The 144,179-nt window shown below is 40.1% G+C and overlaps 2 protein-coding genes across 2 annotated transcripts; one reads left to right on the top strand and one right to left on the bottom strand.

Moving 5' to 3' along the window:
- The first annotated feature begins 1,105 nt into the window (after positions 1-1,105).
- Positions 1,106-103,114, top strand: LOC124795085 (NF-X1-type zinc finger protein NFXL1). The gene is made up of 13 exons (XM_047258910.1): positions 1,106-1,756; positions 7,082-7,221; positions 21,141-21,268; positions 32,933-33,111; positions 39,634-39,896; positions 54,063-54,293; positions 60,696-60,827; positions 61,025-61,236; positions 63,774-64,008; positions 70,837-71,004; positions 75,337-75,573; positions 84,219-84,416; positions 102,559-103,114. The coding sequence occupies exons 1-13, from the start codon at positions 1,510-1,512 to the stop codon at positions 102,781-102,783; spliced, it is 2,595 nt and encodes an 864-aa protein (XP_047114866.1). The 5' UTR covers positions 1,106-1,509; the 3' UTR covers positions 102,784-103,114.
- A 13,106-nt stretch (positions 103,115-116,220) lies between these two features.
- Positions 116,221-128,820, bottom strand: LOC124795261 (COA8 family protein CG14806, mitochondrial). The gene is made up of 3 exons (XM_047259206.1): positions 128,632-128,820; positions 125,427-125,639; positions 116,221-116,776 (listed from the first exon to the last, which is right to left on the bottom strand). The coding sequence occupies exons 1-3, from the start codon at positions 128,692-128,694 to the stop codon at positions 116,561-116,563; spliced, it is 492 nt and encodes a 163-aa protein (XP_047115162.1). The 5' UTR covers positions 128,695-128,820; the 3' UTR covers positions 116,221-116,560.
- Positions 128,821-144,179: the final 15,359 nt, after the last annotated feature.

A 144,179-nucleotide genomic window follows, 5' to 3' on the forward strand; every position in this document is an offset into this window, starting at 1 on the left:
AGAGAGCTTATATCCACTTACATTTACCTTATCCATATCAGTAACAATGTGATGCTCAGACAGGCATAGTATATCTATTTCATTCTCAGCTTCTAAATCTTCTAAACAAACCACAAGCTCATCTACTTTATTCTTCAAACTCCCAATATTTTGATGAAATATACTTACATTATTTTTAATTATAGTTTTATGAGAACCTTTCCTTATTCTAACATTTGCAGTACTCTCCTGTCTGAGTTTCTCATTGTGCTTAGGCCTAGTTCCTATACCAGTGGTCACATGGTGTTCAGAGAGGCAGATTATGTCAACTGGGTTGGGTGACTTTAATTCATCAATGCAATTACCTAGGACTGAGATACAACTTGGTGGAGATAAAATTTCTGGTGATTGGTGAAAATTTGTAATTGATAGCTGTGATTGGTGATCAAATGTGCTAGAATTGTGTTGTTTAATTTCTTTCCTAAACTGAAGATTTGTTTCAATCCTGACCTCTCGTAGAACTTGACATCTTTCTGTCTTACCTATCCTAAAAAAGGTGCTGCTCCAACACCTGTAACCACTGGTATTTTACCATTCATGTTTATTATTAAGTTGTTCATTGTGAACCATTCTGATACATGTGTAGTGCTCTTTTTTATTTCATTTTGGAGCTCTTCTGGGGTCTTTCCTTCGATTAGTATATTTGTATCACCGGCATATTTAACGTACTTATAGTTAGGGCTGGATGGTTCCAGGTTATTTACAAATAGCAAGAACAAGATTGGTCCCAGTACGGAACCCTGAGGCACAACGTATTTACGGTTTACGTCGTAGCGTTGTTAATCAACAATGAACTTCAGAATGGCACGTCATAGAAGCGTACGACAAAAAAATAATAAATTTTGCATTTGGTAAAGTGAACATAAGTTTCTTATCGTTTTGCTAAACAAGGTATACGTATAGTGGTTTGTTGGCACATTTTAGTCTATCAATTGAATCTGTCTTCTTACCATTTGAAATGGCGCCACTTTAGTTGCATGTGGAAACTCGGTTCAAAGTACCCACGAAGATATTACATTTTTAGAAGGGTGATATCTGAGTTTATAGAATCGCTGGCGGCGAAAGGTTTACGTTGTTGAGAAGCGGTGACGTTGAGTTTGATAGCTCGCATGATGATTAAAAATCGTGATTTTTTTTTTGCTTTCATTAATTGGAGTAACTAAGCAGTAGTTGCTCAGTCGGTATTTTTTCTGGTACATCCGTGTGTTTATGAGTGTACTATTATCTTTTGTAGTTGTATTTACAGGGTTTAACGATGAGGAGTATGCACAATATGCTGTTTGAGAACTTGACGTATATCGGGCGTTAATGTTGTCTCCTTTTTTTTCCTTAAAGAATGACATTAATGATCCACGCATTGCCTTTTGTTTTCCGACACAGTTCGCGAAGTGTCGGATATTACGAAACATTTACTGCGTTTGATAAGATCGTTTCGGTTTGTTTCACCTGGTGTGTCTATTGATAACAGACATGGAAAGCCGGCGAGGCGGAAGAGGCAACCCTTGGAACCGGGGTGGCGGAAGAGGTTCTAACGCTAGGGGTCGCAAGACGGAAAATAAAAATCAAAACACGAGGAGTGTACCATTGCAAATGCCGACAGCTGAAGAAAGATTTAAAGAAGCTCAATTGAAGCAACAGGCGTCTCTTCAGAAACACCTGAGTACAGGCTATGAATCGTCTTCAGAAGAAGATGATTTGGAAAATGACAATATTCTTGGTAATGAGAGAAATGTAATGTTGTGTACCGCTTTCCATACTTGTAAACTTTGTCATTGAGTCACATGCCCTATATCCAGTTGTAAATAATTTTATTAACTGTCTGCATTTTTGTCATTAAGTCAGTAATTGCATTGTTAACTTATACTGTGCAGATGCCAGGATACTGTTTTCACATCATTAACCACTTTACAACATGAAATTCCATAATACTAAGTCTGTACCACTATATATAGCCCTACAACAACAAGGCTACTGTTCATAGGGTACAGGTACGTGCAGTATGTGGAATTCAGTTGTTGCACTCAGTAATGTGGCTACTGTCATATTTCCTTGTACTTTGAAACAATTTTAGTGTGTTTAGTTTATGTTCCTTAGGTCATCTTGAATGATAGGTGGTATATCATAATCATATGGAACATGTCAGTTACAGAACACTAACTCAGTTGGTATTTAATTACATATGCAGTACTTAATAATATCACATAACAGAAAAAGAATAGTTTAATAACTCAAGTATGTATGTGACTCTTTTGCATTAAATAGACAAGTTTCTAAAAACTAATTCTTTAGTGGGATAGGAGGAGTTGCCAACAGGGAAAATTTTCAGTGTGCATTAAAATTTAGTCTTGCTATTTATCAAGCATTTAGTATCATGTTGGTACAGTATTGGACCCCTACCCTCTTGCATTTTCCATTACAGCACAGACATAAACATTAGGCCTTGCTACTGATCAATTTGTTACCAAAAATAGATTTTCTCCTAACATAACCTAGACATCGAGCTGCATTATAGATCAGTCTGTCACCACAACGATTTCGGGGGGGGGGGGGGGGGAGTGGAGGGGATTGGAGTGGAGGGGAGGGTCGGGTCCAGTACATAAGTTTAGCCTCTTTGTGAGCTAAATTAACTTTGAATGAAAATAGTAAAGGTCATTTCTTGTCTAGCATTGAAAACTAAGAGGGTAATTCTCTCTCTCTCTCTCTCTCTCTCTCTCTCTCTCTCTCTCTCTCTCTCTCTCTCTCTCTCTCTCACACACACACACACACACACACACACACACAGAGAGAGAGGGGGGGGGGATATCTGCTGTAACAAATGAAATGTCACAATTTCAGAGACATTACTGGGACTCGAACCTGGGTCTTCTGCTTTCTAGGCAAGTGTGTCAGCCAATAAGCCACCTTGACACCAAGGTGCGGCAATCTGGCTAACAAACCTGCTTAGTAAGCGGGAGACCTGGGTTCTATTCCCGGCTTTTTGGTACAAGTTTTCACTTGCCGCTTCAGTTTGTATACATAAAATCAGCTTCTTATGAACCCTGATCATCATGCAACATAATTCAATACCATAGAGCAAGTCACAAGTGGCAAATTATTGATTTACTATGAAATATTGTTTATTCTATTTGTATTGTGCTTATCTTAAGTTTCCACAAGCTGTGATTTAGTTCCTACATAAAAGGAAATAAATTCACTAAACTTGAATCAGAACTATCACCACAATTTACTATCTGCTGAAGATAAAATGGAAGCATTGAAGAACATTATGCAATACATCAGCTTTGGCCAGTGACACTATCAACAAGGCAACTATTCGTCAACTCTGTGTAGTCACTTTGGAGCATTAGGGAAGCATCCGATTCCACCCGTCTGCTTTGACACATGATGTCATCAGTATGGTGTAAATGCTTACTTCCAGTGTATACAAAATGGAAAAGATGCTGTAACTACATACACATGCAAGAAACGCGAACGAAAATAAAAATTACATGAGAACTTCGGAAATACGGAAGCGTCTGATCCCGCTCGTCTGCTTTGACCCATGACGTCACAGATATGGCAGAAACGACCATACACCACGATTCCAATATGGCGCATATAAAGTCGGTACGTACACATTATGAGGACGAAAATACATCGAAAAACAAACACACACACTTTCCACAAAAAGCCTAATGACACTAACAGGACAAGCGCGGGAAATGGGGTGTTTTGGGCGGGGGCAAACTAAATATAAACAAATTTAGACACCCACCCCCGTACAAAACCACACAAAACGATGAAAAAAACCGACATCACAAAACTCCCCAAATACCACTAAACACAATATCATCTGGAATCAGACACTTCCCTTGACCTATATAGCTCAACAGCAGCTCCCGATCCCATAAATTAGGATCAAACACTTCCCTTGGCCTATATAGGACAAAAACATCTCCCGATACCAATATCAACATACGCAGCCACACATTGGGATCAAACCCTTCCCTTGACCAGCGCACTGTTATTTTTATCCTGAACAAAAACAACAACCGATTAATTTTACTAAAATTACCACATGATCTACAGCGAACAACACTAAATTAACCTTCACACAAAACCGTTAACTCACTGAAATGAATTCCACTACAAACACACCTGACACTCGAACAATTCTTGATAATGAGCAAAAGCAAACTGAGCCCATTACACCACACAAACGAACACCCTGAACAAACCACCAGAGAGCACAACCAACCACAACACGACGACATCTACAAACACGCCACACTCAGCGTCACACACAACAACACCCATATGTCACGGGTCAAAGCCTCGGATGCTTCTATCGACCCAGAACTTATTACTCCAACAATAAAATGAAACTGAGAGGACAGCTGCGGGAAATTGGGGGCTTACGATGGGTGACAAGCTAAATATATAACAGTACAAAATTCCACACCATCCCAAAACGAATATTATATATTTTTAAAATCCCTACTTACGACATAGTACTACAGCCACAACACCAACAGGAATTGTGCACTTCACTCTACCGATATAGCTCAAATGAAGCCCTTGGTACAAAAAAACCAACAAATACCTACAACTCCAAAAAGTGGAATCAGACATTTCCCTTGATCTATATTTGCTCAAACGCAGCTCTTTATACCTACTGGCAAACCACAAATAGAAGGACAACACAACCACAGAAGTCACACATTTACATAACTCTCAAAATACCAGTGAAACCAAACCCCCGACAACTCAAAAAAAAAAAAAAAAAAAAAAAAAAAAAAACCATATTCACTACATCAATAAAATATAACGGAAATGCCATAATTATAAAACAGATGAAACACTACCAACGAAAGCACCAAGCTCACAAACAAAAGGAAAAAAAGCCATAACAGCTCACTGAAAGCAAATCAAAAACTTCCAAATCCACGTTACTGCACTGACTACTCAGACTCAAATAAACCCATGTTACCAAAGTGATAACCGAGAGTCAAATTAACGCAATACCACATGTTAAACTCAACACGTCAGCATCCACCACGAGAGGGCACCATCAAATATGACAACACGAAAAAAAGCCACACGTGCCATAGTGACGTCACACACCACGTCATATTGTTGCGCATATTCGAAATATCAAAACATTAGGACACCCCTCCCCTTTGGTTATATGGGGGAAGATATTGTTAATGCTATCAAACCTTTTAAAATCTTGAAAATATCTGACCACAGCATGAACATTGTTTTCCTTTGGGATGTAAATATAACTTGAGGAATGCATATTGCAAAACATGTTATTCTTATGATACATTTGTTGTCTTTGCCAATTCACTACCAAACTATGATGTTCGGGCCTGACCTAATTGTCTCTATGACATTAAGTAAAAATAGTTTATTTCCAAGAGGACAGTAGAAGTTTTTGAAATGCCGTTTTAAAAAAGAATGATGAGGATGAGATGGGTGTCCATGGTTCTAGGGTCACCAGCAGATATCCATAATGTGTGCAGTGTAAAACTATGGTTTTTTAAATATAAATTTTCTGTCACAAATTGTGCTTGGTCCCTAAATCAAAGACCATTGTACAGTAGCGACCAACCAAATGAAACAGTGCATTTATTAAGGCACTGACCTCATATTTGGGAGGATGGAGTTTGCTTTGCCTGGCCACCTTGATTTAGGTATTCCGTGGTTTTGCTAAATCATTTCAGACAAATGTTGGAATGGTTTCTTCATCAAGGCCATGCCTGACCTTGTCTTATGTTCATAAAAGCATACTTATGTATTCAAATCGGATCCAGTAACTGATGAAGAGATACTGAATCAAATTTTGGGGAAAAGAGCTTTATGACACAATTTTTCTGTAAGTAGGTGTAGGTTGATGGGACACATGAGGCATGAAAGAATAGTTATTTTGGTAATGGAAGAAAGAATGGGAGGTACATCTTGTTTTACAATCATGGAGTAGATGAGCAGAGGGCTGTAAGGATGGCCCGCCTAACAAAATACGGGTAGGTGGTATGGGGTCTTTTTGTCAGTGGTTCCTGAGCAGAGGCAGATACTGCAAGCATGTGAGTGATGGTAGCAACTGCTGTAATGTCATCTGCATCTGTGACTCAGCTGACTTCCAGTACAGTTCACATCCATGGCAAGTCTGACAGTGTCAAACTATAGACGCCAAGGTGTCCAAAATGTTGTGTACTTCAAACCTAAGCGCCAATAAGACATTTGGGCGTGTTGACGACTATATTTATGGGTTGCAGGAGGGCACAACGTGTAGAATCCATCACCTTGCACGATCGGCCACTAATAGCCTACACAGTGGCATGAACACATTCCGCATTGGCATTTGGCAAGATCAGAAGCTAGGTAGTAGTGACGACATTGTGCTGGGTCGTGTCTGCCAGTGCAGTCTTATGGCGGCTGTTACAACTGACCTAGCTTCCTGGATCACTGAACTGCTGAAGCGAGGGGGCAGACTGCTGCAATTGTAGAGGCAAACCTAAGACTGACAGCAATAAGCAGGTCAAGTGTATGTAGGCTAAAGTAGTTATGAAGAAGCACAGGTTAGACTTGTGTGGTGAGCTGCATCAAACCAGTTTGGACTAGAACCGCAATAGCAGCAACTTGTTTTCATGACACATTCTTTGGCTTTGCTCGCAGTGAAGCTATCGCCTTATAGTTTACCTAGATCTTAGGGCTACACCACAGATCAGGCTGTTTCCATGAGTTTTAAAAACATTGCGTTGACAGTGATATTACTGGTCGAGAAAAATGGCAGTATCATGAACTACAGTGCACTCGTTAAAACCAGCAGATATGGTAAACTATTATGTCGATCACTCCATTTTCTTTCATAATGAATACAATTATTGCAGTTTATGTCATTTGTTAAGCATCATCTGAGCTAGTCGGTATCGAATTTTCTGATAGGCTCTTTCTGATATTACATATGATACTGAGCAAATGTATGTATGAATGTGTAATTCAAGAATATCAATTAATTCATTTATTACGCATAACATTAATGTTTGTTAAATCTTTGCAGAGTCTGTGTTGAAGTCGTACTCTCAGTTAGGGGGTAGAAGTGATGAGCTTGGGCGTACACAGCGGTTTTTGGAGGAGGTTTTCCAGTCTGGTGCTGCAACGTGTCTGATCTGTATAGCATCTGTGAAAAGAAATGATGCTGTGAGTACTGTCAGTTGTATGGGGTACGAATAGAGAGGAATATTCGATAGTAATCATTGGCTTTGACCAGTGACAGAAACACACAGTTAACACTAACAATATGGCGACTATTGATATTAGTGGTAAATTTTTCAAATGAGCTAAACAACAAATTAGTCTGTCACCACAACCAAGTTTTTTTGCTTTAACATTTGTTGGTTTCACCAACTCACAACCAAGCTGTCACCTTCCAGCCTAAAATAGACATCGCGCTAAGTTACAGATCAGTATTGCTACAACCAAGTTTTCTGCTTTCAAATTCATTGGCTTTGCCAACTAACAACCAAACTGTGGAAATACATACCGAAAGGTGACATAGCAGTAGATAACTTTGTCACTGGTGGCTATTATCAAATATTCCTCTTGACCCTGGAATACTATATTGTGTGTTGAACTACGTTTATAAAACCAAGCAAGCAACATCTGAGATTAAGTAGTTACCATTGATGCCATCATAAATTGGCATACAAAAGCTTAATTACAGTTATGTAATTTTCTATTCTTTTATTGGCTATTTTGGACGAAGGCTGGTAAGTATTCTATGAGAGCTAAATATGAGGCACATCCGTGGAGTAAATTTCCTGTAGCTGACAAACTGATGTTGCATGAAGCAATGGTATGTACATGATAGAGTAATAAAATGGTATGACACATGTGCTAACAAAATTTCCCGATGTCTCACAGTAGCTTTGTAGTGGCAGTTGATATTGGAGACTCATGTTCCAGTTTCCGCAGTGTGTGAAGTGCAGTTGTTGATGAAGTGTGTGAACTGAAATTCATCATCTGTGTGAGGTCTGTGGACCTAATGTAATGAGCAAGGAGATGGTGTGTCACTGGTGCAGAGACATTGCACGAAATTGCCAAAATGTTGATGATTAGGAGCTTAACGGGAGGTCACCCATCATTAAGGGTGACCTTGTGGAGCTTGTATGAGAATCGTCGTTTCACCATAACAGAACTCGGCAGTCAGTTCCCACAGGTGCACTGCTCCTTGTCATGTGAAATTGTCACAAAGCTCATGTTGTTCTGGAAACTGTGTGCGAGGTGAGTTTCAAAGCAACTGATTCCAGAACACAAAGCAAAGTGCTTGGGGGCAGCTTTCACTTTTCTGCTGTGGTACCATGATGATGGCAATGAGTTTGTGGACCGAAACACCACAGTTGACGAGAAGTGGTTTGCACACAATACCCCAGAAACCAAGCAGCATTCGATGCTATGACATCACAGTGCCTCTCATGAAAGTTGATATTAAAGTAGATCGTGTAGGTATGGGAAGTGCTGTGTTCATTGTTCTGGGATAAGTACAGAGCTGTCCTCATATTCTTGGCAAGAGGTGAGACAAAGAATGCTGTGAACATTACTGTGAAACAATGTGGCGATTGTGACATGACATTTACAACAAGCCACACAAGATGCTTAATGCCAGTGTTCTCTTGCTGCACAATAATACTCTGCCACACACAACTCGGTGGTCAACAGTGCTCCTGCAAATGTTCGGTTGGGAGGTGTTTGATCATTCATGCTACAGCCCAGGCCTTGCTCACAGTGATTTCCATCCTTTCTGGAACCTCGAGAAATTCCTGTCGGGTTGGAGTCAGCATTTTCATATTTACAGAGTGGCAGACATGATTGTCATTCAGTGCTTCCAGTCCCATGTGGCAGACATCTATGATGCATGGATATAAAAGTTGGTCCCACAGTGTGACAAATATCTGAGTTCCAGTGGTGAAATGAAAAATAGCTCATACTTCCGCTATGTGGTACAATAAATCTTTCAACTAAATTGTGTTTTGTTTCTGTTCATGACCTCCTCCCACCCCCCTTTCCCGCCCTACACCGGGAAACTTACTTTATAGATGTGCATCATAGATATGAAAGAATAACTTAATAAATGTATTATCATTGGTTGTACTGAAAGAAAACAAAATGTGAGAAAGAACTGCTGTCTGCAGTAAGGAGAAACCATGTTACTAGTTTCTAAAAACTTAGCCTTGCAGCTAGAATGTAACTATTTAAAACCCTGCCCCTTTCCTTAAAATGCTGTACAAATATACCCTTTGAGGTCATAATGACCCAGTTGGTATTAAAGGGCATAATACTGATAAATCATGAAGTTATTTTAATTTTAGGTTCTGTTTGTAACAAAATAATGAAGTTAGATCAGATGGTCATATACAAAAACACAGATATTTTTATCTAGCTGCACTTTATCAGAAAGAGACATAGATCAGTTGAGTTTTTACTTAGTTTGAAGAGCAGCAAGATTTAAAATTGTCAGTTAACTCAAAAATTACAATGACAGTAACTCATGAAGTTCTCAGCTTGCTGTACTAAAAATTATTAGGGCATTATTTGCCATAAAATAAATATTACAGTTTTAGAAGTTAACAATCATGTAAGTGATGTAAAAAAAATACTTTTGTCCTCTTATTCTGAAACAGAACAGAATAAAACTGAAATAGCTAATAAAAGGGAAAGCTCAGTTGCTCCATTTTCTAAATTCTTAGCTGCCTCAGCTACATTCAAACTTATTATGGTCAACAATTTGGGCAGTGTGTGTAATTTGAGCTTCACATACATATTTGCTACATCTCAAACTCTATAAGGGTTTTGTTGCCACGGACAGAATTTGCATCTGTCATATTTGGAGTTTTGATTTCTGCTGATGGAACTTGGTGTTGAAGAATATCCTGCTCGTATTCTTCTAACAGTGGCCACTATTTATATTTCATGGTGGCTTTTTTCTGTCTTCAAAACAGAGAGTGACTAAGAGTACTCTCGGTTCAGCAAGAAGACATTGACTCAATGCATAGGATGTGAAAAAATTGCCATATGTGGCGTTTTGTCCATTCAGGTCATCCCACACACCCATGACAAAACACACGCCTTGATTTTTCCAGGTTCTACCCACTTTTTAATTAGAACTGTTATAGGTGGTAACTCATTTATACGTGTTGTGAATTTTTAAACACAGGGGTCATATAGTCACAAGTGTAACAAATTAAGCTGTAATAAGAAGGTGAATTTATTTTTTCCTCTGAGCCATTGGCTATGTGCAATGTATAGAAAACAAAATAAAGTTTTACACATGGTCATCTTTGAGTGTGTCGCTGGCTTTGGTGGTAATGAATGTGACATGCATCGAAAAGGACTTACATGTCTGGCATTTATGACCATTGCACACAATTTTTAAGCTGCCTGGAACATTAACTGGTGAGGTTATCTTAATTACCTGGTATGGACCACGATACCTGGTGATGAATTTCTTCATTTTCCCCTGTGGGATCTATGGACATATCAGCATTACCCACTGACCTCTATGATACTCCGGCTCGTTATCATTGGATTGCCCAATCTCTTCTTGACGTTCAAAGGCCTTGGTATTAGCTTTTTACGTTCACTTCATACCTTTCTCAACATCTTCATGAAATTCCTCATGGGCTCCCAATATTTCCCCACCATAGGTTTGATTACTTCAAATGGTGATGGCATTTATTGATCACACACTGCTTAATATGGCTGTAGACCTGTACTTACATGGATTTTAGAATTATAAGCTGTGACCATGTACTGAAATAAAGTAGCCTATTCCAGTCATTATCTTGGCTATTCGCATAAAGTCCCAGCCTTTTCCGTATTTTTTGATGCACACATTCCATTTTTCGAATGGCCTGCTGATTTAATGGGCTTTTCCTTAGTTTGCAAATATGCCGAAAAGGTCACTACTGCTAAATGGCGCAACTGCATCATCAGTTCTGACATAAAGTTGGTGTCCTGATCTGTGATTAACATTTCCAGAACATCAGACTTTAACAACCAATTATTCATCATTGCATGTGCTACTCTGTCAGCTTGCTGATTTGAGACAATGACCATTCTCACACAATGTTAACAATGATTGTTTTCTTCTGTAGTGGTCAATCTAAGGATTGGTTTGCAACAGCTTCAATGGCAGCTTGTCTCCATTCTGTGCGTCTTTCAGCTTTTCTCTTCATTTCTTTATAGGTGTTACATCCCACATCTTGCACGATTTGATCCATGTACCTCAGTTGTGGTCTTCCTCTTGGTCTTTTTCCCTCGACATATCCCTCTATGATTGTGTTAAGGAGTCCTTTATGTCTTAATAGATGGCCTGTAAATTGCACTCTTCTTTTTAACAATGAAACTCCAGAAGCTTCTCTTCTCACCTGCTCTTTCCAGAACCACTTCGTTTGTGACCTTGTCGATCCATTTTATTTTGAGCATGCGTCTGTAGCACCACATTTCAAAAGAATTTAGCTTCTGCTGTTCCTCTGTCCCGAGAGTCCATGTTTCACACCCATAGCATGCCACACTCCACACATATGATTTCAAAAATCTTTTCCTGGTTTCAAGGCTGATGCTCTTAGATGTTAATATGTTTTTCTTCTTGTTAAAAGCAGCCTTTGCTTGAGCTATTCTACTTCTCACTTCTGCCTTGCTCCTTCCATCCCTGGTAATATTACTGCCCAGATAAGTAAATTTATCGACTTGTTCAAGCAGTTCATTGCCTACATGAACTTGGACTTTCACTTGATCTTCTTTGTCGCATGCCATTACTTTTGTTTTTGCTTTATTAATTCTCATATTATATTCTTCACCCATAACTTTATCCATTCTATTCAGTAGGACTACAAGATCTTCTTCACTTCCAGCCAGGACAGCTATATCATCGGCATATCTTATCATATCTATTCGTTGGCCATGAATTACTACACCTGTCTGTGAATTTTCCCTTACTTTTTTCAGCACCTCTTCAATGTATACGTTAAAGATAACAGAGGATAGTGCGCAACCTTGCCCGACACCTTTCCGTATCTGCACCTCTTCTTGTTATGATCATACAATAGTGGTTCTCTACTGGTGTCTAGTTAAAAGGTCCCAAAATATCCATCCCAATCACTTCGGAAGATCTTACAGTAACCTGTAACAGAATGCATTGATGGCTTAACTCCACTCACTGTGTGCATGGCACACAGTTTTTTATATGCTGCTCTATATCTTGTCTACGCAGAAGCCACAAGTAATACTTGGCTACACTTTGCTTTGTGGTTCTATGTCCTCCAAGACCAAATATTGCATGATCATGTGCTTTCTTCCATACTTATTCTGCTTTCTTCCATGCTACTTCTCACAGAAACCACAACACAAGCCCCAGGGCTTGTCATTCTGCATAATACAGTGTTGTGTACGACAAACTGTGGTTGTGTTGCAAATATTTTGCTGTCCTCGGCAGCAGCTTGTGCTCTGTGCCACTCTGCAATAGTATGACCTACTGTCTGTAATACACCATTTGTTCTGCTGAGACTATCTACATTGCCATGTCTTTTACTAGGCTAACAGACTACTTTGAAATCAAATTTACTTAACTTCACTGCCCATTGTGTAAGTCAACTAGTCAAATTCTTTTACTCTTAAGCAGGCGCGCTGTTTTTTATAACACAAGTAGGTGTGCACTGCAGTTTGTACACATGTTAAGAATAGTTGTCATTATGTTACCAAGGTAAACCTGTATGAGCAGAATCACAGTTTAATCTTAGCTTAATTAAACAATAATAAAATAAACTTATAGTTTATTAGCTAAAGCATTGTTTAATTAAACAGTAATAAAATAAACCTTTCATTATAACACCCGGTTGCCTCATACAGTTGTTACCTACAGTAATGACCCATTCCAAGGGTTAAACAGTGTGATTGCATCAGATCCCTGCCAACTAAGTATCTGATTACTAGTTATTGTATAAATAATGGCCTAATTGTGGGATTGTGCTGCTAGCTCCGAATGTGGGGCAAATTGCAATTTTTTTCTCACCTAGATTGTTGTTTATTTTATATTACTGCTGCTCATTTGGATGTATGACAACACAACTTAGTACTACATTAACTAAAGCAGTAATGAAGGAATATGTAGAAGCTAACAATCAACAATGGAACAAAACAATACTATTTGTGATTGGTGTACTTTGTACACAGACACACTCACATGTGGGGTTAATGCCAAAAGCCACATAAAGTACCACATGTCACTTTAAATATTTTCCCACACAATAGCAGCAGAAGTATAGCATGCCCCATATGAGGTTTAGCATCTTCTTTTCTGTCTTAGAATAGTTTCTCTCTGCTTTGTGTAATTGTCGGGACTCATAAGTGACTGGATGCCCCTTACTTCCTGATTTAGAACACAGCCCACTGCACGGTTACTGGCATCATACAATAACACAAACTCCTTTTCATGATCTAGATAGACCAATACTGGGCTATTTGTCAACAGTTTCTTCAATTTTTCAAATTCCAAATGCACTCTAGAATTTTGATGTCCAGTGAAACTTTCAGCCCTTCTTTAATAAGTGCATGAGAACTAATAAACCCCAGGGCAAATTTCCTATAATAATTTGCTGAACCGAAAAATGACTACAATTCTTTGCCTGTCTGAGGTGTTACACAACTCTACATTGTACATCAATCTCATATCTGTTCATACCCCATCTTGGCTCATTACATGCCCCAAATAATTTACTTCTTACTGTACAAAATGACACTTCTCTACACTAAAAGGAAGATGTGCTGTGGGTAATCCCTTAACTCCCTCAACTGTTGCACATGCTCTTCCATACCTTTGACAAACACAGTGATATCATATAGATACACCACAGATTATTTTGGTTTTAATCCCCTCACTACTCCTTCCACCAAATGTTGAAATGTGGCTGGTGCATTCTTCAACTAGAACAACATACACTGGTATAGGTAGTGACCCCAAGAAACATTCAACACAGCTTTTGGCCTGTCCTCTGGTGCTACTTCTAGCTAGTAATAGCCACTCCATAGATCTATAGTGGAAAATGCTTGGGCAGATTCATGTATTTTATCCCAAAATTATCAAGATTGATGGGCATTACTCACTCAGTGTCTATTTCCTGTATGTGTACAGTACTCCTGTGCACAAAATGCCACATTTTATTTAAATCTCCATTTTCTCCCAGTGTCTCAACCACACAATGTATTTACTTCTTCCACAATCACTGACAGCAGTTTCCCTGCACTTTGTGATACTTGGTCATATGAATTGATCCTTGGTGCATTTGCAAGCAGCTTATTCGGGTTGTCTTCCACAAGAGACAAACCTTGTGGCAGTGTGTTACTGACAAAAGTGTTCTCCTGATGTAATGGTGTGCCCCAAGTTTGTCCAAGGTCAATTTTAGCATGATACTTATACATGAAATCCAACCCTAGGAGCCCACAGTAACCATCAGCTATACAATGCAAAACTTAGAATTTTCCAAGAATTTTTTGCTCCACCCGAAAACTTATGTTCACTGAAGACAGTGAATGCACATCATTACCATGAACTCTACATAATCTGTACTGTGGAAGGTTTAACCACCTCATTCCCATGAGGCCCAGACTTACCACACACATGTGCACCTGTGTCTAATAAAAACTTGTGTTCTGAACTGTCCACTATACCAATAAAACATCATTCCACCTTTGCATAGGTTTCTGTAGCATTAAAATTTACTGGAAATGCCACTCAGTGAACCTAGGGCTCCCATTGTTGTTTAATGGTTGTTTATTTGTATTTCATCCGTTCCTGTTATGTCCCTTACTTCGCATATAGTCCTGTTCTTAATGTCCGACTTTCCCACATCTCTTAAACTGTGGTATGTTAGTAGTATCTACAGCTGTTCTGTCTTCTATACTGCTGTACTCGACCTCTTCCCAGCACATCAAGTGACTGAGCGTTTCTCAGTCCTTCCTCTGTTAAACATAATTTGGCCATTTGCAACAACTGCTAGTCTGTTCTATAGCCCAGCTTTGCAGCAGGTTATCAACAAATGCCAATACATCCTCCCCTGCATTGTTTGAAAAATGATTAACTAGGCTAGTGGTAGCTGCATCTAGAACAGGTACAGACAAAATAGAAGAGGCCCTGCTTTTTTTCCCCTCTGCATCCACCTGCTTACGCAAGTCTTTCAATTCGGCTACCTGATCGAGTAAAGAAAAGACTGAACTGCTTCCTGAGCGGTAATCGTCAATACCTTTGATTCACTCATTATAAACCCTTTACCTAATACACAAAGATACCTAATTTCAGCACTAACTTAATTCTTCCACCTAGCTGCTAACCATGCGCATTTATCACATTGTGTGGCTTATTATCCATATCTTCTACATGTAAAAAATGTTAAGGCTATGAGTGCATACAGGAGGCACTAAGACCTTGTAAATTACATTGCTTGCACCTGACCAGATGCCTGCTGGCTTAATCTTCCCAATGATTCCCCCTCATATATATCTATGCCCTCATTAATCTTCATAAATTTCACCATATACCCAGTCCTCCAACCTAACTTACTCGCCATTGCACATTATTCAAAGGTTGACAGTCAGAGCAAAACAGTGTGTTTGTACCCACCCCAAAGTGCTGATGATGTCATACATTGGTTCACAATGTCCCCCAAATCCACTGATCCCTTCTGATACCAGTTACTATGAGGCAGGATGATCCAAGCATTATTCACCCGAGAATAGGTCACAGTAATGTGTAGGATGGTTGGCTGGGCGGCACATATGAAGAACCAGTTCCTTGGCTGCTGTGGAATTATAAATGCAGTGATAACAACAACATGATTTATTCAGAAGCCTTCATACAGCTGATGTAAACAGCATCCCAATGGCATTTTATGACTCGGCTTGGCAATGTTAGTCACAGCACTGAAAAAATGGTTTGTGTGGTGATAGCTATAGTAGCTTTGCTCAGCGAGACCCTGCAGCACAGTGGCCTTGTGTGATAACCATGTCCCAGTGACATTATGTTAGATGCAGATGCAGCACAGATGGCCCAGCAGTGGTTGTGTTACCAACAGTGTCAAGTGCTGATGTGCACAGCCAATGGCACCAAGTGGCAATGTAGAAATAAGGCGCATGTGCCCTGATCCCAGGATCTTGGTGAAAAATGCATTGTCAGTAGCCCATGTTTGCAAGTCTACACCAGCAGAGTGTGTGCATGCAGGTCAAGTGGCACCTCTGCAACAAATCAGATGCAGTTAGCCTCTGCATCACTGCGGACTGTGAACCAAGGATCACTTGGAGGCACCCTGGAGTTGGTTGATGCCAGCCAGCAGTAGACTCCATTTGGAAGGCACCTGTTCAGCTCCCAGCAGCATCAAGACTCTAGGCATGGTACATAGACCAGCAACTACACGAGGTAGCAACTAGGTGTAATGAAGACTGGATGACCCACATCAGGTCACCAGCCAGCATGGAGTACTTCTCAGTGTAGGCAGTGATCAATGGCAGATACTGCTAGGTCTGAATGCCCAACATTTAATCTTGCATACAAAACGGCACTACTTCCCGTCGTGTATGAGTCAAGACAACATGTGTTGAGATAACCATGCTTGCTTCAGTGCCGGATCGGAGGGTTTCGTCATACCAGCTAAGCACCTTTTCTACTATAGAAGAAGAATGTGTTAAGCGTCCTGCCAAATCACCTGGCCTCAGGTTGTGAAACCAATCTGGGAAGGTGTTGGCATTACACTATTGTGCCGACGGAGTTCCCTGAATCGGTACCTGAGGTAATATTAGATACATCCTCATGCCATGGCACTAGAGGTTGGATGCAAATTTAGGAACGTGCTTCTGGAGGAGATATTTAAATCCTAACAGAGACCCAGAACTAATAATAATAATAAAAAAATATTTTACTATAATGATAGTACAATGTGTGATAAAAAAAAAGTGAAGCACCCAGAAACATGGTCGGATTTGATCTCCTTTTGTAAACATACACACCATCAGTGGGTATGTAAATGAGAGTTGCAATTCTCTATGAAGCACAGAATGGCCACCAGATTACAATAGTATTGCCCATGTTTAGTGTTGTTGCCAGGCCCGGTAGGGTGTAGACAAGGCTTAAACAGTGTCAGATGTTGAGTGATCACTGTGAAAGACATAAGAGATACTGAGTGGTCATGTCAGACAGCGTTATCAGCAATCAGTAGAGTTTGAAAGGGGCCTTATTTTGAGTTTCCATTTGGCCTGCAAGTTGAATAGTGCAGTACCCAAATTTGTGGGGAATTCAGACGTGACAGTGACCCTATTTTGGACTGCATGGTAATATGAGGGCAGGCATACTCGTCATTATGTTTCTATTTGAGCAAGTCTTACCACCAAATGGGAGACATCACCATATTGTACACCAAGCACATTGTATCGTGTTCACATCTGTGCCTGTCATCCAAAATAATGGACTCTTGCAAATTCTATGTCATCCTATACCATTTACTGGAGAGTAGCAACAGCCAGACTAGGGATCACCCTCTGCATAAGCTGCTGTTAACACTACAACACAAATAGCTGCATTTGGAGTGGTGCTGTTATCGGGGAGCAAGGACTGCTGCTGATGAATGGTGTCAACGATGAATTGTGGTTCTGCGCTACCCCAGACAGCCAGTATGGCAGTAACCTAGGGAGTCGTCCCATTCTTCCTTCGGAGAGGGCACAGTGGTGTCACACTTAGCGTCATAGTTGGGGAGCCCCCGGATATGACTTCAGGTCAAGGTTGGTAGTGATTGAGGGACTAACAGCACAACAGCATGTCATGGACATCCTGTGTCCTCATGTATTACCTCTCATTCCACGGTATTGTCATGCCATTTCTCAAAGAACACTGCTCCTCCACATGTGGCATGTTTGTCTATGAACTGCATGTATGATGTTTAGGTACTCCCATGGCCAGCTAGATCCCCATATCTGTCCCTGATAGGGACCAGCTCGGGTGCCACTTTTGTCCCAGTGTCAGTATCTAGGATATCAAGGTCAAGGTACAACAGTTGTGGGCCATCTTGTCTCGGGAGAGGATGTGATGAATCTGACACCATTTCCAACCAAATCAGTGCATGCATCCACACCAGAGGGCGTAGAATGTTGTACTGGTAAGTGGGATAATACTGCCAAGTTGATTGTAAACTTGAGTCCATTTTGTAATCACAAAAATAACATCACATATCCTGTTACCTGTGACATTTCATTTCATTTTCTCCTATAATTGTGGGTGCTTCACTTTGTCAGACAGTGTACTTTCTTTACATTAATGTTTAGCACATCACTGAAGCATGACTTGTAAGCAATTGCAGTTCAGAAAAATACACAATTTTAAAAGTATTTGTCTGAAAATTTGAAACAGTTCGTGTGTTGTGCAGTTGATTTAAGAACTGTAGTAGCATGAATGTCTAACAACTTTTATATAATAATTTACACAATATAAATGGTATTCCAGAAGGAATGGTCAATCTTCAGGGATATGATAGAAACAATCGTTTGAAGCAAAAAAAGTCTAGTAAACAAGGGCTCCAAAATGCACACCTTAGGAGCTATGAGCACTTGTTCAGTGGAAGAGATGTGTTCCATAATAGTGAAGATCAACAAGTGCTCATAGCTCTTAATGTATGCACTTTGGAGTCCATGTTTGTTTTACCTTTTTTCCTTGTTTTAGTCCATACTACCCTTCTGGAAATATGGAAAGCAAAGCACTTGCAGTAGAAGAGCTTTGTTTCACAGTATTGCAGATTAACTGCTCATACCTCTTAAGGTATGCATTTTCAGTGATTGATTCTGTCATCCTAGAGTACTGACCATTCCTCCTGAGATATCCTGTGTAATCGATGTGTGCAATCACTGTTATTAGTGTCTCACTTACTAATACAATTGTGAACAGAGGTCTGCAGACGACGACTGTGTGAACGTGTTAAGTGGGTGGAACCCCCCATCCCACTTCTGCCTCTATTCCTGCCAAGTGGTGGGTCTTCCACATCTGTCTGCTTTACTCAGCTTCCTGTGGTTTGCTGGTTCTACCTGGAGTCTATGAGTCTCAAAATATTTTGAATTTGTTGTTTTCTGCAGCAGATACAATCAGCTGGTGAATGGGTACCATTTTCTATCTGCAGTATGTTCTGCAACCACACAGCCAAGCCATAGACAAGCAACTGAAAAGTATCTTGTATCAAATGTGTATCAAATGTAGCCTCCAGTTCTGTAGAATTTTTTTGCCATCTTTGACTTAGTTTTTGTGGAATTTTATTCTCCGAAAGCTATTTGACACATGTGGAAATAAACCTGTGTAAAAATGTAAAGACTTGGTAGTGAAAAGACTTTGGGGGAGAGAGGATTTGTATATTACCCCCATGACCACGTCCCTTGAATCTGCACCTGCTAGAGATAACACTGGCGTGTATCTCCAAAACTTTGGTGGAATACATCCTCTTCCTTTGACGCAGCTTTAATTAAAGATGATAGTTATCCGAGATAGTGGGGAACTGAAATTAAACATTCTAAATGAAGCATTGCCACCCTCAGCAGTTCATGCTTCCCATACATTGCATCACTGCAAATATAGCCACAAGTGAAGCGAAGTTAAAAGTGCCTACTCATTGTATGATAGTTCTGTAGACTGACTTCTGGTAGTCTTCAACCAATGATTTGAGATGAAACGAGACGTTGTCTGTTGCTTGTGTTCAATGGGCAGGTAGAGACATGAACAGGTTATGTTGCTGTGTGATGAAGTGTGTGTCCATTATATATCCTATCAGGCCTGACATGATCTTGTGGTGACAACACTCATGTGATGAGGTGATCATTCTACACTCACAACAAAACCTTTCAACTCTAATAATTTACATGACCACTGATGCTGTTGTATATATATGAGACCATTCCTTTCGGGGCTGTAACATGTTTGTTGCATGAGTGTAGTTTGTCCTTCAAGGAACTATCATTTTAAGTGGTATGTGGAACAATGCTGACTCCACTGTTGAGACATTGTAATCCTGTACTCAAGTGTGTGATATAACAAACAATTCTCTTCATCACAACATTTGAGCACTTTGGTCTGAATTTGATGGTATTATTTAATGTTGTAGGCAATAGAGTTTGCATGCTGGCTTCTTATAGCCACAATTTTGCCATGATTTTACAGTGCTTCATTTCTGTAAGGACTGATTACTAAAAATAAGACTTTTTTAGGATAAAAAACTTTGGTATAGAACAGTGGAAGTTTTCAGTTCGCTGAAGACATCTGGAAAAATTATTTGATAATTGGTATTCATGAATAGAGATACCTTGAGTTTAGAGGCAGTACATTTGAAAATGTGACATGAATGTGTGTGTATTACTCAATTTTCTTAGTAAACTTCTTATACAATACTAAACCATAGACAAACAATGGGAAATCCTGGATGGAATGTAACAATATTATAAAAGGACAGTTGATACTCTACATATAGTGGAGATACTGAGTCGCAGATAGGTGACTCAGGATCTCCACTATATGATGAGTGGCAACTATCCTTTTCATAATATTGCTAAACCATAGAGTAGAACATAAAAGTCAGATGTGTGCTTTGCAGTTAAACTGTAGTTCTTGTCTAAGCAAAGAGATAAATAGAAACAAACAAAATGTGTACTTGTGTGGATAGAAGGTACTCATATGGATAAACATGTACACACACACACACACACACACACACACACACACACACACACACACACACACGTGTACTTGAAATTTTGCTTCCTAGAGAGAAGTTCTGGCCAGAAATCCTGTTTGCCTGGAAAAAAGAAAATATACATATATTCATTTTTTCTCCCAATAATAGTGTTGTCCCATTTACAGAAAGAGAAGATATTTCCAATAAACAAAGAAATAATTTTTTCTTACTTTTTTAAGTAAAATGGTTCTTTGAGTATCATACTCCATAATCGTTTCAGAACTACTGCTTGGTTCTTATAGTCACTATGCACTTTGTGTGAAGAACATATAATGAGAGGAGGCATGTGGCAATATTTTTTAATTTCTTTTACAGATATGGAGCTGCATAAAATGTTATTGTTTCTTCCACTTAATTTGCATCCAGCGGTGGGCAAAAGACAGTATCATGCATCAGAAACAAGCAGAAGAAGACACTCGCCACTTGAAATACGAATTCACCTGGTATGCAATTCATTGTTAGTTGTCTTAAATTGTTACTAATTACCCACTGAATTTACTTTAAGCATAGTTAATTAGGAGTAATCTCCCTATCTGCATCACCATTTACAAATTTGCACCAGTGTCATTCAGTTATATGTAACATAAAATTAAAAAATTGAAATGCAATTTGCAGAACCAGCTCTTCCCTTTCCTGGAATACAGATGAGAACACACAGTTTTTTTGTCCTCCTCTTAAGTCTCCTGTATTACCTCTCTTCCTGTACACAGACTGTGTGGTTGTAAAAGTGAGATGTCTCTGCCTTTTTAACGAGTGTGAGGGGAGGGGGGAGGACTTACGCTTCTTACCGTAAATGGGGTTGGCTACAAATGACAGATGAATCGCAATATGGCTTCTATGGTTTGAGTTGCACAATACACCATGCATACTGTTCAGTGTGCCTGACTGCACACGTTGTTCAGCAGTAGACAGTTGTGGCACTGTTAGTTAGATAATCCCATCCACCAAGGCAAAGTTGTACCAAATCAGACAGGAAAAATCAATTTTTTATTATCATGACACCAAAAACTGCATAAAAAGCCAAAGTATGTCAGTTTCTAATTGTCATGAGACGGGCACAAGACACATTCAATATGCTGTCCACCGTTTTCTGCCACAAGTTGAAATGGAGAAACAGCATGTTCCACAACAGATCAATGTGTCCTGTGGTCACATTCAGAATGCATTGTGCGTATGGGCCTTCAATTCAGTTACATTCATAATTAGAGTGCTAAATACATCAGTTGATCTGGATAGCCAGGACATAGGGAAATGGTGACTGATAATTCTAGCATTTCTGAAATGCATCTGCAGCAGCTCCTTCACTGGCTGTGCAATGTGTGGAGGAGCACCATCTTGCATAAAAGTGATTCTATCCTCACATCCAAATTGCTTAAGGGTTGGAATGACGTTGGTGCACAAAAGACTCCCATGCCGTTTACCAGTGATGGTACAGGTAACATGACCCGCAGGACTAATCTCCTCAAAAAAAATGCAGCCTTATGATAAATGGTGTTGTCAACAAGCACCACACAGTCACCTTCACAGAATGGAGGGATACCGGTTGATGTGTGTGCCAGTTTTTCATTGTCATTATTCTGAAATTCTGTGTATTCACATGTCCTTGGAGATGGAAATCAGCCTCGTCTGTCCACAAGATGTTTCATGGCCATTCATTTTCCACTTCAATGTGGGCAGTTCCACTTGCACTGTATGTTTGTTCGCCACCAGCTCGACCCCCCCCCCCCCCCCCCCTGCAGTGCTGTGGCCTCATATTGGACAGACGTCAGATCAACTGCTTTCCTCCCTGTGCCACATTGCACTTCAAAAGAACCTGTCTTTTCAAATTTTGCAGTCTTTTCTCCAGACCCTTAGCAGACATCAGACCAGTGCCATTTTTCATACCCTTGAGTGTCTGGAACTTCTACATGGGTACTGGCACACAGTCACCGTGCTTTTAAAAGAACATTACCGGCAGTGCATGATCCTTCAAAAGCCAGTGATGTTGGGCATATCAGATGCAAACTGGGGAACAGCCTGTTGGTACACATATTCTTAAGCTTACAGCATGTAATCTTACCCTCATACACTTCACTATTAAAATTCTTGTAGTCTCTTCATTATTTTTAAAAGCTTCAAGAGGCATAAGACATACAAAAGAAGAACTTTTTACTTATCTTGATTTTCTCTTCTTCTTGTTGGCTCTAATTCTTGTTGTGTTTACGGGTACATTCTTGAGGCTGTGGTTTTTATAACATTGTGGGTTCTTGTTGAACTGAAATCAATAATGAAGATTTGCCTGTTGCTATGAATATATTTTATTTTATCCCATTCTTCTAAATCCCGCTGACTTTAGAATTTTCACTTCTATCACACCAAAAATTACATCATTAGTGAGACACACTGATTCCATCAGAGGCATTCCCATCACTACTTACATTCTGTGGTACTAACAATATTCCAAAGAGTTTACAAACTTTCTTGACACCCAAGTCTGTATTTATGAGGATTTGGAAATTGTCCAATGTAAACATTGAAAAATTTCTTTACCTCAGATGTCAACACTTTAGACTTCTCTTTGGCTTTCACCAACATAGATCTCCCACTTCAGACTAGAAAATCTATCTTTACCATCATGTCTCTGCTTTCTCCTATCCCCCTATATTTTCATAATCTCCCTAACACACTTTTCCCTCTCTTGTGGTGACAGAATTTTACATGGTGGAAACTCAATATTTTCAGAAATAAAATTAGCTGGTGTGTGATTAAACATGATTTCAGATGTGATGTTTAAAGCTTTCCCAGCATACTGATTGTTCCATAAAAACACTGGAGAACTGCCGGATATCAGTAATGTCCTGCCACGATATTTAGGTGCAGAGTCTTCTGGCCATCAGTGGTACTCACCTCAAGATGGCCAGAAGACTGCGCCGAAATATGATGGCAGGACGTTACTGATATCTGGCAGTTCTCCCGTGTTTTTATGGAACAATGATTTCAGATGATGAAAAACCTGGTGAAGAATGTTGTAAGCTGTTCATAATACCCTCAAAATCACTGACATATTCTATCCAACTGATACAATTCTTACTACAATATGTTCTAAACAGTCTTCCAATCTCTCTCATATGTCTTTCTGCAGGGTCACTCAAAGGATGGTACACTGAGGTTAGAATATGCCTTATTTTTGCATGGTAAACAAAATCTTTCCAAGCTTGTGATGTAAACTGAGAAACATTACCAGATAGAATTGTTTTAGGTTACCCACCTGATGAAAATGTGTGTTTTCAAACTTACAGAGATAATTTTTTACTGGTACCTTTCTTAAGAGGAAACAGCTTTATGAACTTCGAAAATATGTCAACCACCACAAAAACATAACAGAATCCATTCTTAGACTTACGTAAGGCTCCATAAACATCAACAGACACGAGATCTAGGTTACTATTAGGTAAAATATATCTAAAAACAAAGATCATGTGACTTACCAAATGAAAGTGCTGGCAGGTCGACAGACACACAAACAAACACAAACATACACACAAAATTCAAGCTTTCGCAGCAAACTGTTGCCTCATCAGGAAAGAGGGAAGGAGAGGGAAAGACGAAAGGATGTGGGTTTTAAGGGAGAGGGTAAGGAGTCATTCCAATCCCGGGAGCGGAAAGGGGGAAAAAAGGACGGGTATACACTCGCACACACACACACATATCCATCCACACATATACAGACACAAGCAGACATATTTAAAGACAAAGAGTTTGGGCAGAGATGTCAGTCGAGGCAGAAGTGCAGAGGCAAAGATGTTGTTGAATGGCATGTGAGGTATGAGTGGCAGCAACTTGAAATTAGCGGAGATTGAGGCCTGGTGGATAACGGGAAGAGAGAATATATTGAAGAGCAAGTTCCCACCTCTGGAGTTCGGATAGGTTGGTGTTAGTGGGAAGTATCCAGATAACCCGGACGGTGTAACACTGTGCCAAGATGTGCTGGCCGTGCACCAAGGCATGTTTAGCCACAGGGTGATCCTCATTACCAACAAACACTGTCTGCCTGTGTCCATTCATGCGAATGGACAGTTTGTTGCTGGTCATTCCCACATAGAATGCGTCACAGTGTAGGCAGGTCAGTTGGTAGATCACGTGGGTGCTTTCACATGTGGCTCTGCCTTTGATCGTGTACACCTTCCGGGTTACAGGACTGGAGTAGGTGGTGGTGGGAGGGTGCATGGGACAGGTTTTACACTGGGGGCGGTTACAAGGGTAGGAGCCAGAGGATAGGGAAGGTGGTTTGGGGATTTCATAGGGACGAACTAAGAGGTTACGAAGGTTAGGTGGACGGCGGAAAGACGCTCTTGGTGGAGTGGGGAGGATTTCATGAAGGATGGATCTCATTTCAGGGCAGGATTTGAGGAAGTCGTATCCCTGCTGTAGAGCCACATTCAGAATCTGATCCAGTCCCGGAAAGTATCCTGTCACAAGTGGGGTACTTTTGTGGTTCTTCTGTGGGAGGTTCTGGGTTTGAGAGGATGAGGAAGTGGCTCTGGTTATTTATATATTTTGTATTTGGCTCCTACTTGTTTGGTTACTTACCTTCACTCTTTGACATCTGTCACAGCTGGCAATCTTCTTATTGACTCCTCTTCCTATGTTATAAAAACAGATGTTTTCTTGAATCTTTTGTGTGCATTTGGTTGATCCACAATGACAAAAACTCTCATATGGATAAGTAATTAAAGTATCAATACATTGTTCCGGCCAGCATAGTTTCCAATCCTCTGAGTAAGTCTTATGTCTCCTGAATAAAATACCCTTGTGGACCTTATAATACTGTTCTGTCTTTTCTCCTACTTTCTTACCCAGCATGCTCTTAACCAACTTCCAGTTTTGATCATGATTTTGATACCTACAGATGTCTTTGCAAATTTTCAAAATCTCTTTTTCCTCTTTTACACCTTTCAAGTACATAATTTTAAATTCTTTTTCTCATTCTCCAGAGTTTTTAGATAATTCACCTCCCAAAGGTAGCCGAGACAAAGCATCAGCGACTACATTGTCTGTGCCCTTAATGTATTTGATTTCATAATTAAACTGTTGTAAAAATACGGCCCAATGAGTAATTTTGTTATGGTACAGATTACACACCTGAAGATAACATAATGCTTTATGATCAGTATAGATGATGACTTTGTGCCGTAGTAAGTAATTTTCAGATTTGTTGAACACCCAATGTATAGCCAAAAGTTTTTTCTCAGTTAAAGTGTACGTCTTTTCATGTTTCTGCAATATTCTGCTAGCAAATGCAAGAGATCTATGTTCAAAAACACCATCAACTTCAACCTCCTGAAATAAATGAGCACGCAATCCAACATCACTACTGTCTATCATAATACAAAAAGGAAGAGACAAATCTGGTCTGAACAATATCTGACTCTGACACAACTGTTGTTTGATCTCATTGAAAGCATCTTGACACTCCTGATTCCAATCCCAAACTGTATCCTCCTTCAAACGTTCGCACGAGCATGGAGCATTCAAAGCATAGCTGCTACAAAATTTTCTATAAAATCCAGTCAATTCAAAAAATGATTTAAGCTGTTTTTTGTTATGCAGAGTAGGAAAATTAGCAATATCATCAAGTTTTTCTTTATCAGGTGCAATTCCTTTTTCAGATAAAACATGTCCTGAAAATTTAACTGCTTCCACACCGATGTACCGTCCCTATTCGTATAATTTTGTCCATTCAGAAATTCACTTTTAATTCTCCCTTGTTCAGCTTCTGACCAAAATTTATTTAAAAAACTTTTTTCGAAACTTTGATATGTTTCCACTGACTTAAATTTAGATTTACCCAAGACAGAGCGTCGCCTTCAAGATATCTTTTAGTCATCACCCATGTATATGTATGTATTTATGTATATATATACAGGATGATTCCATGGTGATGATGATAAAACTTTCAAGGCTGATGGAGAAGGATGGATGTATCAATACGAGTTAAGGGTCCCTGTACCGGAAACAGTTATAAGGGAAAACCATTCTGATACCTCTGACAGTGAAATACATGTACTGGTACTGTTGTTGCTAAGGTTTTAGGGTAGACAACTTTCAGATGTGATAGCATGGCCCAAAACAAGAAAAAATGTCTGGTAAACATGGGCTCTAAAATGCGTACCTTAAGAGCTGTGAGCACTTGTTCAATACATGTGATGTGGTTCACAGTAGCAAAGATGGGCAAGTGATCGTAGCTCCTCAGGTACACACTTTAGAGCCCATGTTTACTTGACATTTTTTCTTGTTTTGGTCCATGTATTTGAGATGTAGACGAAAAGTGGCCAGGAGGAGAAGGGGGAGGATTGTGAAAGGGTGGCCGATGCACCAGAGGATGGGAGCAGGGACGCATGATAGGACTGCAGGAGGGAAAGCCTGTAGATGTAAGGATAGGAATGTGGCAAACAGGCATGGGAACTGGTGAGTTTGTATGAGGCACGATGGCAATGACATGGGGGAATGGAATGGGAAGGGTTGACAGAACAGTGGAAGAGGAGACTTTGGGGAAGAAGGTAAGGGTGCGGAGGTTACCTGTGATGGAGGCCAGATGTTTACAGTGTTCAATGATGTGTTGCAAATTTTACAAAAACAACTGTCATGTACGGGGTGGTTACAATTAAACTTTCACTACTTGAACCAGTGTAGACAAAAAACATGGTATGCAGTTAACAAATGTTACCCTCTTGTTTAGAAATTAAAATGTGTTGCTTTATTCATTATTTCTCTTCCACTTGTCATTACAAATGTTTTCACATTATAGAAATGATGTTCAGCTGTATGCTGTAGGATTCGTGTTGTTAGTAGTGTTAGTGTCATGACTTGCTTTAGGCATGGTATGGGTGTGGCGATGTAGGGTTGAAACACAAACATCAGCTTGTGTTACAGTTGCAGACACTCAATATGAGTCTGTACAACATGAGCAGGGATTTACTTGCAAAGCTGTCTCACCAAGCAGTAGTGCTGCTGTTCTTCTTAGATATCAATTGGTTAAAGGCATATGGAGAGTTCCTCTTTCCACATCAGTAGTTGAAGAATGGGGTTCAGATGTTCAAATTAACTGCCAACGAACATTTGAGAAGTTCCCCTGCGTAATAAACGCATCACTGTGTGGTATGGCTTCATGACACAGTTCATAATTGCCCCATTTTTCTTTGAAGAACTCAAACCCCAATGACCAAGGACATGCAGACATGCACCCTGCCAACATATGATCCCCACTCTACAGGAGAGAGGAGCTTTAGACTTAACAGCTTTGCTACATGATGGAGCTCCACCTCACATTATTTATCAGGTCACTTGGATATTCCATAACACATTTGGAGAAGACCAGTTGATTGATCATTCGTTCCAAACTGTGTGGCCCACTAGATCACCATGTTTGAACCCTTGTAATTTCTGGCAGTGGCGGTACCTGAAGGACAGTGTTTATCAATGGGAGACTAACACACGTTGGAGGTTGAAGATGAGCATAGTGAGAGAGGTAGCCAACATCCCACCTGAGATGTTTTGGGCAGCAGTAGAGCAATCTCTGGTGCTATCATTGATGCAGATGGTCATCACAGTGAGCAACATTTGTGACCTGGAATGTAAATATGGAACACAATTATCAAATGTTACCCTCTCATGTGGGAATTAAAATATGTTTCTTTCAGTGGGTTTTTTCTCTTCCGCGTGACCTTACAAATGTTTCCACAGTCTTTCATTGTTCTACAATCACTTGTTTTTCATGGGGCCTCTCTCAAGTAGCAAAAGTTTAATTGTAACCACCCTGTGTGTAGTTTATAAAGGCTGGTGCTGGGGCAAGAATCCAGATTGCATAGGCTGTGAAGCAGCCATTCAAAGCAATCATTTTGAGCTGAGCATCTTGCTCTGCCACTGGATGGTCAACTTTGCTTTTGACCACAGTCAGGTGGTGGCCATTCATTTGATTGCACAGTTGGCGTTTGTGCCCACATAAAATGCTGTGCAGATATGGCAATACAGCTGGTATATGATCTGGCTGCTTTCACAGGTGGACGTGCCTTGAGTGTGATAGGATAAGCCCTTGATGGAGGCTGGAGGAGGATGTGCTGGGTTGGTGAACCAGACAGATCTTGCACTTTGGGTCTTCGATGGGGGAAATGACCATCAATATCCTGGACTATCCCTAAGACAATACCACTCCCTAGCCCTTGCATAGGGATCACATCACTGTGGAAGGTACAGCTGCAATACCTGTCCAATTCACCCACCCAGCACATCCAGGTTTTGTCCTGTCCTAGGCTTATCCTTTTCCATCAAAGGCAGGGCCACCTGTGAAAGCAGCTCTGCTGCAATTTATGCACATTTTCTGTGGGTGAGACCACGATCCACCAGACCACCAGAATGAATGGCCACCATCAAACTATGGCCAAAAGCAACCATCCACTGGTGGAACTCGTTGCTGAGCACATAATGCTTCATTTTTGGGGGTGCTTCATAACCTGTGCCATCTTGACCCTTCCCTCCAATACCAGCTTTTCCGAACTACGTATACGGGAGTTGTTCTAGCAGGGCATTCAGTACCAAATTCACCCTGGCCTCAATCACCACTAACCCACTGCACCCACACCTTCTTCCCCACAGTCTGTTTTGTCACCCCTTTTCAGTCCACTCCCCCACATCACTGTCATCATTTGTTGCATAAACTCATTGCTTCTGGTGCCTGTGAGTCACATTCTTGTCCTTTGCACCTACTGGCTCTACCTCCCACATTCTTATTTTGTACACCTGGTGCCTTCCTCCTAGCCATCAGCCAACCTTACTCTAGCTACAAAAAAGATTCGTTTGAAAGCTAGTGAAGGTTTCAGTCTTGTTTCTGTATAGGTAGATGACTGAACACCTCTACTATTCAGTGAGTTGTTACCTTTACTTCTAAATTACTTTTCCCTGAAATAATCAAACTATCTGTGTCCAACATTGCTACAAAATTGACATTATTGAAGAAAACCCTGATGCATCATCTTGAATAATTTCGGGCGCCTCATAAAATTACTGTATCCAAATTTTCATGAATACTGCCTTTGACATGTTCCACATTGATTGGCTGCCACTTAAGGTAAAAATTATGAATATGATTTTCTAAGCTGAGATTCATCACCCCCAGTGATTTAACATCCATTGCCAGATATAGGCCTCCACCAGATGTCTACATGGGTTATGGTTTTGGCTATCCATGTCACTCTTGAATGTTCCCTTGTATCATCCAACCACCTCACATTAGGTCATCGTTTTGATCTTTCTGTATGTCTTGAAGTCCAGCAAAGGTCTTCCTTGGTCCACCTCCATTATACTGCCGTAATTACGAAGGGTGTTCGATAAGTAATGCAACGCATGTATTTTCTGAAAACAGATTGGTTTTATCCAGAATTCCAATACACCACATTATGCCCCACTCGTCTGGCTACAAAATCCTAGTTTTCAACATAATCTCTGTTCAGTGCAACAGCCTTACACCACCTTACTGGGAGGGCCTGTATGACTGTGTGGTTGATGTTGGAGCCAACATTTTGCTGCATCAATAACTTCCCTATAATCCATGTACTGCTTCCTGTGGAATGCATCCTTCTTTGGGCCAAACAGATCGAATTTGGAACACGTGAGATCTGGACAGTAGGGTGGATGGTGAAGAACAGTCCAGTGCAGTTTTATGAGCTGCTTTCAGGTGCACAGACTTGTATGAGGCATTACGCTGTCATGGAGAAAGAGAAGTTTGCATTTTTATGACGATAAACACGTTGAAGTCATTTTTTCAATTTCCTAAGGGTAGCACAATACACTTCCAAGTTGATAGTTGCACCATGAGAGAGGAAGTCAAACAGAAAAATTCCTTCAGAGTCCCAGAAGACCATCACCATGAGTTTATCGGTTGAGGGTGCAGCTGTGGACTTTTTCTTCAGAGGAGAGGCGGTGTGGTGCCACTCTATGGATTGCCATTTTGTATCTGGTTTGAAGTGGTGAAACATTGTGATGATGTTCGAGAAAAAATTGTGATGATCAGCCTCAGAACATGCAAACAATTTCTCACAGATAGTCCATATTTGCTCTTTATGGTCTTCTATTAGATAACGAGGAACCCAGTGGGCACACTCTTTTGAGTACCCTAACTGGTGGATGAGAGTGTCAGCACTACTAACAGAGACGTACAATTGTGCAGTAAGGCGATTGTAATCCGTCGATCACCTCAAATAAGAGTGTCTGCATGTTCCAACATTGCAATGATTACAGCTGTGTGTGGCTGGTTGGTGTGCGGGAAATTGGGCAGGTTTGCGTGACCATTCTGCGATGATGACAGACTTCCTCTACCAATGTCTCAGCATGCGTTTGTTCATTGCCAGATCTCTGTAGACTTTCTGCAAGCACCTACGAATGTCTGCAGTGCTCTGGTTTTCTGCTAAAAGAAACTCAATGATAGCTCTCTGCTTGGAACTCACATCCATTATAGATGCCATTTTAAAGGCTTCATATACCACCACCACCATCTATCAGAAATTCATGAAACTGAAGGGGGTGAAGTGGCAATATTCTGCGATGTCCTACAACAAATTCCACATTTTTTTCAATTGAAATTGGCTGTGAAAGAAAAATGTGTTGCATTAATTGTGGTATTCCCCTCGTATATTTTCCACACCAGTCTGTCCCCTGATCCTTTTACTAGTTCTCTTTTTTCTCGAATCACTCCTAAGATGCTCTTCTTCATTGCAACCCTCAGTGTTTGAGTGATTCTCAAATTACAAGTCCATATGTCACTCCTGTTAATTCAAAATAGGCAGTACACACTGATTGCAGAATTTTCCTTTTCAGAAACATTGTAATCTTCCATTTGGAAACTGTTTAGTTTACGAAGAGAACTCCAGGCCATTTATTTCTTTTGTTGTCCATATAGTTGTTGTATTAAACTGCTATAACAACTAATTCTAAGACTTTGTTGTTAATTTGTACTATTTTATTTTCACTGTGCTCATTATACATTATTTTAGTTTAATCTAACGTATTTTTCAGACCTACAGTGAAACGTAGGCTACTTAGTTCTGCCATCAGTCACTGTAGTTTTATGTGCATTGGATGCAAAACAGTACATTGTCATCAGGAAAACAAGGTGATTCATCAAAGATTACCTGTTCAAATTTGTTGGACTCTGTGATCTCATTCCTGAAGTTTTTGTGTTGCAACCTGGATTTTTATGGAAAGATTAACAACTTTTGTTATAGTAATGGAAATTGTCAGATCTGTTAATAAACCAAAATGAGGAAAGGCAACTACATACTTGCAACAGATCTATGTATCATTAGTTTTTTGTTGATGCACCACTTGCCTTTCCGGTTAAATATTCTCTCTCTCTCTCTCTCTCTCTCTCTCTCTCTCACACACACACACACACACACACACACACACACACACACACACACCTAGATAGTGTGGCTCATAGCGTGATCAACTGAACTGTGCATCTGTAAGGTCAATAGTACACTTTGGAGCTATTTGAAGATCTGTTTGTGTTGGACATGTGTGTTCCTAATTTTTCACATCTCTCATACAGTGATGAGCTTAATTGGGCTGTAAAATATTGTACTTGAGATTTCAATTTTCATTTGCCCTGAGCCCACAAATAGTTAAATTTCTTTCTATCTGATGTACTTCTGAACATGTATACGCATTGCTTAATCAACTGCTGTTGAGCTGCGCGGAATTAGCCGAGTGGTTTAAGGCGCTGCAGTCATGGACTGTGCGGCTAGTCCCGACGGAGTTTCGAGTCCTCCCTCGGGCATGGGTGTGTGTGTGTTTGTCCTTAGGATAATTTAGGTTAAGTAGTGTGTAAGCTTAGGGACTGATGACCTTAGCAGTTAAGTCCCATAAGATTTCACACATCAACTGCTGCTGAAATATGAAACATGTCACATGACTACTTTAAGACACTCGTAGATCCCTTTAAGGGAACGCCAGCTTCATGATGGTAGGTACGATGAGCCCAAATCAGAATACGTTACAGTCTTTCAGACTAATCAATTTTCTAGCTTCCTTTAGAAACAACTCTAGATGAATATTTGTCTCTTTCCTTTCAGTCCAAAATGCCGACATGAGTATGAAGAAAAAGCAATACCGCAAAAGTATTACTGTTTTTGTGGGCGCACTCTGGATCCTCCGTTTCATCCATGGCTCCTTCCGCATTCTTGTGGGGAAACTTGTGGACGACCCCTTGAGCCTCTTTGTGGGCATGACTGCTTGTTGCTTTGTCATCCTGGTGAGTAAGATTGAAGTATATAAACATGTTTCTGTTTTTGTACACTGTTATCTGACTATGTCACTCATAACAGTGACAGTCATTTACTTTTGGTACTCATAAAATATTTTTTAATTTAAATAGTTAAACATTTTCTGTAAAATGTTGAAGTTTTATTTAATGTATCAATTTCACATGAGTCCTTCAGAGTTTAGGCCTGTATAAAAGAAAGAAACTTGACAAGAGGATTGTGGAAAGAGAAGAGATAGTGGATGTTTTCATGAGCAGTACAGTACTGTGGGAAGGATATGACAAAACATTGACAGACTTATGTCAAAATTAGGTATGTGAAGTAGATGATATTCCTTCACAGTTAATTACAACTGCAAAATTAAAATGGTAATGTTGAATATAAATTTGATTGTTAGTAAGTCTCTTCTGAAAGTATTTGTCTGAAGTAGAGCCATATATGAAAGTGAAACATTCAAGATATACACTACAAACAAGAACAGAATAGAAGCTTTTGAAATCTGGTGCTACAGAAAAATGCTGGAGATGAGATGAGTAGATTGAGGTGCTGACGAAGAGGTACTGGATCAAAATAAACAGAAGAGAGTTTATGTACAACTCAACTAAAAGAAGGGTTTTGCTATAGAACACACCCTGTGGCATCAAAAGAATCATTAATGTGGTATTGGAGGGAAGTGCAGATGGCAAAAATTGTGGAGTGAGGCAAAAGGTTCAATACAGTAAGCATGTTGCAGTGGATGTAAGTTGCAGGTCCTGAAAAAGCATAACTTACTTAGTTTTAAATTGACTTGTAGAGAAAACTGTAGTGCTTCTGTAGTTGTGCAAACAGTAACTAGAAATGCTTGGTAGGTAGGCTGTATGTAATTTCAGAAAGTACAGAAATAATTAGGTGTCTCTCCTCGTATAAGAAACTGATGAGTGATGATTGTGAGCATTTACAAATGGAATGACACTCTGGAAGAAGAGGAAGAAAAAGAGGAAAGACAGATAGCAACTGAAGCAGGGAAATGCGTTTAATCGGTACCCTTTACCCTCTCCTCTTTTTAAGGGAGTAAAAAATAAAATAATTGATTTTTTTACTCCAAAGTAGATGCTGGCACGTCAGGTAAAGAATATACAGATATATGTATTCTTGGTGTCACCTTTAATGAACAAATGTGTATAGTCTTAGATTCATTTCACAACAATGTATCACACATGTGGGAACAATATGTTTACACTTTAGAAATTTAATAAATGGCTAGAGTCTGGCTCAGAAGCCTCCTAAAACATCATCTGTGACAAGTAGTATGTTATTGTTTCACAGTTATCTGAATTCACTAAATTATTTTGTTAACAAAAAATGAAGTTTTGTGCAACGATAAAATACTTTTTTCACTAAAAGAGCTTATGGCACTCATACCCACAAACATTCCAGTGTAGAATACCACTTATTTGTGTTTAATTAATCCTAAACATAGATAGTTCAATGAGTAAAGGTAACAACTCAATAAATTTTCACACACACACACACACACACACCTCTGTACATCAACATTATGGCAGCACAGCAACTCAACTGGGCCGAGATGGTTTGTCACATCAACTGGACATCGGGGGGGGGGGGGGGGGGGGGGGTTGGGAAAATGGTGGCTGACAGCTGGGAGGGAGAGGCAGAAGGTGCAAAGAATAGGAATGTGTAACCGGTGTGCTCATTATGGCTGCAGGCATGGGAAGACATGGGCAGTGTAAAAGAGTAAACTGGAAGGGAGAGATGGAACAGAGTATTTGAGTTTAGGGTTTTTGGGCAGGGATAGAAGTGGGTGTGGGGCAAGGGCTAGTGGAGAATGAAGCTAGGTGGGACTACTGGAATGAGTGTAGTGTTGCAAGGTATGTAATTCAGAGCAGCTGATGTTGTTAGGAAGGGACCAGATAGCACAGGTTGTGAAGTAGCCATTGAAATTGGGATCTGCCACTGGGTTGTCACCACACCAATGATCTTGGCAACAGTTTGGCAGTGATCTATTATCTGAGTCAACTTCTGTTTGGTGGTCATGCCCACATAAATGCTGTGCAGAAATTACAGCAGGTCTGGTATAGGATATGACTGCATCATAGAGGGCCTTGTCTCTGATACAAGGGGATAAGCTTGTGACAGGACTAGAATAGGATGTACTGGATTGGTGAATTGAAAAGGTTTGGTGAATTGAAAAGGTTATGCATCTAGTTCTTCCACATCTGGACTTAGGCAGCTGCTTTATAACCAGTGCTGTCTGGATCCTTCCTCACGCCAGCTTCTCTGAACTATTAGATGGGAGTTGTCCATGTAACACATCCTTTGATCTCTTAATCCTCCTCTACCTCTCACCCCACACCCACATCCACCCCCGCCCTAAGATGCTAACTTTGCCCATGATGCCTTCACACCCCCTTCTCCACAGAGTCCCTATTCTTCTGTTATATTTACCCCTCCTAATATGCTCATTCACATCATTGTGCCTTCTGCATAACTACCCTTGCCTGCGGCGACAACTAGCTCCCTGGTGCCACGTTCCTATCTCTCGCAGCTGCTGCCTCTCCCTCCCGGCCGACAGCCATGCTTCCCTACTTCTCTCTCCAGCTCCCTACCCACTTTCTATCCTCACCTGCTCCACCCAACATAGCTATGGACCAACCTTAGTCAAGTTGCAGTGCTGCTCAATGTAGTTGGCAAGGACAATGTATTCATATAGGTAGGTGTGTGTGTGTGTGTGTGTGTGTGTGTGTGTGTGTGTGTGTGTGTGTGTAACTAACTCTGAAGAAGGATTCGTCCAAAGCTTGGAATGTCCTCAGTCATGTTTATGTGGCTTTTGTATTCCTTTTATTTGTTACAATTACAACCACTGGAACTGTTACTGAAACTGAATTTGATTTTCATAACTAGTTGCTTTCTTGGTTAATAATGAGGTGGTATAAGTGCTTGACTGAATTACGAAGAATCAGTTATGAATTATACTACACGGGATAAGCCACCATGTAGTCTCAGTTTTGATGTCAATAAGCCATGCCCACGTAGGACCAAGTACACAGCCAGACTGTTTCCTGTAAACAGTAAGGTAGGTAATGTGGGATAGTATGGCAGGAAGAGGAATGTGTCATTATCACAACAAGCAGAACTGTTCTGTAACTTAAGATGGTGATCCAAGGTTGCAACTAATCATGGAAATAAAAACAGTTCCAGCTGCTGCAGTGATGGTTGCAGTTGTTGCTCAGATAATGCCTAACAAATGTGCAGCACGAAATACAAAAAATTCTTTATCTTTTACATACATGAAGGAGTTGGTGGAAGAAAGTGCTAACCCACAAGAATGTATTTTGAGTTATTGCATGTTATATATTTGGTTAAATTCAGAGACAAGAAAATAAATGTTATAAGATAAAGCAGTTTAAATAGTTGGTAGTGATTTTTAGCTGCACATTGGGGATTACCATATTTACCCAATTATAAGACATGGTTTTTTTCCCAGATTCGTCATTCCAGAAAGGCGTGGTCATATTATATTTGTGGATTAATCTATTGCTGCTGAGGTCAATGTTTTTACATTATTTAGTAAGTTAGTATAGAGGTTGTCTTACATTTACAAATGATGCTTTGGCTACTGAGGTTTCTTACAAATTTATTTTGAAGAATCCCGATGGATAGTCTGTAGCAAATTAGCAGTGCATTCATTTGAATATGCTCGAGATTTCCCAATACGATGAAGTTCTCATTGTAGTAGCAACCGTACTCAAATGATCACGGGACAATTAACTTGTGCGCTAGTGCAAGGGATATTCGAGAAGGTATTAGGTAACAACTATAACACTCTAATGCTCTGTTTAAAAATTGACAATTTGTGAAACAAAGCAGCAAATAGCATTAAATCCTGTCAACGTACAAACATTTATTGTAGTTAAATGTGCAGTAAAAATTCTCGTAAGAGTATTTATGCTGCTTTTTAAGTAAAGGTTAACATTCATAGGCAAAAATCTTGTGCTAAAATCATTACTGCATTCTGAACCATTTTGTTTGGTTACAAAACACTGTAATGATTTCCCAGGTGAGTTGCAAATGGTAATTTGGCCACTGTCACGAACTATATTGGAATACTGGGGGAAAATGTCACCAGCTTTTAACCAGCTTAAGATCAAGATGGTGATATTCAGATGAAACAAGAAAGAAAATTAATCAGGAGTAAAACTTGTGACAAACGTAATAAATCACATTAAGCCAACTGCAGTTGTCATCGCAAGAATAAACTTCAGTGGACAGGCCCTTTGTGGAGATTGTACCAGCGGACGTTCCTAAATTGTGGTATGAGTGAAAGTTTCAGAATTGGACCGAATTGTGATTGCAATCTTTTATTTAGGTATTAGTTGCTGTTGTTGTGCATGACGTGCACCCTAGAAGGTATTGTCGTGTGTGTTTCACTATTGCTCAGGCCCAGCATTGTGGAAGGTTTGGAGTTGGAACAGTGGCACCATCGTGGTTGAGTATTATGATGAGTGCTGTGAGGGGACTGGTGAGCAGCAAATTTTATTGTGCTGTTAACCATGAGAATGTAAACAGTGTACCTTGGCTTTTTATGATCACCTAAAATGTTTAAACTGCAGTTTGCCTGAATCCATTTGTACTCTGAATTGAATTTAAAATTGGACAAATATTCAACAGCAGCATACATTTCTGCAGGAGATGTTAAAAAGTTTCAATTGGGGCCAATGGTGTACTTAAGCATTTCGTGCAGCAATGCTATCAACACTCACTGTGAGGTATGACGGGAACGATAGCCAGTGATATAGTGGCTGGCAGATGATATTTTTGGAATCAAAAGAAATTGTAACATTGTTATGTCAATATGGAAGCGAAATCCACTGTGTGTTCAGAAAAAACCACTACCTCAGAAACCACAACATATAGCCAAATATTTGTGACAATGAAAATATAAGTTTCACAGTTCTCCTGTTGTTACGATGACGACGATGATTAAAAATTGTGATACGACAGACAACAGTAAACAAAGATGAAGTGAAGATAAAAATTACTATAAACCATTTCTTTTTGTTTATTTTATTTCTCCTTATATTATCAGAATGTAGACAATGGATAAATGGGACAAATAATGCATTGTTAACTTTTAGGTAAATACCTTACATCTATAAAAGTTAGTAATTTTGATTAGTCAGATTTGTTAAAAAATAAATTTTTCTTAAAGAGCCTCCTAGAAAATGAGATATCATCATATATTCAGGATTGTCTTATACTTGGATAAATATTGTACTTGTTACTGGCATGTGGTGCAACAAAAACACAACAGATTAGATTATCAGACTAATCATTACAAACTGAAGGTTAGTACTTTCCTGTATCGACACCTTCATGTGGACCAAATCGCTAGATACTTAAGTGAAATTGCTCTAAAAAACAAGTTAACCATGTTGTCCTTGATGAGGCAGTGAAGAAGAAGAAGAAGAAGAAGAAATCTGTCTATGTCAGTGTAGTGAGCTAGTGGTAAGGCCTTTAATGTGACAAATAATTTCACCAGAAATATGTAGCACACTTTCCTGGAGTCCATTAATTAAATAATTTTAAATTATAATACATGCTAAGAATTTTGCATATTGAAGCTGCATGTTGGTATGACAGATTTCATTACATGGAACTTGGGTAGGAGTAATTGGCACATTAACGAATTGGGACACTTGCTATCCTGAGCTGACCATTTATGAGGGGTTAAACAGTTTTAGGAACATATCAAATTACGCTACCTACCTTCAGAATGAAAGCACTTATAGTATTACTTTGAGTGAAATTAGACTGAAAAATAGTATAAAAACTTTTTATTCGTGTTTATACTTGGAATTACATCTCCTGAAGGTAAGCTCTGTCGAGCCATTATATCCTTGTAATAAATTTTGGTTTTCTCAATTAAATTATCTTTTTTGATTTAGGAAACTAAGTGGTTGATTTGAGGATTAACTGAAGAAAAAGCACAATAGAATGACTTCCAAAAGCAGTGTGCAATCAAACAAATCATACAAGACAATGGCAAAATTATATAGTTGGCATTTTTGAGATGATTTTTCATTTGTACTAACATATGGGCTTCACACTTTGCATCATATTCCTTTTAAGGCAGGAAAAATTCTTTGAATAAAACTTCTGTTAAATATATAATGAAAGATTTAATATTCTTTGACTCAACATTTCCCTAGCAAGAAGGTCAGGATAGTTGTTTACAAACTGCAGTACACTTGTAAAAGAACACTTTTCCACTTGCTTAAAATCTGTTTGTTTTAAAATACTCAATATCTACTTCTTTACCCATTTGTTACCTTGACTGCTTCTTTTGGGAGTTTTATATATTTTTTATCAAGATTACCAGCGTTACTCTTATCCAGTAACTCACTTTTTATATTGTATATTACATATTGTAATAATTCTAGCAATTGCCATTTCCATTATTGGTATATAATTTGTGTCTGAGAAACTTCAAATATTTGTTAAATTATTTGCAGGACCGTGTCCACCTTGTCCCAAAATGGTACGCAGCACCTGTTATTGCGGGAAACAACCACCCCGGCCACAGCGTTGCTGCAAAAAGGAATGGTCATGCGGCAGTGTGTGTGGACGCAAGTTAAGCTGCGGGCGGCATGAGTGCCCAGAGCAGTGTCACCCTGGGGACTGCTCTCCCTGTCCTCGCACGAGCAAGCAGCATTGCGTGTGTGGGGCAGCCTCACAGATACGGCAGTGTGCTGATCCAGTGTGGCACTGTGACAAGGTTTGTGGTAACATAGTTATACTTAGTCTAGTTGGTGTCAGGGAACTAGGCACAGGTTCTCAGTGGTGAGACACTGTACTCACATTCAGGTTTAGATTTTTTGTGGTTTCTCTAAATCACATGAGGCAAATTGTGAGATGGTTCCACTGAAAAACACAGGCCTGGTTCCCTTCCCCATTCTTCACCAGTGTCAGCTTGTGATCTGTCTCAAATCACCGCATTGTCAACAAGATGTTAAAATCTTAATCTCCTTCCCTCTGTTTCCTTGTGATACTAAGCAGCTTGAGGTCATGTATATCTGTTTCCACTGCCTCAAACCAATTCATCCTTCATCATGCAGTGTTGCACAACTAATAACAGCTGTTGCATGTTGATTTTCTGTTTATTCCATGAAATCATTCTACTTTTTAGTTCAGTGTGAATGATACTGAAGGTCAGCTGTCTATGCATAGCATAGATCTGTTTGTTAAGTTAAACTTAATACACTGAAACTACATTTGTCCTTCACATTTATATTTTATCCTTGTGTTGTTTCTAGGATAATGCAGTTGCCTGCACATTGACTCACAGAATTTCGCTATGTTGAGTTCTAGATTTTTCTTTCTGCTCTAAAAGCAAACTGTCGTAAATGTTTCATAACTGGCACAATGTGAGTGCACGTGCCCTACTGTGCACGAAATATATTGCACATAAATCATGTTTCCAGGTGGAGTGACAAAATAATGATTATGTGCCATATGTTTCCAAAATTAATTTGATTGTAAAATAATTCTCCCTGCCCATTAGAGTATTTAATTTTTTGCTTTGAAAGACTTATATGTTTTCTTGAGAAAATATTCATCGTATGCATCTGTCAAATTTGAGAATGTTCTAAGACTTCTGTTCAGATCTAATTTGTCAGCACATCGAGCTCTTTACCATACAGGTTGAAACAAGAAAAAGCTTTTTGTGAATTACTTGTAACAATATTTTCTTTGTTTTGGCATCAGACTTCCAGTTGCAGTTGCAAGTGGGATTTTGCACCATGCAACAGAATCTGCGAAATACAAACGAAAGGAATATTTCAGTATATAATGTGTCATACTAAGACTGAGGCTATACTCATGAAGACATGCTGACCCCCACCCTTGAGTCGTTTTCCCAGTTTGAAAACACATCACGACCGCTGCCTATCTCCTTACAGTGTGCTCCCTGTCTAGTCCTGTGTACTCCTCCTTGGTTGGTACATAAATCATGAATTAGGACCAATCTACTTCAAGGACTAATGTTTGTCGCCACCAAGACCCTTCATCATCTGCTACTTTTGGTGGTTCTGGTGTATCCGTGTGCTCCTGTCATTTACAGTGATTGCTCTGCTGTACTACCTGCTGAATTTTCTTATTTTGGGTCCCACTTGACATGGGAATCCAAGGGACCATTACACCCAACTTTCACTTTGACAATCCTACATCTACATCTACATCTATACTCCGCAAGCCACCCAATGGTGTGTGGCAGAGGGCACTTTTATGTGCCACTGTTATTACCTCCCTTTCTTGTTCCAGTCGTGTATGGTTCATGGGAAGAACAACTGCCGGAAAGCCTCTGTGCGCGCTCGAATCTCTCTAATTTTACATTCGTGATCTCCTCGGGAGGTATAAGTAGGGGGAAGCAATATATTCAATACTCATCCAGAAACGCACCCTCTCGAACCTGGACAACAAGCTACACGCGATGCAGAGTGCCTCTCTTGCAGAGTCTGCCACTTGAGTTTGCTAAACATCTCCGTAATGCTATCACGCTTACCAAATAACCCTGTGACGAAACGCGCCGCCCTTCTTTGGATCTTCTCTATCACCTCTGTCAACCTGAGCTGGTACGGATCCCACACTGATGAGCAATACTCAAGTATAGGCCGAACGAGTGTTTTGTAAGCCACCTCCTTTGTTGATGGACTACATTTTCTAAGGACTCTCCCAATGAATCTCAACATGGCAACCCGCCTTACCAACAATTAATTTTATATGATCGTTCCACTTCAAATCATTCCGTACGCATACTCCCAGATATTTTACAGAAGTAACTGCTACCAGTGTTTGTTCCGCTATCATATAGTCATACAATAAAGAATCCTTCTTTCTATGTATTCACAATACATTACATTTGTCTATGTTAAGGGTCAGTTGCCACTCCCTGCACCAAGTGCCTATCCGCTGCAGATCTTCCTGCATTTCGCTGCAATTTTCTAATGCTGCAACTTCTCTGTATACTACAGCATCACCCGCGAAAAAGCCGCATGGAACTTCCGACACTATCTACTAGGTCATTTATATATATTGTGAAAAGCAATGGTCCCCATAACCCTCCCCTGTGGCACGCCAGAGGTTACTTCAACCTCTTAGACGTCTCTCCATTGAGAACAACATGCTGTGGGTTGGGTCTCACACGATCGCTGTTTCCGGAATCCATGTTGATTCCTACAGAGTAGATTCTGGGTTTCCGGAAATGACATGATACACGAGCAAAAAACCTGTTCTAAAATTCTACAACAGATCAATGTTAGAGATATAGTCCTATAGTTTTGCGCATCTGCTTGACGACCCTTCTTGAAAACTGGAACTACCTGTGCTCTTTTCCAATCATTTGGAACCTTCCGTAAATTGAAATCTCCACCTAAGACTATAACATGCCGAGGAAATTTATGTGAAATGTATTCCAGATTTTCTCTCAGTTGTTCTGCCACTGATGCTGCTGAGTCAGGAGGTCGGTAAAAGGAGCCAATTATTAACGTAGCTCGGTTGTTGAGTATAACCTCTACCCATAATAATTCACAGGAACTATCCGCTTCTATTTCGCTACAGGATAAACTACTACTAATGGCGACAAACATGCCACCACCGGTTGCATGCAATCTATTCTTTCTAAACACTGTCTGTGCCTTTGTAAAAATTTTGGCAGAATTTATCTCTGGCTTCAGCCAGCTTTCCGTACCTATAACGATTTCAGCTTCGGTGCTATCTATCAGCACTTGAAGTTCCGGTACTTTACCAACGCAGCTTCAACAGTGTACAATTACAATACCGATTGCTGCTTGGTCCCCGCATGTCCTGACTTTGCCCCGCACCCTTTGAGGCTGTTGCCCTTTCTGTACTTGCCTGAGGCCATCTAACCTAAAAAAACTGCTCAGTCCACGCCACACAAGCCCTGCTACCCGTGTAGCAGCCTGCTGTGTGTAGTGGACTCGTGACCTATCCAGAGGAACCCGAAACCCCACCACCCTATGGCACAAGTCAAGGAATCCTTAGTGCAGATTTTCAGAAATAGATAGGCCTGTACTCACTTCAAGACGGAATGTCATCTGATGGGCTACTGCCTCCTCTAATCAACTATAGCTGTATGGAATTCCTTCTTCCATTCCTACTGGATGGAATCAACTGTCCTATGTCACCTCCACATCGATCGTACCACATTAACACATAATTTTATCTAACATAGTGAGCCACCTGCACAGTGTGGTTACAGACCCGTATAGACAGTAGCTCACATCATGGTGGAATATCACCTCCTTCTCTCTCTCCAAGCCAAGTATGGTTGTTTGGATTATTTACCTCTAGTATTGGTGGTTGATGTGCAGACAGTCTTTGTTTCTTCCAAGAAAGTATTTATTCTCAAATGTAACGTTTTAAACTGCTTTCGGAGTGGGGTTGAGCATGGAGCATCTCCTGTTGCATGGTGAGCCAAGGGCGTTCTGAGCCCTGCATCCTCCACCAGCAGCTCTGGTCGTACCTCTATAACTCTATTTTCAATTATTTTCATGATATGGTTAGTTCTTTTTCTGCGGTACGCTGCTTTACTTTCTTAGGAGTACCCCTTCGTACAGCACACCAATGACTGCAAGGCTTCCTCGTCAGTACAAGCCGATGATGAAAGAATAATTGAATATGCTTATATGCTTGCTCCATGAGAGTGGATTCTATTACCGTCTTCAACACTGACTATTTGGGACGGGAGATGGGGCAATTGTGGGAGGAATGCCCCTCACCACATGCTGAGTGCCAGGGGACTCTCAGCTGCACCCACATGCGAAGCTGTTAATTTCTCTCACCTTGTTATACTATTGTTGGGTCTACTGGTGTTCATTACATCTTAGTGTTTCCACTCATAGTATTATAGGTCTCCTCTCCACTCAGCTAGAAGGTATTATTTATTTTGTTACTGCATCAGGTTGGTGGGGGTCAGGTGTGGCTCACCACAGGTGAGCCGTTGCATCTCCTGTCTGCTTGCTGACCTGCAGACTGGCCCATGCCTTAAGCTTGCACCTCCCAGGCAATTTTTTCTCATATCTGACATCAGCATTCCTTTCAGTTCCTTAATTTTACTCTCTTATAATATAACATGGAAGCAAATTTTTGTCTTAATTGCGTACAAGAACAGTTCTCCATCTTAAACATACTGCAGTTTAAGTGTTTTACACCAGACACATCTGCTTTTCTTTACAAAGCAACTTCAGTGGTCATTCTGTAAATATTGTATGCATATTATTTTTCTACATTTGTAGATTAAAAATAATTTACCTAATGTTTTTATGTTCTTTGTTTCTGCAAGCAATCCATTGAATACATTAGTGCAGTGTCTGTACTTGAGAGGGTCTGTAAAGTTCGGTGCAATGTTTCTTTAGACTTGCATGCATGTCCTCCAAAGGAATAGGCACTGCTGATGATTTATAGCCCTATTAAATCATGAAATGTATTCACAGATTGCAAATATGGTACCACAACAGCTACACAATGTACTGGAAACATGAAAATTTGTACAGGACGAGGACTCAAACTGGGATTTCCTGCTTTATAGAAGCAGTTGCTGTGACTGCTTTGGCTAGCCTAGTCCGCTTCACAGGCAGACCTAAACTTAAATATTTCCCAGTTCACAATTTACAAATACATTTCATGATTTAATATGGCAATGGATCATCGGCAGTGTCTGTTCCTTTGGATGTGCACACATATCTGAAGGAACATTGCATCAAACTTTACAGACACTATCAAATACGGACACTGCACTGATGTACTTCATGCCAAACTCAAGGCAATCTGATGAAAAAACTAAATAAGTCTCTCCCTGTGCGAGAAGCACATAATTGTGTAAGCACTAGGTGAAGCAGAGCATGCTTGCATAGCCGAAGCAGTTAAGGTGATAGCTCACATAAATTGGGAAATCAAGGTTTAAGTCCTGTTCAGGCCCAAAGTTTCATTTGTTTCTAGTAAATTGTCTAGCTGTAGTGGGACGGCATTCGTAATCTGCATGTACATTTCACACTGATTGAAGTTTGTTGTGAGTTTATAGGATAGTTAGCTAATGTAGGACCTTGCTATGTTCTACTCTATGAAAATGATTCTTACATCTAACTTCACAGTTTTGATCTTGAGACTGTTTAATGCTAAAAGTTCTAAATATGATTGAAGATAACATACACTCATATATATATATATATATATATATATATATATATATATATATATATATATATATATATATATATATAAAAACAAAGATGAGGTGACTTACCGAACAAAAGCGCTGGCAGGTCGATAGACACACAAACAAACACAAACACACACACAAAATTCAAGCTTTCGCAACAAATTGTTGCCTCATCAGGAAAGAGGGAAGGAGAGGGGAAGACGAAAGGAAGTGGGTTTTAAAGGAGAGGGTAAGGAGTCATTCCAATCCCGGGAGCGGAAAGACTTACCTTAGGGGGAAAAAAGGACAGGTATACACTCGCACACACGCACATATCCATCCACACATACAGACACAAGCAGGCATATTTGGTCTTTAAATACATGATTAAATATAATTAACATGCATAAATATAATTTAATGTGCATAAATAGGGAAAGAGATCTATTGCTTTCCAGTCCTCTTTTACTATGAATCACTGGAAATAGTGAAACCATAAAATACATAAGAATAACTGTCCAGAGAGACCTGAAGTTGAATGAGCACATAAATGAAATTGTAGTAGGAAAAGCAGATGCCAGGTTGAGATTCATTGGAAGAATCTTAGGGAAATATATTTTAAAAAAAACTCTTGTGCAGAAAGGTGTGCAGTATTCCGCTGCATCAATTTTCACTAGGCTACCACAGGAAGTAAAGAATTTTAGCAGTAATCCTTGCACAATCAAGTCTAAACTGGATTACTCTGTAGCGGCATATGTCGACACACATCATCAACAAGCTGTCAGCTGAAATGTTTGTTGTAGCTATCAAACGAGTTCATGTGCTGGCTGCCAGGAACACTGTAATCTCTCTGACGCAGTGTGATGCTCCATGACTGTTGATTCCTAATATAGAACTTTAGTTAGTTATTGTTTGAACTTGGACTTCTGTTGCAATTGTACCTGCCCTTGATTCAATTCATGCACAGGTTACAGCTCAACATGACTATTTAACGAGTCTGTACAAGTTTCTGTGGTCTGTTCTAAATAAATTGATATTTTGTGTCTTTTCATGGCTGAGTTTATGAGTGCTTATAACATTCGGTTCGGAAGTCTGTCATCTAGTCTTGAGACAGTGGTGACCCCAACATGATCCACCCAATGTGAATAAACCTGTGATACCAGAGGAATTAGGGTCGACTTCTTGAGTTGAAAATTTCCACGATAATAGACGTACCCAATTGTATTGAGATTGTTACAATAAAAACTGGACAACAACTGTATTCCTGGCCTTGCTCAGTCCGCAAAGCACTTACAAACCTGACCTGGAATCCTTGTTGGCTGAGCTCTTTTATGACAAGTTTCTTGATCCAAGTGCAGTCAGGATAGTGACACAATCAAGCAGAACCCATTTCTCACTTGAGAGAGAACAGATGACTCGCATCTGTCCTCAGTGAGTGTTAAGGCATTGAATTTCACACACCTATGTGCACCATGAGTTGCAATCAAGCACACACATTATGCTATGAACAGATGGAGTGAAACCGTCACTGATACCTCTGCACACAGGCTCTCATCATGTTATTCACAGATATGAAAGAACCATAGAGATTTTGGTTAACAGCAAACTAGCACTGTCCCAATCAATAGGAGTAAGCCAGCCTTCATGTTACCTGAATTACTACAAACGCATGCACAACGTAACCAGCTGCAGCCTGCGTAATAATTGATAATATTCTTCTCAGGTGTGCAGCCAGATCATAACGTAATCTTGACACAATATTTCAGCGGTCCAACTGGCTGCCACCTTCAGGTGAGAGTGCTGGTTCATGGTCTCTCCAGACCATTCAGGACCGATGTGTTGAGCACCAGCGGTACACACAGTTGCTTCAGCCTGAGAAATCTGCAGTGGCAGAGCACTGTCTAGCCGAGGGACATAGAATGCTGTATGACAAGACACAAATGGTTGCTTAGAATGCTGTATGACAAGACACAAATGGTTGCCCCTGCATCTCACTATTGGGACTGTGTTTTAAAAGAATCCATAGAGATTTGTTTATCTGATAATCTTATTAATAGAGACAAGGGTTACTTGGAACCTGGTGTTATCAGACATTAAAAAGCAACGGTCTGTGTTTCGATCATTGGAATAACTTTTAATTTTTGGCAGCGATATCTCAACTTCGCCTGTTTACACCACTGGCGGCGCAGTATGTTTACTTGCGCTAGAGGGCAGTTACAGCACCTTCTCATGCACACGTTGTGGGCCTTCTGCGGCCTATATAGGGGCCTCCGCTTGCGCTGAGAAGCTAGTTCCGGCAAGATCGTGTACCAGCACTCTCACCTGAAGATGGTGGCCAGTTGGACCGCTGAAATATTGTGTCAAGATGACGTTATGATCCAGCTACACACCCGAGAAGAATATTATCATCTTTAGCCCACATTACTGACATGGCTTTGCAGTCCTGTTCGTCCTCCATCTCTCGACCGAGGACACCTTCGTGGGTGCATTATGCTCCACCCACTATGCACTGTCGTTTTCTGTGCTGATGAGGACCATGGAATTCTTTGCACCTCATATCCAGCACGGTAGCCAGTTTGTTGTGGTGGGGCCACCTTGTACCCTGTTGGTTGTAGCCCCCTGACAATGCAGGGATCACTCTGCTGATGCCTGCACTGTTAGCTCCCCACTTACGCCATGGAATAGATGCCCATCTCCCTGGGGCATTTGGACTCCCGGCAATGGTGTTCGTGCCAGGTGGCCCTTGCTGAGGCTCGGTGGTGCCTGTGGGGAGGCCCCCAGGTGAGAGTGGGTGGCATCAGGGCAGATGACATGCCATGAAGCATAGTATGTCATCTCTAGCTGGTGGTCTGCCGCCAGCAGTCTCTAAGTGGGTAAAGTATATCTGCAATGCTAAGAAATAGGACCTCAAATCATTCCCCTCTCTGGTCACACCATGGGAGGAACGCCAGGCTAAGGATGGCAGTGAAGCTTACTTGCCCTGGTACATCGTATGTATGAGAGTTGATGGGGAATCTTTCATGTCCCTGGAGCCTCAGTTTTTTGTGGAGCATTTGGAGGAGAAGTTTGGGGAGGTGGAGGGCTTGTCCAAAATGCGCTCTGGGTTAGTCTTGATAAAAACAGCTTCCTCTACCCAGTCATGGGCATTACTAGCTTGTGACAAGTTGGGGTATGTTTCTGTTACCATCACGCACCATAAGAGCTTAAATATGGTGCAGGGTATTGTATTCCACAGAGACCTTCTTTTGCAGTCTGACAATGAGCTGCACGTCAATTTAGAGTGGCGAGGTGTTCATTTCATCCTGCATCTCCATCGGGGTCTGAGGGATAATCAGGTTGCCACCGGTACCTTCATCTTGGCCTTCGAGGGTGACACATTGCCCAAGAAGATCAAGGTGATGGTCTGCTGATGCGTGCTTTAAGTGCCGGAAATTCGGCCATATGTCTTCCTGCTGTACTTCCAGCATCACATGCCGAGATTTTGGACGTCCATCACATCCCAATACTCCATGTGCCCCGCCTGCTATGTGAGTCAACTGCGGAAAGCATCATTCACCTTGCTCGCCAGACTGCAGGATTTTACAGAAAGAGAGGAAAATCATGGAATATAAGACACTGGACTGACTGACCTACACTGAGGCTAAGAGGAAATTTGACCACCTACATCCTGTGACTATGGCCTCCCGTTACGCCGCTGCAACGAGAACAGTTGTTGCCCCATCAGTTCCTCGCATTCATGTCGCCTCTCATAACCAGAAGACTACACCTGTCCCCGTGATGGTGAGGGCTCTTCCCCCCTGTTGCTCCCGCACCACCTATTTCGGTAGCAACCCCCCCCCCCAAACCATCGGGGATGTCAGTCCCCACTTCTGAACCGGAGAAGCGTAAGTCTTCTTTGGCTCCTCTCACTAGGAAGGGGTCCCTTGGGTCACTCCCTTCCCAGGGTTCTGCTAGTGGGAAAGATGACACTCGCCAGTGGCTGAAGAGCCCAAAAGCAGTTGGTTCACGCTCATCCTCAGTCCCAGAGACTGAATCAGTGAAGTCCTCCCAGCCAGGGAAACCCAAGGAGCAGCAAGAGAAATCCAAAAAGAAGGTCCTCAAGACCAAGGGGATTACGGAGGCACCCACACCACTGCTACCTACAAGCTCTGCGTCTGCAGATAAGGTGGAGATTTTGGCGTCCGCTGAGGACCTAGATCTTGCCGCGTAAACTGCCTCATTGAATCTCCATGCCTTCCCAGTCTCCCGATGACGTCACCCTCCAGTGGAATTGCGGCAGTTTTTTCCACTGCCTGGCTGAGCTATGGCAGCTGTTAAGCTTTACACCTGCTTTCTGCATTGCCCTCCATTTAACCTAGTTCCCGCCGATGCGGACCCCTGCCCTTTGTGGCTATAAGGGATACTACAGGAATTGTAGTGACTATAATTGAGTGCCCGGTGGAGTTTGCGTTTATGTCCTAATCTCAGTCTGTAGTAAAACTGTGCCCCTTCAAACCCATCTTGAAGCTGTGTCTGTCAGAATAAGGTGTGTCGGCAGTTGGGTTGGGTCCTGGAGTCACGTGGCCTACTGGCTCCATGTCAGGGCGGCTTCCGCCAGGGTCGCTCTACCATTGATAATCTTGTGTCCCTCGAGTCTGCCACTGAACAGCCTTTTCCAGACGCCAACACGTGGTTGCCGTCTTTTTTTGTGCAAAGCGTGACACCGCCTGGTGACATCATATCCTTGCCACATTATACGAGTGGGGTCTCCGAGGCCCACTCCCGATTTTTATCCAAAATTTCCTGTTGCTTCATACTTTCCATGTCCAAGTTGTTGCCTCCCGTAGTTCCCCCCCCCCCCCCCTCCCTTATCCAGGAGAATGGGGCCCTGCAGGGCTCTTTATTGAGTGTCTTTCTATTTTTAGTCACCATTGGTCTAGCAGCAGCTGTAGGGCCATCCGTCTCACCCTCTTAGTATGCAGATGATTTCTGCATTTTGTAATGCTCCACCAGTACTGTTGTTGCTGAGTGGTGCCTACAGGGAGCCATCAACAAAGTGCAGTAATGGGCTCTAGCCCACGGTTTCCAGTTTTCAGCTGCAAAGTCGTGTGTTATGCACTTCTGTTGGCGTCATACCGTTCATCCAGAACCAGAATTTTACCTTAATGCCCATCCACACACTGTAGTGGAGACATATCGATTCTTAGGACTGGTTTTCGACACCCAATTGACTTGGCTTCCTCACTTTCATCAGCTTAAGTGGAAGTGCTGGCAGCACCTCAATGCGCTCTGCTGCCTGAGCAACACCAACTAGGGTGCAGATCGCTCTATACTACTGCAGTTCTACAGAGCCCTTGCTCAGTCCTGCCTTGACTATGGGAGTCTGGTTTATGGTTTGGCGGCACCCTCAGCATTGCATTTACTCAACCCAGTGCACCACTGTGGCGTTCGCCTAGCAACGGGAGCTTTTAGGACGAGTCCGGTGACCAACATCCTTGTGGAGGCTGGAGTCCCTTCATTGCAGGTTAGGCATGCACAACTGCTGGCCTGCTACGTTGCACAATTTCATAGTTCTCCTGCGCATCCGAATTACCATCTCCTTTTCCTACCCACGGCGATTCATCTCCCGTGGCCCAGGTCAGGGCTTCCAATTACAGTTCGCGATTGATCTTTCCGAACTGGCGTTGTTGCCTTTACCACCTGTACTTGAGGTCCATTCACGTACACCTTCATGGTGTACACCTAGACCATGACTTTGCATGGACCTTTCACATGGCCCTAAGGACTCGTTAACCCCGCGGCTCTCTGCTGCCTCTTCCTCTCGATTCTTGACATGTACCGAGGCCACAAAGTGGTTTACATCGACGGCGTGATGGCTGATGCTCACATCGGCTTTGCATATGTCCATGGAGGACATATTGAACAGCATTCCTTACCCGATGGCTGCAGTGTTTTCACGGACTCGTTGCCATTAATTTTAGCTGACAACACCTCATCGGCTTATTTAGTTTTACATTTTATACATGACGGTGGGTTTTATCATGCTGTATAAGTTTCAGTGCAGTGCATATCCTTTGTCCCTTTGTGTTCTGCACTCTAATGCTTTTAGGGTGGATGTTTTAATGTGTCGCAGAGTGGCTGGCTTTTCCTTTTTATTCTCGTGGTCGGCCAGCCACGGTTATCTGCTCTCGTGTTTTTACCCCTTCTACCTGTTTCCTGCTTCTCTCTGTGGTTTTCTTTTACTGTTTTGTCCATATTAGTGTTGCTTGTCCTTCTGTCGTTCTTCTGGTTCTTCCTTTCTCCTTTCTCCTGTTATTGTGCTGTATGTCTCCTTTCTTTTCTTCTTTCCGTTGTCTAATTATTTTACCCCGGGAACAAGGGACCGATGGCCTCGTAATTTGGTCCCTTCCCTCCCCCCCCCCCCCCCTATCCCCCCACCCCACCCCCACTCCTCTTTTAGCCAACCAACCAACTGTTCGAGCTTGGACTTCGGTAACAATTGTATCTGTGCTTGTTTCAATTCATGTTCAGATTACGATGACTATTTAGCAAGTCTTTATAAGTTTCTGTGGTTTGTTCCAAAAAAATGTTTTGATCAGACCAGAATTGACATTTCACATGTGTGCCTGGCTGAGTTTATGAACGCTTATAACATTTGGTTCTGAATAGTATCAGCTAGTCTTGCAAAAAATTTCTGTAAAAATTAAGCTATTTCCTGTGTTATATCATTGATTATGGTAATATATACGTCCACATTGTCATTTGCATAGTATTTGTCTACATTTTATCTTAAATTATGTTAATTTCATGTACTGACTTGTTCTATGACCATGGAGATTTGCTCCTAATTTGATCCTATGGAATTAGACATGTAAAATAAAAATAAAAATATAACTCATCCATGAAATAAGTTGTTTATAAAACTCTTGAAAGGCCATATCTTGAGTATTACTCATCAGTCTGGGACCCTTACCAGACTGGACTCATAGGAGAGAAAAGATCCAATGAAGAGCAGTTCATATCACCCAGGATTTTGTACAGCAAGTGCAAGAGCATTGTGGAGGTGCTCAACAAACTCTAGCAGCGTATGCTACAAGAGAGGTTTGCTATTGATATTCTGAGACCATATTTTCCAAGAAGAGTTGAGCAGCATGTTACTCCCTCTCACATATCCCTCGCAGAATGACCACAATGAGAAAATCAGAGAAATTAGAGGTTATATGGAGGTATATTGACAGTTATTATTCCCAAACACAATTTATAAATGGAACTGGAAGAGGGAGAAGCAAAGTGATAGTCACGTGGTGGCCTAGAGAATATGGATGTAAATGCAGATGTAAAAAAGAAACAATTTTTTAAAAAGTAATGTAGTGCCTTAATAATCATCCACATCCACATGATAAAAGCGTATTAAAAATGAGAAAGAAAAGTACGTAACCTGAAAACCTATTTGTTAAAAAAAACATAAGTTCAAGGTACAAACTACACAGTCAGTTGACATCAAAGCACACTACATTTTTAATACTTCAGAAATAGAGAATTGTCAGGGCAATGCCGCATGCTTAAGACTGTAGTAGTCTGCTATTATGTGTGAATCCCATTGGCCCTTGTACCTGAACTCCATCTTTTATATGTTCCAAAGCAATCTTTAACATTTCTTTTCACACAAACCAGAAAAGTTATTTAAATGATTGGGAAGATACTTTTAAATTACAAGGAGACAGTATGTCTGATTAGGAGGTGAAAATTTCCAAGCTTGTTTTGTTCTGTTGTTAGGGAGGAAAGAGGTTTGGTCAAAGAAGGCAGGAAAGTGGGGGGGGGGGGGCGGGGGGGGGGGGGGGGGTTAATTTAGGTCTCAGGTTGGAAGGGACCATCCTGTTGAGTGTCTGCCCAACATGTTTAGGTGACCTTATCACCAGGAGGTGATCTAAATCACATTCCTGTCAGTGTGAGAGGTATGGCAGTCAGCAAGTAATTTCATTCAAGAGACCCAGCAGACTGAAACACAAGTTTCCCATTAATACCATCACTATTCTTGTATCAGAAATACCAAAACTTACAAATTTTTAAGAGCTTGTAACTTACACCAGCCGTGCTCCATTGCTACCTTTCCATGTGGCTCAATTTTCAGAAAGTGAAAACCAAATTTTGGGAAACATTTTTTGCTATTGTGTATACTTGTTAAAGGCCTATATCAGTTTTGCTAGCCTGATGAAAAATCAGTTTTTCATTCGTCAGTTTATTTACATGAACTGCCTTTGGAATTCAGTAGTCCCCATTCCCAGTTTAGTCAGCATGGTGGATATTTCGCTTCAGTTACATAAAGGAGAGGGATAACTTCATGCTCACTCTAATATTTCTTCTTCTCTGTTCAAAAGTCATACTAACCAACACTGTCAAAAGCAAGGTGGAACCTGCCAGCCCAAGCATATTTAGAAAACATTTGAGTGTTTATACTGGAGCAAAAATTGATTGTGCAAAATGAAATCCAACAGCTAGAATCATATTTCCAAAGTCTACATTAGATTAATTACATGAGTAATCACAAGCAGAATTGGGAAATTACTTTATGAAAAATACTTTTGGAACCCACATGTAAATGAAGGATGTATGTGTTACTACCATAAATTTGTTGTACTTTCCAAATGCAGTACTATATGTTATGTGCTGTAAATGGAAATAAGACTAAGTAAAAAATATTTTCATTTATTTATACTACATTTATAGCATTCTTCAAATATTTTGCAGGTATGTGGTAAAAATCTTTCATGTGGGTACCACTCTTGTGAACAAGTGTGTCATGCTGGACCATGTGGTGACTGTCCCCTGTCCGGGCCTCGCACCTGCCCCTGTGGTAAGGCTTCATTTGTTCTCCCGTGCACAGAAGAAACACCCGTTTGTGGCGACACATGTGGCCGTCCACTCGAGTGCGGGGTCCACCGCTGCCCTCGCCGGTGCCATAGGGACAAATGTGGTTCAGTACGTATTGACTGTGGTGAGCAATTGTTAATGATGTAGTTCTGTTTATGTGGTACCGTGGATATAGTTATGCTATGTAAGAGTTGTCAAGTGTGGTAAGAAGTGCAAAACAGAGTTTTTGTTTTACATTAATGTTTGGGTCACTCAGGAAGTAATGACCTATTGCATAATCCCAGATGTGCAGATTCTTATCAGGCTTCTGTCTGAGGTCTTAATGTTTCCTCATCCTCTCATCTCAGTGTTGTGCGAGTGTCAGTAGAAACAAGTTGTTATTGTGTATTCCATGATTGTTTAGAATTAACTGTGTCCTACAAATTGGGACTAACTGTAAGGTCTGAGTTGCTATTCAGTTTGTGAATGCTCAGAAGTTGAAACCTGCAGAAATCTACTATAAAATTAATGGATGGGGTGATCCAGCAGTGAATGAAGCAAACGTGATAAAATGGTGTGAAATGTTCAAAAGTGAATGAGCAGATGTGCATGTGCACTCATCACAGATGAATCAAAGAATCCACTGAAGAATGAAATTTTGCAAGACAGACGTGAAACCCTAGATGAGTTATGTATTTCTGACACGTACATTTTTCATTCCCTGCATAGTGGAACTTTGGACAGACATTTTGTCAACAGAGAAATTTATGCTCAATATGTCTCCTGGCAACTGAATGACCTACACAGAACACACAGACTGGCTGCAGGCCTGACATTTTTGCTGCAGTATCTTGCAGGTGGAAATCAGTTTCTCTTGATCAAATTGTTGCTTTTGGTGAGACATGGGTGTCTAACTTTATATCAGAGACCATGTGCCACTCATTCGAATGGCATCATCTCACATCACCCAAAACACATGAAAATACAGTGTAAAAATGAAAACTCGTGACAACGGATTCTTGGTTTCGTAAGGCTATTCTCTTGGTGATTTCCATGCCAAAAGGCATTACAATCAGTGCAGATTGGTATTGTGATACCATAAGAAAACCACAGCAAGAAATCCAAAATCATAGGTGCAGAATGCTTTCTCATGATATTGTGCTCTTCACATCTAAGTGCTGTTGCAACTAGAGACTTGTTGGATCAGTTTGGATTAGAAACTTTTGATCATGCACTGTACACTCCAGGACTGCTCCTAGTGATTTTCACTTTTTCATGAAGCACAGAAACATTTTGAAAGTGGTGCAGTAAACGGATAACTGTATGGACTGTGGCAGCCGACAGCAACATGAGAATTATAAAACTTGTGTAAAGGTATGGCAAATGATTAAATAAGGGAGATGACTGCATAGAAAAATAAAGTAGTTTCAGTTCTGTAAAAGACATGTTTTTTGTCAATGAAATACTGTGTTGAATTTACTAAACCCAAACGGTCATTATTTCCTGTTGCTTGACACAATTTGTCACATCCAATATTAATTTAAATTCATCAGTATTATCTGTTGTGATGTAGACAATAATAATATTTTATTACAGACGGTGATTCCTTGTTTAGTTATTAGTTTTATAACTTCTAGAATTGAATGGAGTTTGTAAAGTGATTATGTGTGGCTGGAAAGTTAACAGCACCTGCCACATGTCTGACTTGCCACTGAAATTTGCTGTGTCAAGAACTTATTAATTTTGCTCTGGACATTAAAGTGTATTTCAAGATAATGGTATATTCCATCACATTTTTGAATATGGGGAATTTACTTTACTCTTACCAGCTATATCATGTAATCTATTTACTAGAATTTTCAAATAATGATAGAGGGATAGGTAACCACTTATTGTGTAGGTGAGTTGTTGAATGGTTGACTGGCACATAAGCAATACTGAAATCATTGCTGAGATTTCAGACAACGTTCTTCTTCAGAACTAAGTAGCAAAAACACACAGGCAAGTATGGCTACCTTGGCCTGGTCAATACCATTGTACCTGCCAGTTGGACTGCATAGTTTGAACAATGTAGTCAGCTAGAAGCCCTCTCTCTCTCTCTCTCTTTCTCTCTTTCTCTCTCGCTCGCTCGCAATATTTTCATTCTGTAATTTTGTGCTGTTTAGGTGTTCAGCTTTCTTTTTTTTTAAAAAAAAAAAAAAATCTGCTATTAACCAGTGCCCTACCCAGCTGTCTTTTTTGGGTGCAGTGAACTGTGCTGTTACCTGTACTCGTGCCTGGGCATGAGACGAAGAACTGTCGTTAGTCTCACACTCTATGACAGACTTTGACTCCCAACACCCACTATGCCCATTAATGACCTTTTGTTTTCGATTGCCCGTACTGATATTCTGTGAAATGCACGTTCCTTGAGTATTTCCCAGATCTGGTGAATGTGATGGCTGGTGACATCTTAATAACTTGTGTGCCAAGCCCCAAGCCTTGTTTAAATTAAAGCCTCTGTCCCCATTAGGTTTTCCGATGTCTTTACTTTGATAGACTCCATAATTACATGTCCTAAAAACCTGACATTTGCCCCATGATACTGGTCTCGTTGTATTTCATTTCTTGATTATATTCGAGACAGTGCTCGAAACAACTGATTTGCTTGGTGGTTTTTCTTTGGTTTAGCTGAAGTTACTTGCATCTCTCCCTTCCTGTTCTAAAAGTCTGCCCCAACATAATACATCCTAGGTTTCCTATATTATATTTAACTAAATTCAGAACATTTTTAAAATGATGCACAAAAATTCTGGACAAATGAGTACAAATTGGCACATGATGGAATTATTGTCAGTAAAGGCTTAATAACATTTTTTGATGTTACAGACTCACTGGTACTGGGTGTCCAAAGAATCAGAATAGGTGTTGATATAGAATTGGATCTCCTCCTCCCGCAGGGTCAAAAAATGATGTATTTAGGTTTCGGTCTGTTAATACTATAGTAATAGCTCCTGCTAAAACTGAAAGTGAAAGAAGAAGAAGAAGAAGAAGAAGAAGTACTTTTGAGTGGTGTGTATTTGGTCTAGAAACTTATTTTCATTAAGTATCAAATTGTAGAACCCCATACAAGAAAGGCTAAAAAATGTAGTTTTTATCATTGTCAGAGCTTTTATAGTTTCTGACTTAAGTCTTTTTTCTTCTGCCCACAAAGATTTAATAGTTATAAACACTCTTTGGATAGATGCAGTAGAACATGGAATAGCTAGCGAAAATTCAACCAAGCTTCTGATATTTTATAGACACATTTGCTCATTATGACAATGAATAAAAATTCGATGTGCCATTTTATACTGACATTAACATTGGAATTCATATTACACTCTAGCAGTTCACCTTCAGAGTGTTTTCTTACACAACAGTACTCGTAAAACAGCTCTCTCTCATCTACAGTGAAGTTCATGACACTAGATGTCTCAAAATGATACATTTCTTGAACACTAATCCAGCTGATTGTTTTATTTAGATTGATTCACTCCATTGGCTGAAGGGGTTTCAGAATTGCTTTACACCATTCACTAATATGTCAAATGCAAGTATCATAGGAAGCTGTCATGATATGGTTAAACTGATCAAGTGTCACTATGCCTCAGTTTCTCATTCTTGTAACTGCTGTTTTATTTTATTTTATTTACATTTTATGGCCTTCATTGGACGACTCTAGCCAACTTTGTACAAGAAATTTTTCAGTTTCCTTCCAGCCCAGTACTACTTCATTCTCTCGGATCTCGTCCTTCTTTCTTCATCGGAAACCACCCTTCTTATTGTCTGTTGATCCTTGTTTGCAATCTGGTTTATTTGTCTGTGAGTTTCTTGATTTTGTCAGTTTTGTTTCTTAGGTCTTCCAATGTAATCTGTAGCTCATCCATATCTTCCTTGATTTCTGTAATCCACTTAATGCTGCACTTACTATTCCACAATTTTTCTATTATTCTCCTGATGATCCTGTTCTCGGGTGTTCTGATTAGATGTATGAAAAATGAAATGCGTGTCATCCTGATTGTACTCATACTGCTGTTTTACTGCAGCTGTCAAAAATCTTTCAGGTTTCCTGGCTTTTAACCCTTTAGCTGCTCTGGACATGTTAGTGCTCACCCCTTTGTACCTGTCTACCAGGTCCTTCTACCAGGTAGGACAACTGGTGGTGGGCGTAAACACGTTCAGAGCACACAGGGACAGGTACAAAGACGTGCACGTTAACACTTCCAGAGCAGTTAAAGGGTTAATTTATTGTGCAACATATTTATTTTGTCAGCAACTTCAATTATAGTAGTGTTGTCATTTTCAGTGCACAGAATACTTTTAGCAAAAATACTGAACTAGGTTGAAAGGAACTGAAAGGTGATGAAGAGAAGTGGATTTTTGAAAAAATTCTTCAGGGGAATAGGACACTTGTCAAGGGACAGGTGTAGGAATTTAATGGTTGAAAGACATGAGCAATTATTTCAGCAGCTGGAGGAAGAAATAACCATCTAGTTTTACTGTGACCTAAAAGTTTTTTTGTATTGTACCTCAGCAAACTCACAGAATGATTTTAGTTTTCCAGCTCACGCAGCAAAATATAGAAATGTTGGTACATTTTACCAATTGTGAGAGTTGTATATCAATGGGTGAGCTGTCTGTAACAGTTCGGACAGCATATTAGCAGGACATATCCTACACCTGGTGCTACAGAAGAATGCTGAAGATTAGATGGGTAGATCACATAACTAATGAGGAGGTATTGAATAGAATTGGGGAGAAGAGGAGTTTGTGGCACAACTTGACAAGAAGAAGGGACCGGTTGGTAGGACATGTTCTGAGGCATCAAGGGATCACAAATTTTACATTGGAGGGCAGTGTGGAGGGTATAAATCATAGAGGGAGACCAAGAGATGAATACACTAAACAGATTCAGAAGGACGTAGGTTGCAGTAAGTACTGGGAGATGAAGAAGCTTGCACAGGATAGAGTAGCATGGAGAGCTGCATCAAACCAGTCTCAGGACTGAAGACCACAACAACAACATCCTACACCTGCACCTACACTTACAGCACTTTTTTGCAACATCACAATATGACTTGGCCGTATATTACGAATATCTAGAGGGTTAATAAATGTTTCCAAGCAACACTGAACCACATTTCAGCACTCAATTATGCGTGAGGATAATCTTAACAGCAATATCAAGGGTTGCAGTTGCAGACTCAACTCTCCATTTTAGAAGAGATGAAGAAAATTAAACTAACTGCATTCTGCAGATCATTAGCAATTCATGGCAAACAATTTAATTTGGTTTTGGATTTCATTGATTTCTATTTAATTGAAAAGGAATTGTTAATGGTACATGGTCATATTTTGTGCCTTTATTTTTCTTTTATTGCTTTAAAGAAGTTGGTGAAAACTTGTCTGCATTCATAATGACTGTTTCTTTCTTTCTTTGTGTGTGTGTGTGTGTGTGTGTGTGTGTGTGTGTGTGTGTGTGTGTGTGTCAAAGGAAACAAAGTACTACGTCACACTGCATTCTATCATTTGTAATTTAATATGGATAGAATACAGAAATTAAATAAGCATATATTCTCTTGCAGTCTCTGAAATCAATATTTTTGTGGTCCAGTGTATGGGAAGGCTATGCCAGTTTTGGAAAGCACCAGGTCAAGTTTGTGGTGTGGTTTCAATGTTAAGAAATATTTTTCAAAAATTTTGGGTAGAGATTGCTAAAGCAATAAAATCTTGGAATCTGAGATTTTTTTTAAAAAAAGTGACTAAACTAAACATGCAGACAGCTGCTACAGTCATGTTGATTATTTAAGCAAGCTTTGCCATTATGCAAAGCATTTTGGGAAATTTTCTCTAGTTCTTTCCTGTCACCAGTAAACAAACATTGTCCTACAAGAAACATAATTGTCTATCATGAGTGAATAGATCCTTTTCTGTAAATAATTGTATTTTATACTGGGAGGTTACATTACATAGAAACATCATTTCCTCATTTTCACTAAAATAGTCTGTCTCCCCCTCTCCATGTTGAACAATAACTTGCAGTTCAAAGACATCCACAGGCGAACTTTGTACAGTGAATCCATAATTTCCTGTTTGACTCAAAGGCATCTCAAAAATTAATCGGAAGGAGTCCTTTCCCCCTCACTTATTAATGAAGATGACAGTGCTGTCATCAGTGACATGTATGTTTCTCCATTTACACGAGTTGAATAGTGGGATTTGTGAAGTAGCTGATTTCTAAAATTGGAAAAATTAGTTACCTCATCCTTACATACACTTTTTTACATGTTTGTGTTTTAGGTTTAGGTTGTACCTACATTGCTACATTATTAAAAACATAATTTTTGACCTAGAAGGTATTCAATCTGAGATTTGGGAAATGGTGATCTGATTGAGTGCTTGGCACAAATTTGCTCTCACCTATGTTGTTTGCTGTGTAGGAAGATGATGATTTACATTTCTTTATAAGAGCTGTTTCAGGATTTTTCTGATGTAATAATATTTTTATAGTGCCTTGAAGTGATTACTAAATCCTGCCGGTGTGGACTGCATACTAAAGAACAGCCATGTAAAAAGGAATTTCTGTGTGACACAAAATGCAAGAGAGTGAAGGACTGCTTTCGCCATCCTTGTAACCGCAAGGTATGGTGTATGATCTACTGGAGCTTTAGCTGTCAGTAATTGTAATATTTGTACTTACCAGTCTCAAATTTTATCAAATATGAAAAATTATATTTATCCTTACTGTAAAGCTTCCAATATGAAAGTGCATATGAACTCAGTCTTTTAGGTCAAATGCGTTGAACATGTGTTTAATGTAATTGTTTCTCATTCTGCAGTGCTGTGATGGTAACTGTCCGCCCTGCGAAAAGCCTTGTGGACGTACACTGACGTGTGGGAACCATAAATGTGCATCCATTTGTCATAGGGGGCAGTGCTACCCCTGTCCCTTAACTGCTGAAGTAAAATGTCGTTGTGGAAGCACTACAATAACGGTCCCTTGTGGTAGGAAGAAACACACAAAACCACCACGGTGCTTCAAACTATGCAGGTGCCTGAAAAAAAAATTAATATGTTACTTTATGTTCTTTACTTGTTACTGTTATCTTGGAAATAATGGCAGTAATTGCATTTTAACTAATGTTTATCATTTTATATAAGAAAAACAGAACTGTGAAATAGATTTCATTTTCAAATAAGTATTAACTTACAGTATCTCAGGATTTTGTTTTCAGTATGCCTCCATACCTCATCTCACAATTTCTTTGTAAAATGTGATTAATACCGACTGGTGACAAAAATGTGGGTTGCTATAGGTTCATTTGAAGTTCATGCTACATGTGTGGAATATTTGTGTTCTATGGTTGGGTTGATAAATGTCAGACTACAAATCCAAAGTTGGGGGGTTTAGTTCCCAGCTGCTATGCTGTTACTGGAGTGCCTTTCTTTCTTCTTCTTCGCTCTCGTAACACTTTGTTTTTGGCAAAAAATGAGAAATTGTACTGTTGTTTGGGGTTCACATTAAACTGAAGGCCCCCCCTACAACTGTCTGATTAAGTCAGTTAACAATTTGGAGGAAGGCAAAAGCATACCACATCCAGTAACATCATGTGTAACAAAATCTGTGGAGTTCAAACAATTCGGCAGGTTGAGGACAACTTCACTTTTAAGCTATAACAAACTGAAGACAAAGTGTATAGAATAAAGATAATTAATGGATGGGGAAACAGACTTGGAATGGAATGTGTAATAGTAACAGTAATGAAAATAACACTGAGATGATTTGGTCATTATAACCAAACCATCAATGGTAGATGGATCAAGGAAAATGATTAAATGGAAAGTAGATGATTACAGTAGAAAACATGCAGGAGGAACATAGGTGTGTATGGCTGAAGACTGTAATGCATGGAAAAATATGGACAAGTCGTGGATGCCAAAGGGCTGATAGTGGTGCTGTGGATGAGGATATGGACTAGATGATTTTTGATCTAACTAGTTGCATTTAGTATGTGTACTGTTTAATGCTGTTTGTAGGATATTCTTTTATTTAAGTAACATCAAATCGTGTGATTTGCCAGCCTGTAGTAAAAATTATTTCACATCCTGTAATCAGTCAGTTGTGAAGCTGCTAACCAAGAGATCTGAGGAATAATGTATGACGAATAAAATTAGCCATGGCTGCTGACTGTGAAGGATTGACAATGAAGGCCACAATGTTTTCCTGAAATTTGATATTGCAGGTACCTAAATAGTGATGTAATTGTAGAAATGCAAGAGTATGGCTAAATTGATTGTAGGTGAGGTATGGTGAACCAATCTTCAACAGAGCAGTTGATTTTTTTCATATGTAGTAGTGGACGCAATGACTTAACACAAATGCATGGAACCACAATAGTAATGTCCCAAAATTGGTTTAATAATTCAGAAGTCTCAAGTTAATGTCCTGCCTGATCAAATTTTCGGTGCCAGTAAACCCGCACATGGGTCACTGAAATATTTATCAAAGTTTAATGTACCTACACCCAGTCCATGTTGTAAGTTCAAAACATCACAAAAGAAGTGTCTCAGAGCAAGTATTAAAAAATTAGTCTATAAATTATAGTCCACACTGCTGTAAACTGCAACTTGGAACAAATTCTATCATTGCTGTGTCTTTCATCCAGAAATTATCGTATACCAGGCACACTTCACAGAAAAAGTTTGTCTTTACAACCTACTCCTAGGATTCATGTTAATGTGTGGCTTTATTGTTTCCAGATGGACACATTCGTGTGTCTTACATTTGTGGCACTGCCCCGTACTGTCTGCTTTCATCTACTCCTTATTCAGATGCTACACACATCATATATTTTTCACCTTAACCCTCTCACTGCACTAGTAATCAGCACTTAAACAAACTTTCAACGATACAGGCTACATTAAATCTAAATATACAAAACTAACCACACTAATGTGTTGGTCAAAACAAGCCAAAGAATATAAGTCTTGACTTATCAGATATTTTAGTAAGGGTTTACTTGCAGGTTCTCACTTAGTGTGATTTTAGTACAATAAAATACATATGTTTATAATTAACAGTAGACAGGCATATAGTAAGGTAACCTGCAAGAGTGTATTACGTTACATTGTTTGCTAATAGTTAAAATAATTAGTGACATTATGTTTCCAGAGTCAGTAAGTTCATCAAACAGGGATGGCTCTATAAATGTGTAACTGAGTCATTAACAAAAGTAAAGCTGTCCTCAAGCTGAATGTTAGTTCAAACACTGCAGAATGCAGGCATGTGCTCGTACAGGATGTGGAATGCCCTTTCCTTCTGTTTGATCGACTTATCAAATGATAATTGCCATTATACAACATTAACAATCGTAAAGAGGCCACAAAGTTAAGAAATTTAAGCAAAAATTTAGATATGTTTGTTGAAGCTAAACTACAAGCTTACATAATCCACTATTCATATTATAACTTGTGAGACTTGGCTTTCTGATGTACCAGTACAAATGAGTGGTGGTTGTGTCTGTAAGAATATAATCGAAGAATGTAAGTATACTTATTGTGTGAGATTACAGATTTATCTCTGTGTAGGTTGGAATCTCTGTGTCATCATCCAGTACAGTCACCACACAAGTGCCACTTCGGTGACTGTCCTCCGTGCAAGCAGAAATGCGAACGTCAGCACAAGGCCTGTGGTCACCTCTGCCCTGCTCCCTGCCACTCGGCCGTCCTAGTTAAGATTGAAACTGACAAGAAGCCTGCGGGGCCATGGGAAAAAGTAGAGCCGCGTTTTGAACTAAGGGACCTATCTTGTCCAGACTGTGTGGTATGTAAACATGTTGAAAATCTAGGAAACTAAAAAGCTCATTTAGCAAAACAGCAAAAGAAATTTACTTTTGTAATATGACTTACCAAAACAGAAGTAAAAAAATACTTCTTTCAGATTAATAGCCAAATAATTTTTGCGCACAATATTTGGAATACTGACCTATTTCTTTTCCTCAGCAAGCTGTTGTCTGATGTGTACTTTTTTATGTTTGGTTCCACAGTCACATAAAATTTCTTGAATGAAGGAATTTTCTTGAGTGAGGCTATTTTTTAATTGATGCATACACTTTATTGTATGAGTAATATTTGAAGTCTCTTATTATCAAGTGACATCACACAAAAAGTTACTTTATATGCTTTCATCACATCATGGTCCACAAAGCAGTGTGAAAAGAACTGCATGTAATAGAGGCCTTAATAATAATGGAACAGTTGATAACAAGGTTCTGTTCCTGAGTTTGTAGACATTCTTGCCATTTGATTTTAAGATGTTGACCACACCAGTATGATTTTATTTAAGACATTCTGCCCTATTTTAATGCATTGTGCATGGTGTTACAGTGAGTAAACACTTGTACAGGTTGTTCTCTTTTCATTTCCAGGTGCAGAACTTCACATCTGTAATTTTGGTGCCCATGCTTACGCAGGGTGGTGTTGCATTCTTATTAGTGACTCTGTACATATTATTCTTGCCACATTGCTTGTGTCTCATGACAGTCTGAAAGCATACTGCATAATTTTTGTGTGATGTTGCTTGATAATGCCCAAAGAGGAAAAATTAGTTAATCAAAAATGAAATAAAGGGTTTATTTTGAATAAATACAGTGTCATGCAGGAAAATTACTTCTTTAAAAAAATTGTATGTATTCCTGCTTGGACTTCAACCTAGCTGTGTAATATTCTTGGTTTGACAGTTATTTGCTACATGCACACTGTGACTTGACACTTATTTATTCATTAGTTTCTTTGTCTTTTCACTATTCAAACAATAGTATACAAAATGTCAGATACATTACAAACAATAAATAAAACCATACACATCTTGAACTTACAATTAGCTGGCATTATGCACAAGAAGTATAAACACCTACTTTACGAGAACATGAAACATTGTTATATTACATTTCTGGAAAATGTAAACATGCAAACACTTGTCACCCCTACTTCATGCACATCTATACATGAAATGACAACCTTCACAGAAGTGGTGAACTGTGACTGAAAAAGAACCCCCCCCCCCCCCACCTTCTCTCTCTCTCTCTCTCTCTCTCTCTCTCTCTCTGTGCACGCAACATTTGTTTTTCTACAAAAGCAGATGTGATACCTGGAGGTAGCAACCACCTGAATGATTTTGTATGCTCAACACTGAAGTATTTTTGCTATAAATAGTATTGTTTGCTGTCTGAGGTTGATACTGACTGGAAACAGGCCAATGCTGGCCAGCTGAATTTTTTTTTTTTTTTTGTTGTAAATAATATTGTTTACCATCTAAGGTCGATACTGACTGAAAACATTCCACGTGGGAAAAATATATCTAAAAACAAAGATGATGTGACTTACCAAACGAAAGCACTGGCAGGTCGATAGACACACAAACATACACACAAAATTCAAGCTTTCGCAACAAACTGTTGCCTCATCAGGAAAGAGGGAAGGAGAGGGAAAGACGAAAGGATGTGGGTTTTAAGGGAGAGGGTAAGGAGTCATTCCAATCCCGGGAGCGGAAAGACTTACCTTAGGGGGAAAAAAGGACGGGTATACACTCGCGCGTGCACACACACACACACACACACACACACACACACACACACACACACACACACACACACACACATATCCATCCACACATATACAGACACAAGCAGACATATTTGGTCTTTAAATCTGAACATTTGTAATAGGTACGATGTAACACCCAATATTGTGGCTTATTAGGTACAATGGTACATCTATATCATGTATATGTAATCACATGTGTATATATGACTGTACTAAACTTGTAAAAAAAAATGCTATGACATTTGCAAAAGACACCAGTTGGTGTCTCCATGCAAAAAAAAAATACAACAAATAAATAAATAAACAGTCGAGGAGAGGTCCAAGCACCAATGCACCTAACTGAAACAACCAAGCAAATCACCAATGGAAGTTCTCTCCTTGGAATATAATCACAAAATGAAGTACAATAAGACATAGTCATGCATGCTCTCCAGTCTCTGGGAAGGTAGAATTAAGGTGGTCATCAAAATAAGCATGTTTGAAAATTTTATGGGCAGACAAAGAGAGATCAATTTAAACAAGCATTGGGATCTGGCACTGAAATTATCAAGATCTTTCCAATCATCTCATCAGTCAGAGCCAAAATACTACAAGGGATGTGTGTGTGTGTGTGTGTGTGTGTGTGTGTGTGTGTGTGTGTGTGTGTGTGTGTGTTTCTCTTAAAGAAAACCCAAGGTGTAAGAGGCACTGCCAAGCAGTGGAATCCTTTTAGGGTCATGTTCAGTATGACCTGAATGTGTTTTAAGTCCACAGCCTTCCAGTTTTATCTTCCATTTTGATTATGCTGCCTGATTTGTGCTTATAATTTCTTGTCTATTATCTGTAATTGTAATTCCTTTAATTACACATTCTTTAGGTGTTGGTTATCTGTTCAAAAGACCTGCCATTGCTACCATGGCAGATTTTTGTCCATGTGCCTGGATATGAAGCTCTGAGCTGACATGCTCTCTTGTAAAAGGACTATGCTGTCTCCCAAAAATCTCTCTAGGAGAGGAACACTTGTGATGTGCTGTAGTTACACCCTGGGAATTACCACTGGCAGGTGCACGATTCTGGTTGTGGAAGCCCTCTGAATTCCTCTGCTTTACCATGCTGTTCTCCAGGACCAGACAGAGCAGTAACCTGTACAAGATGGTGTCAAAGTTTTCCAGTAATATTGATGTGAGTTCTGTGGCAGGTAGCAGCATTTGGAAGGAACATATGCCTTCCCTTGCAGTTCTAGTACATACTGGCTTCACATTAACTGAGTATTCAGTGTGATGCCAAGGGAATGCACAATTGTGCTCCATTGCCCTGTATTACCGTGAATGTGTATGGTTTGTAGGTTGGCTGTATTATCCGAAAGGCTGATGATAATGGCATTGCTTTTGTTGGTGTTGAATGCTAGGTGCACTTCAGAGTTTGGTTGGTTATGTGATTTGTCATATCTTGGAATTGACTAATTTAACAGATGTTTGTGCACCATCCAATTACTTCTGCTCCATCCAAATGGTATGTCTCATCTAAGCACACAAGCTTAATGAGGCCTGCCACAGTACCAGCAGAATGCAGCCCGTGACTGATATGTCAGCTGTGAAAAGAATGTAGGAAACTGACTCCAGCTCTGACCTTGGAGTACACCAGCATTGATGTTGCTGTATGATGAGATCCCTTATTGGATACATAGTTGAAATGTTCAAACGTAGAATAATATCAGTCTAATTGACCTTGATTATAAATTTGGGTGTGACACAAACATTGTCTCACAGCAGTTTGCTTTGAGTCCAGGTATTGAGCACTGCTCAGAGGACCTGAGAAAGATGATGAGGCCAGTCATCAAAACAGAATCCTCAACTCAGCTAGAAACCATAAAAACATACCCTCAATCTTGTCACACCAAGATAACCTTAGAAATCACATCATTTCTGTTGTTTGTTCTCTATGTTGTATGCCAACAGTTTGTGTGGAAAATATCCTGTGGACATCAGTGAATGTAATGAATGTCTGCTGGACAGGACTAGTTTTAGTTCATAAAATTTTATTTTATAGTAATAATAGGAGTAGTGGAGGTAACTAACTACATACCATATCATTAAGGCACTGCATGTTTGACAGGCACATAAATAAGAGTGAAATTATTACTAAGCTTTCAGGCATAGTACTTCCGCAGAGCTAACTGAACAAAACGGAAATATCTTACTAAGCACATTGCTCCGGCGTTTAAGCCAGTCGGGCTGTAATACTGTAACAATGTAGTCAACTGGTAGAGTGTAATATGAATGTGTGTGGAAAGACATGTCGAAAAGTTTAGTGACAATTTTAGTCTTTTATGTTCCTGTCCACCACTCAAACCCTGAATTATGTGGTGAATAGTTGTCTACCTTTACTCCTTTCATTATTTGTATACTGTCCAGAACTATATAGTGTCATGTTTCTATAGCACATATTTACCTCAATTTTGATCATTCCATAGTTCTAAGTTTCCTCTCTTTCAGTTTATATAAGCCCCCACAGAACGTATCTCTGCCTACGTAGATCAACACCTTCAACCCATTACATGCAGTCTCCCATCCTTCATCAAAGACACCAAACACTTTCTTGAACGCCTGGAATCCTTACCCAATCTGTTACCCCCGATAACCATCTTTGTAACCATTGATGCCACTTCCTTATACACAAATATTCCACATGTCCAGGGCCTCGCTGCGATGGAGCACTTCCTTTCACGCCGATCACCTGCCACCCTATCTAAAACCTCTTTCCTCATTACCTTAGCCAGCTTCATCCTGACTCACAACTCATTCACTTTCGATGGCCAGACATACCAACAATTAAAGGGAACAGCCATGGGCACCAGGATGGCCGCCTCGTACGCCAACCTATTTATGGGTCGCTTAGAGGAAGCCTTCTTGGTTACCGAGACCTGCCAACCCACAGTTTGGTACAGATTTATTGATGACATCTTCATGATCTGGACTCACAGTGAAGAACAACTCCAAAATTTCCTCTCCAACTTCAACTCCTTTGGTTCCATCAGATTCACCTGGTCCTACTCCAAATCCCATGCCACTTTCCTTGACGTTGACCTCCATCTGTCCAATGGCCAGCTTCACACGTCCGTCCACATCAAACCCACCAACAAGCAACAGTACCTCCATTATGACAGCTGCCACCCATTCCACATCAAACGGTCCCTTCCCTACAGCCTAGGTCTTCGTGGCAAACGAATCTGCTCCAGTCCGGAATCCCTGAACCATTACACGAACAACCTGAAAACAGCTTTCTCATCCCACAACTATCCTCCCGACCTGGTACAGAAGCAAATTACCAGAGCCACTACCTCATCCCCTCAAACCCAGAACCTCCCACAGAAGAACCCCAAAAGTGCCCCACTTGTGACAGGATACTTTCCGGGACTGGATCAGACTCTGAATGTGGCTCTCTAGCAGGGATACGACTTCCTCAAATCCTGTCCTGAAATGAGATCCATCCTTCATTAAATCCTCCCCACTCCACCAAGAGTGTCTTTCCGCCATCCACCTAACCTTCGTAACCTCTTGGTTCATCCCTATGAAATCCCCAAACTACCTTCCCTACCCTGTGGCTCCTACCCTTGTAACCGCCCCCGGTGTAAAACCTGTCCCATGCACCCTCCCATCACCACCTACTCCAGTCCTGTAACCCGGAAGGTGTACACGATCAAAGGCAGAGCCACGTGTGAATGCACCCACGTGATTTACCAACTGACCTGCCTACACTGTGAAGCTTTGTATGTGGGAATGACCAGCAACAAACTGTCCATTCGCATGAATGGACACAGGCAGACAGTGTTTGTTGGTAATAAGGATCACCCTGTGGCTAAACATGCCTTGGTGCATGGCCAGCACATCTTGGCACAGTGTTACACCGTCCGGGTTATCTGGATACTTCCCACTAACACCAACCTGTCAGAACTCCGGAGATGGGAACTTGCCCTTCAGTATATCCTCTCTTCTCGTTACCCAGCAGGCCTCAACCTCCGCTAATTTCGAGTTGCCGCCGCTCATACCTCACCTGTCATTCAACAACATCTTTGCCTCTGTACTTCTGCCTCGACTGACATCTCTCCCCAAACTCTTTGCTTTTACAAATGTCTGCTTGTGTCTGTGTATGTGCGGATGGATATGTGTGTGTGCGCGCGAGTGTATACCTGTCCTTTTTTCCCCCTAAGGTAAGTCTTTCCGCTCCCGGGACTGGAATGACTCCTTACCCTCTCCCTTAAAACCCACATCCTTTCATCTTTCCCTCTCCTTCCCTCTTTCCTGATGAAGCAACCGTTGGTTGCGAAAGCTTAAATTTTGTGTGAAGCTTTCGCAACCAATGGTTGCTTCGTCAGGAAAGAGGGAAGGAGAGGGAAAGATGAAAGGATGTGGGTTTTAAGGGAGAGGGTAAGGAGTCATTCCAATCCCGGGAGCGGAAAGAAGTCTTTCGCAACCTTGGGTTGTGAAAGCTTGAAATTTGTGTGTGTGTTTGTGTGTTTTTTGTTGTGTCTATCAATATACCAACGCTTTCTCGTTTGGTAAGTTACAGCATCTTTGTCTTTAAATATGTCTGCTTGTGTCTGTATGTGTGGATGGATATGTGCGTGTGTGCGAGTGTATACCTGTCCTTTTTTCCCCCTAAGGTAAGTCTTTCCGCTCCCGGGATTGGAATGACTCCTTACCCTCTCCTTTAAAACCCACTTCCTTTCGTCTTCCCCTCTCCTTCCCTCTTTCCTGATGAGGCAACAATTTGTTGCGAAAGCTTGAATTTTGTGTGTATGTTTGTGTTTGTTTGTGGTCTATCGACCTGCCAGCGTTTTTGTTCGGTAAGTCACCTCATCTTTGTATTTATATATAATTTTTCCCACGTGGAATGTTTCCTTCCATTATATTGTTTATATATATATATATATATATATGAAGAAGCCATTTCCATCCATTTGCTAAACAATGGAAAATCCCAATGGAACTCATATTGTTGTTATTTAAGTCTTATTAAAAAAATTAGGGCATGCATCATATACGTCAAAAATGCTTTTTTCCTACAGGTGCCGATGCCTGTAACTTGTCTTGGTGGTCATGAAACAAGTGACTGGCCATGTCATCTAGCCAAGCCATCTTCATGTCAACGTCCATGTGGCCGTCGCTTGGCTTGTGGCAATCATACATGTACGCTACCATGTCATGAAGTTGTAGGCGCAAAATCTGAGACAGAGGTAATCAATCCCCATGTTAATACTGTGATAAATAAAGATTTAGACACACATCTAAATCTATTTATTAATTGTTGTAATCTAGTACTCCCTTTAAAATGATTCATGTTCTCATTTCATTTTATTGTGAATCTTTGTGTCTATGCTATTTTTATATGCCTGTTGTTGATCAATTATTATTTTGCAATTACATTGATAATGGGCAATTATGGGACTTATATACATTACAATGAAATTACTGTTAAAAAGTTTACAAGGATATTCTTATCATAACTTTAACACAACTGCCCCCTATAAATGTTCCAATACTATTCCTCCATGTGAAACTGTGGAATAGATCACCTGAGCTCTGCAAAATGACTAAATACAGCCAGAATAGCTAATGCAGAATATTGTTTAGTGGAGTGCAAGAATGTCAACAATATAAGGAAAAACATGGGTTACTACTCACTGTATAGAAGACATGTTGAGTTGCAGACAGGCACAACGAAGAGACGGTTACACATTTAGCTTCTGGCCAAATCCTCCTCTGAAGAAGCACACGCGCACACACACACACACACACACACACACACAATCACACACTTGCACAAGTAAGCATACCTCTCACACATGACCACCATCTCCGGTCCAAGCTGCCAGAGATGGCGGTCAGGTGTGCTCAGTGTGCTTGCTTGTGTGAATGAATGTATATGTATTTCCTTTTCTGAAGAAAGCTTTGGCCAAAACTACTTGTGTATTGTACCTGTCTGCAACAAAACATGTCATCTTTACAGTGGGTAGCAATCTTATCTTTTTCCTTATGTTGTTGGTATTACAACCTGGAGTTTTCATTGTTTCAAGTACAAGAATGTGTAATTGAAAGAACAGAAACAGGGCAAACACAGGCTGACCGTACAAATGTCTTTGTGCTCACCCTTTACTCCTCTGTAACTTGCAAGGGTAAAATTCTGTTTAAAGCAGTATACCTTGTAGAGTGATGGTGATCCCTGATTATCTTTAGGAGTTGCCATTGGCCGTTGTTGTGCATATTGATAAGGTGGATCAAATATAAATGAGCATCATTAAATTGCACACCCACTAGACGTGTGACGTGTGAGCTTCTGTGCTCCCTTGAGGAGGGGTTGCACAACACATCATTTCGTGAACAAAATTCATAGCTATTTACATGCACAGTTCTGAAAAAGTAACAGTTCCTGGCCCCACATGGAGCTTAGCTGTAAAGAGTTCAAGATATAATGAGGAGATATTTGGGGGGGTGGGGGGAGGGGGGTCCACTTGCATCAACCCTGCATCAGCACCACTGCGTGTCCTAAGCGTTACATCCTGGGGAGCAGATCAAACCACGTCCTCTGTTTCTATGATCACTTGTTCGTTTGAAACTGGTCTATGAGTGTTTCATGTATTCTTCTGCATGTCCATCCAGCTTATGCCATCTTAACACTATCCACCATCATGGAGTACGTTTGACCACTGGTGCCTTATACACTAGCCTGGTTGAGGGTCTCTATGCAGAAGTTGCCAAACTACCACTGCCATACTGGCACAACGTCCTCCTCAGCAGGTATGCATGCCCTTTATCTTCCATGCCTGGCCTCCCATCATATGCCCTCTTTTTAGATGACTCCCTTGACCACCAGTATGGGTGACGCCCTTCTTCTCTGTTACCTCTTGGAATTCACTTTTGGCTTCTGCTCCGGCAGATTAACTTCACGCTGCCTGCCACATTCCCAATGGGTGTAAATCCTTCAGCACTTTGGCTTCATGCGGCAGCTGGTGTTCATCTTGGACTTCTTTCATTTCCCAAGAACACTAGTTAGGATTCGATCTGTCACTATAAGTTTCTTGACCTTCACATGCAACTTAGCAAAGACCAACTGTGGTGTTGGGTGTGCCTTTGTCTTTGGCGTCAGCCATTTTTGGTATGGACTTCCAAAACACTTCACAATTTTTCTCAGCAGAGCTCCTCATCTTCTATAAGGTCACCCAGTGCATTCAGTGACACAGGCTTTGTAATTTTGTCAAATGCTCTGATTCTCTCATTGTCCTTCAGAGCCTCTCTGTGCTCTACACAGTCTCTCCCTTAGTGCAATGGGCCCAAGAAAGCTTCCACTTACTCGCTGTAAATGGAGCCACTGTGATGTTCATGTGGGTTACTGGTCATGTCAGTCTGATGGGAAATGAGGCTGCTGATGCTGCTGCCAAGGCTGCAGTTCTCCTACCTCAACCTGCTAGCTCTTCCACTCCTTCAGATGATCGTGTTGCTGTATGTCTGCAGATGGTGTCATTTTGGCATCAACCCTGGTCTTCTCTTCATGGGAACAAGCTCCAGGGAATTAAACCTCTCCCAATGGCTTGGCTGACCCCCTCTCATCCTCTTTTGTCACGAGGAGATCATTTTAGCTAGGTTGCATATTGGGCGCTGTCGTTATAGCCATCACCATTCGTTAACATAGCAATCCCCCACTATTTTATGCTCATTGTCCTCAACCTTTGACACTCTGCCAGTTCCTGACCCAATGGCCTATTTTTAATCGTTACGTTCCAGTGTATGTTATCGTCCAATTTAGAGAATGACGTGCGGGCTGTCAATTGCATTTTACTTTTTATCCATTGTAGCAATATGGAGGAGTCATTGTTTTTACCTCTTTTTCCTTCCATTGATTGGGCTTAACATACAGTCACTTTAAACTTGTCTTACTTATTGGTGTTCAAAGGTTATGACGTGGAGACTTAAGACCTCAATTGTTTTGCGCCTTAAAAAAAAAATCAACAACACTGTTCAAAATGTCAAAATTCTATGTGAAAGTATCAGAAATGATTGGCACTTGGTTGTGTTTGAAATCTCTTGGAAACCTCAAGTCAATTATGGAAGCATTCAGCTGTAGGAATGAGTTGGTATTCTGAAAAGTGTCAGCTTGTTGGGCTTCGAAGTTGCTGTAGGAAGAGCACAAATCTGCATGAGTTGCTGTTCCAACATGCTTCTCACAAGGTATAAGAAGGGAGGTTACATATTTTCTTTTTTTGGCGAAATTCGAGAAGCAGTTATCCGTTGGTAGAGGAACATCAGTCCTATAATTCAATTGCCTCACTATGTGACTGATGCACTATTGGGCTGTTCGGGGAAGTTATTGATGGAAAGCTCTTCGTGGCCAAAACAGAGGGGCAACAGTTCATGTGCAATTGACTTCAGCCATGCCCTCACACTTTATTTGAAAATGTCATCGTAAATTGGTTGATGAGTAAGAGTATCAGTAAGATGGCTTATCATGTACAAAGATAACAAAACAGAAATTAGAATTGTTTTTAACTAAAACAGTTGTTAGGCCAATGACCTTGCTGCAATGGTAATACTGGTTCCCGTTAGATCACCAAAGTTAAGTGCTGTCGGGCCTGGCTAGCAGTTGGTTGGGTGACTGTCAGGGTCTGCTGAGCAATGTTGCTAAGCAAGGTGCAGTCAGCTCTTGTGAGACCAATTGAGGAGCTACTTGATTGAGAAATAGCTGCTCTCGTCATAAAAACAGACAATAGCCAGGAGGGCAGTGTGCTGCCCACATGTTCTGTCATATTGCATCAGTGACGCCTATCAGCTGAGGATGACATGGCAATTCATCCGAACCGTTTGGCCTTTTGAGGTTCGTTCAGATGGAGAAAACAGTTGTTATAAAGGGCTTTTTTATGTGATCCACCTTTGTACTTCACGCAATTGCTCAAAGTAATGAAACCAATGCTGCATGAAACCAACTGTGTAAAAAAAAGGGGGGGGGGGGGGGGGCTGTTCCTGATTGGCCTGAATTTGAAGCACAATTTAGTTCTCAGTCTTCCTTAAAAAAGTTGTGATGTATACTATTAGATAAAACCACTTACGCATCATTATCAAAAGTTGTTTCCTGTGGGGTCAAACAAAGTAAATTGTATAATGTGCATAGTTCTTCAAGCAGGTGAATATTGGTCATCCTTAATGTTTATGAGTGTAAAAGTTGACAATCTGTTAGATTAAGTACAATTGATTTTTAGATTTTATAGTGTTTTCCTCCTGACCTGGGATAAAAAATGAAACTGACAAGTGATGCTTCTTGTTATAGCCCAACCTGCTGTTCTTTCACCTAGTGCAACTTTCAGCATATAACAGTATGCTGAACCCTGCTGTAATTCATATTACAATTTGTTCTGTATCTCTTTTAGTGGACCTATAGGTTAGGGTGAGGCAAGAAGACAACTGTTTTGTTCCATACTGTTATGTTTGTTATTATGTATCACTAAACATAAGTAATTGTAAGAAACAACTTCTGACAACTATACTATGTTATTCATTTGTTTAATGATATTCAATAGGCTGGGGAGACATGTGAAGTGTGTGAAGCTGGATGCTCAAAACCCCGTCCTGAAGGCTGCTCACACATCTGTCCAAAGCCATGCCATCCTGGCTCCTGTGCACCTTGCCCACAAATGATACGCCTCCGATGCCACTGTGCTCTCAACCAACTTTTTGTACGCTGCAGTGAATGGATCAACGCCAGTGAGGATTCCAGAAGTATGCTTCAATCCTGCAAAAGTCGTTGTCCAAAAAATGTAAGTATTTATTCCTGAGAGACTTGGTGTATGTTATCTAGTTTCTATGAAATACTGCCTCTTTTTTTCCTTAATGTAAAACCCTCATTTTTATTTTTTATATATTCACACATGCACTCAGTGGCAATAAAAAACTGTGATATAAATGCAGTTTTGTGATGAACAGATTTCCTTTTGTCTTTAACGAACCCATGGACAATCAAGAGCTAACACTTACTGATTTAGTTTGTTTGACTGTGAGTCAGCTAAGTATTTCTGAAAACCGTACCCTGTCACATTGTAACCACAATCAATTACCAATCTAAAAACAAGATTGTTCATGAAGTGCACTACCTAGCAGAGAAAGCATATTTATTATGAACACCAACATATAGCCAGAAGATAACTGAACTCCTGGGTAGATTTGCTGCTATTTATACAAACATGTTATTCCAGAATATGCAAATGTTATAAACAGAAGAAATTTTGAGGACTTCTTAGAAATGATAAATATTAAATAACAAATATTTGCTGGTGGTGTAGTTTGAATTGGTGACATGCAGCACTCCAGCCAGTGACCCTAACCACTACTCCACAAGGTATGCAGCCTAGCTCCGGCATTGCTCCCCCTTCAGGAGAAATAGTGGCCCACTGTTTCACACTGTCTCCTTGGAGCCAACTCCAGCACCCTGGATATAGATCTTTTTAAGGGTCTGTATGAGTGCACTAGAGGATATTCACATTATGATCACAATGTTAATTGGAATTCACTTTTGGCCATTTCCTGTTCCTTCAAGTACTATATGGTTTTCAGCAATACTGGATCTTCCCTCTTTTCAGCAGCAGTGTCATTTAATGCACTGATGACAGACTTTGTTTATGCTGCTGTGTTCCACCAAAGGATTCCTTGAAAGCTGACTAGCATCCTGTTTGCGTCTCTTTCTGTATACTACTGTAATGTATTTCTGAAGCCTCAGTGCTCATCTCGCCAGTCAACTCAACAGATCCTTCAGGCTAGTTAGCCAGCATAGAAAGTGGTGGTTTGCCAAATAAATATGGTTGGAACTTGTTGGCCCAAACAGCGGCAAGGCATTCATTCTTGTTTGTATAGTAGTTCATCTCACATTTGACTAGTATTGTGGAATCAAAAACTATTACCTTTTCAGCATCTTCCCGAATTTTTACTAGAAATGTACCAATCCCGTACCTACTAGTGTCGGTGTGAAACTCTGTCTCAACATTCTTGTTAAGCTAGGACTGGAGAAGATGTTAGTGCCTCATTAAGAACATGGAAAGATCTTTCTTGCACCTCTTCCAGAAAAATTTGGTGTCTTCCTGCAGTAGTTCTTGCAGGGGATATGCCTTGGTACAGAAATAATTTGTGAACAGCCTGTAATATGAGCACATTCTGCAAAAACTTCTCACATCAGGAATGTGTTGAAGAGCTGGAAAATCTTTGGCTGCACTTAGTTTCTCTTGTTTAGGACTGACTCCATCACTAGCCCCAAAGTTTTTATTGCTTGAGCAACAAAGAGGCACTGTTCAGATTGAGGTTGAGGCCTGTAGTCTCAACACATTTCAACACGGTTGTCGGGCAGGTTATGTGTTCTTCAGAAGTCTTTAAAATAATGACAGTGCCATCCAGATAGCAAAGATCCATCATCTATGTAAGGTGTCAAAGCATCATGTGCTTGAAGGTGATGGAACATTGCATAGTCCACACAGAATAAGTTTGAACTGTTATCGGCCATCGGGAGTTATGAAGGCATTCTTTTCTCTATTAACTTCAATTTGTCAGTAGCCTGTTTGTGTGTCTGTAGTTCAGAAGTACTTTGCCCCTTTCAATTAGTTACACAAATTTTTTGTGTCTTATGCACTCCAGTGCTTCACATTGGAAGATTAGAGTGTGGTTTCATCCCTCTCGCCATGTAGTCTATATTTAGGAGCTGCCTTCTGCATTGTCATTATTTATAGATATTTCTTGAAGTTCCCATGACCAGTCATTAAAATTATCATGAATTTAATCTATCTCCTGTTCAAGTGTAGGATCACAGAACTTCTCTTTAAATATGGTTTTGCCATGTCTCTGTAGATGATCGAAAATTTTACATCCTGCAACAACATGTTTAGATTTCATCATCAACTTGGTGATAGGACAGGTTGCAGTTGAACAAATGGGGTCGTTGCCACTGTTCCGGCTAGGCTATCAGCTTGTTCACTACCAATAATACCTGTGTGACGAGGGACCCACAGCAAGTTTACCATGTTGCTTTCCAGTAGCATCATAACTGATTTCTGCCATTCTGCATCCATGATCTTGTTTCAGGTCCTGATAGAGGTTTCAAAGCTGTTTGGCCAACTGAATGAATGTAGATGCTATAATCTTCGTAACACCTATGTAGATTCTTCTCTGTGCGCACACTGACAGTGAAGCACAATTCTTTGTCAGTAGATTTGAGCTGCCCATCCAGGACTGGCTTGGCTGTTCCTATGCGCACATAATTAGGGATGAGTTGTGGCTGCTTGTATCAGCTAGTGATCCAAAGATCTTGACCACCTACAATGCATGTGATTTTCACTGGCATGTGGATATCCTTTGTGAGCATGAGTAGCATTTTGCAATTGACAAAAGCTTCACAGTTTAACTGAACATCTTGATTGGTGACTGGAACTAGTCTTGTTGATGACGGCAAGTTAACGATGTCTTAAGTGGCAGACATTCGCCCAGAATAATCTTTGTTATGCGTGTTTATTGGAATAATGTCATCAATTTGGATCTCTGACCTTGCACATGCTATGCCTGCTTGTGATGCTGACGAGAAGTCTAATCTGAGAATAATCATAATGGCTAAATTGTGTTAAAAAAACAAATTTGAAGGGCTATGCTCTGTCTTTTACAATTATTCTAGCAATAAGTGTTCCTGTCAGCTGGATGTATTTCGCATTTGAACTGTTAAGCACACTTGCTTTCATATCCTGAAACACAGTCTTCATTAGCTGGCAATGATAAGTATTCAATATAACAGAAAAAGAAGCCCCCTGATTCGACATGGACCTTGACTGGGTGAGTGTCGATGCGATTTGCTGCCATCTTGATGATTGTTACCCATGGAGGATTTTCATCTGTGGCAGCCTCACATCCATAAGTTTTCCTGAATTTGGTGGCTAGGCGAGAGCAGCCTGTACCTCTGTATGTCTTTGGTAAATGGCTATGGCGTGATGGGAGGGTGCCACCTCGTCCAGAATATGGCAAAGTCCTTCATCCCACATGTAGACTATAATCGCCTATAGTTGTCTGGTGTGAATAGAACTGCTGTGATGGTTGACTTCTTGCAGCATAATAATTGTCGAACACTCGTTTTCTTTCTTTGCAGTAGTGTATGATATGTCCAGGGTATCCACGGCGAAAACAGACTGGCATGTTGTCCTCCAAATGTCTGCTCTTCTGCAGGGCATTACAGTGGTCAGATGCTGGATTGTCATTTGACAGCTACGGCATAAGTCTCGAGTTGGCCAAATACATTCTTCACGTTGCATTTGCTAAAGATTGATACACCTTTTCAACATTCTCTTATTACCTCCTGACATATGGGATTGACATTCATGGCCACTATGCCTTGTATACTTGATCCGACTTCACTGGTTGCCGTAAGGATAAGGAAGCATGAGGGGGCAATCCAGAGTAATAATGTCATTTGTTGTTTGATTACATTTACTCAAATAACAACAAACAATATTAAATAAAGTAGTGATCAGACTCCCTTTCAACAAACAACCACCAAAGGACAAATATGTCAAAATGTATAACAGAGATATAAACACAATAAAGAACAGTAGCATTTCACATTAAGAAAATGGTAAAAATGAGGCCCTGGGGGCCTGTTTCCTCATTCAGTTCGCACTCGACCAAACTGTGTTAATCACAGAAACTGCTACAATTTATAATCAGTCAGTTATTTCTAAAAGACAACAAGTTATTTCATAATAACATTAACAGTTCCTTATACCAAAAAAGAAGCGAATATACTGCTAAAACATTTTTTCCATATTTCACCACTTTTTCTATAAAAAAAATTTAAATAAATAACACTAAATTGCCTGTACAGGATACAAGGTAAAAGCAGTACATTGGCAGCTCAGGCTATAGCCAATTAAAAGAAACACCTTCAATTAAACCCTGAGTTCCCAATCATTGAGAGAAAGCTGGCACAGTACAATTACTTAATTCTAAAACTCTAACAAACAAGATGTTGTGAGGGAAAGGGTACAATTTTGAATAAGAATATAGGGCATAAAATACACAAGAGAACTTAAGTTGCTCGTTCCAACAGATGGCCTGAGTTATCGTGCTTAGGCCAATCCCCTGCGCCACGACACAAGTTAACAGACAACAAGGCTGTGCATAACATTAACAGGTCCCCACACCTGTGAGGCGTAGAGAAGTCAGCTGCAAGCTGAGGCAAGTTAGTGCTATTAACAAAAGGCACTAAATATGTGAGTGCCAAAGATGCAGTTTTAATAATTACAAATGAAGCCCTTACATGAACATAGCAAAGAGCAGCAACTTACCTTTAACTGTCGTAACAAGGATCTCTATTCAAGAAAAGAGAACATATGAGTTTAAGACAGGCTCAAGCTTTAACGAACTGATTAGTCACAATTATAATTAGAGGCTCAGTGACAAATACAGCCAATAACTGTCAGGCCACCAAGCCTTTTGACAGCATATATTAAAATAAGGCAAGAAGGAATGAGCTTACCTCCACAGAACTGAAACTGAACAGTTTTTCATGCCCATTAGCTGCTCACGCAGCACCTTAAGCAAGGAAGTCTATAACACAATTTGCATACACATTAGACATACAGGTTTTAAATCCACTTGCCCACAAATAAAAAAAGTAAAAAAGGCAACTGCTAAAATAACCAGCAGCAGAAAATACAAGTAAATTTGATAGACTTCAGCCTCAGGTGTTCACATGCCTAATTAAACGTTTCAGTTCAATCAAAATTTCATGTAGCCATCCATAAGAAATCTCAGAGCCACTTACACAACAAAATTGTTTATAGAATACTAAAGGACTAAACTTCAATTAAGAGCACACTTATTAAAAAAGGGTGGCCACCAATATTTAAATAAAACAGGGCAACCTTCAAAGTAATCACCAATACAATAAAAGGATAAATAACTGCCTTCAGCCACTATAACGACAAATTGCACATTCAAAAAATAACACAGAAAATCACCTTTAGAGAGGCACTCAGAGGCACAAATACCCGATTAATAAAAAATACCCATAAACAAAGAAAGAGGCTCAATCAGTAATCACATTGAGTTCAGCCCTCCAGGAAGCCTCGAAGACCAGACTAAGCCAAACGCTCTTTTAGTAAGACCACTGTACATGAAAGGTGCAGAAGGGAAAGGCAAGTTGAATATTGTCAGGGCAGCACTAAATATCCAGTCACACACAGCATTGAATCACCTAAATCGTAAGGCAACAGACATCAAGACGAATGGAAATCATACAACCGGATGCTGTCTCCCTCAAAAATTGCAGCAGACGAGAAAGGATAAGGCTATGACCAAAACGAGCACCTGAGAAATATAGCTGCCACTGGTAGTCATATGGTCCACCATACCCAGCTGTTCACATGCCTTCATCATACTGGCTCCCTCCGTGTTCCATTCCATCCTTGATGAACCCCCAGAGATGTTGCTTCACAAGGAGAATTGACACACAGAGGGAAATGTGATGCCATAAACACACGACTATGAAAGGCAGGGAAGAATCAATAAGGAGCTATCACCATGACTCAGTACTCACTCCAACTTCACTGGCTGTCATAAACAGCTGTATTTCTTCCCTTACTACCCAACAAACGAGAGAGGTGAGGGTATGGTGGTCTTCTGCAACTGCCATAGGGATCACATTCAAGACTTTGTTGTTGTGTCTTTTGAACCAACTCTTTTCCTTTTGTATTTTTCAAAGCAGGGGCACCACTTCATGATAAATTCTTCCTTTGTTGTGGCATTCTTTACCAGAAGAATTTTAAACATATCTTCTGTGACTCTTTTCATCAAATGAGAGATTTTGTCAGATTCTGTCATTTTCAGATTCAAAATGTTCCATAGAGCAAAACATTCTGTATGTAAGGCTGTGTCATTTAACCATGATGTTGGGCCCTGTTCTTCAGCTAAGCAGACTTGCTGTTGTTTGCCACTGGAATTTTTCCCAGCTATTGAGCTTCTCTTCAGTGTTCTTGAACCACTTATAGGCTGTGCCATCCAAGTAAAAAATATACATTTGCCAAACACATCAAGCCATCCCACCTGTTTTATTTGTCGACTTGGATGAATCGTTTCAGCAATTTCTTGGAGTCAGGGCCAGCATCTGTGGAAAACACTGATGGGTGCCTCATTTGCAGTTGACCTGCTTCTGGCTTGAAATCCATTGGTCTCCTGACTTTACAGACTTTTCGAATGATATACTGCATGTATTCTGGCACCTGTCCATATAGATGACAGCTTTTGTGTTACCTAATTGGAGCCGTGGCATCTCTGCCAATATCATGTCATAGTACTATCAAGTCCAGACCATGTAATAGGGTCATCAGTGAAGTACAACACTTACCATTGAAAGCACATTTATTACAGACACAACCGAACTGTCTCATGGATCGAGAGTGCTGCGATTTATACAAACATTGAATACATATAAGCAAACCTTGCAAATATAAAAATTTTCAAGAACCTTCTAGAAATGATAAATACTTAATAACATATCTGCTGATGAAACTTCCTGGCAGATTAAAAATGTGTGCCCGACCGAGACTCGAACTCGGGACCCTTGCCTCGGTCGGGCACACAGTTTTAATCTGCCAGGAAGTTTCATATCAGCGCACACTCCGCTGCAGAGTGAAAATCTCATTCTGGATATCTGCTGATGATTGTATTTGAACTGGTGACCACCAGCACACCAGACTGTGTGCATGTAGAACAACTCACCACAATATCGAAGATTAATTTTGTTGAGGGTACTTTCTCTTTACGGCTATCAAAAAGAGAATTCATTTGAGAAAATATAAAATTACAAGCATGTGTGCATGTGCACGGAGGAGGGAGGGGGGTGGGGGGAAGTTTCAGTATTTGGAATTAAGTTTCTCTGTCAGGAAGGAAAGATGGTTAGGGTTGGAAATGAGGAGTTGTTCAAACCAACAACATGTTAAGTAAGTACTGGCCACCAGTTCTGTCTCCTTGCAGTTTGACAGTTTTCTCAAGTCAATTCTCATTTTGATATATAAGTAAAGATAACAACTCATCGGATAGTAACGGCAAGGTGCCATTGACAGATGTACAAAAGAGAATAGCAACTACACTAGCTTTTGGATGGATCTTTTTTTGAGCTACAAAAACACACACATACAGACACACACAGATAGACACACAGAGAGAGAGAGAGAGATGTGTGCACATTGATATATTGATGCCACGTGAATACTCAATGCCAGGACAGTAGTTCAGCAGATACACTGCAGTGAGGATTGTGTCGGATGAGGGACTGTGGAGGGTGGCTGAGAGTTCTGAGGGATGCAGCAAGCATGCAAGATAAGAGTGCGGGAGGCAGAGGCAGCAAGTGGAAGGGATGGGTACACAAAATTTTTAATGCCAGAGCTGGTGAGTTCATGCAGCACACGATGACCCTGACGTGGGGGAGTGGATTGGGAGGAGGTGTCAGAAGAGAAAGGGGAAGATGAGGTTATCAGAGACAGGCTGGGAGGACTATGAGAACAAAGGATGTGTTGCAAGGATAGCTCCCATCTACTAGTTCACAAAAACTGTGCTGGGCAGAAGGGTCCAGGTGGCAAGAGTTGTGAAGCAGAAATTGAACGTGTTGTGCTCAGCAGCGTGTTCCACCACTGGGTGATTACCTCTACTTTTGGTTGCAGTTTGGCAATGTTTATTGATGATAGAGGACAGTTGGTTGGTGCTCATGCCCACATAAAATGATGTGAAAAAATTCACGCGCGCGCGCACACACACACACACACACACACACACACACACACACACACAGAGTAGTTTTCCATTCCTCTGTGTTGGCATTTAATTACAGTTGATTTCAAAGCCTATTATAGCTTCATCTTGAGGCACTTGGGCACAGTTATAAATTATATCCAGTTGCTGTACCACAGAATCATCTAATGTGGCAAATAAAGGCTTACTAACATAGGGATAGGACAAAGCTAGCGCTCCTGCTTGTGGGGATGGGGATGTGATGACACACAGTACTGGGCCACTTGGAGCAACTCGCCAGCCATTGTCTTCCAGAAAGAATGAAATCCTCTGTCAATTGTCTTTAATATTACTGAACAAGTTATCAAGTCTTTGAAATTTTTGAGCTCATATTTTGTAGAAGTATGATTCAAACTCCTGTTCACCCATCCTGATCTATGCTTTCTACAGTTTTTGCTAATCATTTTGAATTACTGCCAGGATGGTTGCTTGGAGAAGTCCATAGCTGATTTCCTCCCTCCCTAGTTCCAAATCAGCTTGTGCTCTATCACTAATAGTTTCATTGCCACTGAGATACCATAGGAAACTTTTTTCCAAGCTTTTAACTTACTTACAAACATTGTTGTTGAGTAACCCTTAGATGTTTTTGTTCCAGTTTGCCTGTGGACACCGTTGCCAAGCTGATTGCCACCCAGGTGATTGTCCAGATTCTTCACTGTGCCGCAAGAAAGTGAAAATTTCATGTCCATGCCGGCGTATAAAGCGAGACTTTGCATGTGACCTTGTTCGAAATGGACAGGCGAAAGTGGAATGTGATGAAGTATGTTTGAAAAAGAAAGAGGAAGAAGCGAAGGTATCTGAATATACAGCATCTACAGTAGTATATTTCTTGAGTTTTGTTGTCTCTTATTTTACTGTGTAGCATAACGAGGCATGCTTGGATAGCCCATTGGTTAAGATGAATACTCACGAAAAGCAGGAAATTCAGTTTCAAGCCCCCAATCTGGCACAAACTCCCATTAGTAAAGACATATTCACTGCCTCAATACCATTTCAAGTCATTGCATTTCCTACAGTTTATTTTCTTTGATTCCATCCATCTCATTTCATGAAACTAATTCATTTGGTATTCAGGATGAGCCGTGTAAGGTGGAACACCCCTTTTATTTTGTGGAAGGCTCCAGATATCGAAATGAGGTTTTAGGCAAATGATAGCATGCTAAGGGGCATGTACTTTGGTATGTGATAAAGAGCCTTCACTCTTGTATCGACTGAGATATTGAAGCAAGTATAGGTTTTTTTGGAACCATATACTTTCCATAACTGCATTCAGTAGCTCTTGGAAAGACAGTTGCAGAGGTATAGCACTAGTTAATATTGATGTTGAAACCTTTCACAAAACAATCCACGAACATACTCAAATTGGGAAGCAACGTGGCAAGAGACAGCGATTGCAGTGTAAACACAACCAGCAGAGCTCTCATGCCAGACTCTGTCGTTATATGCAGCAAGACAGGCTTACATTACATAGATCAAGCTTCATTTGCTATACGACATAGCAACAGTGAAAATTCGATTTTACATTTTTCACAATTCTACACCATAAATTCGTAGCCCCTGTGAAAAACCCAGATCAGTGCTAAAAATTCCCTGTTTTTATGTTTCTTCCTAATAATGTTTACTCAGTTCTACATTCTTACTCAATGTCTTGCTTGACTCATCTCCTTTTCTTCCTATTGACATTTGATGTGACTGAATGAGTTATAAATGGCACAAAAGACAGACGTTTTGCACCATGGGTCATGGTGGAGTTACAGGAATATTTTAGGCTGTTGCAGATGAAGGAGATGCGAGAGAGGAAATTCTGACGTAATCCACGATCAGTGTTGTTGACACAACTCGCAAGATTTAGCTTCACTGTGCAGTGACGATGGGTTGAGCACGTTTCTCTTTACTTTTTGCAGGAACTGACGTAATCATTATGTGATGGTGCTGTGAAGACAACCAGGAACGAGGCTATCGATTTGTCGATCGCTGTAGCATCAAGTTGATGTTTATGGATGTGTTATTTATAGGAGAATCTCAGTTGTAGTAAGAACTCTTTAGGGGAATATATTTGTGGTTGTGCAAAATGTGAAATATTTGTGACAAGGAAGAATATTAATGTTATTGCTGATCATTTCACTTGCAGCAATTTAAACTGTCCTCTTAGGTTCTTGCCTAACCACACACTCGGAAATCTCCACATATTCAGAAATAAACAGCGAAGTATTTCTGACGAGGAACAATATGAATTCTATTGCTGCTCGTTTCTCTCGCATGAATGTAAGCTGTCTTCTTAGGTTTCTGCCTAACTACACACTTGGAAATCACCACACATTCGGAAATAAACAGGCAAATATTTATTTCATTCATCATTCTCTAACCAGACAGAAATGTTTAACATCATTTAATATTGCAGAACATACTGTATTACGATCATTATGAATGTGATTGGGGGGGGGGGGGGGGGGGGGGAATTGGCACACAGTGAGTTGCAGACCAATAACCTCTAACTACTCAGCTAACCATGACATTATCAATCACACTACAGCTTAGTCATTTAAATTTTGTGTAGTGCCTTAATTATTATAAAATCTCTTGAAGCCTTACACGTTGATGGTTTAATTGATATTTAATGATAAGGCGGACATATTTGTGATATGGTGCCTTAAATGAATGGAAATGATAATTGAAATGCACACAGTTCACATAGGGGATATTCACAAGCGCTTGCAAAAGTCGATAGTCAAAAGCACACTAGTGACATAACCACTGCCAAAAGGAGTGTGAGTTCGTGTCCACACTGCTACTGGGAACATGTTTCTGTTGGAAACATTATTTTGTACAGTATGTTCCATCTGTTTCCAACTTTGTTTCTTGTCTCTGATTCTATCCACACTATCAGCAAACATTTCTCAGTGTATTCGCTTCATCTGCAAAGCTGTTTGTTGTATTGTTTTCATCTTATCTGCCAAGTCATGTCTAGAGAGGAGGAAACTGTAATACTTAAAGCTTCATGCAAACAAAATGAAAGATGTCATCATCATACATTCTTTTTTTATTTATTTATTGTGACTTGTGACCTGAAGGCCTTAAGCATCACTATGTTTCACAAAATAAGGTTGTGTTTATCAAAAAATTTTGTAATTGGTTTTAAAACTACAACATTATTTTGATGGAGAGTTTATATAGTAGTTGGTAATGGTTGATGGAATGGGATTAGTTGTTGCATGAAATGGATTTATTGGTTTGCTTAATGTCCTCATCTTTAGTGAGCGAAAATATACTATAGAACAACTGGTGGGAAAAACTTGCTGTGTATGAGAACTGAATATGGAAGACAGTTCTAGTTTTCAGAATTTCACTTGGATATCATCTAACAGTTAACAAATTTCAGGAAAGCAATGCTGTTAGTCATAGCTGTTTGTCAACAGAAGATTCATTCCAGAGCCTTGAGGATTTATTTCACATTTCGAAGCAAGCTATGACAAAAGACCTTACTTTCTTTTCTATGCAGTCTTTCTCAGTATTCTATCAAATATGGCAGCAGTTTTCTGCAGAGCATCTTGTGGTATTGCTGTTCTTGTGCTGCTTGCTTCATATATTCCACAAGCAGCTGTCAAATTGGTGCAACGGTAACAACTCTACTGTCTTGTCCACTGCAGATCCCCCTCCCCCCAATCCTCCCCCCTCCCCTCCCCGGAAAAACTTAATACAGCAAGAGAAAACAAATCGCCTAACAACCCGATACAACAGAGGACACACTGAGACATATAAAGATACACTTACACCATGCAATGGTGATATGCGGTTGCTGGCCTAAAACATTATTTCTTTTGATCTGTATTGACACACACACACACACACACACACACACACACACACACACACACATACACAAAATTCCGACGTCTGTCGCTGTACTTCACAGTTTTCGATTTAAGTCACCATGTTCATCAGTTTTTGCTTTTTTTCTGGGTGAACACAAAGGCATGATGTCTCAAAAATGCATATTTTGACATACAATTTGTGGTTGTAGCATGTTGGAAAATAGTTCGATTAACTTGTACACAGCTAACTATTTCAATTTTTTGAGTAGTTTTTACTTGCTGTTACACATCTGTGATTTTTTAAGAACTGATTAAATTCATTATCACATATTATCGTATACACATTTAATATCCTTCACTTACACAGGTTTTATATAGCATATTGGTGAGAATTGCTATTTTTAATTATATATGCCAATTACATATGCCTCTGCTCATATTTTGGGGATTTAAACATTTTCCTCGATTCTGCACTTTCCTCAGTTTTGTGGTTTTTAAGTCTGGGCCCATGAAAACATAAAATAGGAGTTTCACTGTATGATTTTTGTATATGGAGCTACAGCATATGCTATTTCTGGCACAACAGATGGGGTGTAGGAAAACTATTTCAGATGTGTTTGTTCCCAGGTTTTTGCAGAAACAACTACAGTTATGTCAGGCAATTGTCCATTTAAACCCTCCCCATTGCTGCTTACATTTAAAAGCCGAAACAGAAATATTAGTTGTTCTCACTTTGTAAACAGCCCTATTCATGGAAGAAAGAAACCTACTGTATTAACTTTCTTTGATTCGGGGGGGGGGGGGGGGGGGGGGGGGGGGCAAAAAACAAAGATAATACCTGACCTGTCTTTGCCTGGGGATGTCTGAATGCTTCTTAAAGGTTAAATACTGCTGTCAGACAGATGTGCCTATAAATACTACTTGAAATTGTAATTAGGTGGAATAGATTTAAATAAACTAAACAGTTTATATCAGAATGACTGATGACATGTCACCCACTAAACAAACACTTTTCTTAACAAAATATGGTCTTACATTTTACTTAAGCATGTGCACATATCCTTTGGCCTAGTTCGGACTTCATGATAGACTGCATCTTTCAGTGCTCGTCATAGAAAGATTTCAAGAGGGGTCAAATCAGGGAACCTGCCGGCCAGTTTTCTGCAGCATTATGTCCTGTCCAATGGGTAGGAAACGTTTCATTTAGTATTTGCATTGCAACATGTGAGGAGTAAGCTAAGTTGCCTTTGTTTGGAAACCACATACATAGTCACTTGTCCAGTAGTGCCTCTTCTAGAAGAATGGGTAGAAAGTTCACAAGAAAGTGGGCATATGTATTTCAGTTTAACACCCCTGGGAGGCAGTGGCGTTGCACAATGGAATTTCATACAATGACACACAATACGTTTAGCCTCCATGGTCGTTGGTATTGTACCTCACGAAGGCAGAGTGCATTTTCCACTGCCCAGTAGTGCACGATACCTAAATTTACATAATCATTGTCCGTAAATGTTGCTTCGTTGATAAAAAGCCCACGTTGGAAAAACATAGGGTGATCTCCCAGGTGCTGCAGAACAAGCTGACGAAATTTTATACAATGTTCAAAGTCATTTCCTGTGCGTGTCTGATGTAGTGACAGATGATAAAGATAGATTTATGTCGATGCAGGATATGAGTGACACGCAGGGTATGAGTGACACTCTTCTGGCTGATCCATAATTTCTTGGCAATATGTCTTGTGCCACCATGTGGATTGATAAGCATTGTCATCAGAACAGCTTCTTCATATGCTCTGTCAGTTGCTGTCTGCACTAATGACCTAATAACCCATGCAACTGTCTGGCTCAACAGACAGCAATAATCAGGATAGACAGCCATTCACCGTCATAGCATTTCAACATCATTTCTTTGACATTCACGATGTAAAAATAACATGCCTAACTTCTCATTCACATGCATGTCTACTTGCAAGGAATGGTGAAGCAGAAATGATCTGTTAATTCTAGAGTGCAGCCAAGTAAACAGTTGAAAGGCTTGATACAATGACGGAGCCTGGCATGAGCATGTTTGCAATGCAATAGCACTTTCGGGCTGACTTGCTTTTCAATTTTAGACTATTTTGCAGATTCTTTTGTGAAGAGTTTCAGCCACAATGTTAACAAAGATTATAGCACTGTATTTGTCTTACCAAGCACTTTCTGATGCCATTAAAAAAGTGTATCATTCCATTTTTAAAAAATCATACTAGCTTTTTTGTTTGAGCAGTCCACGATGTATTATGGTTAAAAAAGGAGCTAACTCAGCTTCAGAGTCATTTAGAATCTGACAGGGTTTGCATTGGGCCCTTGATCTCATTGCGCTCATTCTTGGATAAGGAGTTCTCTTTCTTTGGGTCATATACATATACTCCTTATGCTTTATATCTGATGGTTTATGTTACCATCAGGCAGATGTTCAAAACATTTCCCGTGGCAAAGTGGAAAATCTGAATCTTATTGGTTGTACATTGACAAATGTTTTGGGCCGTCTCTTAAGAAACTGTAATTTTCAAAGGTTTTAATGGCCTTTTATGGTGCCATCTTCCCTTCTTTCAAAACAAAGGTTTTATATCACCAGTAACTGAAGTTTCCCGTAACTCATTAGACTTTGACTGTACTGACAACAATCATGTGGCTCTGGAACAGACCTGCTTCTTTCTGCATGAGCTTTGTCTGTTCTTGGTAGCTGCACTGGCTCCAAAACTGGCTGAAACATGTTAGTTCTACTTATAGTCTATAGCAGTATTGTGGTGGTTGAAGTATTCACTGATATGGCCAGTTTTGGGTCTTACATATAGTTAAAGGAAAGCAGATTGTTACCTACTACACTAGTTCATAGATGTTAAATTTCCCTAGCACACACAGTACTGTCCAGTGGTTCAAAACGATTCACTTATGGCAAAAATTTAACGTATGATTTCACCATATCACTAACCTCATGCACATTTAAGGAACTCAAAACAATTAAGATAGTGTGCAAAAATAATCAGTAAGTCCATAAACACTGCCCTGCTAACCAGTCATTGTTCATAGCAGTCAGTAATCACAGTGTTCCTCTAATAAGTTCTCACTCAGAATTAATTGGTAATTACCATCATAGAAGTCATGAATTAAACCTACTAGTGAAGAAAGTGAACTGTACGCAATATATGCGAATATTTCAGAGTGTTAGTTATTGGACTATTGCACATTGCTCATTACAAAAGATGTAGGTGTTGCTCACTTTACTCTCTTTCTCAGACTGCCTGATCTCAGATGTGCTAGGTCCATATATATTTTTGCCTCTGAACAATATGTTTCACACCACTCATTATTGATGGCAGCCATCTTAAATAAAATATTTTATGACCTTCAAAATACTGAACTTTCTAATTAATGAGTTAATTAGCAAATGTTTCACGCTAAATGTAACATAAAAAATATATCAACAGAACTGTAATGACAAAGTTCAGAATCTAGTTAGCAATGGTCTAAAACTTCAAAGTTAACTAATCAGAAGATAATTAGTTTCAGACAATTTTAGATACCTTATGGAAAAGTTTGAGATAAATACTTTCGAATGATAGGCATTAATATGCCGAAATATGTTTCCTACCGTTCACTAAATATGTAAGGGTGTACTGTATGAACCTTTTCAATTAACAATACTTCATGATTAACCTAGTTTCTTAGTTAACTAATTAGATCATTGCCTCCACATTAGCAAGCAATATGTAATGATCAGTGACATTCATTGCTCATTAATGAGCTTATTTATGAATCGTAAATTACTATGCACTCACTGGGTACTAGGCACACTATAATATTGTAATTATCATAATTTAGGAAAAAATTAAGAAAATCATGGGAGGCACAAAAACATGGAAAAAGTGTACAAAATCTTGGGAGGCAGAAAAACATAACAAATGAGATTGGATACAACTTGCTTTGCCTCAACTGCACAGTTTGAGTGCAGGGTAGATCAACTTTAGCCTTTACTGTTATGACACTTTCGATCCATTGGCAATATTGTCATTTCAAGTGATATTTCATTGATAATATTCAACAAGCACTCACTGCTGAGCTGCCCGAATGTCATTGTAATACTATGTTTCGGAACTTAATGCCTTTTGAGGAAATGATATAGAAACTTCAACACTCAGAGTGTTTGTGTTGCTATGACAGTCCAGATCACATTAACCAGACAGAATATAACAGCATAGAAATATAGTTTAATTGTATTCTTTTTTAGCAAGATAAATCACATGCAGTTCATTGGTATATCTGTTTGAAACTCATAATAATAATGGAATAGGTAGAGTTTTCTATAGATTTCAGTGTTCAATTTCTCAGAATTGGAAGATGAACTTAACAGATACATTTCTATATGTGTGGCTATGGACATGCACTGATATGTATGTGTTGTCTGAGATAAGAGAGAACCTTGGAATTTGTGAACTGGGGGTGTAATGACAATAGAAATGCATAAACCCAGTAAGCAGTTAGTGGCTTTCTACATCAGGGAGGCACAGGCAAAATTCCTTTCAACTACGAAGGCATACAGTCTCTCATTGAATAAAAGTGGAGTGTATTGCCCTATAAACATTGTAAAGTGATCCTTGGACAAATAAATTACTGATACTCATAAAATCACTTGACAAGGGAGTGGCATGTATTACATCGTAAAAACATGGAGGTTTCTATGCATTGGGCTAAATTACAAAAAACGTAACCCAACTTTACACAGCATTGTTTGGAAACCAACCGCAAATATTCCATAGATGTTGAAGAGCAACACTCAGCACAAATACTTTCAAGGCGCCTACTTTTTACAAAAAGAAAAAGAAAAAAGGCCATAAGGCCATATAAGATTACTACTGAATGAGAAAATGGATTTTGTTTTCTTAAATATCATGAGAATTACTGGATGAATCTTGACTTCTGCTGTAATGAATCGTTACCCAACTGTCAATATAGTACAGCGAGCAACTTTAAATTTAACCTGTAGTAGTGAGATACTAACCACCATCATCTAATCTCATCCTTAATGCCTTTTGGGAAAAAAAATTACATTCCATCAAAGGATATCAATGATTGACATATTGTAAATTTATCTCACAAGTAGAACTGGAAAATTTTTACAGTTTTTAGATATTAATGTAGGTTTTTTTTCCCCTCCCCCTATTGCGACAACTGATGAGGGGCAGTATAATCCAGACCTGTAATATTTGTGTTGTAGAATGTGATTTAATTTCTTTGTTTTATATTGTAAGATCTAGATGCATTTCGTGTCATTAATGGTTGTATTTTTTTGTTTCTAGTATGTCAGAAGGCATGAATAACATTTTTTAAATAGTAACAGCAAAAAATGAAACTTAGGTCTTGTAAAATTAAGATTTGTGACAAATAGGTGGGTGGAGGTTCTTAGAAGTAACTGCAAGCAGTTGCCTTTGTGATGGTTCAGTTTTATTATACCATGACTGGTTTCAAGTTGCTTAGCGACTTATCATCAGATAGTACACACTTTTAATGATTGTTTGTAGCATTGTGGGGGGTCGTGTAGCTTTGGCAAGATAGGAAAAAAAGAAACAAGTAAGCACTGAATGTGGTGGGGTAACATAAAATATAAATTGTGTTTTCCAGAGTTTGTATGCACTGGGATCAAACCCTTGGGCACTAAAAAGTGTAACTAATGCCATAAAGTCATTCTTACCATGTAAATAAGTCTCGATATCTCATCCACTCAGTGCTTGTATCAGTTTTTCTAGATTGCCACAGCTAAACAAGCCCCACAATGCTACTATCAATCATTAAGAGTGTAGCATCTGACAGTGAGTCAATAGGCAACTTGAAACCAGTTATGGTATAATCAAATTGAAGCCTCAAACATTGCAGGTATTTCTGAAACCCTTATTCATCACAGTCATGGTGTTCCACATCCATAATGACTCCACATTAACAAGGGGACGGCACGACCGTGGGGTCGGCAATTTGTCTGAAATTTTGTGTGGTGAAAGAGGACCCCTAACACCTCGCGTGGTTAAAATATTAGGACGCACTACTTGGAAAATCCCGAGAAAAATCGATCCAAAGTCTCTTAGGTGCCTTATGAGTATAAAATGTTAGTCCACTGCCGAGCCGCCATCTGGCCTAGATTGTTAGGGCTCGGACTCTTACACCAGAGGTCTCGGGTTCGATTCCTCCTCCAGAACTTTTTTTTTTTCTTCTTCTGTTTCATTTTCTTTTGTTATTCCACCAATTATTCAAAAAGTTTCTCAAATCTACATTATTTTTAAAACATTATTTTAGCTCAAGAACGTGAAGTTTTTCATTCGCATGCTCGTTGTTCTATTTCCTTTTATGGGGTTTCAAGGTTTAAAGGGGCTTTGTAAGGGTCCCCTTGGGATTAGAACAGTCATCTGCGCATAGGACTGTGCGCGAGCCATGAGAAGTAAACGGTAGTTTGGTTTTCAATTTCGTCATGAACAGACATGCCTGTTTTATATTTCAACATGTTATTCCGATCTGAGGATAAACATGTTGACTGAAGAAGTTGCTGACTCATCTGGAATAGGAGAAGAAATTCCCGAAGAATCCATTCATAGTGATCTATCAAAATTATGATTGAAGGACACAGTGGTGTATTATGAAAAGCTGTTGACAGAAAATAGTTTAATTGCATTGATATCTTCAGAAGAAATCTCTCGCGATGCTATGCTAATGGCCGGAGGACTTTATAATAATACACTGGAACTTTTGGGTGAAAAAACATTCGTAACTGAAGAGGAATTAATTCGCGCTCATGAGGATTGCAAAGAATGTGAGGAGAACAACGAACAGTTCGAAGTGCCACAAAGTGATTCATCTCCAGACGAATATAAACTGTCACCGAAAAGATTTAAAAGTGACATGATTCCCATTGCCTACAAAGTCAAAGTCGTGAATATTGCTAAAGCGCACCCCACATGGTCCTTGGCGACATTGCAAAAAAAAAAAGGATGCCGCCAATTGAAGAGAAAAGAATATCTTTCACAATGGGAGAAAGATATTAAAAGTGGTGGTACGCGAATGGATAAATTTGAGGCGATAGATTCGTGGACCTACGACCAGTTTTTGGAAGCAAGACACAAAATCAGCAAGTCACGACAAGAAATTTACAACAATGGGCTTTGGCTGTGGCTGCACAATTCGTCGATTTCAAATTCAAGGCGTCTGATCGATGGGTCACGGCATTTAAACAGAGGCACAGAATTTCACAAAGCAAGATCACGAAACTGGTTTTGAAAAAAGAAGCGGCATCAGTGGAGGACATCCAGGCATCTGCGGAGATCTTTCATTGGCAGATGTGCCGTTTAATCCCTCAATACCATGAGGATTATGTGATAAATACTGACCAAACAGGTAAATACATGTTTTCTGCGTACAATATGTTTTTACCGATGTAAAATATATCAATTCTAATTTAATTACAGAAAAAGATATTTACATACACATTTGAATATTGTTTAATATTAAAAATACTATTGTTTCAGGATGCCAATATCAATCTGTTTTCAACAGGACTCTCACTGAAAAATGGAGTAAAAAAGTTTTCGTGAGAAAGTCTGATTTGAATAAAGTGACGCATTTGTACACCGCCCAGTATTCAATAACATTATCTGGAAAACTGCTCCCACATGTCTTCATATGCTCACAAGAAGTGACCGGTCATTTCGGACCTCGTATTCACAACTTAATAGATGGCTATGCCAATACTTATATGAACTTCATCGTAACATCATCGAAGTCCGGAAAATTAACAAGTTTTATACATGGATTTTCTCCGGAAATGTTTAAAATCTGATGTCGGGGAGAATAAATATTTACTTCTCATTGACTCTTGGGAAGGTCAAATGAATCCAGAGATATATTATGCAATTTTTCAAGGTGGCGAAAATATGCCAACTTGGTCTGTAAAAGTCATACCTCCAAAATGCACTTCTTTGGTACACCCTTGTGATGTTTAGTTTTAAAGGTAAGTTAAAAATTTCATAAAGTGCTTGCAAAATTGCAGCACATCATTACAGGAGAATCGTGAAATTAATTCCTGGGAAGATTGTATAAAAATTCATTCTATAATTCACCATCAATTATCGTCACCAATATTCCAAGACACGATTCAATATGCCTGTTTGCCTCAAAATTATCAGAAACTCGAAACATTTTTGTAAATGTTAATGGGGCATGTTTTTGTACAGATTTATTGCAAACGCCCTGTGATTGTAAAAAATCCGCTTTTATATGTTGTGCAAGATGTCGCAAAAATTATTGCTTTGTTTGTTTTTACGATAATTACCACTGCTGGTCTTGTTTATAATTATTATATGTATAAAATTGAATGTTTCCCAATCAACTTTGTTATTCTGATTAAAAACCCAATGTTTCTCCTCATGTATTTTACAATGAAAAATGGAAAACCCACCGCCATGAATTGTGTTGTTGGAAAAAAAGAAAATAATTTTTATTCAATAATGTGACTAATGTGTTAAAGATAATGTAGGTTTGGGAAACTTTCTGAATGATTGGGGGAATACAAAAAAAAAGTGCCACAGGAGGAATCGAACCCGAGACCTCTAGCGTAAGAGTCCAAGCTCTAACCATCTAGGCCAGACGGTGGCTCGGCAGTGGACTAACATTTTATACTCATAAGGCACCTACGAAACTTTGGATCGATTTTTCTCAGCATTTTCCGAGTAGTGTGTCCTAGTATTTTAACCACGTGAGGTGTTGGGGTCCTCTTTCACCTCACAAAACTTCGGACAAATCCCCGACCCCACGATCGTGCTGTCTCCTTGTAAGTGGTCAAGAGGTCCCCCTTCAACCAAATCAGATATTGTTCAAATTTGGTGTGCAAATTTACTAAGTCATCAAAGAAATAGTTACAAATTACCGGTTCCCAAATTTTAATACTAGTTCTTTTTCAGTTGTGGCAGCCCTTTGTGAGTTGTGGCCTCGTAAGTGAAGCATGTGCAAATGTCGCAGTGACATTTCCAAAATTTCAGTCATGTATGGTGTGCTGTAATTCAGTCAAGATAACTTGGCAAGATAGTTGAACGGTTTTCATTTGTGCTCAAAGTTGGTAATAAATTGCTCCCAAGTTGAAGTAACTTGATCTCTTTAAGCAGCTGGTTTAGGAACCTCTCCTTTTGTAACCTTAACGGTTAGTAACTTGTTCATAAAACCTGCAAGTTTCATAACTTTTGGGTTCATAGTTTTTTACAGATGGGGTGAAATTGCCTGAAAACAAATTTTCTGAGAAAGTAAATGATTTTTGAACCTATGTATCTCATAAGGGACACCTGATCCATACTTGCATTAACTAACATTTGAAAGAGCTGCATTTCTTTATGTAATATCAAATTTCTTCCAATGTTTTTATTTTTATAAACCTACGAATATCCAGTAAAATTCCTCATACAAACGACTGAGGTCATTTCAGAGAAATAAGGACATAAAGATGAAAATATTTCTGTCATCAAATCGACACCAAAGTTCTATATTTTATCATTTTGCTTTCAATTTCTTCCAGAAACGAGAATTCTTGGGAATGTACTTTTTAGTGACATGAGCTACAGATTTCAGCAGAAAATTAAATATAAATGTTTGCATATTGGTAGTGATGTTTTTGGTCTCCTTCATTTTTGTGAAGAAATCTGATGAAGTGCTCATCAAATGCAAGCTGTTGAAAAAAATATGTAAAGCATTTATTGTTTTCTCACATGTATGATTATATTTATTTTTGGTTCTTCTGTTTTTCAGTATGTGATGTCCCATGTGTAACATAAAAATTACGTACAATTGTTGACCATTTTAACTGAAAATGAATTAATACAGTGCCTAAGTTTTTGCATTAATTAATGACAGCCTAAAACATGATATAAGTTACAGTTCACTTCTTTCTGACAAAATGTGATTTACTGAAACAAAAAGTGACAAATTTGCAGAAAATCATACACTTCAGTAATGGGTCTGAAGCCCTGTACAAAAATGTCAAGAATTTCACCAGTCTCTGCCACTACTCAAAGATCTTGGTGCAAATGCTGAATGAAACTTTTTGTAAAAAGTTATTTAAAATCTGCATGTGATGGAATTGGAGGCATTGTAAAATGATTGGCTGTGCAGTCTAGCCTAAAGTGCCCAAAGGAAACCCAAACCCTCACATCTTTTGACTTAGACGCATTCTGTGAGAAAAGCTTGAATATAATTCGGTTCATTTTTGTTGAGAATGGCCAAATTGAATCAGCCAGAACTACCCAAAAAGAAAGGTTTTCCTTGGTTTCTGGAGTTGCTTAAACAAGAGAAAATAACTAGCTTATTTCATTTGAATTGAAGTGAAAATGTTGTCAAGGAGCTTCTTGTTACTTGGTGCCAAAATATCAAAATTGACTGATGATGTTGCCTCAGGAGATGCTGAGTCACAGGTAGGCACAACAAAAAGACTGTCGGAACGTGAGCTTTTGGTCAACAAGGCCTTCATCGAAAATAGACCACACACACACACGACCAAAGTCTCTGGCAGCTGAAGCAACTATCCTTGCCATAATATTGTGAAGCCTCATTTGACGAAGATGACATAAGATCAATCCATGCGTCCTTGTGGCCCTTTGAGATTATTTCACTGGCCAGTTTGAATCCCTGATAAGCACATAATGATGAATCTACCAGTGCCAGTGCCAACTACAACAGTGGGTCAGCATTACAGTTTTCCAGAACAAAAATTTATGAAAAATTTATCATTGCAGCACTAATGCTGTTTCTTGATTAAACTTTGTCAGCTTGGGATGTTGCATGGGAAAATCTGCTTGGAAATTTGTTTAAAATCCACACAATGCTTAGGGACCTTGAAGGAGTCCCCTACCTGTCACTGGACTTGCCTGGATGTTGGGAGTCCCCCTTGGCAGGGATGCCAGTTTTTTCCTAACTGATAGTGACAGCAACTTGGGCTACACAGACTTTTTATTATATTGAGACTGACAGTTACTTTAAATCTTAAGTTTTGTGATACTTCAAAATATTCATTCACTTGAGAATCTTTCTGAGATATTTGTAGACCTTCCAGGGAAAAGTATTTGTGGAATTTTGATATTTTGTAGAGAAAAAGATCCTCTTTCAAGTGCTAGATTATGCTAGTGTAGATCAGGTGTTCCTTATGACAAGGAAGCATCACCAACTCGACCTCATATTGTAAGGAGAAAAAAGCACACTTGTAAGGCATCAGTACCAGCAGTTAATCCTGCTTGAAAATTTGGCCCATAATTCTGAAAGCACACAGTTATGATCATCGGAATTTACAGCTTTTAAACTCCACGCACATTGGCTCTTTGTCACTCGCTCCACCCTGCTGCAGCTGCCTAAAGCCCAAGTGTGAAGTACTGGACAGCAGAGTGAGTGAGAGGTGCAGCTTCATAATGTCAACTAAAAAACAAGTGATGGTGCTTCGTTCATTGCATGTGGTTTGTATCCTGTAGTAGTTGCCAGAGATCTCGTTGCTTTGAACACTTTTATATTGTGATTCACAAATGCACTCTAAATTAATTAAATGAATGAGTGCACCACTGAAAAAATAGTGTAGTGTTATTTTCTTTGAATTGAAAAGCCGACACTGATAAAGTGAATTTCATTTCATGATTAAATCGCAAATTGAAAATCATTCCTGCATTTCGCAATAATTCTTCAGTTGCTTAGGTTTATTCATTTTGATTTTCAGGCATGTATACACCCATGTACAGGGTTATTACAAATGATTGAAGCGATTTTACAGCTCTACAATAACTTTATTATTTGAGATATTTTCACAATGCTTTGCACACACATACAAAAACTCAAAAAGTTTTTTTAGGCATTCACAAATGTTCGATATGTGCCCCTTTAGTGATTCGGCAGACATCAAGCCGATAATCAAGTTCCTCTCACACTCGGCGCAGCATGTCCCCATCAATGAGTTCGAAAGCATCGTTGATGCGAGCTCGCAGTTCTGGCACTTTTCTTGATAGAGGAGGTTTAAACACTGAATCTTTCACATAATCCCACAGAAAGAAATCGCATGGGGTTAAGTCGGGAGAGCGTGGAGGCCATGACATGAATTGCTGATCATGATCTCCACCACGAACGATCCATTGGTTTTCCAATCTCCTGTTTAAGAAATGCCGAACATCATGATGGAAGTGCGGTGGAGCACCATCCTGTTGAAAGATGAAGTCGGCGCTGTCGGTGTCCAGTTGTGGCATGAGCCAATTTTCCAGCATGTCCAGATACACGTGTCCTGTAACGTTTTTTTCGCAGAACAAAAAGGGGCCATAAACTTTAAACCGTGAAATTGCACAAAACACGTTAACTTTTGGTGAATTGTGAATTTGCTGCACGAATGCGTGAGGATTCTCTACCGCCGAGATTCACACATTGTGTCTGTTCACTTCACCATTAAGAAAACATGAAGCTTCATCACTGAAAACAAGCTTCGCACTGAACGCATCCTCTTCCATGAGCTGTTGTAACCGCACCGAAAATTCAAAGCGTTTGATTTTGTCATTGGGTGTCAGGGCTTGTAGCAATTGTAAACGGTAAGGCTTCTGCTTTAGCCTTTTCCATAGGATTTTCCAAACCGTCGGCTGTGGTACGTTTAGCTGCCTGCTTGCTTTATTTGTCGACTCCCGCAGGCTACGCGTGAAACTTGCCTGCATGCGTTCAACCGTTTCTTCGCTCACTGCAGGCCGACCCGTTGATTTCCCCTTACAGAGGCATCCAGAAGCTTTAAACTGCGCATACCATCGCCGAATGGAGTTAGCAGTTGGTGGATCTTTGTTGAACTTCGTCCTGAAGTGTCGTTGCACTGTTATGACTGACTGATTTGAGTGCATTTCAAGCACGACATACGCTTTCTCGGCTCCTGTCGCCATTTTGTCTCACTGCGCTCTCGAGCGCTCTGGCGGCAGAAACCTGAAGTGTGGCTTCAGCCGAACAAAACTTTGAGTTTTTCTACGTATCTGTAGTGTGTCGTGACCATATGTCAATGAATGGAGCTACAGTGAATTTATGAAATCGCTTCAGTCATTTGTAATAGCCCTGTATATAAGTAACATTGAAGACACATGTACAACAGGTTAATATATTAGGTATTATTTTCATGTAAAACAATGTATTCTCAAACAAGACTTCAAAATATGTTCGTCATAAGCAACCTCCCTCTGCTTCTTTTGCCATCAACATCAGGTGAATAGGAGGGCTCTGGTTGTCACTCTGCTGTACAGTACTTTGGGCTTGGGCATTCAGCAGCTGCAGTGGGGTGAAGTGAAAAAGAACAACCACTGGAAGTGAAGTTCAAAAGATGTACATACAGAAGGTCATGACTGTGTACTGTCACAATTATAGCCCAAATTTTTGCATGTGATCGTTTGTGGAGGCTGATCTCTGGCAATTGTGCTTTTTCCTCTGTAAAATATTTAATTTCATTCATCATAACCGATGTTTTCAGAAAGCCTATGACTGTGTCATTCATGATTTAAATAATGAAAAACTGCACCAGTTAAATTACTTGAAAATGAGAATAATTTCTTGAAACATTTTGTGTTAAGCGTGAAAAAGTTTGTAAGTCGTGCAGTTTCTCATGATTTAAGTCATTAAAGTAGAAGGTCAAGTTTGTGATGTTTCCTTGTGAGGTACTTGGATTCAAAATTCACTTACTTTGGCAACAAATTTGTTTTCTGGCAACTTCACCCCAATTTGTCAAAACTATGAAGCCAAAAGTGATAAAACATACAGGTTTTAGAGACAAACTACTAGACAATAAGATCACAAAAGAAGAGGTTTGTAAAGCATCTGCATAAAAAGAACTTCAACTAAGGAGCAATTTTGTCACCATAAAATTTGTTGACAACTTTAAGTGCCACCTGAGGCCAGACTAATGAGCCAAATGACATAAAGTTATAGAATGTGAACAAAGTTGAATAGTTTACAATCCTGCCAAGTTTTGCACTTTTTCTACAGTTAACAACTGAATTACAGCACTTCAATCGTGGCTAAAATTTTTAAATTGTCACTGCAGCATTTGCACCTTGCAGATGAGTGCACAGACATCAGTTTACAGGAGTTCAATACAGTTCTCAAAAACACTTGTAATAATCAACTTTTATGTTTTGCAAGCATAATTAAATGCAAAACATTTCAATTCGTAACATCGAATTGTTCATAGCTTAATGTGTAGCATTCTAGACTCATATTTGAGGTGTCTTGTTTCCCACTAAAGCATTTTAAATTTTTATTTGAATTCATATTTGTCATCAAATTGGAATGTTAATGAACAAATATTGCTGTGAATCATGGTTTTTAATCAAAATAACATTTTCCGTTTTAAGTATTAAGCATATGAAAAATTAAGTATTTTAATTAAGTAAAATACCTTTGAGTATTATGTTTGTGTTAGAAACAGGAAACTAAAATATGATGTCTATGAAAATTTTACTTTGATTAAAAATTGAGATTCAAGTCAATATTTGTTGATTAAAATTTCAGTTTCATAATATATATGAATACAAATAAAACATAAAAAAAATCTGCTTCTAGTGGGAATCAAACCAGCAACCTCATGGTTACGAGACTAAAATGCTATGGACTCTGTTACAAGTGATCCGATTCATTAATTTGAATTTTTTTTTTTTTATTTAACAGTGCTTGGAATCTTCAAATTAGATAGCGCGAGAGAGACGAGTATTTTTGATAAATCTATCATACTGCTTTAGGAAACTGATTTCACCTTGTTAAAGATTGTTAATGGTGCTGGACGAGGGCATACCCATGGATGCTGACTAGAGGCAAATGTTCCAGAGCTATTTTTCATGAAATGTCAAAATAAAAAATTATTTTGACATTAAGTGCAAAACTAACACCAGTTACACTTACCCTCATTTTGTCAGGACCTAGAGATGTTCTTGGCACCGAACATTACAGAAACATTAATAATTCCATTTGGACATAGACTTTAATGTGCAATATGTCTTTTGGCTAAAGCTATGTTACATTACATGTTCTTACTGCATGGCTCTTGTTATGATGGATGTGTGTTGTCCTTTAGGCTCGTGAATTGGAGGAACTGCAAAAGCAAAAGGAAGAGGATCGTAAAAATCAGGAAGAACTTGAAAGGTTCCAAAAGAAGTTTCAAGGGCGGAAAAAACATCGTGATCGTCGCCAGCAAGAAGGTGGTGACCAGTCACAGTCACTCCTGTCTCGCTATTGGTTTATTGCACTCTGTGGAATAGTAGGTGTTATTGTAAGCTTCTATTTTGTTACACAGGTATAACAACTCTCATGAGAGTCGTCAGGTCTATGCAGCATTTCACATTAATGGATTATGTTCCTGAATTGTGATAATACAGTTGTAGGAAACAATTGGTGTGTGCATCAAATGATATTTTGGTGTGATGCTATGGCATATGTGGTTTATTTGTAGTTGTACTACAATTTGGTATATTGTTACCCACTGTGACAATAAAGGCTGTTCATGTCTGTCACAGACCGTTGTATACACAAGCACAGATAATTTTAATCAGAGTTCCTATGTGTGCAGATGGTGGAAAAGAATGAATGAGATTTGGTGTCATGCTCAATAAATAAAAGAATATACTGTAAAATTGAGGAGCTTTTTGATATGTTGAAACAACTGTAACCTCATCCTTCCCTGAGAACATCCGTCTCATAACTAGCTGTGGACAAAGCAAAATAATTATGCCTTCATGTTCCACTCGCAAGCAGTGTAAGCTAAAACAAACAAGTGTGCTAGTTAACAGCTAGACAGTAATGAAATCATTTAAAATTAGTATTATTTAGAATTTGGAAGTCAATTAGCTTTACTCTTGATCATAATTTATTGCTGCTCCATTTAGGAGATATACAGGGTGACACAAAGAAACAAGAAAGTTGATGTTGGGAGTCCTGCAACAGTAACAGAAAAAGGCCTCAAACCGTGTACAAGTATTGGGTACTTAGTTACCATAGAGCAATGGGGATGGTGCAGGGCATACTGTCACCATATGTGCATCTTACTGAAAGGACGACTGACTGACAGTTGTGTGTCGAGTGTTTCAGTGCTGCTATCAGATCCCACATAGCAGTCAAGTTTTGTCTGTACATGCAATCACAACATGGGTTCAGAATTTTGATTAGACTATTTTAGCTTTGAGGAAGAAGTCTGGTGGGGCAGTATGGTCTGAAGGTACCTGACAACTGTGATACAAAACGAGATGTCATTGAAATGAGTCTTTGTCAGTTAATGCAAAAACTTGCCTCCTCATTGCAGCTCCTTGTCAAGCATTCTTATTTTAATATGTATACAAACACCAGATTGTGCAATAACTGAATCTGAATGACTATCCTGGGCCTACAAATTGGTGAACAATTAATGGCTAAAGTTGATGAGGATGCAAACTTCATTCACAATCTTTGGATGTCAGATGAAGACCATTTTCACTTCAGTGGTTATGTTAATAAACAGAACTTCTGTTACTGGGCTCAAAGAAATCCTCTTCAGCTTCATCTTTGTGCCGATTACACAGTACCAATGTTACCATATGGTGTGCAATGTCTTGTCATAGGGTTATAGGTTGTTCTGTCTGAACGTTTATGCCACCATGTTAGAGACATTCTGGCTGCAAGACTAACACATTTCCAAATCTTTACATTCACAACACATGGTTTAAACAAGATGGAGCTAACTTGCATACTTCCAGACTGTAAGATCCCATCCATGGTAGAGGCAGGTGATCACTCAGATTTGGCATAACTTTGAAATACAGAAAGGTCTTGATTGCACGGTTCTTTATTAATAAAGAATTGTGTGATCAAGACCTATCTATATCTCAGAGTTGTACCAGACAGTAAGAAGTTTCAGTATGGTGTAATTCGTAGGAATGCTAACAACACTTGGTCACCCTGGTCCCCAGATCTTTGAGTATGTAACTTCTTTTATGGGAACATCTGAAGATTGCTGTGTACCAAGATTAATCCAAGCACCATAACTCAGTTCAAGAGAGAGATTGGAGAGGAAATTGCTGCAGCAGAATGGACAGTGCTGCATGCAGTACTCCAAAGCCAGGATCAGGCTTTGTACACCCGCAGTCAATGGAAGCACCTTGAGGGGATGCGGCTTGGGAAGGCAGTGTGGAAAACACGGTAGCACTCCTCTTGATAAACAAACCACTACAAAACACTGATACTGACGCAGGGTAAGAATTCTGCCGTTTGCACATACCCCGGCGAAGCGCAGCAGATGACAATGCGAGCTGCCGGGAGCATGGACAGGAGATGTTTCCTCATCGAAATGGAAGAAGAGACTAGCCAAGTGATGGTTTGGCATGCGTGGCATCTGGAAAGCATGGTCACAAAAGCTCTACATCCAGCAAAAGTGACCAGCGACAGTGCTGGGAAGATGCAATGGTACCTCGGCTGGTAGGCATGTTGCTGATCGTTGGATTTCAGACTCTGCAGCACGTCATCTGCTGCTTCAAGTGGAGGCGATGGAAGGAGTAGCCACACAGGTCCCCCTTTTGACAGGAAAAGACTGGTGCCAACTGCAGAGATAGTGTTTGGAGCTGACAGGATGCTGGCTGGAGGACATCCACAGGTTGTTGCTGCTGTGCTTGTGCTGTAGTTTCTGGTGAGAGGAGGGGCATGGGCAGCTCCCTGTGCGTGGCATTGGGAGCTTGTGAAATAGCATCACTGTTCCAGTGGTGCAGGCACTAGCGTTGGGAATAGCCAGCATGTGTGGGGACATGGTGCTGTCTGCATAGACTGGAGGTTGTGGAAAGGGTAGTGGGATGGCGATATCATGGTCCCAGTCATATAGTCGGTTGGCAGAGGACCAGAGGCAGTGTCGGCTGGCGGTGTGTTGGACACGGCATCAGGGGCGTCGTCAGCTGGTGAAACATCAAGAACAGCATTTGGGTTGGTGTTGGCATGCCTCGTATTGTATTGGGGAGGACAAGTTGGTGGTGCTAGAACTGGGGCCGGTGGCAGGTGGGGCAACTCCACCCTGATTGTGCTGTGCTTGTTGGCTGGAGGGGGCTCTAGGACATAGGAAACAGTTATTACAGCTGTGTACAGATCAGTGGAAAATGTCTTGTCCCCGTGTCGCAACACAGTGTGGGCCCAAATACTGAGGGTGGAGTGGCAGCTGGTATGCATCCACCTGAAGCATGACATGTGTGCATGCTGTGAGTTCACGGCTGGGCTGTGAAGCCATGGAGCTGTTGCATGAAACCTGGGATGGTGCTTCCAGGAGGGAGAATGGTCACTTCCAAAAAATCGCCAGAAATGGTGAGTGCCCATCCACATATCATCTCAGTGACAGAAGTTCGCAGGTAGGTTTTGTGTGTGATCCGTAAGCCTAGAAGTACCAGTAGTAGGGCAGCAGGCCATTTGGAAGAATAACATGAGGGTAGCTTTAAGTGTGCAGTGAAGTCACTCCACCATGCCATTAACTGCAGGGTGGTAACCGGTGGCATGGTGGAAATTGGAACCTCAGGTGACTGTCAGAGATGAGAAGAGGGCCAAGGTGAATTGGCGCCCACAATCTACAGTGATGTCATGTGGCTATCCGAAGTAGGACACCCAGGTCCGAACAAAGGCTGCAGCCACAGTTTCGGCTGAAACGTCAGGGTAGGAGTGGCCTCCGGCCAGCAAGTAAATCTGTCAATAATTGTTAGCAAATATTAATATCCATCGGAGAAGGTAGAGGGCCACCAGTATCGAGGTGAACAGGTGTAGTGTGGAAAAGGAGGCTGCATGGGAGTGAACGTACTGTCTGAACTTGGTGTGTTGGCATGGAACACAAGACTGGGTGCAGTTACTGTAGTCGTGTTGGATGCCCAGCCAGACGAAGCATTGTTTCATGAGGGTGCCTGGGTGTGCGAGGCCATAGACATGGTCAAATGCTGGTTTTTGGAAGGCAGGAGTGAGGATGTGGGGGAGGCGACTGTTGGAACAGACAGGTTGTGAAAGATCCATGAGGATGTCACACCACTTCTTGGAGTCAGGTATGGAGGTTGAAGCCAGAGTTTGTATTCTGAATGGCATGGGGTAGGTCCGGACACCCTCTTGAGCAGTGGCCAGGGCACTGTAGTCACCCACATGGCGCAGGAACGGCTGAGGCAATCTGCCACAATATCAATGCCAGCAACATTCCAGGTGGTGATAGTGAACTGTGAGATGTACTCATGTGGCCTAAACTGTTGAGGTGAGATCTGGTCTATGTCTTTCCTGCAAAATCCAGAGGCGAGGAGGCGGTGGTCTGTCAAACTCATAAAGATGCATCTCTCAACTCAAGATCGGAAATAGCAGACGGCTTCATGGAATACGAGCAGCTCACAGTCGTATGCACCCAAGCAGCGTTGTGCATCAGAGAGCTTGGATAAAAAGAAGGTGAGTGATAGCTAGACATTTTCCACATATTGTTGTAGGAAGGCCCTGATAGCCATCTGGCTCACTTCCGCCTCTATAGCGAGGGGGGCAAGATGGTGGGGATGGGCTTGAAACGGCTGCATTGGCGAGGTCCCATGCTGTTTTTCTTTTGAAGCTCTTGATCAGGGCCTGAGTCCAAGGGACCAGCTTGTTGCCTTTGTTTTCCACAGAATGCTGTAGTAGGGGGCTCTTGTGTGGCAGCGGCGTCCTTATGATGGTGATGGAAAAAGTTGACCTTTCCAATGAAATGCCGGAGGTCTTTGAAGGTAGTATGGTGTGGAAAGTCTGTTATGCCTGTACTGTCTTAGGGAGGGGGTGAGAGCTGACAGCAGAGACTGTGTCCAAGGTATTTGACCTCGCTTGCTCCAAAAATGCATTTTGCCATGTTTAGGATCACTCCTGCTTCCTGTAGGCGAGATAAAATTTCACATAATGTTGGCAGTGTATAGTAGGATTCCTGGAGCAGATGAATATATCATCTAGATCGGCAAAACATCACAGTGGATGGTGGAGGTTGTCCAAAAACTGCTGCTGTGTTTATGTGGCATTGGGGAGGCCGAATGTCATGAATGCACTCTCGAACAGGCTGAAAGGTGTGATTATGGCTGTTCTCTCAATGTTCTCTGGGATTTGTGTGTAGATTTTAGTGCAATCTATTTTATTGAAGGTAGTAGCTCCCAAGATGGCATCTTTGTAGGTGCAGAGGAGTGGAACAGGATACCAGTCAGGGATGGTGTGGGCATTGAGTTTATGATAATCACTAGAAGGGTGCCAAGAACTGTCCTTTATGGGGGGGTGAAGTGAAGAGCTGAACCCCAGCCATTTTTGGAAAGGTAAACTACGCTTGCGTCGAACAGCCCTTCGTATTCCCGACATTCGCTGACAATTATTGACAGATTTACTCACTGGCCAGAGGCCACCCCTATCTCTGACATTTTGGCTGAAACTGTAGCTGCAGCCTTTGTTTGGACCTGGGTGTACCACTTCGGATGGCCACATGACATCGCAGATTGCAGGTGCCAATTCACCTTGGCCCTCTTCTCATCTCTGACAGTCACCTGCAGCTCCAATTTCCACCATGCCACCAGCTAACACCCTGCAGCTAATGGCGTGGTGGTGTGACTTCACTGCACACTTAAAGCTGCCTTCACATGTTATTCTTCCAAATGGCCTGCTGGGATTTTGTACTTGTGACGGAGGAGGGGGTGCACATGGCAGATAACTGGGGAGCCAGGGGTAGTGGGGATGTAATGCACAGTGTCATGCTGAACGTTTCAGGGGCACTGGGTGGCTGGCCGAGGAGGGGGAAATTTGCAAGGAGCTGAGCATATGGGCCTGATACCGTTAGCTGTTTCATGGTGAAAAACATTGCGGGGCAGAAGCTGCAGCGGATGGTCCTACCAGAGGTGCCGTCAACTAAAGAACGCTTCACTACATCAGCCAGTAGGTTGTAATGACCGAAGAAATCGGTGCTCAGAATGGGGTCAGTAACGTCCGCGACCTGAAGGTCCACTGCGGTTTTCACTGGAAGCCTGCATCGAGCGAGCAAGTATGCACCACATAAGTAGGGATGACTGAGTTGGTGGTGGTGGTGGTGGTGGTGGTGGTGAAGAGGGGAGGGGGCGGGGGCTGAGATTTAGGAGTAGTTTCGGGGGGAAAAGCTGGAGCATATCGACAAGATAGTGGACACAAGGACTATTGTCATTCAAATCCTGTACGAAGAGGTGCTATGAAGTAGTACTGCAACTGAACATGCCTACTGCCAGCAGCTTCCGGGGTTTGGGAACCAGGAGCACAGAGATCTGCAGTTGGTCATGTTCTCACCAAACCTCTAGTGGTACCAACAAGCTGTGGCTAGTTTGCAGTGGTTGTTGTTGTCAGGGGGTGGTCAGAACCATGCCGACAGGGGTGGCCGTATTTTCCTGGGTCAGGGCAGTCAGTCCCTGGTGGCAGGTGTGTGAGGTATAGGCAGGCAACGCTGGCCTTAAGTGCTGTCATCTCGGAGCTCAGGTGCATCAGAATCTGGCACAGATCGGGGGCCTGCATTTGGGGCAGAGGGTATTAGTGGCAGGTGGCTTTTGGACAGGTGGGTCAATAGGCCCCAGAGCTGCAAGGTGGTAGCCGGTGTTCCACAGTGCAGCCGCGGCAAGGAAGGAGTTCAGAATTTGAAGACTGTTGTGTCACCTAATGATAAATGGGCATGGGAGGCCAGGGCAGCCTGAATTAGGGCAGGAAGGCTCATGAGCAAGCAGTTTAGGAGCAGGCCTTCGGGGGGGGGGGGGGGGGGGGGGGAGTATGTGCAGTTTGGTGAGTGCTCGGATGTAATCCAGCAACCGGGAGGCATGCGTGTCGTCGTACTGCTCAGAAGATAACAACTTAAATGCCACTGCAGCTCTGAAGGTGCAAAGCTGGATACGAAGTGTTCACTTAGGTTAGTGTAGCTCTCGTTTGGGGAGGTGAAGTAACATCCTGGACTTGGACAGCCATGCTCGGCTCCAGGTGGCTGACAACAATTCCAGATTGTGTTGTGTCACTCATGATAGAGCAACCTGCAAAGTGGGTCTTGAAAGCATGGCTGTCTAAGCTTTACCTCCAGCAGAAGTGACCAGCGAGGGTGTTGTGGTGGTGGTACCTTGGCTTGAAGGCACTTCACTGATCGCTGTATTTTGGTCTGCGCAGCCCATCTGCTGCTACAGGTGGAGGTGACGGAAGGAGTTGTCCCTGTACTGCCCATAGCTAAATATTGCTCAAGTTTATAGGACATATGATTTATATTTTTTTCACCAGACACATAATCTTCCCTATAATAAATTACTAAAGAAGAAATGTAGGTATAAAAGAATATATATGAAAATAAGAGACATTCAATCTTGAATTAAAGACATTGCCACTATAGAGTGATTCAAACTAAAAAGTCCCCAGTTTGGGCTAACAGGGAACATCGATCAGATACAATTAAGGGTGCTCCAAATGAACCCTTATTCAACTGGTGAACGAATGTAATAGAAATTTTGAAAAATGTTAACTGATATAGACTTCAGAGTAAATCGTGAAGATGTTATTCACAAAACTGTACATCTACATCTACATACATACTTCGCAATCCACCATACGGTGTGTGGCGGAGGGTACCTCATACCACAACTAGCATCTTCTCTCCCTGTTCCACTCCCAAACAGAACGAGGGAAAAATGACTGCCTATATGCCTCTGTACGAGCCCTAATCTCTCTTATCTTATCTTTGTGGTCTTTCCGCGAAATGAAAGTTGGCGGCAGTAAAATTGTACTGCAGTCAGCCTCAAATGCTGGTTCTCTAAATTTCCTCAGTAGCGATTCACGAAAAGAATGCCTCCTATCCTCTAGAGACTCCCACCCGAGTTCCTGAAGCATTTCCGTAACACTCGCGTGACGATCAAACCTACCAGTAACAAATCTAGCAGCCCACCTCTGAATTGTTTCTATGTCCTCCCTCAATCCAATCTGATAGGGATCCCAAACGCTCGAGCAGTACTCAACAATAGGTCGTATTAGTGTTTTTTGAGCTGTCTCCTTTACAGATGAACCACATCTTCCCAAAATTCTACCAATGAACTGAAGACGACTATCCACCTTCCCCACAACTGCCATTACATGCTTGTCCCACTTCATATCGCTCTGCAATGTTACGCCCAAATATTTAATCGACGTGACTGTGTCAAGCACTACGCTACTAATGGAGTATTCAAACATTACAGGATTCTTTTTCCTAGTCATCTGCATTAATTTACATTTATCTATATTTAGAGTCAGCTGCCATTCTTTACACCAATCACAGATCCTGTCCAAGTCATCTCGTATCCTCCAACAGTCACTCAACGACGACACCTTCCCGTACACCACAGCATAATCAGCAAACAGCCGCACATTGCTATCCACCCTATCCAAAAGATCATTTATGTAGATAGAGAACAACAGCGGACCTACCACACTTCCCTGGGGCACTCCAGATGATACCCTCATCTCCGATGAACACTCACCATCGAGAACAACGTACTGGGTTCTATTACTTAAGAAGCCTTCGAGCCACTCACATACTGGGGAACCAATCCCATATGCTCGTATCTTAGTTAGGAGTCTGCAGTGGGGCAGCGAGTCAAATGCTTTCTGGAAGTCAAGGAATATGGCATCCATCTGATACCCTTCATCCATGGTTCGCAAGATATCATGTGAAAAAAGGGCGAGTTGCGTTTCGCAGGAGCGATGCTTTCTAAAGCCATGCTGATGCATGGACAGCAACTTCTCTGTCTCAAGGAAATTCATTATATCCAAACTGAGAATATGTTCGAGAATCCTGCAACAAACCGATGTTAAGGATATTGGTCTGTAATTTTGACGATCCGTTCTTCTACCCTTCCTATATACAGGCGTCACCTGCACTTTTTTTCCAGTCGCTCGGGACTTAAAGTTGGGCAAGAGATTCGCGATAAATGCAAGCTAAGTAAGGAGCCAATGCAGTAGAGCACTCTCTGTAAAACCGAATTGGAATCCCATCAGGACCTGGCGATTTATTTATTTTCAATCCATTCAGCTGCTTCACGACCCCAGGGATGTCTATCACTATGTCCTCCATACAGGAATCTGTACGAGACTCAAACGGTGGTATGTTTGTACGATCCTCCTGCGTGAAAGATTTCTCAAATGCTAAATTTAAAATTTCAGCTTTCGTTTTGCTGTCTCCTGTTGCCAGGCCAGACTGATCAGTGAGTGACTGGATGGAAGCCTTCGACCCACTTACCGATTTTACGTAAAACCAGAATTTCCTTGGGTTTTCAGCAAGATCTTTTGCTAAGGTATGACGGTGGTAGTGGTTGAATGCTTTGCGCATCAGTCTTTTTACAGCAGCACGAATCTCTACTAACTTTTGCCTGTCCTCATGCTCCCGATCTTTCTTGTAGTGCGAGTGCAACTGCCTTTGCTTCCTGAGCATTCTCCGAATTGCGCTGTTAAACCACGGTGGGTCTTTTCTGTCCATAACTCACTTTTTCGGCACAAACTTGTCCAATGCGTGATTTACAATGTGTTTAAAATTTGCCCATAATTCTTCCACATCCATTGTACCGGTAGTAAATGAAGTCGATTCATTTACTAAGTGGGATGCTAACAACCGCTTATCTGCTCTTTCTAGTAAGAATACTCTTCTAGCCTTTTTGACCGACTTTTTAACTTTTGTAACCATTGTCGTAATGACAACATCATGATCATTAATCCCTGTCTCAACACTGACACTGTCGATGAAGTCTGGTCTGTTCGTGGCTACCAGATCTAAAATATTTCCATTATGCATTGGCTGTCGATTTAGCTGCTCAAGACAGTTTTTGGATAATGTGTTCAAAAGTAATTCACATGACGGCTTGTCTGTACCACCTGTAATGAATCCATAGACATCCCAGTCTATACTAGGTAGGTTACTTCTGCAATACAGAATGTAGACTACCTTTGAATGATTCTAGAACTGTCACAGTGGAACCTGGTGGCCGGTAGTAACACCCCACAATTAACTTTATTTCCCCTAGCCCTGTTAAACGTGTCCAGATAACTTCACAATCACACTCTACTTCAACCTCAGTAGACACACTATTTTTGTCAACTGCAATGAAGACACCACCTCCTACAGTGCCTAATCTGTCTTTCCGATACATATTCCAACCCTCACTAAATATTTCAGGACTTACTATCTCAGGGTTCAGCCAGGTCTCAGTCCCGAGAATAATTTGCGCGCCACACGCTTCCTGGAGGGCAATAAATTCAGGAACTTCATTCCAAACACTCTGAAAATTTACTGCTAATATCTTGATAGCTGAAGTGTCTTTACACTGAGCGCGTCCTGATTTCCCTGCCTGCACGTCAACTGGTGAGTGTTCATCAGGACACCTTGCACTACTGCCTAGCCTAAAAGACCCCCATGTGCACGCCACAAGTACTCTGCTACCCGAGTAGCCGCTTCCTTTGTGTAGTGCACCCCTGACCTATCTAGGGGCGTCCTACAATTCCCCACCCAATAGCGCAAGTCTAGAAATCTGCAGCCAAGACCGTCACAGAGTCGACGAAGCCTCTGGTTGAGACCCTCCACTCGGCTCCAAACCAAAGGATTCCGATCCACTCTGGGAACAATGCTGCAAATAGAGAGCTCTGCTTGCACCCCGCTTGTGAGGCCAACAGTCTTCACTAAATCCGCCAGCCACCTGTACGAACTGAGGATCGCCTCAGAACCCAAGCGACAGGCATCATTGGTGCCAACGTGAGCAACTACTTGCAGACAACTGCACCCCGTACGCTCGATAGCCGCAGGCAAGGCCTCCTCCACATCTTGGATGAGGCCCCCCGGCAGACAAACCGAGTGCACGTTGGATTTATTTCCAGCCCTGTACACTATTTCCCTAAGGGGCTCCATCACCCGCCTAAGGTTGGAGCTCCCAATAACCAGCAAGCCTTTGCCCCCGTGTGCCTGCTCGGGCCCTGCTGAAGGAGCGGCCACCTGCCCACTGACAGGATGAATGGGCGAGGCCAGCCTCCACATTGGCCCTCCGCCTCGAGCGACGCGAACGCATTGCAGTCTGCCACTCACCCTGAGGTGAGGGCGGCCCCAACGCACCGGGTACACTAGAAGGTGCCTCAGCGGCTGAGTCAGTGGACGCAGCAAGCGACAACTGGGGTGTCTCAAGCGATGCGCCAGACCCTCCGCCGTCCCTGCACCTCAAGGCAGCAGCCTGAAGGTGGCTGACCGTGGCCAACAGCATGCTCAGCTGCTCGCGAACTGCGGGCAGTTCCTCCTGCGCCCACACACAGCACACACACACCCTATCCATCCTACTGCTAATATCTAACAACTCCGCGAATTTATACTCTACAGCTATCAATAAGCAATATTACTCCTCTCAAATATGAGAATACGAAAGGATTTTATGTAATTAAATATGCGAGGGCACAAACACTCGGAAAGAAATTAAGAATCAAACTACAAAACAAATATGAAAGGTAAATATGCAACTCGCTACTGCACTGCTGCTGCTCTGATACTTCACCAGTGGCTGCTCAAGGCTTACTGTACAATACAAAGTGTAACATTTTACTAAACAAAACCAACAAACAAGAATTATATTTTATTTTAGTGGCATACAGATTATGTCTCTCTAAAACGTCGTAGATTAATTCCTGTACTATCAATATAAGACAAACTGTGTGAACTGAAAATATATAAATGTCCAGGCAACTCATTTGAGCTATGTTCTCAGTGAACATTATGTGCTAAATTTGTATTGCTTAGCAATTACAATATCTAGGCAAGTTATTCAAAGAAACAACATTGTAGTTGTGTTTCTTGAAGTTTTCATTGCAGATCAAATATTCCATCATTTTTCAGTGTAGCATCCGGGATGCTATTAGTTCATGTTCTGGTATTTTGGCTGACAACCTTTCAGACATTCTCCAGGTGAGACACTTGCAATATTTTTCAGTCACTTTACACAACAGTGTGCAACAAACTTCTCTATCCTACTCTGCGTAGGTAGAAACACAGTTTATGATTACTCACACTGATTGCAATAAGGGGACCAATGGGAGGAAACAAGTGGTTCCAATAGTGACCGACAGCAGATATCATGAGGTGAATTAACAACCAACACAAGTCCACAGCATAGCTGAGTCATCTAAGCAAATACCACAAACCAGGGAAAAGTCCAAATCACAAAACATTAATCAGGCAAGGTCAAAATTACTATTCAATGGGATGTACGTAAGACTTCAGTGACTAGTGAGACGCTGACTGCAATTGCCTGGCTGTGGCTTAGAGCCCAGGTATCTCTGATATATTTTCTCTGTCAATAGTCGGGCTAATAGGGAAATTTGAATCACCCTTGGTTACTAAATAAACATGCATGCATCAAAGTTATGTTATCTTTTGATGAATGTATGTTTACTACACAGTACTATGTAAAGTGATTTTAATATCTTCCACGTGACTCACCTTGAGAATTTCTGGTAGGTTGTCAGCCAAAATACCACATAAGAATTACTAATAGCCCAGAGCATGCCCCAAACTGATGGAACATTATATTTGCCGATAAGTGTCCAGCTTAATATAAATGTGGCTTTTCGGCTTCCAAGTTAATCAACAAAGCTACTTAAATGGTTTGACTAAGAATAAGAATCTATTCTTTCTTCCTCATGTCTTTCAACCCTACTACTATTTTTTTGCACATTCATTCCAATAAACATCAATGGGTGAGGAGTTGCAAATAAGTCCCAGAGTTGGGGTTTGCCCACCTGGTCACAAATTTTATTTACGAACTTAGTGTGCCTTTCACAGCTGACAACATGCTGTTTAAAAGTAACACAATATGTTGTACCATGGTCTTGATTCCATGCTAAGACTGCGAGCATGGCTGAATTAAGTACCTGTGTTTGAAAGTAGATGTCGTCGTGAATGCAATTTGGTGTTACTATTGTGCACTGTTATCTATTAGATGACGATAAAACAAAAATGACACTGAACTGGCAGCAGTGGATTTCACTAAGATACAAAAAGTGTTGTAGCATTCAGTGATTAACTTTTAGCTGGGAAAATGTGTGATGATACAAAAGCAAGTGACTCTTCATCACTAACAACAATCTTTAGATACCATATCAACAAATGTACACATGCTTAAACATCTGTTTCTGATAAAGCTTTCCTAAGGCGCCCAGTAGATGAAGTTAGTTATTTTAAAAGCAATAAATGCAATTTTCTTGGCTGCCGAATAAAGGGCATGCAGTTGCAAAGACATAGGTCTGTCACTGGTAACGGCAATTAATATTTTATATGATAAGTTGGTGATAAAAAAATTGTCTGCCCAATAGATGCCAAAATTGCTGATGGTGGACAAGAAGTGGGTGCAACATGCAACTTTCAACAGAGTGTTTGGAGCAATATAAGACAAATCCAAAGGACTTCTGTCAGTATGACATGGATTCATCAATATACTCCTGAAACCAAACAACAGTCAAACCAATGAGTTGTTACTGTTGAATCTGCTTTGAATAAGTGGAAGGAAACTTGGCCCCATTTGGCAAAGGAGAAAGTGCTGTTTCGTCACAATGTGCCAGCATATTCACCTGAAGTTGTTGCTGCCAAACTGCTTGAATTGCTACTTCTTCACCCAACCAAGCTCCCTGTGATTTCTTCTCAGCCTCACACACGAAAAACCATTCTGCTCATATGAGGAGGTAACTATTGAGACAGGTGTATTTAGAGAGAGAGAAACAATTCTTAAATTTTGATGTTTTTTTATTTAAAAAAAAAAAAACAACAATTTCCTGGGTGAGGCAGTTGTCATGTCAGAGGCTACAAGAGCATAATACCACTTATAAGGTCATGCCTATTACTATAGTGCAGTTGATTACTCTGCTGTACTTCACAATAACAGATAACATGTAATGCACTGTTTATGACAGGTGACATAAATTTACTATCATATCAGACAATGTTACATCCAACCAACTCATATTTAATAAGTAGGTATCAAGTACAAATAAAGTAGAGCACAGATGTGTGTGTAAAAAAAACTTTTTTTTTTTCTGACGACATTTTTATTGATCCTTATCACACTTCATGGTTTTGAAAATTTTAATATTTTTCTTATTTTATGCAATTTTACTCGAATGGCTAGAAAAAGTAATGACACATTTCTTCTGTACCATTCAGCATTGTAACGCATGTGTATCTTCCAGTGTTCATCAAGGAATGACTTGTAAAAGACAGACATTTCATCTGCTGTTAGAGGTACTTTTTGGTCACTATTTGCAGTAATGTACTCATCTCGCTCCTGTGATAAAGAGAAAAGCAGGTAGGGCAAATTAGTAATAGTTCTTATGAAATGGTGTTTTTTGTTAGTTAACTGAACAAGGTACATTGTTGCTAAAGTATCTACATCACACTCAATTCTTAATTCTCTAGCAATACTATAACAGCTGAACAGTGCTACATGTCCCTTCATTAAACTCTATATAGAAATGAATATCAGGTAACAATCTATCATTGTTTTTGTGCTACAAGAGGTTGTGTACACCTTCCATCAAGAAGGAGAAATTACAGGGATGTGGAATGAGTAAATGTACAATAATAATAATAGTAGTAGTAGTAGTAGTAGTAGTAGTAATAAAGAAAGAATGAAAATTGTATTAAAGTAATGTGTACACTCAACTAACTATAAATATAATAGAAGGAAACATTCCAGGTGGGAAAAATTATATATAAAAACAAAGATGAGGTGACTTACCGAACGAAAGCGCTGGCAGGTCGATAGACACACAAACAAACACAAACATACACACAAAATTCAAGCTTTCGCAACAAACTGTTGCCTCATCAGGAAAGAGGGAAGGAGAGGGGAAGACGAAAGGAAGAGGGTTTTAAGGGAGAGGGTAAGGAGTCATTCCAATCCCGGGAGCGGAAAGACTTACCTTAGGGGGAAAAAAGGACAGGTATACACTCGCACACACGCACATATCCATCCACACATGTCTTTAAATATGTCTGCTTGTGTCTGTATGTGTGGATGGATATGTGCGTGTGTGCGAGTGTATACCTGTCCTTTTTTCCCCCTAAGGTAAGTCTTTCCGCTCCCGGGATTGGAATGACTCCTTACCCTCTCCCTTAAAACCCACTTCCTTTTGTCTTCCCCTCTCCTTCCCTCTTTCCTGATGAGGCAACAGTTTGTTGCGAAAGCTTGAATTTTGTGTGTATGTTTGTGTTTGTTTGTGTGTCTATCGACCTGCCAGCGCTTTCGTTCGGTAAGTCACCTCATCTTTGTTTTTATATACAACTAACTATAAACTATCACTATCCCGCTTAAGGCTATTTGTGTTGCCACCAGTTAATTTTAATCCAGTAAATCAGTAGGAAAGCTGAAAACTTCGGAGGGGGGGGGGGGGGGGCTGAAGCTGCTGCTTCCTCAGTTATATTAAATACTGTGTACCTTCTATTGATTGGTGGCTTCATATTTACAAGATAACACTCATGCATTTTTCAAAGAAAAATTGTTATCTACACACTTAACAACAGAGGACCGTAAAGTACTCTACCACTAGCCTTGTAGGAAACAGAAAATTTCAACTCTTGAAACCAAATGATCAGATAATTTGTGGGGTTGGCTAATGAGGTATAATTTTAATTGGTAGTTATTTCCAATTTCTTGCTAGTGTTGGATGAGAGCATGTTGAATACTTTAACTCCACTCTGAACCCTAGACAAGAAGGCAAAGTCTGCATTAAAATTATTTATGTCTTGTGTTGTGATTGTACAAATCACAGTTCAGCTGAAACTAAGTTTTACTATCTGCAACAGAATCTATTAATGAATAAATGAGTGAAAAGTGAATATAAGAATTCAAATATCCTTAAAAAGCTCTATGAAAACCACATTTCTTGCAATTTACGCAACAGTGAAAATGCGCAAACTAACCCCTTGTGTTCAGCTGAACACAAAGAGATATATTTCCAACAGCAAAACATGCTGTACTGCATTCCTTTATCATTTAATGCTTGTACTTACTCTGTTTTAACTTGTTATTTAGTTGCATATCAAGAAATTTTAAACTTTGTTGACCATTACTTCTGGTGCTTGTTTGAAATTGCATAATATGAGCCTTTTTTAGATTAAGACTTAAGTTATTTGTTGTGAACTACCGGTAGCTGAAGGTCTGTTCAGCTATCATCTGAGCCGTGCCTGGCAAGGTTGCATTTAGCTCTTGACTATTAAGCTTATGTCATAAGCAAACATTACAGCATTTGATCCCTCCTCCAGAGTCACTGGAAGATCAATCTGGTAGGTTATGTATGAGAGTGGACATAGCTCTGATCTTTGTGCTGCCCCACATGTTATGTTGCATTGTGAGGTTAGTTTTATCCCGGTGGCCCTGTCTGTCAATGGGATCCAATGCTTTTTGGTGTGATAGTAAGATTTCATCCTTGCAAGAAGGATGTTAGAACATTCCCATGACAAGTAGAATTTTGTGGCATCCAGAATGAAAGGCTTAGACAATGTCACAAAATATGCCAAAGTGATAATGTGTCTTGTTTAGGTCTACAAATATTTTATTTATGAGGTCTTCTCTGTGCAGAAACTTTTCACAAAAGCCAAACTGAGATGCAATCAACAAGATCTGTTAAGAAAAATGCATTACTATTCTGTCATACATCAATTTCTCAAAAACACTTTTTAAAAGACTGCAATATGTGAAATGGGTCTGTAATAAACCAAATATCTTGCGGCAGTCTTTCTCGGGACCTAAGGATTCTTACACTTAAGTGTCGATACATGTACTCCATAATGGTATATATGGTTAATAATAAGAGATAATTTAGAATGAACTCAGCAATTTACAACCACAATACTTGAAGTAGAAATATTTTCCATATATGTTGTGCATCCCATTATAGGATTCAGAATGGAGTTTTATCTTCCGTTGCTAAAGAGCTTGTCAATGGACACGTGGCAGAAAATTGTTCTTAAATACAGGGTTATTACAAATGATTGAAGCGATTTCACAGCTCTACAATAACTTTATTATTTGAGATATTTTCACAATGCTTTGCACACACATGCAAAAACTCAAAAAGTTTTTTTAGGCATTCACAAATGTTCGATATGTGCCCCTTTAGTGATTCGGCAGACATCAAGCCGATAATCAAGTTTGTCCCACACTCGGCGCAGCATGTCCCCATCAATGAGTTCGAAAGCATCGTTGATGCGAGCTCGCAGTTCTGGCACGTTTCTTGGTAGAGGAGGTTTAAACACTGAATCTTTCACATAACCCCACAGAAAGAAATCGCATGGGGTTAAGTCGGGAGAGCGTGGAGGCCATGACATGAATTGCTGATCATGATCTCCACCATGACCGATCCATCGGTTTTCCAATCTCCTGTTTAAGTAATGCCGAACATCATGATGGAAGTGCGGTGGAGCACCATCCTGTTGAAAGATAAAGTCGGCGCTGTCGGTCTCCAGTTGTGGCATGAGCCAATTTTCCAGCATGTCCAGATACACGTGTCCTGTAACGTTTTTTTCGCAGAACAAAAAGGGGCCGTAAACTTTAAACCGTGAGACTGCACAAAACACGTTAACTTTTGGTGAATTGTGAATTTGCTGCACGAATGCGTGAGGATTCTCTACCGGCCAGATTCGCACATTGTGTCTGTTCACTTCACCATTAAGAAAAAATGTTGCTTCAGCACTGAAAACATGCTTCGCACGGAACGCATCCTCTTCCATGAGCTGTTGCAACCGCGCCGAAAATTCAAAGCGTTTGACTTTGTCATCGGGTGTCAGGGCTTGTAGCAATTGTAAACGGTAAGGCTTCTGCTTTAGCCTTTTCCGTAAGATTTTCCAAACTGTCGGCTGTGGTACGTTTAGCTCCCTGCTTGCTTTATTCGTCAACTTCCGCGGGCTACGCGTGAAACTTGCCCGCACGCGTTCAACCGTTTCTTCGCTCACTGCAGGCCGACCCGTTGATTTCTCCTTACAGAGGCATCCAGAAGCTTTAAACTGCGCATACCATCGCTGAATGGAGTTATCAGTTGGTGGATCTTTGTTGAACTTCGTCCTGAAGTGTCATTGCACTGTTATGACTGACTGATGTGAGTGCATTTCAAGCACGACATACGCTTTCTCGGCTCCTGTCGCCATTTTGTCTCACTGCGCTCTCGAGTGCTCTGGCGGCAGAAACCTGAAGTGCGGCTTCAGCCGAACAAAACTTTATGGGTATTTCTACGTATCTGTAGTGTGTCGTGACCATATGTCAATGAATGGAGCTACAGTGAATTTATGAAATCGCTTCAATCATTTGTAATAGCCCTGTATTTGGGAATGTTCAAAGTAAAAGAACACCTCTTTAGCCACTCCTATAATTTATCAGAATACTCGGAACCAAGAATGTAAATTTTGTCTAACTTTTAATATTTGTATTACATATATCCTAATTTTGTCAGTATACAGACGTCTGATAGCTGTCTGCGTAAAGTTGTGTACATGCTTTTGTTTGAAGTATTAGATAATAACATCAGCTGAGCAATATAGGAGGAGGAACAGTAGCATTTTTCAAACTTGCTGTTTTTCTCTTAATATACGTAATTTAGAAGCAAATAGCAGTTTGAGTAGATTAGCATTTTACTCATTCCACATCCTTGATGGCTCCTCTTCCTGTTGGGATTTATGGAACACTTTTTTAAATACTGGAATGGATGAGTGTTCTGTTCTGGGGCTATCTATGTCCTTGAATGTGGGAAGACTTTGCTTCATATTTCAAGCTAATACTGTACTTTAGGTCTAAAGCAAAACTTTTTGTGCACCTGCTGTCTTTGTGCTGCAATTCCTGAACATTGTGCTTCATATCAGACTAGAAATGGCATACATAAATCTGAGCACACTTCAAGTGACTCTATTTATTTAAAACATCAGACTAACCCAACCTCCCCCTTTTTCTTCATGCAGGTATCATTGCTTTCTGTCCACACATTTGCAGTTAAAAAGGAATGACAATCATTCCCTGTTTCTGTTACTTTCATTACTGTTGCAATTAGTTTTGTATCTTTCCATACACATGTTGGAAGAGGGAAGCAAGAAATAAAAATTCATTCTAATTGGATTCATTTTGGTTTGAATGAGAAATGTTTGGATGTGTTTGAGTCCTAAAGAAAGCAGCATATTATCCAACTGGCACAACAACTAGAAAATCAGCCACAGGACTATGGAAATGAGACGTCTCTGAATTGCATCTGAGTCAGCTAATTTATCTAAAACAAAGGTTGTGACACCCTGTTACAATGAGAATTAAACACTTATATACTATGACAAAGTTTGAAACAATAGCACACAGATATTATTAGTGCAGTGTGTTCTTTGCTGATAAAAATTTAATTTTATTGTTATATCTAAAAAGAAAGAAGATGTGAAACTTCTTGGCAGATTAAAACTGTGTGCCGGACTGAGACTCGAACTCGGGACCTTTGCCTTGAACATTCTGGAAACATCCCCCAGGCTGTGGCTAAGCCATGTCTCCGCAATATCCTTTCTTTCAGGAGTGCTAGTTCTGCAAGTTACGCAGGAGAGCTTCTGTAAAGTTTGGAAGGTAGGAGACAAGGTACTGGCAGAAGTAAAGCTGTGGGGACAGGGCGTGAGTCGTGCTTGGGTAGCTCAGTTGGTAGAGCACTTGCCCACGAAAGGCAAAGGTCCCAAGTTCGAGTCTCAGTCTGGCACACAGTTTTAATCTGCCAGGAAGTTTCATATCAGCGCACACTCTGCTGCAGAGTGAAAATCTCATTCTGGAAAGAAGATGTGACTTACCAAACGAAAGCGCTGGCAGGTTGATAGACACACAAACAAACACAAACATACACACAAAATTCTAGCTTTCGCAACCAACAGCTGCTTCATCAGGAAAGAGGGAAGGAGAGGGAAAGACGAAAGGATGTGGGTTTTAGGGAGAGGGTAAGGAGTCATTCCAATCCCGGGAGCGGAAACACTTACCTTAGGGGGAAAAAGGGACAGGTATACACTCGTATACACACACATATCCATCCGCACATACACAGACACAAGCAGACATTTGTAAAGGCAAAGAGTTTAATTTTATTGTTAATATGACAACAAAGTTCATGAGTATACAAAGTTCATGAGTATGTCCCTGCAGGTCACAACTGAAAGCTGGGGGGGGGGGGGGGGGGGGGGGGGTTGGAAGCTGCTCGTAATTAAATTCTTATAGTTATTTGATTTAACTCCCAAGTGTGTGAAGTGTTACGTTTGTGGAGAAAGTGTGAGACTGAACAAAGTCACTGCATCCCAGACCAGGGACCAGCATACATGGTATTGCTGGAGAGACAATGTATTGCATTCTGTCAGAGTGGTTTTTAGTTTTAGAAGTCTGGACTTGATATTCAAGCAATAGTGTTTATGACCCATCCACCCTTTGCTACATTTATGTGTCACCTAACTTTGGTTGGTAAGGTGGTTGTTGTTGTTGTTGTTGTTTGTGTGTGTGTGGCTTTTTTTTTTTTTTTTAAAGTAGTTTGTGTGTTCATGTGAATTATTGTGTTTCCTGTATACTGAAACTGATGTCAAACATGTATTTGTCTTGTCTTTTAGGTTTTTGTAGAGTTACATGCTGTGCAATTTTTGTACTGGTCTTTCAAGTTGAACTGTATAGTGACTGCCTTTGTAGATATCGTCATTTTTAGTTTTCGCATTTTTTTGGTTTGTGTATCTGTTCTTCCTTTTTGGCATGTAGGTAATCTTTTTAAGGACTCCTGTAGTGGTGTTGGTCTATCAAATTGACAACTACATCTACATATACGCTCTGCAAACCATTATGAGGCACACGCCAGAGAGCACGTCCCATTGTACCAGTTATTATGGTTTCTTCCTGTTCAATTCATGTATGGAGCACAGGAAGAATGATTGACATTGTCAACACCACCTTATGCTAGATTTTGGAAATTTTCAGTCTGTATATCACCATTGCTATTTGGCATTTTGTAGTGTGATCTGTTTTAGTATTTGTGTAGCGGTGTTGGTGTTTGAAGTTGAGCTATATAGCTCAATCGAGGTTTTCAAAACCAGTTACAGTTTATTTGCTCTTTTGTGAGTTTTTTGCTTTTTTAAAACTATTGTTTTGTTTCCGTCATTGTTGCATTTTATATATTTTACTCCTAAAGTAATTTTGCAGTCATTTTAGCTTTAAGATTGTCCTTGCCCAAAATCCCTACTTTCCCGTGGCAGTCCCATTAGCTTCAATATTTATTGTTAAGAATTTGTACGATTCTGTAATGGATGTTTATATTTTTGCACCATGGAAATGTTTAGGGTTACTGGTCGCCATCTTGAAATCATGTTTGTGTTGCATTTTGTGGCTTTGTATGACATCATTATCAAAGCCAGTGGATGGTATCGAATGCCATGGTTTATCCTTTTTCAGAACTAATATTTCTTTCCTCAGGGAGGATTGGAGTCTCTCAGCAGTACTACACATTTTGCCTCCTGAAACTAAGTACTAACAGGCAATCCTACCGTTTTTATAATTTTATCAACACTTTTTGTAAGGCTATGCTAGTACAGTACATGGTAAGCTACTGTAAAACAGAATCTACATCCATATCTATTCTCCACTGTACCAGCTATTAGAACTTTTCCTTACTCCATTCACATATGGCGCACGGGAAAAATGACTGTTTAAATGCCTTTACTTGTGCTGTATTTAATCTAATCTTATCCTCACAATCCCTATGGGAATGATATGTAGGAGGTTGTAGTGTATTCCCAGAGTCATCATTTACAGCTGGTTCTTGAAACTTTGTCAGTAGACTTTCTCGGGATAGTTTCTGTCTACCTTCAAAGGTCTGCCAGCTCAGTTCTTTCAACATCTCAGTGACTCACTCCTGTGAGTCAAATGAACCTGGGACCATTTGTGCTGCTTTTCCCTGTATATGTTCAATACCCGCTACTAGTCCCCATTTTGTATGGCTCCCACACACTGTCAAGTGTGTGTTCAAGGGCAATGTTCTAGAAGGAGTAGCAAGAGTGATTTGTATACAGACTGCATGTCCCTAGTATTCTACCAATACACTGAAGTCTTCTACCTGCTTTACCCATGAGTGAGCCTAAGTGATCATTCCACTTCCTGTCCTTACTGTTACACCTAAGTATTTGTATCAGTTTACAGAGTACAGCTGTGACCCACTAATATTATATTCATATGATAAAATGTTTTCCTTGTTTTGTGAAGTGCACAGTTTTACACTTCTGAACATTTAAAGCAAGCTGCCAATCACTGCACCACTTTGAAATCTTATCAAGGGCTGCCTGAACCTGTTTTACAATATACTGTTTTTATTATATGTTTGCAAGTATTAGCACAGAGCTACAAGAAGTATCACTAACATTTTAAAGAGACAAGATTGATGGTCAGTACTTACCAACAGCAGTTAGAATTCCAGTACCACCAACAGACACATACATAAAAGCGAAAATACTATATAGTGTCGACAATCTGGAATTTCATCTCCTGAAGGTAATTACTGGTCAAACACTCAATCTCTCTGTAATGTTATAGTTTTCTCAAGGTAACTTCTGTTTTGACAGAAAAAGCTCTTGACAAGTCTGTTTTCAATAGTAAACCATTTATGCCCGTCTTGCCAAAGCCAAATAGTTAATAATCGTTTACTGATGACGTTATGAAAAATGCCAAATGATTACAGACAATTTCACTTTCGGCATGCTTTTCATACATATTGGTACTGTCACAAAACAAAGTGAAAACTTATTCTTTTGCAGGTTCAAACATGAATTGATGTGAAATTCAGAAGAAAGTATTTAAAAAAACATTAGGCCCTAGGTCAAGCAATGCTATATACAGCATCACACACTGTTAAAAGAAATACTGGAGCAGCAAATAATGTTGAAACCTCTGCATGTTAAAATATTACCTTAAAAAATCTCTTGTTGTGTGTAGCCCAGAAAGCTTCATTCCACTTCTGTGTTTCTTCTCGTTCCAGACGAAACTTCTTTTCAATGGCAGACTCATTTTCTGGTATGTGAAAAACAATGGGGCGCAGATTAGACAGCTGATTAGGTGGCCCAATCAAATCATTTTTAATATTCTTCACTGCTGGTTTTATGTCTCTGCTGAGACACCTTACCTAAGGAGAAGAAGATTATAGTTTTCCACACATACTACAACACAATATAATCAACAGGACAGAAACTTGATATATATTTGAAAATATCCGCTTTCTTACCTTCTGTGTAGTTATTAAAATAGTGAGAGAGAGAGAGAGAGAGAGAGAGAGAGAGAGAGAGAGAGAGAGAGAGAGAGAGAGAGAGAGGGGGGGGGGGGGGGGGGGGAACAATATGCTTAATTTCTGATGCAATCATGCAATATAAACAAGAGACACTGATTTTGAAGTATAGAAAGCCATTAACCCAGAAATGTAGAGGAACGTCTTCTTCTCTGATATAGGCCTATACTGTAGTAATTCATATCCAGCACATCGTAGTAGCAAAGATGGGTCAGGACGAATTTTTGATACTATTTGTCAGGTTTGGCCAGTGACGTAATGTTAATGGCTAGTGTGATATAACCTTATGGTGCAAGTATTCACGGTTTGGTTGTCAACTGGTGAAGCCAATAAATCTGAAACCTGGTTGCAGTGACACACTTATGAGTAGCGTAAACCGTTTGAAAAAATCGCCACTGATATCACGTTATAAATCACAATGTTGTTCAGTCGCATGTTTCATACATCATTGGTCAAAGCTGGTGGCTAGTAGCGAATATTACTCTTTATCTGCAAAGATGAAGGCACCATATTGTAGGTAAAAGAATATGAGTATGACATGTATCTGTTTCTGCAGCGTACACTGGAACTCCAGCCCAGGGCTAAGGTTGAAAACCGTAACAGCAAGAAGTTCACATCAGGGTTGGATAATGGATCATGTGTGTCACTAGGTAATGTAAAGATGCAATCTTAAAGTGCTGGAAATTCCAGTACAAGCTCTGTTCAGTCACATTGAAATTTGTCTTTCCTGGAGATTTAGTTATCAGGCTGGAGAGAATGTTACTAGTCCATGGGAAAATTGTAGTTTCAGAATAGTCACTGCACTGTGGAGAGGACATTCGACCTACATTTCGCAAGGAGTGGGCAGCAATACAAGTTAATAGTCACCAAATGCTTGCATGAGTAATTGCAAGGGGTGATTCTCAAAACTGAGATGCTCCAACACAACAAACTAAATTTACTCCTAATCTTATCAGAGGAAGGGTAAGTAAAGTGCAGTGCCATTACTTATGTGTTTTGCAACAGAATGTTACAATGCTCATCCTGAAGGGCAACAGGAATGCAAGGTTTTGTCAACAGCTAGTTAAAAATCCTCAAAAGACAACAAGTTTGATTAATGAAGTAATTATGCCAGTTTTTGGCATGAATATGACTAAAAGGCCTGGTCACCTGTGAAAGTAGCCATGTTCTATACCACCTCTGCTGCAACCATTGCAAGCTTTTTATATTAGTTTGACTACCAACTAGCTGTTTACCAGGATGAATGGCCACCACCAACCTGTGGCCAAGAGTGAAGTAGACCATCCTGGCTCAACATGCATCTGAGTATAACATGCTCAATATCAATGGTTACTTCACAACCTGGGACATCTGAATCCTCCCCTCCACCAAAAGCTTTTCTGAGCTGCACAGATGGTACTTCTCCTTACAACACTCCCAAAATTATCTTGGCCTCAACCTACAGTAACCTACTGCCCCCCACCCAATAGTTTCTGCGTCCTTGTCCTATCACCACCTCCCTTTTCACATTCCCTCATCCTCTGTGTATTCCGCCCTCTGCCAATTTACCCACCCGTCCTTTCCCCTTCCCTGCTCCTCTACTTGTTCCCTCCATGCCCCACCTCCTGGAGCTGTGTCTGGCAGTCTTGAGCCCCGTCCATACCTTGCTATCCTTCCCCTTTCCCTGCTCCACTCCAGGCAGCTATTTGTATGACAGTCATATTCCAGTCAGGGCTGGCAGATGTAGTGGTCATGTGTGCATGAAGTGTTTTTACTTGTGTGACTGTGTCTGCATTTTCTTTGCTGAAGAATGCTTTGCCCAAAAGCAATAATGTGTAACACTCTTTTCACTGTGCCTATCTGCAACTCAATGGACCATCTTTTTTCCTAAAATTGTTGATTTTCCAGCCTGGAGATTTGATTGTATGAATATAACTAAGTTGTGCTTAATGTGCTTGGAAAAACAACACCATAACCCCAGAAGATAACAGTATATTCCTGGACTTAACAATAAAAATATGTTTGCAGCTCATGATTTACAAATGCAAATGGTCAATAATATAGGTGGCCTTTTATTAAAATAAGACATTTGTTGGCTTTACTGTCAAGCAAACTTTTCACCTACCAACTCGTGCCGACCTCTGGCTATGCTAAAGATCAGTACGTCTTGCTGTGCTATGTATTAGTTTGTCACCACAGCTTTAATCCCAAAAAAAGGTAAAAACAATATAGAAGCTGTGGCAATGGCATTTCAAAGCAACCTTCCATGATCTAACTTAATTACAAAGAATACTTAATGGTTTCAAACTTAGTGTTCAAAGTAATTCACTTCTACTTGACGGCCTAAAAACATAGTGTAGTTAATGGTCAAATGAATGTGTGTCAGACTACAAATCCAAATATCCAGGATCTGATACCCAGTCATCCCCAGGACTTTCTGTTTCTCATTGCTTCTTTCCACCATGGCAACAATTTAACATTGTGAACAGTATCAAGATGCGCTGTGGTCCACAATGTGCATACAACTGCAGGTAACCAACCTCCCCACACCCATCCCACCCATTACTGGCTGTATGAACAGTTCTAGGTCGTATGAAGGCAAAGGGGCGTAACAACTCAAAATAGGACCACGCAAAATGGGCACCGTGGTGTACGTTCGGGTAGTGGACTGCTTGGCTTGCTGTTGTTACAATAACGTAGGTGGCTGTAAACATGCAACAAAACGAGTCTAAAATACTACTGGGGGGTGACTATTTTGCACAGCAAGCAACGTCAACGTTTCTATGGCTGAGAGAAACTCTTAGTTTCAGCAGAAACCACAAAGAATGACAACATTAATTATACATAAACTTACTAGGAACGGAATTGTATTACAGACGTTGACAGTCTGTGAAATACTTCCCAAAACACGTGTCATTTTCTACCGCCTCACTGTTACGAAACTCTGACTCCAAATATCTACTAGAGGTCGAAGTTTAGCTATTGCCGCAAATAAAAACAAAACTTCATCCATGTTTATCATCGGGTAGATAAACATACCAAAGATGTTCATTACTACGCTGCCAGCAAATGTATGGTACAAATTTATTCCGATTTCAAATGCAGCTGAATTTTTTTCTATTCGCGTTTGTTGTTTGTAATTTACAGTCAAATTGTTTAACATATAAACAAGCAAAGACATCCATAAATTAACAGAAAAACGCGCGTTTCACGCATAAGCAAAAAATTGTGGTCACAGCTAGTCGCTTACTGCAGTTGCATGTTTGAACTCCCAATTTTCAGTGGTGCAACTTAGAGAGTCGATTTTTGTCATGCCACAAAACATTCAACTTAGTTGAATATAAAAGCTGACTTAGGAATATTCCTCTGCGTGAGACGTTGCACGCGGCTCATGACCGCACAGCGCTGCACGTGTGCTGCCCGAGTTCAATCGTCGACCGGGGCAGTGGCGACAGCCGGCAGGTTACGGACGTTGATGCGAAGCGACCACTATGTAGTGAACGTTGTATTTCAAGAACCGGAAAATGCAGAGTAAATCAAGGAAACGGAGACGTGGAGATTTGCTATCTTTTAAAACTGAATGGGAGAATCGTTTTTTCTTTGTGCAAAAACGTGAAAATTCGAAATGTTTAATATGAGGCAGTATTCTCGCTGGTCAGTGGAAGTTTAGTATTGAACGCCACTATAATAAATTTCGCAAGGACGAGTACAATTTATTGTCGGATTTTGAGGGGATGGGGAAATTGACTGAGCTTAAGAAGAGCGACCTGACGATACTAGATGAATCCAACGTAAGTTGCTGTTGTCACGAGAGATCTGCGACTTTCTTTCATCATGTCTCAAATCCAACTAATGTAACATTTTATGGAGCACTGTTTTCAATTTTACAGGACGACAACAATGATAGCCCAGCGTTACGTCCAAGATATAAGATAGCGCTTAACATAGCGAGAGCTGGAAAACCATTTGCTGAAGGTGAGTTTATAAAGGAGTGCATCAATGACGCTGCTGATTTACTTTGCCCACAGAATAAAATTTAGTTTGGAGCTATCAGTCTTTCTCGGCGGACTGTAAAAAGTCGTCATATAAGTGCCATCGCTGGTGACGTTTACCATCAATTAAGGAGTGCAGTGCAAGTTTTTGTTGCATTTTCCATCTCACTTGATGGGCCCACAGATATTTCAGAGACCGCGCAATTAGTGGACACTGCTATGCACATAACAGAGGAATGCCGTTGAAGAAGCTCTCGATTCAGTTGGCTTAAACTAGGAACGTTTGGTGTCAGTCATAACAGACGGAGCACCTTCAATGAAAAGAGAAAAACTGGGATTTGTTGGATTACTAAGAAAAAAAAGCTACAGTGTACAGAAGAATCATTGAACAGCATCCACTGCATTTTGCACCAAGAAGTACTATGTGCAAAAACAGCAAAACTGGGGGACGTCATGCAAGTGGTTATTCGGACAGTTAATTATTTGAGATCCCACGGGCTTACACATACACAGTTTCACACATATTTAGCTGAAATCAGGGAAGAGTATGGTGACATACCATACCACAGTGAAGTCCGCTGGCTTAGCCGTGATAATGTACTCAAAAGATTTTTTGAGCTGAGAATACCAATAAATCAGTGTTTAAAGGACAAAGGAAGGTACGACCCCAACTTAGAAGATCCAGAGTGGGTTGCCAACCTTGCTTTTTTAGTGGACATTACCGGACACCTGAATGCATTGAACACAAGTTTGCAAGGAGAAAATCAGCTAATTTGTGAAATGGCTGAAAAGGTGCAAGCTTGAGCTGTGGGAACGACAGCTCTCGTCAGGAACGCATTGCATTTTCTACTCTGTCTACTGTGCTAGAACACAATTGCAAAGAATACGTTTCCGTACTTAGTGCAATAAAAGAGGAATTTCTCAAGCGACTTAGGAATATATCATATTTATCCCAAGCTTTTGAATGGTTCTCGAGACCATTTGCTGTTTCTGTATATGATATTCATCCCAATTTGCAAATGGAATTAATAGATCTACAGTGTAATTCTCGTCTGAGAGACAAGTTCCTTTTGGCAAGACGTGTAATAGACTATTATCACGACTTTCCACAGCAAGAGTTTCCTCGTCCCCATTGTGAAGCCGCGAAGATAATGTCAATGTTTGACTCGACATAAGTTTGTGAGAGATTTTTTTCTGTTATGAAGATTAGGAAGTCTCGGTTAAGAGCAAACATCAGTGATGAAAATTTACGTAACTTTTTGCGTTTGTCTGTATGTAGAAATTTTGTTCCAGACATTAAACTTATTGTAAACTCCACCTGTGATAATTACATAAAACGTATTGTAGGTAATAGGTACTCCTTCAGACCATAATTTCTTTCAACCACTCCTACTAACCTTATTGCTTCATTCAATAAAGCAAGCTAGGAAACGAAACGCATTACAGAGGATGGCGCGGAGAGAGGGTATGGTGGGGAGGGTTGAGAAGCGGGTGGCCAGTTTGCCCCTGTGTGCACGCAGAATGCCTGTTAACTGCACATGTGCAGGATTCCTGCTCTCTAGATTCTCACATTTTACCGTTCGCGTTGTTTTTGCGTAGTCTTTCATTGACAGCATCAACACCAGTTTGTATTCTGCAATTTAGAACATTGGCGACTGTTATCATGAACTGCAGACTTAACTTAATTGGGCTCTTTTAAAAATTATGAGAACAGTAGGCCTATCCTCGTTCAGAAAATCGTTGTCTAAATTCAGCGTACAGTTACGTTAGAAATGGGTTATTTTGAGAGTTTTTGGACGCTTATAAAATTATATTTTCGTAAGTTACCGTTACGAAAGTTTTGATAAGTACGGTAATTTACTTCGTAGCAAATCACCATCTGTGATTCACAGTTCTGCCAAAGAATACATCATCCCTGCACTTCATTGTATACTATCGCAAAGAAGCGTGCGTCTTTGAGAATTTTCGGAAGCTACCACTGACATTTGCATAATCTAGAATAAATCTGTAGCAAATCGACGTTTTTGATTTAGTTACTGTAGCAGATTTTCTAACTAACATATTGTGTTACAGCTGGTTTTCCCTTAAAGAGGAGTAGCCCCATATATTATCTGCATTTATGGTAAATTAACTCTGTTTCCCGTTTGCTTACAACTATAATTAACCTCAAAACATTTTAGGAAATTAGTAGTTTTCGCAAAAATAGACATAATGTCTGAAGGGATACCGCAATCACTGGTTCTACAATGTTACTTATAATTCGTCTTGATTGCAAAAATGTTAATTCACGAGACCGATTTCGGTTCCTCTAATGAGGAAGTATTGAATAGGATTGGGGGAGAAGAGAAGCTGGTGGCACAACTTGACTATAAAATGGGATCGGTTGGTAGGACATGTTCTGAGGCATCAAGGGACCACCAATTTAGTATTGGAGGGCAGTGTGGGGGGTAAAAATCGTAGAGAGAGACCGAGAGATGAATACACTAAGCAGATTCAACAGGATGTAGGTTGCAGTAGGAACTGGGAGATGCAGAATCTTGCACAGGATAGAGTAGCATGGAGAGCTGCATCAAACCAGTCTCAGGACTGAAGACCACAACAACAACAATAACAATATTTTAAAAACTCATATGAAGCAGAAAATGTAACACAAACGTTTGGAAAGTGTATCACTAGTTTGATATGAAGTGAAACATGAACAGAAGCTCAAATTTCACTATGGACACGATTTTATACGAAAATAACGCTGTATCCTACAAATGCCGTTTAACATACTGTGTATCACAAACATTTTAAACTGACTTTGAAACAGGATAATCCAAGACTCTGTACTTGTTTTCCTTGGTTTCCCAATGACCTTTGCTCCGATGAAGTAGCAGAAGTTAAATTTTTTAAGGACTGAATAATACGGATCATCCCAAATATTGTGTCGATCCCGAAATAACACAATATATAACCAAGTACTTGCGACAGAAAGCGATGTATCTATTTGCTCATGAATGTCAGTCTGTATTCAGTGTTTTTTGTTATGCATGTACTCACATCAGATGACAATTTATGTAAAGTCATACAACAAACGTGTGCAACGAACTTATAAACTGTGCATTAAAAAATGCTATGGTATGCTACTCACAAAGTTTGAATAAGTGTGCTCATAGCATACCAGGGGATTACGTGATATGCCCTTACAAATTATAAGTAATAAACAATGATGTAAGCCTTTTTCTAACAAACATACACAAAACGCTAAGAATCATTGTGTGTTGAAAATGTAATATGTATTTTAGTTATCAAAAATTGTTTTTGTAATGAATGTATTCTTCAAAGAATAACTATACTTTAGAAAAGGTGTGTCTTAGAGTTACATTATAATGATATCCAAGGTCATGTTAATTTTTCGTTCATCAAGATTTTACATCATTTAATATTTTTGGCTGTTCCAGTATCATTGCCAATGAGCTGCAGCCGCCACCATTAAACGGCAAATATGAATTTAAAGTAACCCTGCAAAAGGCGCATGACCTGCACCCATTTAAGTTAAGTTGTTTCTTTTTTCAGAAGAGCAGGGAAGCTGAGCAGTACAATTTCTAAACATGTTCTTACTCAATTTTGACTTGAAGCCCAACTCAAGACTTGTCCTGGACTAATGTAGGCACTTATAATATTGTTGTGAACAGTAAAGAGTTTTGCTATACATATAGCCAATGAAGCATTAACTAATATAACACTAAAGCATTTCTCTCTCAGTCAGTATTAATATAGATGCTAAATAAGTTTTTCACACCAGTGCAAATCTTATACCTCGCTCCACCTTACATAAAATTTGTAACACATAATATTCTAAACGCTAAATAACTGAGCTAAGACAGCAAATACTTTTCATTTTACTTGTCTGGTAAAACAAAAATAGACAAAAGTTGTTTCATTGCGATTTTTAAAGACAATCTGACACAACAATTAACAGTTTTCAAACCTCACTTTATAGAATAAATAATATTTAAAGGGGACAAAGGAGGACTCAGGATGTTGCGCTGATCCCCCTAACTGACAAGTTTGAGGTGCTATCTTTCACTGAAACGGAAACTGAAACTGAGCCAGTGGCACTAACTTCACCTATTTTGGGGAAACCTGTTTTGGCTAGTGTCAGGAGGAGGCATATGCAAAGGGACTGGGCTCCACTATTTGTCGGAAATTTAAGCATATAGGTAAATGGCAGCAAGGGACAGGAAAGGACACCAGGTGCACTCAGTGTGTATGCCTGAGGGCCTCATTCAACATGGTGAAGAGAGTGTTCCAGCAGCCATTGAGGGAACAGGGTAAACCAACTGCAGAGAAGGTTCAGAAGACCAGCAGAGTGCATGGAGTTTCAATGAAGCTCAGAATCTGTAGCATTCTCCCCAGAACTGATCGTGATCCTTTGATTCTCAGTTGAGTGGAAGGACTGAAACAGAGACTTTAGAAGTTCAATGACTTACTGGGCTTGCACCACAAGATTGAGAACTGTAGGGTCCCCCTAAATAGGTCAAATGTACACTACACATCAGAGGCTACTACTTAAGTAGCTGACTATGTGTGAGGTGCACACAAGGATTTTTTTTAGATTAGGCCACTCCCCATCCAATCCAGACACCGATAGCTTTAGGAAACATGAAGTATCAGTGTAAAATCGAAAGAAATCCCTCCCAAAGATGAGAGTATTAAAATCCTAACGACAAACTGCCAATGAATTCGCAAAAAATGCTACAGTTTCAACCGCTCTTGAAAAGCAGTGAAGTTCACAAAATACTAGGTGCAGAAAGCTGGTTGAAACCTAAAATTGATAGCAGTGAGAGTTTTGGGAAAAATTTAAGTGCATATCTGAAGGTTAGGCATATGGGAGGTGGTCTATTTGTCACTGTAGACAAGACACACAAATGCACTGAGGTAGAAACTAAAACTGCATATGAGATTGTTTGAGGAGGACTCAGTATCAGGGGTGGGCGTAATAAGATTATTGGAGCCTTCTATCGCCCACCAGACTCATCTCCTGTTGTAACCGAAACCTTTAGAGAAAACCATAGGTTACTTCTAGGTAAGTTTCCCAATCATACCGTAATCATTTGTAGAGACTTTAATTATTCAACAGTTAATCAGGAAAACTGCAAGTCACAATTCGAACTTTTATCAGATGATCATCATGGAAATGTCAATTACATCTCTTGCCGATTTAAACTTAACTTAAGATTAAAATAAAAGAACTTGTTTTATATCTTATTGTAGGAAATTAAGAGTTTTCGATTTTAGTAATACTGCAAATTTTGATGTTTTTAAAGAAAGTATATGAAATTTATTTTTTCAATTATAAATGGAAGGTACTTGTTTATTCTTTAATTATCTAATACACACTGGTAACAGTTATATTTTTAAAGAAATTATGTTTAATATATTTATTCAGTATTGTTGTTGTGCTTTACTTGTATTCTCGCCGGTACCACTGCATTGACTATGCCACAAGGATGAGAACACTTTGTAATACCGCATCTTCTGTGTACAGCTGGCAGTACATGCATTTTCCTAAAATTTTTTGAATCACCAAAATTGTCCCTCTCTTATTATTTCACTGCCTTTTTATGTATTTTTACAGTTTGCTGCTGCTTCTTAAACTTTATTACTCTTTTTGTTCGCTGCCAGAGGACCCTAACATTGTCAGACAACAGTACAGTTTTTCAGCTGAACAATTTTGTTGTTTTCCACTCTGGACTTTCCATTGTTGAAGCATTGGAGTTCACTTTTCTCATATGTTTGCTCTACAGTAGTGTGAATATTGTAAACGATTTATTGCAGCAAAATAGCCATTATAGTTATACATTAGATTACAATCATTTGAGAGTGAATTTCCAGGATGTATTGAGCGTCTGCATAATTCTTAGTAGATTACATTCAGTGCAGGTATTATAGCAGATTATCATTTGAACCATTTATTGCATAGTCTCTAATTGATCTGGTCCTCTTGTTGCATATTTCTATATGGTATCTCTCACAAGACTGTCCACATAGTGTACACTTGCAAAGGGTTTGACGGTTCGTGGTATGTTGCATTTACGCAAATTTCATGGTGGAATCCGTGTACTGCGAGTCTTGTAAGTATGTGTCCCATCTCAAAATTTGCTGCTGTCCAAGTGCGCTCGATCATGGCCCCAGATCCATAGAATTCCATTGGTACTTCCTCTCTTTTCTTGAGTAGTGATCTTGGTAGGTTCTCCGATGCTGATGTGTTGGGAAGTAAGAACTTTGTCCTTAGATCCTCGATGAGGAAAGATTCTCGGGCGAGAAGGTAGACTACTCTTGATCTTGTGGTTTTTGCTACCCCTAATGCTCTTTTGATATATGTTGCTTTTACTCTTTCCAGTGTTTCTAAATTCTTTTCATTTACGTGTATCCATATGATTTCTATCCCATAAGCCAGTATCGGTATTATTTTTGATTTGAAGAGTTCCATAGCTGTGTCTAGATTTAGTGTTCTGATGGAACTTATTTCGTTTATCGCTCTGATGGCCTGTGACGCTTTCTCTGTTGTGTGTTTAGTGAAGCACTTTGCGGACGGCTGGAATGTTATCCCTAGATATTTGTAATCTTTTGTGATAGATATTTGCTTTCCTTGTAGTGCAATTCTTGTCGTTTTTGGGATTTGCCCGCCTGGTCTGAATACCATCATTTCCGTTTTGTCGGCGTTGATTACAAACTTGTGTTTTGTGCACCATTTTTCCACGTCTTCTATAGTCTCCTGTAGTTTCTTTAAGTTTTTTGAGCCTATCACAATGTCGTCCGCGTAGGCATATGCTTCGACATCTTCGTCATGAGCGATTTCCATAATGTCCTTTGCTGCCAGAATGAACAGGAGCGGGCTTAGTGGGTCTCCTTGGAGTACTCCGTTTGTTTGCCTTATTGGTTCAGACAGGTCGAGATTGTCCGAGATCCTTATCTCATTCCATTCATTTATGGAGTTTATGATCCTTGTCCAGACGCTGTCTCTTCCCAGGGTTTCGTCGAGCATCCTTTTTACTAATGATCGATCGAGGAGGTCGAAGGCCTTTGTGAAGTCTATGAATACAGCATAATATTTTTGCTTCTTATCGATGGTTTCCCATATGTTTTTTAAAAGCAGCTCCACTGCTGTGATAGTGGATCTTTTTTCCCTGAACCCGAATTGAGATTCTGGGAGGTGGTGTTCCAAAGTGTGTCTTATTCTTCCTGTGATTAGTTTTGTGAATACTTTAAAAGGGTTGTTTTCCAAGGCTATTCCTCTGTATTTGTTTGTGTGCTTTGGATCGCCCTTCCCTTTGTACATTACCCTTACTATTGATTTTCTCCACTGGCCTGGGATTTTTGTTGTTTCAATGCATTTGTTATAAAGTTTTGTCCAGGTTGGTGCTAGCAGATGGGCTGTGTTTTTAAGGTATTCGTTGTAAAGCATGTCCGGTCACACTGTTTTCTTCCTTTTTGTTGATTCAATGATGTTTCGGACCTCATTCGGAGTGAGTGGGGACCAGGCTGCCATCTCCTGTGGTGTGAGTTTTTGACTTGCTACCTGTGCTCCTTCTCTACCATCTTTGTTGAGAATGTCTTTGAAATGTCTCTTCCATTCTTCCATGCTTATATAGTGTGACTGTGCCTGCTTTTGGGATCGGATTGCAATGAATGGGTCTCTCCTGGCTTCTTCAGCTAGTCTTCTTCCCTCTTCTTCCCTGTGTGCCATTCTCTTCTCCCTTGTTAGTGTTTTGTAGGATCTTCTTTTCTCAGCGTATGTTTGTAGTAGTGAGTGATTATCTGTGTCCGTTTTTAGTCGGTGTAAAGCTTGGAGTACTTCTTTTCTTTGCTGATAACACTCTTGATCGAACCATGGTTTAGATCTTCTCACTTTCCTGGGGGTAGTTGCTTGTTTTAAGAGTTTCTCCAGTTCAAGTGCTGCCTCCTCTACTTTTGAGTTGTCGATTAAGGACTCTATTTGTTCTATCTGGTCGTGGTATTCTTCCACTTTCCTTGGATCCAGTCTCCTTGAGAGCAGTCTCTTCTCTTGGTTCTCTCTTGCCTTCCAATCACTTTGTATGACTATGTTCATTGGGATGTGTTTTCTTATAGGCGTGTGGTTTGCATTCCAAAGTGGGCTTATGTCCCCTTTTATGTTTCCTCTTATGAGGGCGATATCAATAGCACTTTTGCCATTATGGCAGAAGTCCTTAGGGACGTTAGTGTCGTTTAGCAGGATGAGGCCTTCTTCTTGTAGTGATTCGATTACTAATTTTGTTTTGTGATTCTGTACATCCAACCGACAGTTTAAATCCCCTGTGATAAGTAAAGGGATGTCTTTCTTGCTCCGTCTTATTTGTTGGCCCAGTTCATCGATTATGTCTATTGCCGATTCGCTTGGCTGGAAGTAGGTTGCTAATATTGTGATCTGTTTTACTTCTATTAGAATGGAGTGATTTAGTTCTGTTGCGCTATAATTGGTGTTATCCACGGTTTCAGTAGGACTGTTATTCCCCCTTGGGGTCGCCCCCTTTCTCCTTGCTTTGCCTGCATATTTATCCTATAGAATTTAGGGCGTTGCCAATGATCTGTGAGAAAAGTTTCTGTGAATATTGCTACGTCATAACCTTCGAGAAAGTCTGTTGGAGCTATGCATGCTGCGTTTTTCAATCCTTCTACATTCCATAACATTATCTTCATGTTTTTTCTCCCTTCATTTTCTCCTGGTTTTGTCGTCTCCGGGTACATCTGGTTTTGACACTCTAGTGTGAATATTGTGATTGCTGCGCCCAATATTTTCTATTACAGCGTTATTAAACTTTTTTTCAGTATGGATAGGTTCATTGTAGTTAATGGTCAGCCTTCAGTGCAACCATCAAGCCCAAAAAAAGAAACAGGAAGTTGTTCAAAAAATATAGTGATAAATATTTATTTTACATTTTTTTATGTGATGAGAAAACCTGTTCACTCACTAAGTGTGTTGTGGCTTGTGAAAAGCTCGGTACTGATGCTATGGTTCCTAGTAAATTGAAATGTCATTTGTCAACAAACCATTACTCTGCTTTAAGTAAAGATTTGAATTATTTTTTCGCTTGTTGTAACAAAATAAAAAAGAAGTGAAGCTCATGACTGCATCGATACATGTTTTGCAAAAAGCGCCGAAATTATTGTAAAGACCAAGAAGCAATACATACAGCAAAAATGTTGCTAATGCAAGTGTATGAAAAAATCGTAAAAATAGTTGTAATGGTTTCAGAAATTCCTCTCTCTGCTGATGCAATCAGCTGCCAACTTATTGACAATTCCAGTGACCTCAAAGACACTTTGAAGGAGGAAGTAAGGGTCAGTTGTAAGTTCTCACTTTATATATATATGGGTCTACTGATATTGCCGATCACGCATAGCTTGTTGCCTATATAAGGTATGTTGATGGGGATGTAATTGAAAGTAATTACTTTTTTTGCAAATAACTACTTTAAGAGTAAACGGTGAAGAAATATTTCGAGGTATAGTGAATATCTGTTCCATGATGAATTGACATGTGAGGACTGCGTTAGTGTTTGTAAAAACAGAGCGGCTTCTATGACAGGCAGACTGTAATATTCATGGGTAAAGTAGGTGAAGTAAATTCTAACTTAGGCACTGACAATTACCTCATTCACAGTGAAACCATTGTTGCTAAGTCTTTGACATCTTGCAATGGATGAAGTAGTAAAAGCCGAACACTGCACGAAATTGTGGCACCTAAATAGGCTGCTTTTTAACGTTTTGTGTCTAGAAATGGGATCACAGCATATTACACTTCTTCTAGATACAGAAGCACTATGGTTATCTCAAGGTAAAGTGTTAAAGTCAATGTTTGAACTTAGAGATGAGGTACTTGCATTTTGGCTGTTGAAAGGCATGAGTGTGAGGATTTATTTGTGGACGTTGAATGGATGTCTAATAATTTTGTAGACTTAAATGAACTAAACAGAAAAAAATGCAAGGTAGAAACGAAAATATTCTGATTAGTGTGAATAATATTCAAAGATTTATTAGTAAATTAAATTTGTATACAGACAGTTGAAAAATGGATCCTGTGAGATGTTTCCAGCTATAAGTAGTAGTCATAGTAGTAGCTTTATTCATCTGTAATAAGGCCCCTCACTGATGATAATGAGGTGTTAATTGGTTTAATTAAATAGCATTTAGCACTTTTGTAGCAGAATTTCAAAAATATTTTGGAGAGAGTACTGAGGAGTTTAACTGGTTTCATGATCCATACCTGGATAAGCAAATATTTTCCAGATAATTTGAGTTCATGTTTACAAGAGGAACTGGCTGATTTGAAAGCAGAACTTAAACTTGGTGCCTTTGGACACATTGTGGTTGTCAATAAGCAGTGATTACCTGACTGTCGCTGAAGTGACAGTCAATATGTTATTACAATTTCCAACATCATATTTGTGTGAAGTGGGCTTCATGGCCTTGACTAAAATGAAAACATCAAAGAGAGAGAGAGAGAGAGAGAGAGAGATAGAGAGACTCAAATCCATCGATGAAGATATGAGGCTTGCCTTGAATCATCCATCTGCGTGCAGCTAAAGCAGGCCCAAATGTCACACTGAAGGTATGAGTGGAGTTATTTACTTTAAAATTATGTTAGGAATGTCTATTTTTTACAATGAATTAAAGTTAATACGTTTTTAATAAGTGCATGAGGCTATGCCTGTTTCATAATAATAATTTGTTACGTAATGGTGTAGTCTTTTACTCTGAATAAAATCAACAACTATCTACTCCTTCGACTTGTCTCAGACAGTTTCTGTCGTGTCCTATTCTGATTATCCAGTTGGAAGTGCTTTGTTTACTTAACTGCTAGACCTCTCTAAAGATATAGAATTTATTCTTCACCTGTTTTGGCACTCGTAACTGCTCAGTCTTTACTTCTTACTGAAAACCTTAGAACTACACAAATAAAAAACCTTAACACTATTCTGGTATATAATGCATCTCAGTTCAGTATTTACCAAAAACATGACACATTGTAATTTCTTCCACTTAATATTAGTCTAACGCTCTGTGACGCTCAGTCTCTGTTTCCCTAGTCTACTGCAAAATATTTACAGATTATTCAATTGTCTATTGAACAAAACACTCATCTTTTTAAGACAAACTCCTCATCCTCATACGTACTCTGTGTTTTCCTTTATTCATTCAACTACTTTAACTTGAACCAATCCAATGTTATTTAGACATCAGTGTCTTAGAGCATTGTTTCCATTGTCTTGGTATATTCAGAATTGAGCCTAGTTTCTACTTCATCTCCATTTCGTTTATCTTCCTATATTTCAAACCTTTATTCACATTTATCTGATTGTGGTAATTTAGTTTTCTTATGCTAACTTCTCACCATGTATATCCACCTTTTATATGCTTGACATATTCTCTTGCTATTTCGTTACTCCCTGACCAATTATTTCATGTAAAGTTCTCTGATGCTTATATACAAACTGGAAAAACGTAAGAAACAGAACAGAGAAGAGAGGAAGCGAAGTGAACAAGGAGAGAAAGAATTGTTCAATACAGTTCAGGTGTGCACAATTGCCCAACTGTGAAGCTTCCAAAACATGGGAAACCTCTAATTTTTTTCATTAGAGTGATGCCTCCTCCACTGTCATCCATCTGTCTACCTCCAAGTAGTTCCCTTTCTACACGTTGACTCATAGCCCTCCTTCTACTTCCCTTTTAACCCTAAGACCATTGAAACTTACCCTGCATACTTCTTTTCCATTACTGAATGTGGCTGTACTCAGAGGTTTTCATGACTTGTTTATTTTGCTGCAACAATGGTGCCAGTACTGTCTTTCCTGAACAAACATTTTTGTATAACTGAGATAATAATATATCTCACAACAATACAATTCAAAAAATCTACACCTATAAGCATGTTAACATGCAGCTTCGGAATTAGAAGAAAATATGCTCTATGACAACATCCTTAACTTGCACAGGTAGGGTGCCTTCATACCAGATTGCTTTGGACAATTTCCTTGCAGCATTCAAGATTATAACAATGGATTCTGCCAATACTGTCGTGTCTGTTTTGCTTGGCAATGCTATAAAGTATTCTTGTGAAATTTTCAAAATTTGGAACTGCTCTTGAATAATAACTCATTCTCCAAACTCTCTGTGAGTACTGTTGTAATACGATTAACATCAATTGGATTGTGCAGTGGCTCTCCTTCATATAATAGATCTTTAATTATTGCGTCTTTGTTGACATATCTACCGAATTTTCCAGCTTCAGTCTTCCTGTAGACAGATATTTAAACTCACTAAGCATCTTGTCATGAAGCAAAAGTTCACAAAGGTACTGCACTTTGCTCACTTGGCCTGGATGTCTGAAAGCATTACATCATTGTTACCCAGTCTTAAGGGCAGATGACACTGAGAATCTCCATCAGATACGCATTTACAGAATATGTCACTTCCCACCAGAAGTACTCTTGTAGTTTCTGCTTTACTTGCTTGTCGAGTTTTCTCACTTGCAATTCAAAGTGCTGTCACCTTTTCACTCTTTTATATACTGTTATGGAGCATTCCTTCCTTCTCTTTCTGTAGTCTGGTTCGTCAAACAGCCTCACAATTCTGAATCTATCATCGGCGCAAAGTTCGTTAGGAGGGTCATGGTGACTTGAACCACTGCTGGCATGGTCAGCTGCACTGCGCTCATTCTCTGCACTGCAGGCATGCTCCTTCCCCGTTGTTCAAGGATACCAGGCTCTCCATTCTGGTCAAGGTCATTAGAACACCCTAGCAAACACCCCAACAGACTAGTCAGTTTATGTTCAAAAATGGCTCTGAGCACTATGGGACTTAACATCTGAGGTCATCAGTCCCCTAGAACTTAGAACTACTTAAACCTAACTAACCTAAGGACATCACACACATCCATGCCCGAGGCAGGATTCGAACCTGCGACTTTATCAGTCACGCGGTTCCAGACTGAAGTGCCTACAACCGCTTGGCCACAGCGGCTGGCAGTTTATGTTCTTCCCCCACTGATCGCTTCCAGACACCACCAAGGTCAACTGTAGTGCTCAGTTTCCGAAATGCATATACATTCAATTTGTGAATATTATCTGCCAGTCTTCTACCTAAAATTGGGACCCAGACCTCATTGTCTATGGCTAGGGGCAATCCTACACCAACATACAGCCTAATTTAACTGTACATGTGGAATTCCGCGTTGTCTTCACAATGGATACCATTCGTTTGCCTGTTGTGTGCGTTTTGTCCATGGCCTCAGCCGTGCATAATTCGCGCAGCTCTTATGCCACCCTAATAATGCTGATATCCATTCTGCTGTCAACCATCCTGGCCATGCAAGCATTTTACTCCCTTGAGGAAAAGAACTCAATTATCGTAGTTACCACAAGGTGCTGAAACCAACTTTCCCAGATATAGACCAGCAATCAGTTATATAGCCCTGTCTGTGTCAAGATACTTAGTTGTATTCCACCAGTATTCACAGAACGCTGTCATTGTACCATGATCCGCTTGGTACTTGTTTCTGTTCGAGAAATCCACTGGCAATTCTCGCTAAATTTCTGAAGAACAATGCTATTTAAAATTTTTTCCCTAAACTGATTTAAATCCTTACAATCTTTGTTTCCTTCATTCACCCACCTAACGGCGTCACCTCTGAAATGTCGTGCTACAAAGGAGATTTGTTCTTGTGGTGATCATGATACCATTAATACATCCATAAAATCCTATATGAATAATTTTAGAAGCACATTTCCGTGCAGATCAAAATAATTAAATTTCCTACAGCGAAAGAATGCTGCTTTTTGTGAGGTAACAGGCGAATGTTGTAATAGATTTCTTGCCAGGTCTGAAACTTTCTTGTCAGTTTTGACCACTTTATCGTCAACTACTCCATATGTGACAGCTGTTCTGTTTCAAACGACTCTCATGCTATTTGCTCAGCACCCAGCATGCAACTCATCTCAGTCATGACAGTAAAGTTGGTATGCTGATCCAGCATTATGTTATAACTTATACTGAGTTCTTTCACCACTGTGCCTTGTGTTCTTTGTACCTTAGTGCTGTTTGCTCAGTGAAAGTGCAATAGACAGCTTCATTAACTTCCAAAACTTGTTATTACCTGTCCTTCAGATTCCTTAGTGGATACATCAAAATTCTTGTGCACCTTTGAGACGATGTTTTCCAGCTTTGCATCCATCTGCTGCTCTAACTGTAATTGGCATTGGGTAAACTGATCTTTAATGTTGAGCCTTACATCTGATGTTAATTTTGTCATTTGGGTTGAGATACGAGAAGTGAACTTTTCAGTCTCTATTTTTACATTTAATTTCACCTCTTCATTATCCTTATTCATATCTGTTGTCAATTC

This window comes from Schistocerca piceifrons, chromosome 4 (assembly GCF_021461385.2).
Source record: "Schistocerca piceifrons isolate TAMUIC-IGC-003096 chromosome 4, iqSchPice1.1, whole genome shotgun sequence".
Taxonomy (NCBI): Eukaryota; Metazoa; Arthropoda; class Insecta; order Orthoptera; family Acrididae; genus Schistocerca; species Schistocerca piceifrons.

Excerpts from the sequence above, each read along its gene's own strand:
- LOC124795085 (XM_047258910.1), top strand. The coding sequence starts at position 1,510 with ATGGAAAGCCGGCGAGGCGGAAGAGGCAACCCTTGGAACCGGGGTGGC. Across the intron at positions 7,222-21,140 it reads CTGTGAAAAGAAATGATGCT|ATATGGAGCTGCATAAAATG; the intron begins GTGAGTACTGTC and ends TTTCTTTTACAG. Across the intron at positions 84,417-102,558 it reads AGAAAGAGGAAGAAGCGAAG|GCTCGTGAATTGGAGGAACT; the intron begins GTATCTGAATAT and ends GTTGTCCTTTAG.
- LOC124795261 (XM_047259206.1), bottom strand. The coding sequence starts at position 128,694 with ATGACACGTGTTTTGGGAAGTATTTCACAGACTGTCAACGTCTGTAAT. Across the intron at positions 125,640-128,631 it reads GTAATACAATTCCGTTCCTA|GTAAGGTGTCTCAGCAGAGA; the intron begins GTAAGTTTATGT and ends TCTTCTCCTTAG. Across the intron at positions 116,777-125,426 it reads ACAACAAGAGATTTTTTAAG|GAGCGAGATGAGTACATTAC; the intron begins GTAATATTTTAA and ends TCTTTATCACAG.